General features: G+C 52.3%; 39 protein-coding genes across 39 annotated transcripts; 20 read left to right on the top strand and 19 right to left on the bottom strand.

Moving 5' to 3' along the window:
* Positions 1-296: 296 nt before the first annotated feature.
* N0V89_010348 (uncharacterized protein) lies at positions 297-688 on the bottom strand (the record flags this gene model as incomplete). Its single annotated transcript, XM_056219092.1, has 2 exons — positions 297-495; positions 549-688. 2 exons carry the CDS (start codon positions 686-688, stop codon positions 297-299), a joined length of 339 nt encoding a protein of 112 aa, XP_056066219.1.
* Positions 689-1,690: 1,002 nt separating this feature from the next.
* N0V89_010347 (uncharacterized protein) lies at positions 1,691-3,747 on the top strand (the record flags this gene model as incomplete). Its single annotated transcript, XM_056219091.1, has 4 exons — positions 1,691-1,861; positions 1,923-2,299; positions 2,358-2,614; positions 2,666-3,747. The coding sequence occupies 4 exons, from the start codon at positions 1,691-1,693 to the stop codon at positions 3,745-3,747; spliced, it is 1,887 nt and encodes a 628-aa protein (XP_056066218.1).
* Positions 3,748-10,236: 6,489 nt separating this feature from the next.
* N0V89_010346 (uncharacterized protein) lies at positions 10,237-12,151 on the top strand (the record flags this gene model as incomplete). Its single annotated transcript, XM_056219090.1, has 3 exons — positions 10,237-10,692; positions 10,755-10,988; positions 11,039-12,151. The coding sequence occupies 3 exons, from the start codon at positions 10,237-10,239 to the stop codon at positions 12,149-12,151; spliced, it is 1,803 nt and encodes a 600-aa protein (XP_056066217.1).
* Positions 12,152-12,612: 461 nt separating this feature from the next.
* Positions 12,613-13,827, bottom strand: N0V89_010345 (uncharacterized protein; the record flags this gene model as incomplete). Its single annotated transcript, XM_056219089.1, has 1 exon — positions 12,613-13,827. One exon carries the CDS (start codon positions 13,825-13,827, stop codon positions 12,613-12,615), a length of 1,215 nt encoding a protein of 404 aa, XP_056066216.1.
* A 554-nt stretch (positions 13,828-14,381) lies between these two features.
* Positions 14,382-16,976, bottom strand: N0V89_010344 (uncharacterized protein; the record flags this gene model as incomplete). The annotated part of the gene is made up of 3 exons (XM_056219088.1): positions 14,382-15,472; positions 16,198-16,884; positions 16,937-16,976. 3 exons carry the CDS (start codon positions 16,974-16,976, stop codon positions 14,382-14,384), a joined length of 1,818 nt encoding a protein of 605 aa, XP_056066215.1.
* A 1,235-nt stretch (positions 16,977-18,211) lies between these two features.
* Positions 18,212-19,029, top strand: N0V89_010343 (uncharacterized protein; the record flags this gene model as incomplete). Its single annotated transcript, XM_056219087.1, has 2 exons — positions 18,212-18,532; positions 18,586-19,029. 2 exons carry the CDS (start codon positions 18,212-18,214, stop codon positions 19,027-19,029), a joined length of 765 nt encoding a protein of 254 aa, XP_056066214.1.
* Positions 19,030-20,436: 1,407 nt separating this feature from the next.
* Positions 20,437-21,655, bottom strand: N0V89_010342 (uncharacterized protein; the record flags this gene model as incomplete). The annotated part of the gene is made up of 2 exons (XM_056219086.1): positions 20,437-21,208; positions 21,258-21,655. 2 exons carry the CDS (start codon positions 21,653-21,655, stop codon positions 20,437-20,439), a joined length of 1,170 nt encoding a protein of 389 aa, XP_056066213.1.
* Positions 21,656-24,878: 3,223 nt separating this feature from the next.
* Positions 24,879-25,214, bottom strand: NOP10 (snoRNP complex protein; the record flags this gene model as incomplete). Its single annotated transcript, XM_056219085.1, has 3 exons — positions 24,879-24,904; positions 24,958-25,019; positions 25,099-25,214. 3 exons carry the CDS (start codon positions 25,212-25,214, stop codon positions 24,879-24,881), a joined length of 204 nt encoding a protein of 67 aa, XP_056066212.1.
* A 355-nt stretch (positions 25,215-25,569) lies between these two features.
* LCL2 (Long chronological lifespan protein 2) lies at positions 25,570-26,059 on the top strand (the record flags this gene model as incomplete). The annotated part of the gene is made up of 2 exons (XM_056219084.1): positions 25,570-25,738; positions 25,866-26,059. The coding sequence occupies 2 exons, from the start codon at positions 25,570-25,572 to the stop codon at positions 26,057-26,059; spliced, it is 363 nt and encodes a 120-aa protein (XP_056066211.1).
* Positions 26,060-26,347: 288 nt separating this feature from the next.
* On the bottom strand, positions 26,348-28,960 carry N0V89_010339 (uncharacterized protein; the record flags this gene model as incomplete). The annotated part of the gene is made up of 1 exon (XM_056219083.1): positions 26,348-28,960. One exon carries the CDS (start codon positions 28,958-28,960, stop codon positions 26,348-26,350), a length of 2,613 nt encoding a protein of 870 aa, XP_056066210.1.
* A 1,204-nt stretch (positions 28,961-30,164) lies between these two features.
* N0V89_010338 (uncharacterized protein) lies at positions 30,165-31,184 on the top strand (the record flags this gene model as incomplete). The annotated part of the gene is made up of 2 exons (XM_056219082.1): positions 30,165-30,387; positions 30,574-31,184. The coding sequence occupies 2 exons, from the start codon at positions 30,165-30,167 to the stop codon at positions 31,182-31,184; spliced, it is 834 nt and encodes a 277-aa protein (XP_056066209.1).
* A 3,273-nt stretch (positions 31,185-34,457) lies between these two features.
* On the top strand, positions 34,458-36,130 carry N0V89_010337 (uncharacterized protein; the record flags this gene model as incomplete). Its single annotated transcript, XM_056219081.1, has 2 exons — positions 34,458-34,944; positions 35,118-36,130. The coding sequence occupies 2 exons, from the start codon at positions 34,458-34,460 to the stop codon at positions 36,128-36,130; spliced, it is 1,500 nt and encodes a 499-aa protein (XP_056066208.1).
* Positions 36,131-38,116: 1,986 nt separating this feature from the next.
* On the top strand, positions 38,117-40,237 carry N0V89_010336 (uncharacterized protein; the record flags this gene model as incomplete). Its single annotated transcript, XM_056219080.1, has 4 exons — positions 38,117-38,194; positions 38,362-38,947; positions 39,009-39,158; positions 39,216-40,237. The coding sequence occupies 4 exons, from the start codon at positions 38,117-38,119 to the stop codon at positions 40,235-40,237; spliced, it is 1,836 nt and encodes a 611-aa protein (XP_056066207.1).
* Positions 40,238-40,981: 744 nt separating this feature from the next.
* TRM61 (tRNA (adenine-N(1)-)-methyltransferase catalytic subunit trm61) lies at positions 40,982-42,523 on the bottom strand (the record flags this gene model as incomplete). The annotated part of the gene is made up of 1 exon (XM_056219079.1): positions 40,982-42,523. The coding sequence occupies one exon, from the start codon at positions 42,521-42,523 to the stop codon at positions 40,982-40,984; it is 1,542 nt and encodes a 513-aa protein (XP_056066206.1).
* An 806-nt stretch (positions 42,524-43,329) lies between these two features.
* CYR1 (cysteinyl-tRNA synthetase) lies at positions 43,330-45,737 on the top strand (the record flags this gene model as incomplete). The annotated part of the gene is made up of 3 exons (XM_056219078.1): positions 43,330-44,297; positions 44,344-45,256; positions 45,291-45,737. The coding sequence occupies 3 exons, from the start codon at positions 43,330-43,332 to the stop codon at positions 45,735-45,737; spliced, it is 2,328 nt and encodes a 775-aa protein (XP_056066205.1).
* A 537-nt stretch (positions 45,738-46,274) lies between these two features.
* Positions 46,275-46,664, top strand: N0V89_010333 (uncharacterized protein; the record flags this gene model as incomplete). Its single annotated transcript, XM_056219077.1, has 1 exon — positions 46,275-46,664. The coding sequence occupies one exon, from the start codon at positions 46,275-46,277 to the stop codon at positions 46,662-46,664; it is 390 nt and encodes a 129-aa protein (XP_056066204.1).
* A 6,972-nt stretch (positions 46,665-53,636) lies between these two features.
* N0V89_010332 (uncharacterized protein) lies at positions 53,637-54,308 on the top strand (the record flags this gene model as incomplete). The annotated part of the gene is made up of 1 exon (XM_056219076.1): positions 53,637-54,308. The coding sequence occupies one exon, from the start codon at positions 53,637-53,639 to the stop codon at positions 54,306-54,308; it is 672 nt and encodes a 223-aa protein (XP_056066203.1).
* Positions 54,309-55,383: 1,075 nt separating this feature from the next.
* N0V89_010331 (uncharacterized protein) lies at positions 55,384-56,359 on the top strand (the record flags this gene model as incomplete). Its single annotated transcript, XM_056219075.1, has 2 exons — positions 55,384-56,153; positions 56,209-56,359. 2 exons carry the CDS (start codon positions 55,384-55,386, stop codon positions 56,357-56,359), a joined length of 921 nt encoding a protein of 306 aa, XP_056066202.1.
* A 797-nt stretch (positions 56,360-57,156) lies between these two features.
* N0V89_010330 (uncharacterized protein) lies at positions 57,157-58,146 on the top strand (the record flags this gene model as incomplete). The annotated part of the gene is made up of 1 exon (XM_056219074.1): positions 57,157-58,146. The coding sequence occupies one exon, from the start codon at positions 57,157-57,159 to the stop codon at positions 58,144-58,146; it is 990 nt and encodes a 329-aa protein (XP_056066201.1).
* Positions 58,147-58,331: 185 nt separating this feature from the next.
* On the bottom strand, positions 58,332-58,984 carry N0V89_010329 (uncharacterized protein; the record flags this gene model as incomplete). Its single annotated transcript, XM_056219073.1, has 2 exons — positions 58,332-58,360; positions 58,441-58,984. 2 exons carry the CDS (start codon positions 58,982-58,984, stop codon positions 58,332-58,334), a joined length of 573 nt encoding a protein of 190 aa, XP_056066200.1.
* Positions 58,985-59,756: 772 nt separating this feature from the next.
* Positions 59,757-62,186, top strand: N0V89_010328 (uncharacterized protein; the record flags this gene model as incomplete). The annotated part of the gene is made up of 4 exons (XM_056219072.1): positions 59,757-59,892; positions 59,941-60,094; positions 60,224-60,947; positions 61,026-62,186. The coding sequence occupies 4 exons, from the start codon at positions 59,757-59,759 to the stop codon at positions 62,184-62,186; spliced, it is 2,175 nt and encodes a 724-aa protein (XP_056066199.1).
* Positions 62,187-62,277: 91 nt separating this feature from the next.
* XYNF3_2 (Endo-1,4-beta-xylanase F3) lies at positions 62,278-63,330 on the bottom strand (the record flags this gene model as incomplete). The annotated part of the gene is made up of 2 exons (XM_056219071.1): positions 62,278-63,046; positions 63,098-63,330. The coding sequence occupies 2 exons, from the start codon at positions 63,328-63,330 to the stop codon at positions 62,278-62,280; spliced, it is 1,002 nt and encodes a 333-aa protein (XP_056066198.1).
* A 1,941-nt stretch (positions 63,331-65,271) lies between these two features.
* N0V89_010326 (uncharacterized protein) lies at positions 65,272-66,355 on the bottom strand (the record flags this gene model as incomplete). The annotated part of the gene is made up of 2 exons (XM_056219070.1): positions 65,272-65,471; positions 65,521-66,355. 2 exons carry the CDS (start codon positions 66,353-66,355, stop codon positions 65,272-65,274), a joined length of 1,035 nt encoding a protein of 344 aa, XP_056066197.1.
* Positions 66,356-68,955: 2,600 nt separating this feature from the next.
* On the bottom strand, positions 68,956-70,517 carry N0V89_010325 (uncharacterized protein; the record flags this gene model as incomplete). Its single annotated transcript, XM_056219069.1, has 3 exons — positions 68,956-69,600; positions 69,639-70,126; positions 70,268-70,517. The coding sequence occupies 3 exons, from the start codon at positions 70,515-70,517 to the stop codon at positions 68,956-68,958; spliced, it is 1,383 nt and encodes a 460-aa protein (XP_056066196.1).
* A 488-nt stretch (positions 70,518-71,005) lies between these two features.
* GLD1 (mitochondrial glycerol dehydrogenase Gld1) lies at positions 71,006-72,368 on the bottom strand (the record flags this gene model as incomplete). Its single annotated transcript, XM_056219068.1, has 5 exons — positions 71,006-71,677; positions 71,737-71,908; positions 72,082-72,110; positions 72,166-72,253; positions 72,322-72,368. 5 exons carry the CDS (start codon positions 72,366-72,368, stop codon positions 71,006-71,008), a joined length of 1,008 nt encoding a protein of 335 aa, XP_056066195.1.
* A 366-nt stretch (positions 72,369-72,734) lies between these two features.
* On the bottom strand, positions 72,735-74,084 carry N0V89_010323 (uncharacterized protein; the record flags this gene model as incomplete). Its single annotated transcript, XM_056219067.1, has 1 exon — positions 72,735-74,084. One exon carries the CDS (start codon positions 74,082-74,084, stop codon positions 72,735-72,737), a length of 1,350 nt encoding a protein of 449 aa, XP_056066194.1.
* Positions 74,085-74,618: 534 nt separating this feature from the next.
* On the bottom strand, positions 74,619-79,198 carry N0V89_010322 (uncharacterized protein; the record flags this gene model as incomplete). The annotated part of the gene is made up of 2 exons (XM_056219066.1): positions 74,619-75,748; positions 76,459-79,198. The coding sequence occupies 2 exons, from the start codon at positions 79,196-79,198 to the stop codon at positions 74,619-74,621; spliced, it is 3,870 nt and encodes a 1,289-aa protein (XP_056066193.1).
* A 998-nt stretch (positions 79,199-80,196) lies between these two features.
* Positions 80,197-82,129, bottom strand: N0V89_010321 (uncharacterized protein; the record flags this gene model as incomplete). Its single annotated transcript, XM_056219065.1, has 2 exons — positions 80,197-81,851; positions 81,907-82,129. The coding sequence occupies 2 exons, from the start codon at positions 82,127-82,129 to the stop codon at positions 80,197-80,199; spliced, it is 1,878 nt and encodes a 625-aa protein (XP_056066192.1).
* A 1,309-nt stretch (positions 82,130-83,438) lies between these two features.
* N0V89_010320 (uncharacterized protein) lies at positions 83,439-84,290 on the bottom strand (the record flags this gene model as incomplete). The annotated part of the gene is made up of 2 exons (XM_056219064.1): positions 83,439-83,480; positions 83,532-84,290. 2 exons carry the CDS (start codon positions 84,288-84,290, stop codon positions 83,439-83,441), a joined length of 801 nt encoding a protein of 266 aa, XP_056066191.1.
* A 1,700-nt stretch (positions 84,291-85,990) lies between these two features.
* Positions 85,991-86,896, top strand: N0V89_010319 (uncharacterized protein; the record flags this gene model as incomplete). Its single annotated transcript, XM_056219063.1, has 1 exon — positions 85,991-86,896. One exon carries the CDS (start codon positions 85,991-85,993, stop codon positions 86,894-86,896), a length of 906 nt encoding a protein of 301 aa, XP_056066190.1.
* A 672-nt stretch (positions 86,897-87,568) lies between these two features.
* On the top strand, positions 87,569-88,845 carry N0V89_010318 (uncharacterized protein; the record flags this gene model as incomplete). Its single annotated transcript, XM_056219062.1, has 4 exons — positions 87,569-87,628; positions 87,720-87,763; positions 88,018-88,163; positions 88,220-88,845. The coding sequence occupies 4 exons, from the start codon at positions 87,569-87,571 to the stop codon at positions 88,843-88,845; spliced, it is 876 nt and encodes a 291-aa protein (XP_056066189.1).
* Positions 88,846-89,710: 865 nt separating this feature from the next.
* N0V89_010317 (uncharacterized protein) lies at positions 89,711-92,580 on the top strand (the record flags this gene model as incomplete). Its single annotated transcript, XM_056219061.1, has 2 exons — positions 89,711-90,614; positions 90,665-92,580. 2 exons carry the CDS (start codon positions 89,711-89,713, stop codon positions 92,578-92,580), a joined length of 2,820 nt encoding a protein of 939 aa, XP_056066188.1.
* A 492-nt stretch (positions 92,581-93,072) lies between these two features.
* N0V89_010316 (uncharacterized protein) lies at positions 93,073-93,792 on the top strand (the record flags this gene model as incomplete). Its single annotated transcript, XM_056219060.1, has 1 exon — positions 93,073-93,792. The coding sequence occupies one exon, from the start codon at positions 93,073-93,075 to the stop codon at positions 93,790-93,792; it is 720 nt and encodes a 239-aa protein (XP_056066187.1).
* Positions 93,793-93,943: 151 nt separating this feature from the next.
* N0V89_010315 (uncharacterized protein) lies at positions 93,944-94,761 on the bottom strand (the record flags this gene model as incomplete). Its single annotated transcript, XM_056219059.1, has 2 exons — positions 93,944-94,301; positions 94,355-94,761. 2 exons carry the CDS (start codon positions 94,759-94,761, stop codon positions 93,944-93,946), a joined length of 765 nt encoding a protein of 254 aa, XP_056066186.1.
* Positions 94,762-95,522: 761 nt separating this feature from the next.
* On the top strand, positions 95,523-96,157 carry N0V89_010314 (uncharacterized protein; the record flags this gene model as incomplete). The annotated part of the gene is made up of 2 exons (XM_056219058.1): positions 95,523-95,585; positions 95,636-96,157. The coding sequence occupies 2 exons, from the start codon at positions 95,523-95,525 to the stop codon at positions 96,155-96,157; spliced, it is 585 nt and encodes a 194-aa protein (XP_056066185.1).
* Positions 96,158-97,125: 968 nt separating this feature from the next.
* On the bottom strand, positions 97,126-98,604 carry N0V89_010313 (uncharacterized protein; the record flags this gene model as incomplete). The annotated part of the gene is made up of 1 exon (XM_056219057.1): positions 97,126-98,604. One exon carries the CDS (start codon positions 98,602-98,604, stop codon positions 97,126-97,128), a length of 1,479 nt encoding a protein of 492 aa, XP_056066184.1.
* A 496-nt stretch (positions 98,605-99,100) lies between these two features.
* Positions 99,101-102,557, bottom strand: N0V89_010312 (uncharacterized protein; the record flags this gene model as incomplete). The annotated part of the gene is made up of 5 exons (XM_056219056.1): positions 99,101-99,680; positions 99,845-99,860; positions 99,911-101,150; positions 101,255-101,924; positions 101,980-102,557. The coding sequence occupies 5 exons, from the start codon at positions 102,555-102,557 to the stop codon at positions 99,101-99,103; spliced, it is 3,084 nt and encodes a 1,027-aa protein (XP_056066183.1).
* A 304-nt stretch (positions 102,558-102,861) lies between these two features.
* N0V89_010311 (uncharacterized protein) lies at positions 102,862-103,317 on the top strand (the record flags this gene model as incomplete). Its single annotated transcript, XM_056219055.1, has 1 exon — positions 102,862-103,317. The coding sequence occupies one exon, from the start codon at positions 102,862-102,864 to the stop codon at positions 103,315-103,317; it is 456 nt and encodes a 151-aa protein (XP_056066182.1).
* A 3,425-nt stretch (positions 103,318-106,742) lies between these two features.
* png1_2 (Protein png1) lies at positions 106,743-108,586 on the top strand (the record flags this gene model as incomplete). The annotated part of the gene is made up of 2 exons (XM_056219054.1): positions 106,743-108,409; positions 108,496-108,586. 2 exons carry the CDS (start codon positions 106,743-106,745, stop codon positions 108,584-108,586), a joined length of 1,758 nt encoding a protein of 585 aa, XP_056066181.1.
* Positions 108,587-110,313: the final 1,727 nt, after the last annotated feature.

The following is a 110,313-nucleotide window of genomic DNA, read 5'->3' as shown; positions in this document are numbered from 1 at the left end:
GTTCAGCCGCATTGCTCGGCATCCCTTTCCGCGGCCCTCAACCGCCCGGCTACATCGTTGACTTTCGGACAACTGTTGACTTATGGAACAGGTCGGCAATGTATTCCTTATCTTTCGTCATTTTCAGCGTGTTCCAGGATATCAACAAATGTAATGACGAAGGAGGACCGGCAGATACCAACAGGCAAGCGTTTCTGGAGCTCGAGAAGTGGATTATCGAATGTCAAGGCCAGCCTAGAAGATGGGATCAGTATCAGGACTGGCCTAGCAGAATCTTTCCCGAGTTTCTCGAGCTTCTAGCGATTGGTGATGACACTGCGTTGCTTATCTTGATCCACTGGACGGCCATCATGACCAGAAGCACAAAACCTTTCGTCAAAGCATGGGCCGTTCGAGCTGGTCTCTCCGCGGTCAATCGTCTCCAGGGCCACTGGCCTGAACAGCTGTCCTGGCCCTTGGAAGTTCTTTCTCAACCCGTGGCCATGGCAAGCGGAACTGCATCACGGCAGTCGGGCGTGGAGCCTGCTCATTCGCAGCTAGCAAGCTACACTGGTCCAGACCAGACACGGATCTCAAACTCGACGACCTTCGCGGACCCACTTGGTTTGTCAATAGCATCAGGTGAGGCAGCAAGCTTGTCGATGTACCCATATTCCACATCAAAGTGAGGGACAAAGAAGCTCGCCATGACCGGCTCCGTGGAGGAGCCAAGGTCCACAGTCTAGATGACAACGTCTTGGAAGCCGATAGCTGGTCTGCTGGTAGACGTGGCAAAGGCAGATGTAGTAACGCGCCGGCGTTGAACAAACAAGAGATATCATGTGAGCAAGCACGCGCAAGCATTAGGGATAAGGCAAGGTTACATTCCCTGAGCTTGGTCGCGCCCCACCTGCGGCTTGGCTTCAAATTTTCCACTTGGCTGATTGGCCTGCGCATTCCCGGGTCCGTCAGCTAACGCACGTGAGCCTGTCACAACTTCTCAGGCCCGCCAACGCTAGCCGGACGCGGACTAATGCTCACCTCTATCCGTTGATGCTCACTTCACGGCTTGTACGTCAGTGGCTTGCTTTGTTGCGTTGCCGGCTCCGAGGCGGCTCAAACACAACATGCCACCTGCAAGGCCGGGCAACACGCCATGCAAGTCAAGGCGGCGGTGACCTGCCGCTCCAACCGCATCAAGCATGGCGAGACGGAGATCCCGAGAGCTACAGCGGCGCACCGCGAAGGAGCGCGAGAGGGCCGGCACCGATGATGCGTAGAGCAACCCCAGTTCCCCGGCTTTGAGCTCGGAAGTAGGCGCCGCTGCCTCGAGCGACGCTGACTGCATGGGAAGATGGGGACTCGACCAGCGCGGGGTGAATGCGCACGTTGTGCGTCGACCTGAGCCGCCCGGTCGAGCCAATGGTGGTCAGCTTTCCGGTGAAATGTGGATCTTCACGCAGCTGTTGCAGCTTCCTTCGGATTATCTCCGCATGGGGTATATCAGCTAGCAGCAATAACAGTGGGTCGCTTTCATGAACGGGGTGCTAGCGCTACTCCGCGCGTGGTTGGCCTTGCCCCAGAGCCGTCTCCCCATGGGCCACACACGGTCGGGGTTGGGTTTATATATTGTGCCTGCGTACCCGCTGTTTTTGCGTCGATCCGTTGTTCAGTTCCACCCTCTCCCCTCGTGCCATCAGCCGGAGACAACATGGCCGAAAAGAACGAAAAGAATATCGACACCATCAACGACCCCGGCGTCGAGCCTCCGCAGTATGGCGCCCTCCACGAGAAGTCGGAGCACAAGCCGCAGACGGAGCTGGTAGACGATACCGGTCGCCGGGCGTCTGTCGCTATGAACATTGTCGAAAACCCTCTGCAGGTAAGTTGACAATTTTGCTGTAACATTGCTGTGATTATGGGCGCTGACAATCTCACTACAGCGTGGCTCTCGCGAAGCCGTTGTGGCAGACGCGCGCGCTTTTGCTGAGAGCAATGGCATGGCTGAGCACGCCTCGCTTTTTGGTCGGGCTGCGCTTGTTGCGCGCGACCCCAAGCGATTCGAAATGCTTGCAGAGATCGATGAGGAAGAGCGTAACGCCCTCATCTACGAGCGCGACCACAAGTGGCATGGCCCCAAGATGCTGTGGTACTCGATTGGGCTGTGCGCCATCGGTGCCGCCACCCAGGGATGGGACCAGACCGGTTCAAACGGCGCCAACTTGTCCTTCCCCCAGGAGTTCGGCATTGATGGCAAAGGTCACGACGAGTGGATTGTTGGACTCATCAACTCCATCATTTTCTTGACTGCCGGTTTGATGTGAGTGCATCCATCTTTGCGACGTTTTCCTGCGGCATTCTCTAACCTGATCAATCAGCGGCGCTTTCATCGTCGACCCTCTCAACAAATATCTCGGCCGACGCGGTGAGATCTTCGTAACCGCTCTGTGTCTTACTGCAACGCCCATCGGCTCCGGTTTCGCAAAGTCATGGCAAGGACTTTTCGCCGCCCGCTTCATCATGGGCATTGGCATCGGCGCAAAAAACGCGACTGTGCCCATCTATTCCGCTGAAATGGCCCCCGCCCGCATTCGAGGTGCTCTTGTCATGTTCTGGCAATTGTGGGTCGTCATCGGTAAGAAGCTTCCCTTGGCCATACCAAGCTCCTACTAAACTTTGGCTTCAGGCATTTTCTTGGGTTTCTGCGCCAACGTCATAGTCAAGGACACCGGCCGCATCGCTTGGCGTCTCCAGCTTGGCTCCGCCTTTATTCCATCCTTCATCCTCGCCATTGGAATCTTCTTCTGCCCGGAATCGCCCCGATGGCTGATGAAGCATGGGAAATACGACAAGGCCTTTAGGTCCATGTTGGCGCTCCGAGCTCATCCCATCATTGCCGCGAGGGACTACTACTACTCGTTCGTCATTTACGAGGAGGAGAAGAAGATCGCTGCCGGATCCAACTACTTCACTCGTCTCTGGGACTGCTTCTCCGTGCCCAGGATCAGGCGTGCCAACTATGGAGCTTCCACCGTCATGCTTGCGCAACAGATGTGCGGTATCAACATCATCTCCTTCTACAGCTCCACCATCTTCGAAGAGGTCGGCTACACTGCCACCCAGGCGCTATACGCTTCCCTTGGTTACGGCGCTGTCCAGGTCGTCTTCACGATCCCCACCCTCTTCCTGATCGACACCAAGGGCCGCAGAACCCTCTGCATGATCACCTTCCCACTCATGTGTCTCTTCCTGCTAGCCGCAGGTCTCTCACTCCTCCAGCCCGAGGAAGCATCCCGTGGCGCGAAAATCGGACCCGTCGTCCTCTTCATCTATCTTTTCACCATCGCCTACTCCCTCGGCGAAGGTCCAGTCGCCTTCCAATACTCCGCCGAGGTGTTCCCCACCATCCAGCGCGAGCAGGGCATGGCCTGGGCCGTCTGCATCAACAACACCTTCGCCGGTATTCTCTCGCTCACCTTCCCCCGCATGAAGACCGTCATGACGCGCACCGGTGCCTTCGGTTTCTACGCCGGCCTCAATCTAATAGCATGGTTCATGATATTCTGTTTCGTCCGCGAAACGAAGCAGCTTACGCTCGAGGAGCTCGACCAGGTCTTCTCCGTGCCTACCAAGACGTACCTCGGGTACGAGATCAAGGTCATGGTGCCATACTTCATCAAGCGGTGGATCCTGTTCCAGAAGTCTACTCCCAAGCCTGCTCCCATCATCGAGAAGGCCGAGTACACTGAGACTGTCCCCAGCGCTTAGACGTCTTGTCCACAAGATTGGGGATTGGTCTAAGAGAGGAAAGACAGCAGGGTGGTATACGGTAACTGCGTTGGAAATGACGTGAGGAGGATGGCTCTTGCCTTGGACCTGCGGGTCGTATATACTTCTCATACCCTTGATCCCAGATCATTTACGCCTCGTGCGTGCAAATTCGAATCGAACATTCGCTTCCCAGCACAGTCCAACAACATCCTACCTACATTCGTCATGTTTTTGTCTTCGACAATGCACCGCACTAGCATTCATGTCGAGTACTTCATCATAGCGTACACAAGTGACCGACCATGTCTCGCAATCTTCGAATCCCAGCTTCCATGACATCCCCTTCCCCAATACACACCACCCTGGGTATCCATCCCTGCAATCCCTCCCTCCTCTCCTATTCCACTCCACCCCCTTCACCGCAATCACTATATCCTTCTTAACTAGCCCACCCACAACCCCGCCACCACCCCCACCTAACTTCCACGATTAACAAACTTAACGCAAAGTATCCAACACATACAATGACAACATCAAGCCGCACCCGAAACCCCAACACCCCGCACCCATGGGGCCCTCCCAAACGCTGGGCCTGCTGCAAGTGCCAGCAGGCAAACCCCCCGCAACGAGGCGCAGAGCCTGCTATGTGCACGAATGATAAGTGTAGTCATTTTTGGTGCGCTGCGTGTTTGTGGTTGGATCTGTAGTGGGGCTTGTATAGGTAGTACGGTAGGTAACAGATTCCCTTCCAACCATGTGAATAGTCCCAAAAGCCTTCGATGGGGCAAAAGGACGCGCCTCGCACCTTTGGTGAGGGCGTGTTTTGCGTAAGCTATTGCCAACCTATTCTGATGGGCAGCCCGTCTAGGCGGTCGTCCCTGTCCAGTTAAGCATCTCAACGCTCTGTTGTCTGTGAATGTATTGAATCTTGTTTTCTTGCTGTGTGGAACCGATGGGGCTGGAAGCCATGTGCTGCGTCGTGTTTGCGCCTTGATGCCCTTGTCCGTAGGGGGGTTGTATAGAGGGGGTGAAGGGGAGGTATGTGAGTCTGAGGAGTGCGGGAAGGGAGGATGGCTCGGGTGGTGAGTATGCCTATGTATATGATGGGCTGAAGCGAAGGTGTGTTTTGGGTGTTTGTGGTTGGATCTGTAGTAATGGGGATCATCTGTATAGAGGGGAAAGGGAGACAAAGGGAATAAGGAGTGCGGTGCGGGAGAAGATAGATAAGGATGTGGAGTAGGTCTTTCTTTATGATGGGCTGAAGCAAAGGCGTGTTTGGGGTTTGATACGTGAATTGATGATTTGGAGAGAGGTTGCGTTGGGTTTTACGTAGGATCTGTCTGGCGAGCAGCTCGGAAGACTTGTCCCGGTATTATAGGACGAGCATGCAATGTGACCAAGCGCGCTCTACAGATGCAAGGGTACCCGCTGGCCGCTATGTTGATGGTGATTGGGAGGCCGAATCGTATCATTACAGGCCAGATGCAGTGCCGGAAGAAGAGCTTGTGAGGATACAAGGCGCTTCAGTATGGCCAGTATCTTTACATTTACAGGTATTTGTATACATAAAGAAGGTGTCTGTGCTTTTCAAAGGTTTCGCATTCACTATCCATGGCTCTGGGTCAATGTTCTTGGGTTTCTATAAAATATGTCCTCTATCATTGGGTAGTATTACTTTGGTACGCCTGTTTTGACAGGTAAGGACCCTTTGTCAACGTCTACCAGGCCTAGGCCTATAGATCTAATAGATTGAAGCTAAATAATCAGCGCGGACAGCCTTCTTGCGTATTGCCTCATTTTTGTCTTCTGTCGCGAGCTTGACGAGGGGCTTGGTCGTTCAAACTCGACGACTATCAGGACATTTGGACTTTGGAAAGCTATGCTCGCAGATGGTGCAGAGCCTCTCTACCGTATGCAGAGTGGCTGAGATGTTTTGACCTAGCTCAGGACCCACTGGCGAAGATTTGATGGCGACGCGCTTTGAGAGCGATCCTTTTGATCACGATTTCGGAGCGACAGATTTCGATGGGAATGCCAACGCGGAGCATGCGGATACGGAAGATCTCGAAAGAGCAGTTGCTCAGAATCGATCGAGGCACATGTGATAGTCATGGTAAGCCAGATAGCACAGCGAACATGACCTCGAGCACTGACCTAATACTTTATGTGCCGGTAGAATACCTGCGGCACGTTGAGGTACCCACCGCCATATCCAGCCTTCTCGATCATTGCACTTGCCTCTGGTCAAACCAGACGGCGCTATTTAGACACAAAGTCGCGGGGAAGGAGTAGAGCAAAAAGGAAGACGACGTGTCCGATGTTCCGGTGGACGAGGAGCATGACCTCTTTCGCTTTCCGCGACGGGCTTGCTGTGAGAAGGTCCGAAGGGAAGGAGAGAGATGGTCTGAATGAATGTGCTCGGCACTCTGCAACGGATACGAGACGCGAGAGCGTGCCCAACAGATGCAAGAGTCCCCCATATCGCGTACAACAAGGGGGGTTGATCAACTGCTTTTCGAAGCATAGCCCCAAAGGACTAGTCCCGTTATTCCGGTAGGAGCATGCAACGTGACCAAGATTCCCCGCTGGCCGCTATCTTCCTAATTTCGAGGAAGCGCAGAACAAGCGAGAATCAGAGCATGAAAGCCAAGCAGATGTTGTGACGCTGACAACAGCCGGCATGAAAGACCTCAAAGAATTCATCAAGCAACATGAGACCGGGAAGCAAAGATCCAATGACCGATGATATAATCGGGCTACCCATCATCCGATAGCTCACCACAATCTTCCGTAACAGACGTTGATCTTGCGATCAGCATGGCGTACTCGACGGTAGGTCGACTTTTCCTTAGTATGCAGCCGAAGCACAGCCGGAATTACAAAAGCCTTGACGACGACGGATACTACAGCTTATCCTTTATTGGGCTTTCCATCGTATCACACGTAGGAATTGACCCAACCGACCAGTCGTCCGCCTTGACACAAGTCTTTGAATGCAGCAGTGAGGCGAGCAGTTCGACTCCCCCCTTCCAAAGCGAGAGCACGGTAGAAATATCTTAACAGGAGACAATTATTTCCAAACCAAGCTTAGAGGAGCGTAAATATCGGCACAGTTTCTCTGGCTTCCTCTTTGATAGACAGCGCGAATTCGCTGTTTGAGCTGAGGAGGAGTCAAAAGGACGCCAAACGCACCTCGTCCCTGAACAAGCATAGGAAACCACATGACGATATCATCGAGGGTACTCTGCTTTCGTATCACCTGCAGTACTATGAGAAAGTGAGCTATACGAGAAGCTATGGGAGGTTGGTTGGCAGCCGGGGTATATGCATGGTCATGGAAAGCAGTCCACAGATAGTTATTGGACACTGCATGCTAATTCCCGAAAGAAACGGGCCAAACCTGATTCCACGAACCACTAGCCGCTTCAAGTCGCTTCTTCCAACCAATCTACATACCACCGATTGAGCGTTTGCCCTCGACATCCGTCACTGCCATGTAGCAATAGGCGGTGAATGGGTTGAACCCACGCGCTCGACTTGAGTGGGTTCCTAAGCTGATTAGATCAAGATGGCCGACTATCTTTAGCCGCAACGTCGTTCCTGTTACGCGTAACGGGGTTGCGACGAATCTCGATGCAGTCCCTGACAGCTGAATTTCCCGACGACCCGAAGGCGCCCATGCCAACGAACCCAGAGCACCTCACGGAAGGAACCGAAACTCTGTTGGGCTTCGGAATACTTTGAATCATCCTTTGTCGGGATTACACTTCAAGCATGTCCTCCCAGGCGTTACGACGTTTCATTTGTGCTAAACCATGAGGGTTTGGGTACAAGCACAGCAGAAAGACCCTCTCATATGGCTGTAGACGGTTGAGCTACCTGCTTTATGCCCCATCATGAGTGTGCATAGATACATAATGTATGAAATTGTGCTGTATACCTGTCTGCACATACCTCAAGCCCATATCCGCCTTCCGTGTTATTACCTGCCTTCCAAGACGAGCGCCTAGACATGCTGCCCATTAGGCTGGCAACAACAGATTGCAGAACCGCCCTCACTAGATAGCTGCTCGGCGGGTCCTTATGGCCCCAGGGAGGCCTTCCAAGGTTTTGTGACTAGCAGAAGTGCACTGGGAGCCGTGACTACCATAGTGGAAGAAAATCTATTACCTACCTGCCTGCCTACCTATCTACCCGCCTTTCATGCTCACAGTCGACGTCAATGTTGAATATAGGGTACCAAGTTCAAGCTGCGAGCTTCGAGCTGGACACTGCCATATTGTATGCCTTAGGCATCGACCGCACCGGAAGCACCGGAGACACGCAACACCTGCGCTAACACATATCCTGTTACCTGTTACACTTCCCCCTTGAATCATATACGATTGCAATCGGCAAGATCGTCACACCTAGAGCCGAGGATGTAAACAGACGGATTAATTGAAGCCCGCTGCACACACGGCCTCGGCTCAACTGCAAGAAGGCCAAAGCTGAAGATGGAGCGCAGCCCGTTTCCTGTGATAATCTAAATAAAAGGTAGTGAGGAGAAGCCTCATCGCACCCCTAATGGGTTAGTCATATCTGCAAAGGGTTATCAATATACAACGCTGTAGTTAGCTCGTTTTCGGTTATCGCTTACGTGGCATGTACTGTGTCTGGTAAGCAATGCGAGTCACACCGCGCTTTGTCCAGGACAGCCTGCGATGCGCCCCCGACCTACCCGTGAGACAGTCGCCCAGCCCTCATGCAGATTTACCATCTTGGTATTCAATCTATCATTGCAATATTGAAGCAACATTATCAGCAGCGATGCACTTCTGTCACATCTCTCCGCAACCTCTGAATGGATCAGTTGAAGAGGGCGCGCAGTGGCCTTCTTCACTGGAGATGTGACCCACTCTATACCCCAGAACTGTATCATGGAGCACTTCCAAGTCCAAGCTTACGGGGCTCATTTACGACAACACAAGATCAATGCAGCCTCACGACTACCCAACAAACCTGCCCCCTGGCGGAGTACTTCCCGATGCTTCCTTTCCTTCGGGACTGCCAAAAGCTTGGCCCAGCTGGGTCTGCCATCGATGTCGCAAGCCTAATCCACCACAACAAGGCGCAGAACCGGCAATGTGCACGACCACATCATGCAGACATCTTTGGTGCTTGGCGTGTCCCGACCTCGTCGATGTTATGGAACAAGAGACTCGTATCGTTTTCGGAGAATGGTTTTTCGGAGGAAGTGAGACGATAGAATGGCGCAGGCGTTGGTAGTGAGCAGCGAGGGCGACGGACACTGCCGAGCTCAAAATTGTCGATCATTAATGGGGAGTCAGTTGCGGCCCCGTTGCAGGGCAGTCATGGTTTGCATGGGCGTTTTCCGGACCCAATCAGTGTTTTACACCTTCTCCGACCACTGTTCTTCGTTAATGGCCCACAAAACTCCATATCCCCTCTATTCGTTGTTCGAAACCTACCTAAGCTGCTAAACCGATGGGCTGTGACATTGACTTCTAGCGCACATCGTACGAGCAGGTACCATGACATGTCAACATGTACCAGCAGAATTAGGAATAGGCCAATCGAACAGCCAGCAGATGGTTGCGAACAGTTCCATTGGCGATCTAATGGTGGTTGGACCGGGCGCGGATGGTCTCGGGATTTAATATTCCGTCAAGCACATGGTCCTGGACGAGCTGTTATCGTGCATTAATTTCCTGTTTGCGTCATTTCGTAGTTTCGCAAAGCGACAACTACATTGCTATGATAATGAGCTGGAACCGGACGGATTTCGAAGCAAAGGGTACCTGCAGGCGGGAGGATTGAACCTCAAGTGGAACTTGACAGATTCATGCAACCCGGGCGGTCGGACAATTCGCGAAAATGTCCATGTTCAGAAATCAAACCGTTAAGTGTATCGCTAGCCTCCGTCAACGGTGCCGTTTCAGGTCGTGAGAGGGTTTGCGGGGAAAACGGCGGAGCCATGTCACCCAATGACAGGTTCCCGGACAGTGGTCCGCAACGTGCGCAGCCGCCGATATTGGCTACCGTCGATCCGATGGTGAGGCGAATAGCAAATCTTGGGGCAGGGGCCATCTCTCTTGTAAAAGGTCGTTTGCTGGCTTTGCGATCCTCGCCGCACGATGTACCTGCGTGTCTTAGTGGAATTACTAATGCTCCTACCGGCCCTTCCGCAGAAGGCTTGCCCTTGCTACCCAACGTCTTTTTCACAAGCCAAGCAGCTGGAATCTGTTTCATGACTCCGAGGGGCTGCGGATGCCACGGCGAGCGTTAACTGCCCGAAATGCATCTTGGACGCTCTTGGTTGACTTGGGCACACACACGAACTGGGCACGAACACCAGGCCATTGCGTTTTTGGGCTGGGGAGCGTAGGGATTAAAAGGTAGCTAGCCAGCCGCTCCGGTCTCACGTTCCATTTCTGTACTCTTCTCCGCTGTCTTCTTTGGTTCCTTATTGTTTCTTTAAGCACGATGGACATCGCCTCCATCGTCTATCGCTCTGCTGATGTCGACATTCCTGAGCGTCCGGAGATATATGTCGACGAGAAAGCAGAGCTTGCAAAGTCTCAGCCCCGACCTCTAAGATCCCCACGACCCGTAGGGTCATCCGAGGACGTGGAGGAGATTGAATCGGCTTCCCCAGAGATTCATCCTGCATTCGATTCCGAGTCTGACAAAAGCTTCAACACTAAGAGGAGCAAGCATGAGTCCTACGATCTTTCGGGCAGCGTCTTTCTCATCTCCCGCCAGGGGAAGACGCTGAATTTACCAATACCGTCGGACAGTCAGCATGACCCTTTGAACTGGAGTCCGTGGAAGACGTGTGCTGCAATGGTAGCTGTAGGCTGGTACTCCGCTACCGCACTCACCGCTGTGCAAGCAGTGAGTCTGATGATGGACGGTATTATTCCTGACTTCTCTCACGAGGTAAGTTTCTATGGACACTAGGCATCCTGGCCGATAGAGTGGATACTTACGTGTTATGGCAGATGATTGTACCCTGGTCCCCAGAGACTCTGACAACGGCGCCCACACTATTCATGGGAATCGGTGCATTCCTCTGGGTACCCTTGAGTCTTGCCCTTGGAAGACGTCCAGTCTTCCTCCTCGCCGCGCTCCTTGACTTCTTCGCTATTCTCGGAGCTGGATTCTCGCAGACATTCTACCAAATCTTGGGATGTGTCTGTCTGCTCGGAATAGGCGAAGGCCTGGGGCTAAGCTTGGTCAGTAGATCATACAACTTCGTCACGCCGCACCTTACTGACTTATATAGGCCTTCCTGATGGTTGTCGACATGACCTTCATCGACCGGCGACCCGTGGCAATCGCAACCCTTTGGTCCATCGCCGGATTCTTCGGCACTGGAGCCTTATGCCTAGTTCCCATTTTGTCCGAAGGTGGGAAGGAGTGGCATCTGTTCTACTTCCGATGGGCTTGTCCTTCTGCCATTGCCCTGGTCCTCGCCTTCTTTCTTTACCCAGAGACATACTTCAAGCGACCAACGGTAGCCTTCGATGGCATGATACTCATGCAGAGCGCAACTGAGAAGCTGACCATATATGAGGATCTGGAGGCGGACTCCGATATCTACAGAGATCTTCCCAGCTTTGACACGGAGAATCGAGGGCTACTCTATCGTCTCGGCCTTGCTCGCTCCCCGTCTGGATCCTGGAAAGCTTTCGGTCGCTGCTACTTACAAATGTTCTTCTGCGCCGTCAATCCTTTGATTTTCTGGGTGCTTATTGCGTCTGCTTTCAACTTTACCGGCATGATGTTCATCGGAGCCACCTTCGCAACGATTTTGGACGCACCTCCGTACAATCTACCCTCGTACAAGGTCACCCTCGTCAATTTCTCCTCCGGCTGCGGCAGCCTTCTCGCCTATTTCTTTGCAGGGTGCTTGATGTGCAAGGCGCTTACTTTCCTATCGAAACGCAATAAAGGTGTCCGCGAAGCTGAGCATTACCTCATCGGTTATATCGTCCCTGTCATCACTGGCGCGACCAGTACGCTTCTTTACGGCCTAGCAGTTCACTACAAATGGCACTACTCTGTCTATTACGTTGCATATGGGCTGAACGGCCTCTCTTACGTCTCCCTCGCTATCGGAAACACACTATGGGTCACGGAAGCCTTTCCACGATGGGCTGCTCCAGCGCTGGCTGTCGTTTCTGGCGGAAGCTACTTGTTGAGTTTCTGCATGAGCTTTACGCTTGTACCCTGGATTGCCGCACACGGCCATCTATTGGTAGGCATGGAGATTACGGTGTTACAACTTGTGGGTGGCATGATCGCGTTGCCGATTGCTTTCTGGGGGAAGAGCGCAAGACAAAAGATTCACGGCAGTTGGGCAAATGAACGCAGCGGGGCTTTGAGGCCGTTGTGAGGGAAGACCGCATCAGCTGCTTGTCGAACATCTCCTTTGTTCTACATCTCCCATGTTCTCCGAGATCGCCCTTGTTCTACATCTCTTAAGTTTTCCAAGATCTCGATTGTGTTACATTTCCTATCTTCACCAAAATGACATTCAGGTCCGGTACAACCACTGATCCTTTCTTTTCCATGCCTACTATCTGTAGATTACGCTCTCTGATCTTCTGAGCATCAGCGATGCACGTAGTCACGCTTCACTAGCATCACCATTCTCGGCGTTACGAAGCCACAAGGCTAATCCTTCATGGATTGATAATGGTCTTACATATGTATACTACATTTTCGAATGAGAAACCATCTCTACTTCGCTTGCGCAAACGATGACCCTCAGTGAGATCTCGATTCCCAGAGAAATGAGAATTACCAGGAATATGCTACTGTACCCAAATTTTTGCATGATAGCTACGTAATGCTTCATGGCATCTTGTACGTAGTTATAACAGAGCGATGATCGCTTGTCCACTCGTTGTCCTCATAATCAGGGTATGCGTTCGGGGTGCCAGCAATCCTAACTTCAGAATCCTTCACCTCAAGCTTACTAGTCCCGTAGATGAAATCAATCCTGTCTTGCGGCTCAGGCTGGCCCTCCCAGTCATCTGCGTTCTTTGGGTAGATGGGTGACCAAGTGTTGCCAGGCACCATTTTCGGATATGGATGCCACGCGCGGAAGGAGTCGATCAGACCCGCATCAGTTGGGATTTTGGATGTGGGCCAGTCGAAGCTCTTATCGCAGTGGGCTGGTTGATTTACGGAGGTCCAGTCAAGATGCGATGGAGCGTTGAAATCGCCAACCAGTACGAAGGGGTCCTTGGATTCGCGCTGCGACTTCGTTCCGTCGACTACTTCTTTGATCTGACTAGGCCGACCAGCCTTGTTTTCATCTGCAGTAACTTCTGTGCCGGTCTTGTTCTCGAAGCAAAAACTGTATGGTCCGTAAGGATAAGCCGCTGTATGTACAGACCAGAAGTTGAACGGCTTCGACGTGTCGCCTTTGAGTGCAAGCTGGACGCCGCTTCCACGACCGATATTGGCGTGTTTCTTGATGATTGGTAGTCGAGAGATGATTCCAACGCTGTTATCTCCGGTGTCTTGATGATAGTTCCAGCCCAGCGCTTCTCCAAGGCGCTTCGCATGCTCGCCAGTTGCTTCCTGCAGTCCGACGACGTCGACGCCCGCCCCGCTCAGAAATTTAACCTGCTTATCGTGATAGTTGTTCACTTTCGTACCGCCGTACCATAGATTCCATGTCATGATCTTTAGCTCATCGGAATTTCCAGTTTCCTTCGCGTCCACCTCGATGGGCTTCGCGACCCATTTGTACCCATCATCTGCAAGGAAATAGGCTTTGAACTTGCCGCCCCCAACGGGAGCTTTGATGGTAAGCGAGCCCTTCATATCAGGTGCATAAGCCCATTTAAGAGATGCCGAGACTTGCTTTTCATCGTCTGGTCCACCTCCTGTCGCGTGGTAGATACCGATCCAGTTCTTGGAGTTGGCTTTCGGTGCAGTGTAGTCGAAGGTAAAAGGTTCTTTGTCTGATGCAAGACTAAGCGATCCTGTTGGATTGGGAGCTGCTGTTGTTAAGCCCAGCAAGCTGGATGCAAAAATAAAAGGCGTAAGGAAATGCATTGTATTGTAGAATGATTGATATGGTAGAGAATGAAGTAGGCCGTACTTCGGACTTCTAAAAAAGGAGGGCAAAGACTGGATTATCCGCCCACGTTTGTGTAGCAGTTGCAATTCTAAGTTCGTTTATGAGGCTCTCAGGCGGGACGGACGCCGTACCAGAAGTGACGTAAAAACAATGGGTCTGAAATCGGAATAGGAAATAAAGCTGCTGTGCCTTACACAGGTGTACCATTTGCCAAGATACTGTGCCACTCCGGTCCGAACTGCTGGAAAGGCGCACACTTGGCAAGGTAGGCGTAATACCTAATAAGCTTAAGAGTGAAACATCCCTGTGCGGTATCGCAAAGTGGGCTGATTTTGATGATCCCGAACAAACGATCTGGCTAATCAGCGAAGCACGAACAAGCCGAAGAAGCCTTGCAGCTAGAGACCAAATGGTACACATCCATTGTCCGTACCCGATGGAATCTCATCGCGGATCCTCTGTTTCCCCATGCTTGGTTCTTCGTTCCTCTTAGCAAAATATTAATAGCTTCACGGTTGCGGTGATGATATCAGTCCACGCTGCTATTGACCGTCTGAGCATCGCCATCCTGCGGGAATGTTGCGCCTCCTTGTCGCCTGATTTCGTCCATCATACGCATAACGCGCATCGTCTCCTCGTGGGGCATGATGTCATTCTCCCTTCTCCCAGCAGCGATGTCGAGTGCGACAGCATCAGCTTCGCGGTACAATCCCAAGCCAAAATTGACATACTTCTTCTCAAGAACAGACCCGCTTTGCTGTCCTCTAGTATGAGCACCGCTGCCAGCACTTTGGTTGCGCCAAACCGAAAATTCGCTCGGGGAAGAAGCGTACGGCCCACGGAGTAGCACATAACCCTCTGTGCCTTCGATGCGACAGAAGTCGTAGCCGTTCTTGAACTCCGAAGTCGAAGTGAGTATACCTTGGCGACCGTTTGCAGGATAACGAAGGATGATCGCTGTAGCCACGTCTACGCCATCGACCAGATTCTGATCAGCCAAGATCTCGGGCCGCGAAGCTTTTGCCCCAATGTGCTCGTCTAGAGTCAATAAGCCCCAGGTCAGCGAGTAGATTCCGATCGTCAATAGACTGCCCGCGCCCAGATTAAGGTTCTTGAGCCTCGATTCTGGTCCTAGAGATCCCAGCTTGTGATCTTGGCCGAAGTCGCAAAAGGTGCGACGTACGTCGCCGATGAGCTTATCTGTGAAGAGAGCTTTGCGAAGGTCTTGAACGAGTGGGTGGAAGCGCGTCCACATCGCTTCCAGGACGTACACACCCTTCGCAGATGCTGCAGCGAGCACCTCTTCGGCTTCGCGAGCATTGATTGTGAACGCTTTTTCGCAGAGGATGTGCTTTCCTGCTGCGATCGCATCGAGGCAATTTTTCTTGTGTAATGAATGTGGCGTGCCGATGTATACGGCTTCCACTGAAGCATCTTGGTACACCTCATTGTATGAAGCATAAATGTGCGGTGTTGGCACTGAGGGTATGTTGTCTCGAACAAATGCTTTGCCTTTCTCTAAGCTGGACGTGCCGACTGCACTGATGATATGTGTCGCACGCGCATCATCTCGCTGCAGAGTAATGTCTTTTATGAATGCGGCGGAAATTGCTCCAGCTCCTGTTGTAGTAAGTGCCTATCGCGGGTAGTGCAGGGAGCTGCAAAGCAGGAATGGTACCTATAATGCCCCATCGAATCGTCGGTAGCGAGGAAACTTGCTCAGTCATCAGAAAAAGAAAGCTCACCGGAACATAACACTTCGCTAGGAGATGTCTCTACGGGTTTTATAGGTCGGCAACCGGAGTAGTGTCACCCGAGTAGCAGAGGCGAAAGGGTTGGCGATGGAAGCGTGCGCCGGCACCGGCACTGAGGCGACAATCTTCAAAGTCAAGGTTCCCTTTCGTATATGCTCTAAAAGCTGTATGTCGCGCTCTGTATCCTTGTCTCGAAGCGCCGTCGTTTGTGTTCCGCAGTGTACCCTTGGTGGCTGTGACGAGATGCTGCGGCTGCACGGCGATCCGTTGCGTTCGCGGACCGCATCACATTGAAGATTACCTTGTGCAGTAACACGTGCTCACGGAGTCAATCTCTTTTTCTAATTATGAGCGCAACAGTGGGCAAAATTGTCGGCATTATAAGTATAGGAGCGCGGGGCTAGGTCAGGGATCATCTCGACAGCCTCGGATCCACTTTCCACGTGATGGCGCGTCATCCATGGATCGGCTCTAGCAAAAGGACAGGGACGCTGTGCCGACGACCTATTATGATATCCGCTTACTCATTGAACACCCTCTTCTTTATTCATTTGTACATTTCTTTATCAACGCCTCCTCACCACGGGTAACTTCCAGTGTTGTGTAGGAAAGCTGGCGCCTCTGCGTCTCGTTTTCCCTCAACCACCTCCATCAGGCTCTCCACCGTCTTCTCCGCACTCCTCGCGCCCTTTTCCGCCCTATTATTTTCACTCAGGTTGCTCACAGTAAAACCGGGGTCGTATAGGGACACCTTGATGCCCAAGTCGCCATATTCAACATACTGACACGCAGAGATCATGTTCAGAGCCGTCTTGCTGGCACGGTACTGCACTCCCGACATCTTATGGAACGGGCTGGTGGTATCGAGCTTTCGTCCGATACTTCCAATGCCGGAGGAGATGTTGATGATGCGCGCGCCGGATGACTTTTGCAATAGCGGCAAGAGTGTCTTGGTCAGGACCCAGGGCCCGGTGGCGTTGGTATCAAAAGCAAGGCGGAGCTGCTCGCGATCTGTACCAGGGGGCAACGCAACAGCGGCATTATTGACGAGAATATCGAGCTTCCCATGCGTTTTCTCCACCGTGGAAGCTGCTTCGCTGATGGTGCTGTCGTCAGTCACGTCAAGGGGCAGCAACTCCGCAGTACCGGGGTAGTCGCGCGACTGGAGGTCTTTGAGAGCGGCTGTGCCTTTTTGAGTAGAACGAGAGCCAACGAGTACGTGATATGTGCCCTTCTGGAGGAGTTGGGCGGCGAGCTCGAAGCCGATGCCGCTGTTCGCTAGGTTTTGGTCAGTAAGTGCAGGTAGGGGTGATATGGAAGGGGTCCGTACCACCGGTGATGAGAACTATAGTCTTCGCTATAGACGCCATGGCTTTAGATTGAACTCAAGATGTTCGTGGTGCTGCGGTATCGTAATAGACAACCATGTTTTATACATACTTTTCGGTTGGGGGCCTTTGTGCTACGTCGTTAACGCCGAACATCGAGCGTGAGGAATAGGGAGCAACGGAACACCACATCCGTCATGGCGTCTTCGGACCAAAAAAGGGTATTCGAGAGCCAATCGAAGCCAAGCAAGATGCAAGTATCAACCGGAATAGGCATGAAAGGTACAATTGTAAACTCCGGAACTATGTGCAAAACTGACGCTAAACCCAAAGTGACTGTGCAACTTCTGCGTTTCTTGGCTCCGTTGATGATGTGAGTGACGACCCTTCGCCTACCAGTTTCGTCCCTGTCCTTTCTCTGGCGCACTACATGCGGATCGATACCGACATTGAAGCTCGCCCTACTATATCGTTAAATAAGGCATGGTGGTCGCGGTCACCAAACTCTGAAGTGTCATGGAGACTACCACAACACGGAAGAGCTCGGTCATACGTTCAACAGTGTTCCTTCGCATGACATCGGTGTGCCAACGCGTGTATCCTACCAAGGATAGATAGAATGGCCTGGCAAGACTTACTCTTCAAAAGGCAGCGCAGTTTGTGTTCTCTTCAGATTAATTCTGCGTGAAGCCGACAATCACTATGCGTTCAATGGCCCAACATACCTTCAGCGCTAGACATACGGCAAAGCATTCGACATGCTAGACCCCAAAGCTCAAGGAGGTGGATTTCGAGATCTATTGACCTTGGGTGTATGATTCACGCCTGGTATTGTGGAGTTGAACGGATGAACCGTCGAGCAATGTGCTTCGGATAAAGACCACACATATTACTCGCCATAGCCGCGTGTGGGGAGCAGCAAATATCGACCAATGAACGATATTATAGGTCTAGTTTCATCTATGCATATCATGTTCGGGATGTAACTTTGACCGCTGTGGAGAAAGGCACGTCCGTGAATGCACAAGTTGCCGTCCCTTGAATCATGGCCTGCACAGCTGGTAATAACAAGGACATCTCCCCACATCATTCTCTAGGTGGCGGCATCTGATATCAATGTCGATGCGAACAACAGGTTCTTGATGAGAATAGCACGAAAACACTTTTCACTGCGCATATAAGCACTTCAAACAATGCTACCAACCCTTCTCGCTCTGGCTTTCGCAGCCACCACACGCGCATCCGGGACACCATGCGACCGCACCTTCCTCAACGACATGACCGCCGCCTACCTAGCCGCCCAATCCCTCGGCGAACCATGGCAGATCCCCTCCGTCGCCCCGAACCTCACCTACACCGAGCAATTCAAGCCAACGTCAATCAACAACGGCATCCTAAGCAAACCGCTCAATATCACCAGTCACCGTAGTTTCTACGACGACGTCCTCTGCACCGCTTTCACGCAATACCTCGTCATGGACCCTACACACCCGTACGTCATCGGAACAAGGTTCGAAGCAGACGGCCTGTATTTGACGAAGATTGAAACGCTGGTCACAGACCAGGGAGATTGGGCTTTCAATGCGACGGGGTATAAGGTCTGCCTCCGCGGTTGTCGCTCAGTAATAGCTAGCTCGCTAACAGCTTCCAGTACTGGGACGACCAAGAAGACTGGAGCGAGATCCCACAGGACAAGAGGGACAAGCGCGAGGTCATACAGGCGGCTGGTGATGCGTACTTCAACCGTTTTGCGAATGAGAATGTAAGCGTGCCTTGGGGGACGCCCTGTGCTAGGCTGGAGGGCGGCGCGTACACTGGAACAAGGAATCTTACGGCGAATACGTGTGATTTGGGGCTTCCGAGTACGATCAATGTGGTCGATAGGAGGTATGTGGTTGATCAGGTGAATGGTGTAGTGGTGATCTATCTCGGGTTCCCAGGGCTAGATCGCGATGATCCTAATCCGTCGCCGGATAGCCACGCGTTCAGGGTTGAGGGAGGTAAGATCCGGTACATCCATACCCTGAGTACATGTGAGGGTCATCCCGGGTGTGGATTTAACGGTACGGGCCCTCCACCGTCTCGAAGATTGTGAGCGGGAAGCCTCACAAACAGCACTCGCCCCAAGGTGCACACTTTGTAACCTCTTCGTAGTTAAACGGGGATGCCGCTATATATGACGTGTGGTTGTTCCCACGCATTGGTTGTTTGAGAGTCTAATCCTTCGCTCCGCATTAGCTATGACATCTAGGCTCTAGTGCGTCATCGCAGTCACTACCACCAGAGACGGGAACAGCATGGCCCCTCTTGCCGACTGGCAAGGAGCCGACACCTTCTACCTGCAGAACATACAGAACGCGTGTCAGCAGCATCCCAGTCTCAAGCCTCTCAACACCCTGTTGGATACTCATCACGCGCCAGGGTCCTCAAGTTCACCGACAACAACAATACATATGATGTTGAGATTCACAAACAGCCAGTCTGCTAAGCATGAGCGTTATGTTCCTACCAGGCAGAAGGTTGTTCTAGATGTATTGGGTGGTGAATTTGCCGCTCATTGTGGAGCTGCTTTGGTGGGCGTACTGGGTGCATATGGGCGAGGGAGATGGCGAGGAGGTTTAGAAAGGGGGCGGAGGGATTAGTAGGTAGTGGGTGGTAGGATGTGGTGTATATCAAGACATGCAACACTGTTCCGTTTCCTGCGATGGTATCAACCACAGTGATTTCGGACTTTGCCATAAAATATTACGCAGAGACGTCTTGGTGCCACCGAAGGCAGCCATGCTACAAAAGACAGACTTAGTAAACGACCGAATTCGATTTGAAGATCTTTGCAAATGCAGCTACATGAAACTACTCAATAATTCAACAGCTGATGTGATGCGCAATGCAACCTTTCAATGCCTCGCTATTGTACAAGAGAAGAGATCGAAAGATAGCGCACATGGCCAAAATTGCGCACAAATATGCTGTAACCGAAAATAATTTTGACACACATAGGCGTGACACAGGGAATTACTTCAAGATAGCGGCGAACCGTTCGTCGACCGCGGAAGAAGCCACTAGTCGCATCGGCGACTATCCAAGAGCGGTAACTGAAAGCCGAACAGGAAAGTTTGCGCATGCATGAAATCGTGTCGTACATAATGAGGCGTAAGGAAAAAGACATGGACTTTTGAGTTTATTTTTGCATGTGCGGGATATCGGGATATCGGGACGAGCGATTTTCGACGTCGTGGAGTTCCAGGCTCGCGGCTGATGCATAGCGCTGAACATGACAACAACATGCCGCGTAAGCGTGGACTTCTGCAGATGAAAAGCCGCATGTACGCGATATCACATCGTCGATGGAACGAGGAATCAGTCGCCTCATGCACCCCACTCTGATCCAACGGCCATGGCTGATCGGTGTGAAGCCATCCTTCCGTAAGCGAACAACGGGAGCAGATGACTTGCTAAGGCAAGAGAGACCGATCGTATTCCACTCCCACGCAAAATACGGCTAGTCAGGCGTAGACAGCCCGTTCTCCGCGCCGCGCAGAGCGCCCAATGCGCGCTCCAGCTCGTCTTCAGCGACCATGACGGTACCCGCACGTGCAGTACTCAGATAGCTCATCTCAACCGGACTTCGCAGCTGGGCCGTCGTGCCTCCAACGAGACGCCCAGCGACTCCGCAGATAATGCCAGTGCTCTCCATTGGAAGATCGCGGAGGTCGAGCGTTATGGGAATCAAGAAGTCATCCTTGGAGCCCAACAAGATATCTGGGGCGAAGTTCTGTGAAAGCGAGTGATCGAGGAGGAGCGAGGCGGGCTCGGTGTCGGTGAGTGTCAGAGAGAGGAATTTGGGATAGGGCGGTGATATAAGGCACTTGATGAGACCGAGGTGGAGTGCGTCATCTGCTGCGTTGGTCATACTGCTGCGATTGCGACCTTCGTTCATGCCGTTTGCACTATCTCTGCGGCCGGCGCAATGCACCAGACGTAAACTTGAGTCCACGGTCGGGATGATGTTGCGGCGCTTGAGAGTAGAAAATGTCCGTGTCTGCAACTCCGATACCGTCGCTGGTGGTGGAGTGCCTGGCGGTCGGACTTCGAAGGACTCAGGCGAGGAATGTTTGCGGCTGTGGTGACTGGGGTGACTGGGGTTGACGTAGGAGGACGTTTGGTCTTCAAATATAAAACCTCGTTCCTCTAGCGCTTGTACGACCGGAGTTCGGTAGCGTATTGGTACCAGTATGTAATCGGAGAAGTAGGTCGTGATGAAGAAGATAGAGCTTGCTACAGTCAGTTATGATAACTAAGAAGCAAGCTCTGTAGACTTACATTCCAGCCAAAGCAAGCGGACTTGTCAGCTCGAGGACACGTTGGCCTGCATCGAGACCCTCGCCGTCGACTTGCATGACCACATAGTCTTCGGAGGTGATCGAAACCTGATCTCTTGATTTCGCATCGAGCCGATCGAGTGCGGGGAGGAAGAGTTCGTTTGCAAGTTTTCTAGAACAGACCACCGAACACTCAATTGGTGTTATGGAGATATTCACGAAGGGATGTTCGTAAGGCCAGGCTGGAGGAGGCTGCACAGCGCCATTGCCATTGAAATTTGATTGACCGTCGGAGGACTCATTGGGAAGTAGGACCCGAAGAATACTTTGGAGAAAGGTCGAGTAAAGATGCAATGGGATGTGTATGAGTGCCAGCTGGGTATCCTTGAAAGTGAGCATGATGTTAGTAAGTCTTGACTAGGCAGAGATGTTCGTGCCGGACGACGGATACAAAAAGGGCCTCACGGAACGCCGCGCGCAGGACGACCAACCACAATCAAGCCAAGTAGATGACACGAAAATGCCAATGCGTAATGCATCATTGGCCACATGACGAGTGACGGAAGGGAACATACCAGAAATTGTATGTGCGCACTCAGCAGAGTCAGAGACGACTCCATTACGTGCAACACGGGAAGATAAGAATAGCGGGCCCGATGACGAGCGGTCTCGTGCTCGTGGGCAACAGTTCCTGCAGGTGCGCTGCTGCAATGCAACAGATCCGAGTCTGGCAGGGCTGACGAGACTCGAGAAGGCTGGTGGAACGTGGGAATAAGCAAGCGTAGCTGACTTGCAGGCCCGAAGAAGCAATATGCCTCAGGTCAAGGTCGTGATAGGTAAGATGGCGGTAAAGCTCAGAATGCGGGGAAATGGAGCACAGGTACGATGCTTAGCGGTTGATGTGCTCTGTGAAAGTTAGCGTGGCGTGAATTGGTGTTGCTTTTTTACGGACCTTGTCCAACAGGCCAGCGGTAAGTACTCTTTTTGAAGTTCATTCCCAGCTACTGGAAGGTTTAAGGCTCTTTTCCGGGAGAAGGTGTAACGTCAGAAGTGAAATGAGCGGGCGCCGTTACAGTTGGCTTTTAATGGTACCAGTGTAGCGGCAATCTAGGACGTGGAGCAGAGTGTCACGACGATAGGTCCACGAAGGTTTGGCCGCAGGAGCCGCCGTAGAGACCTGGGACTGGCCCAGATTGTTAGCGACGTGCTTCCGGGATAGGTTGCAGATGCAGGTCGGGATGCCGCAATTAGCCAGCGGGCTAGGGTAGTTGTTCGCGTACGTAGCCGCAACGGACCCTGATGGGTTTCCTGCGCCGTCCGAGGCGTGGGGTGAAGAATATATTGTCGAGGAAAGGTGCGGGTGAAGGCTAGCTGCGCGTGCAGCGGATGCTGACCACTATAGAGGTATACGGAAGACTAGTCCACAGCCAGAGTGCGGGCATGCAGAACGAAGGAAGAGCTGACGTACGGGCTCTTAGCGGTTTATCAACACTTGATCGTGCTAAGGTGGAGCTAGCAGTAAAAGCTGAAGATAGGCCCTGGGAATGGTTGACTCAAGGAAGATAGCCGCGTCGCCGAAAATTTTCCTCAACAGCGTGCCGTCTTGCTGGAACGCCAGACGATACGGGCGACAATACGGCCCCGAGGAGTGGAGAAGGCATAGAGAGAGGGGCCCTGCAAGCTGGCCAGGATACACGATGCCGCGGCCGAGGGTCTTTGTTCATGGGCCACGCATCCTTCACAAAGCGATGCAGCTGCACTCTGCAGAAGCGCCCGTGCGTTCCCAGTCACGCCTGCCTTCGTACCTCGACGGTGACCTCATTCCCGCGGCGATGGGCATGTGCCTGAAGGTACCTGACGAGAGGCAAGCAGGTTTCGACATGTGTCCCCATCTACTGGCGTGCCCTTGTCCTCGATACCTCGGATGTTCATAGGGCTGATATCGGATCTCTGTCCCGCTGTATTCACCGTCTGATCACCTGCCCGTGCAGACGACTATGGACAACCGACACTGCCGCCGCACCCAAGAGAACAGTCGCCCGTGCATTACATGTCCCCAAGAAGAGGTTGAAGTTGCAGGCCATGGGTCCTTTGGGGCCTGTCGCTCCGTCTTCCTTCCCGCCTCATTGCGCAACTAACCGCCGTGTGCCCAGCGCCAACGCCTACCCTCTCCACGACGCACTGACGCGGCGCAGGAATGGAGCACGACGAAGCTCGCAAGAAAGCCCCTCCGAGACGCAACGTCGACGGTGATGGGACGGGGTGGTCGGGATCCTCCGCCTGTGACGACGGCCACGGCTGGCTTACCCCGCATAACCACCCACGCGCCGTCCCGTGTCCCACGGTGCTCCCACGACCATCATCCTCACTGGCTCACGAGGGATGACGTGCCGAAGCTTCCCCAGATCGTCACGCAGCACGGTGACGAGCTTACCAATGCCATCGCTATTCTCCGTCCTGCGCCGATGCGATGCCTCCGAGCACTCTCATGGTACCATGACGATGGTGACATGCCACCCTTTACGAGCCCAAGCATGACGCACCCCCACGCACTATGGACCCCGATGCAGAGCAATCAATTAAGCTTGCACCATGCACGCAGAACATTGCAGCATTGCAGCAGGGTGGGTGGGCCATCTATCACCATCACGCTGGAACCCTTGGCCTCGCCAGCTCATCAGCGTGTCCACTGTTCCTGTGTGGCTCGGAAGTAGAGCCGGATGGATCAAAGTTGGCGAGCATGAGGCCCCTACGACTTTCATCCAATCTGCAAGCCTGTCTTCTGGTCCTTCACTGCAACACCAAGGGCATCTCGCGAGACCGATCACAACGATGGTTTCACGGCAGCGGCGGATAGAGAGCATAATTGCTGTCCATTCGTGATATCGTGCTGTCACGGTAATTCTCGAGACTGGTCGAGGAGAGCAACACTCGGGCCTGTGCTGCTTTAGAACCATAGTAACGACCACTGACAGCGTCTCACAGCACAGCACGTATACGTCCTTCGAGGGACCAACGTCGGACCGGCGGCTAGTGCATAACATGTCCACGGATATCTCGGCGGAGTGAATCCACCCCAGAACCACTCACCCACATTGGTATGACCTGGCTAGTTACTCTTCAAACGGCTACGAGCCGACTCAGCAGCTACAACGGGAATGTCCTCCGTCTTCGTACCACGTCTCGATACACGTTCATCCCGCTAGACTTGGTTTCGTTTAGTGTGCGGTAAAGGATTGACCACGGCCCGCCAAACTCTATGCTTGAAAGGTTAAACGTCGTCCACGCTTCAGCACCGCCTTTAGCACAGCGCTTTCCCCATCTTGGCAACACATATACAATAATGCAGACCTCTTCAACCGTGTGTAAACCGTGCGGAAACCTCACAAGCCAGTCACTCTTGAGATATAAGATAAATTGCATGGTGCCTTCATTGCAAGCGCATCGATATTCTTCTCTGCCTGTAGCCACACTTCTCCAGCTCGTAGCCTCAAAAACATGCCATTTGCGATCAATCCACACAATGCCTCCTTTTAGACTCCGTAAACGCCCATCGTGGTATCCCTATGAAATATCGGACCGCTAGTTCAACAATGAACCGAATCAAATCGAATTGCGCATCCTAGTACTTCTCGGCGATCTTCTTGCCTGCGCACTGTTAGCCTCCCTTCTTCAACACACTTCTTTTTGTGACAACGTACTCGCAGCGCCACCGGCCTGGAACGGCAGCAGGTTGTACCTCTTCTTGATAGTCACGCGGTGCCTGTGTCGCATTAGCATTGATCTTTCTTCAAGATTGTCCAAGCTTCGCGATCGCGCGTGCGTCGGGCAGGTATGCGTACCTCGAGTACGTATCATCGGGGGAGAACCTCGCCGGATGAGCAGAGCTCGTAATGCGGCCCTCGGCGACCTTCTTCAGCGTGTAGACGCGCTTGCCCTGGGCGTCGAGAGTGTACATAAGATGCATCCTGCAATCGCGATGGTTAGCGACTGCTCTCCAGTCTACACGTCGTGCCTCCCCGTTCCCCTCTTCTTTCTTTCTTGGGCAGTTCAGCGACGAGTGCGCAGCGCACTTACTTGGCGGATTTGAGACGGGCGTAGTCGTGAGGTGTAGGGTGCGTCTTCTGCGTGCAAGCTTCGAAGTCAACTTCTGCCCTTTTGGCGAACCGGCAAAAAATTAGCTGCACGACCGCGAAATCTTGGCACGGTCCACGGGAAGCTATCAGCACGTGACGGGCTAAGCTCCACGACAGCATCATCTCGAGTCCCGCAAGTGTTCGCACCTCGCGCCCGCCTCGCGCAAATTCTTCGCCATGGAGCTCCGAGCCCTCGTTCTGGTCTTCGTGGCCATGTTCATCGGAAATGCAACCGCGCAATTTGGTTTCTTCGACCAGATGTTCGGCGGCCAGCAGCAGCAGCAACAGCAGCAGCAGCAGAATGTTCGCAGCGACTCGAGCTGGTACCAGGCGCAGTATGAGAACGGTATGTCTCCCCCTTCTCCCCCACTCCTCTTCATTATCTTAACCCTCCATTGTCATGTTATCCACCATTCCACTCCTCCTTCCCTCTCGTCTTTGCTCGTGGAAATCATGGCTAATGCGGATTCCAGCACACTGCGACAAGTACCTCTGCCCCGGCACGCTCTCCTGCGTACACTTCCCGCACCATTGTCCATGCGCGTGGCCCAGCACCGAGGATAAAGTCGAGTTGGGAGAGGGTATTGCGATGTGTGCGAGTAAGGGCGGGTACAAGGAGGGGGAGACGCTGAAGAAGATTGAGCTGGCAAGGAAGGGGCTGCTTTGAGTGTCAAGGAAAGGATAGATGATATGGCATGGCGTTAGTGGTGATCGGGTGGATGAACATGAGCGGGGATAGCATGTGACTAGAAGAATGAAGAGAATGGGGTCATGATCATGATTGATACACAGTGGAGGGGGCGGACACAGTCCGCAGCAGATGGAATTTCGTGAGGTCATATCGTCAGATCGCACAAGAGCCAGCTGCGCCTGCAGCTTAGGAGTTCCATACCCAGCCGTACCAGCGCCAAAATCAAGTAACGCCACGCATATGCAAACCAAATATGAACACCGCTCAGGATCTCTGAACAAACTTGTACCGGTACCCCTGCTTCTCGCCCTCCTTTGCAATCCCAACTTCCTGCCTGCCCCACTCCCGCATCAACACCTTGCCCATGAAGTCCCTCTCGCCCTGCATCTTCTCCGCCCACTGTCCGTCGCGCTTGCTGACTACCGTCTTTGCACGCTCTTTCATAGCCTTGCTGAGCATAGCCGCGAGTCGATCGTCCATGGCTTTGTTAATAGCTATGAAGTCTTGCTCACGGGTCTCTGCATCCGTCTTCAGTACTTCGTTTTCGCGACGGAGAGTCTCGATCTGACATTGGAGGTCGGTGATAGTCTCAGTTTGAGAGTCCGTTTGCAGCGTCTTGAGGCGTGTTGTTTCTTTGCGGAGGGACGAGATTTCTGATTTGAGGGTCTTGAGGGTGGAAGCTTGCTTGCGGACGAGGAGGCGTAGACTCTCCATCTCGGCGTCCTTAGGATCGTTATGCATAGAGGGTAGCATCGAGCTTTCCTCGTCTGAAGCGTCGTCTTCTTCAGACTTGCGCGCGGCTGCGGCACGGAGCTGCTCGAGCTGCTGGGTCGTCTTCTTGAGTTCCTTTGTAGCTCTCCTTTTCTCTGTGCGTTCTTGTTCGAGTAGAGCGCCGGCCTTACGGACAGCATCTTCGGCTTTATCGCGTACGGCTTCCACCTGCATCTCCATGTCGTCTTTCAGGTCGTCATGCTCTTTTTGCAACTGCTCCAGACTGCTCTCCAATTCCACTTTCGTGTCCCTGAACTTGACCAGTCTCTTCTCTACATCGGCAACACGCCGATTGGCTTCGGCGCGTGCATCCTGGAGACGCTCATTCGCGTCTTCTAGCAAGCCCTCTAATTGTTCAGCATCAGTGCGAGTCTTAGCAGTTTCTCGATGTGCTTCGGCAAGCTGCTGTCGTAGTGAGGAGACCGTTGTTTCGAGGCTTTCTATGCGCCCCTGGGCCGTGTTCAGTCGGTGTTCAAGCCGCTCATATTCCTCGAATTGCTTCAAGACTTCCTGATTCTTCGCTCTGACATCATTGCGAGCAGACTCGAGCTGGCTACGCACGGACAGAAGCCGCGACTCCAGATGAGCATCTAGGGAATCCGTCTCATTTGCTAACTGTCTGCTTTGGGCGTCATCAAGCTCTTGGCGTAAGGACTGAAGTTGGGACTCCAATCTTTGCTTGTCTTCAAGCTGCTGATCCTTGTACGCGAGTTTCTCTTGAGCAGAGGCCATCTCCGACTCCAAGTGATCGACGCGAGACTGAAGCTCCGACGCGCGCATCTTCTGAGATTGAATGGCTCCTTCCGAGGATGCGTGGAGTGCACGGCTCGCAAGTGCTTCTTCGCGAGCCGATTGAGTGTCTGCTGCGGCTCTTTCAAGATCGGCCTGCAGTGCGCTTGCGCGCTTTTGCAAAGCAGCGAACTTTTGCTGCAAGTCGACTACCTCTGTAGCTTGAATCAATGTATCGCCTTGTTCAACCGACTGATCAGCCTTTTTCAAGTCTTGCAGCTCTTGTTCGTGTGAATCTTGCAGCTCACGCAGTTCCCGTTCATGCGAGTCTCGCAGCTGGCTCAACTCATGCTTCACAAGCGCCATGACTTCTCCACTGGAGGCCACGTCTGTGTCCACTGTGCGCTTCGCCTCTTCCAACGACCGCAGTTGTCGTTCAAATTCCTGTCGTTGGCTCTGGAGTCTGGCATGATGTTGCAACCGCAGCTCTTCGCCAAACTCCTTCAACTTCTTATTGAACCCCTCTTCCTGCGCCTTTAGCTGGCCATCGACAGACGCACGAGACTCTTCGGCTTCCTGTTGAAACCGACTGTTGTCTTCCTGCAATCTCTCGATCTGCTCTTTCTGCTTGTAGGTCCCTGATCGTGCGGTATCTAGATCGGAACGCGTATACGATAGCAACGTCTCAAGCTCCGTTATCCGTTTCCTGGAGGCATCTTCTTGTGCTTGCAGGCGCGATTGCAAATCTGCGACTTGTTGTTGTAACGACTCTTGTTCGAGTTCGGCGATGCGTTCGGGAGGGCGGTGGATGACCGTTTCTTGAGTCGGTTTTCGCGGAGTGTCATAATCTTCAACGGTAGGTTGCAACGACCGCGCCCTTGCGGGCGAAGGGCTTGGAACTTGGAGCATGCTCTGCCTAGGGATCCGGAGAGGGGTTGACGTGAGTACATTGCCTCCAAGATCTGAATCCGGCAGTGCACTGAGGTAGCTTCTGACCTTCTCCTCATTCTCCATGGACGCTTCGGATGGTGCTTTGCTGCTAGAGCGGCTTTTGGTGGTGCCATTAACGCGCGTTGTGGTTGACGCAGGGTGCGGTTCTGCCTCAGATTCGCTGCCTCGTGGAATTTCCTCCCTCACATTGTCGCCTTCTGCCTGCGCCTGATCGTGTCTCTCCGCGATGTTCGCATGTGCCTCTTTTCGCGATCGTATCTGTTGCGCCAGCGGAAGGTCGGCTGTCATCCAATAAGTCATATTCATTGTGAAATCCTCCGGGCCTTCGATATCACTGGTTTCGACCACATCCACTTTCGGCTGGTGTTTGTCGTCTAGTTCAGTCGACTCGAACGTTGAATTGAGGCCCAGTGCGTCCAGGTCCATCTCATACTGCGATCCGCCTTCCGAGGTGTCGCGTCGCGGGCTGCGTTGTGGAGACCGCCATCGCGTAGGACTCGCTGTGTAGGAAGAATGTGTACGCGCCATGCTGCATTTGCAAGGCCGCAAGTGCCTAAGGAAACTTGGTGGGTAGTTGCGCAATAAGAATTGGTGGTGTTTGTTTGTTGATCCCGCAAGCGCATGGTACGCGATCGATCTTAGCGTGATGGCACGTGCGCAGGGTTCATCCAATGTCTCCGAATGGACCTCGGGAAGACCACTCGTGTTCGTACACAATACAATTTTCGTCTTCACGATCAATGCAAGTGCTTCTGAATGAAAAAAATTATGCTAAGCCGTACAATCACCCGCCAGACGTTATGAAGCCTTCCAGTGCACCTGTTCTTCCAGCGCGGACCGGAGTAAACTTCGTCCCCCTTCGAATCAATTGTCTGACGCAAGACTGGTGAATGGCCTGCGCATCACAAGCAACAATGACTGGCCTCTGTATTTGAAGCCTCTATACACCTTACACACCCTCACAACACCCTCACTGCGGTGAGGTTGTCACTTCCGGACCTATCACATCAACAAGGCATAACTTGCACATTCCAAGCAAACATTCCAAGCAAACATTCCAAGCAATGCCGAACGGCACGGCAGACCAAGAAACGGCTCGCGATAAGGAATCATATGTCTTCTTGGCGTAAGGTTCAGACCGCGTGCAGGCATCACCGCAGCATCTCAAATGTGAACGTTCTTCCACCTCTCCAGCACTGCATCCCCTCCGGCAAACGCGAAGCCGTGCCGAGGCATCTGGTCCAATGCCATTATTGATTTCTTAGTCTCTTCGCTGCCAGGCAAAGTTTGTTTTTTCAAGCCGCCCCCACCATTTCCCGCTAGCCCAACTTTAGGCAAGTTCCCTTTTCTCTCGACGTTATACTGGCCCAAAATAGCAGCTGGATGATAAGCGAGACCGGGATACAAATCCCCATGGTTCTCGATCATCTCATTAATACGGATACGATGTGCATCCTACAAGTTCTTCGCTTCCCCTCACTAGCTAAGATACGTTCACCGCGCTCACGCGCGCGAAAGCATCGCTCGTCGCCTGCGACATGTCCAGCTAACTTACGATGCTACTGCGACCACTACAGTCGCTGTCAACTCGTACGATATAACGGATGAGCCGGAAGCGATCCGGAACAGGATGACACCGAACACATCGTGGTTGTTTCCGCCAGCGCTCAATACGACCTTTGTGAACGCCTTCAATGCCGAGCACGAGCTATCCGACAACAGCACTGAAGATAAGGGAGTATACTTGCTACTACTCGCTGCTGTACATAACCTTACGTTGCAAGAACGTGTAGGCTCTGGATTTCAAGACGAAGGCTGGGGTGAGAAGGACGCTGTTGTCAGCGTGGGAGACAGTATCGATGGTGCATTTACGGATACAGATATCAGATCCTATGGATTGAATTGCATTCTGTGCAGGAGAGGGCGCGACGTGAGAGGAGCCAACCTCGGCAGCATTGAGAATGCGTGCTCTAATTGTTCGTACGCACGCTGGCGCAGGGCCCGCGCCCGAATGTCGCTTCGAATCTAACATCAAACAGACACTGAGGCCAACAATATCCAATATTACACTAAGAAGAACGGTCCCTTTACCAGCCTGTATCTGGTGCTACCGGAGCTTGGCCAATACTCCAGCCTCCCAAAGGAGGCATGCGGTCTCTGCATCCTCGCCCTCCCAAATTCGGAGAACCCGTCCGTCTTTGACGATTACTCGGTACCATTTCCTGTGCTCGAGCAGCAAGCCGTCCAGCCCAAAGTTTTTAACACGACTAATCCGACCGGCGTTACTGTATCGCGTCCATCGCCCCAGGTGTCGCCATCTCCTCCTCCCGAGCCATCTCTAGGATCACTGACGCAAGGCGATAGTCGGAGTAATACTAATTTGATTGTCGGCGTTGTGGTCGGCGTTCTGGCTGCGGCATCAGTACTTATGGGATTGATCATTTGGCTGTGGACAAGGAGGAAGAACTACAAGAACCCTTACAGACCCTCGGCCGCTGTAACGCCAGTCGCACCGGAGCATAGAGATCCTGCACCACGAAGTGTTCCGCTACAGCAGGTGCCGGCCGTGGTGCGCAGGCCAGACAGCAGTGCTAGCGAAGTGCCGCCGGCTTATCATGAAGTCGTCCGTGCAAAGGAAACGGAACCTTAGTAGAAGCCACCGAATAATTTCTTACGAAACGAATGAGAGGACGAAATACGCTCCAAAGCAAATCTAAGATAATGATATCCAACCTCTCTGTAACTCCTGACATGTGTTGTTCATACCTCACTTCGTCAAACACGCCAGTCTCCACCAGTGTGCCCCCCATGTCGCAGGCTTCAAAAATAAGTAGCTGATGAAGTCGTGTTTTTTCCGAAATGTCCCTCATGTTACCTCACTGAATGAAAAGGTGCACCCTCAAAGCAACCTGCCCACGACGATCACGGTCAAGGATCGCTATTCGATGAATCCAGAACGCTCAGATACGGATCCCTCTGTGCGCTCTTCTCTCATGGTCATCCCGCTTGTCCTTCCTTGGAAAACCCTCCACATTTCGTCGACAACCGGGCATTCGACAAGTGAACCAGGTATCAGCAGGATAATTACCCCGCCGAAGGCTGCCCCGATAATGGCGACGAAGGTCGTAGATGCGTCCGAATGTTTTGTTGCAGTCGAGATAGGTACACACATATATGGTCCTTGTTTCGGTTCGGTAATGGATCTCTCCGATGTCTTCGTTGATACTCGGCGTACGTTGGTAGTTCGATCGTGCGCTTTGATGCGATATAGCATCTGGTTCGATGTGTAAGCCCCGAAGGAGATTGTTCGGAGATGCGCAACCAAATGCTTCACTTGCGCCTAAATCTACGCCCCTTGTTAATCCGTGATGCCTTCTTCCACACACTTTACTCGCGCCATACACCGGGCCGACCATGTAGTTTTGTTCAAGAGCTGTGCTGAGCTCGGCAGGCCCCCCGGTGCCGCGAGTGCTTCCCTCCAGTGACATCGGCACACTGTTCACAGCATGAATGTGTTCAGTGATAGGTATAGCCGGCATTATAGCATCGGCCGCATTTCCAATGTTCCAGAGATTTGTAGGGTGGAGTCTAATGCGTCTCGGATGGGGTTTCGGATAGCGGACGTATGCAGTGTACAGTCGGTAAATGGATGTCCATCTAGAACACCGGCTGATCGTGGCAGCATGAAGTGAGAATGCTGGAGTGAGTGGTCCCAATCAAGCCCTGTGCTTTGACAGTCTGTCTTCCGTAACATTGGGTGAACATGAGTCCGCATTCCCCCCATCTCACGAGTCCGAGCTAAGACATGGATAGTCTATCGCCCATAAAATCGTGAGATGGCTTCATCAGCCTTCTTTCAGTCGGCAATTAGTGGGTCGGTCTTCGACCAATTGAAACAAACTCGACAAAGAATCGGAAATGGAAACTCTAGTGTAGCGGGAATGTACATCGTGCCCGCAAAGAAGAATCAAACATAAGAGAGAGGACGTAAAAAACAATCATTATGCCTAGAAGAGTATACAGAAAAGAAAACTTATGCCTTTCAAAAGTTTCTCGGTTTTAATTCACATATCTTGAGTTTTCAACGAATCAATACACCCTATTATTGGTTAGTCCCTGTTGTTGAATAGCTCGCTTTTGTCATGGTAGAAGGTAAAATAGGGTACTAACCTGTCTAAACGAGGGTTCGACAGAAGATAGGCGAATAATAGGTTGAATATATGATATTGACTCGTTGAAAATCCAAATGTGTGAATTGTAACCATGGAAAGGTGGAGGAAGAACCTTTGCATAGCACAACAAAGAGAGCGTAAAAGGCAAGGGAACGGAGGTTTTGTAAGTCCTGGGTACTTAGGTAGGTACTGCGCTTATCGTATATCGTCGACCCCATCCGAACGTTGTCAGTGGATCTGCGCAACTTAGCAAACGATTGAGAGCAAGTAGACTCACGTGGACGCATTCATGATAGGGTCCCCAAGTTGTTCTCTGAACATACAAGGGTCAAGGTCCCAAATATCACGAAAGATCCCCTCGGGGGCAAACGCGAAGGGTGCGTGCATTCCGTCCATAGGACCCAATTGAGGCGTCGGTCCTAGGCTAGCAACCCAGTCGCTGGGTAGGGGTTCGTGGTTGAGTGAGAGAGAAGCTTCATCTGGCCCTTGGTACACCGGGTTCTTGGAGTGATATTCTAAGCCATCAGAGTCGTCGCAAAGGGCAAACGAGCTCGTTAGCCCAGGTATTCCGCGGCTCTCCATACTGGGCGAGGAGGATTAGCGAGAAGAGCTGACAACAAAGATTTAGGCTACTTTAAACAGTAGCCCTACAAGTGCTGTGACTGCAAATGATGAAGTCAACTGGCATTTCGATGAGCTCGGCCGACAGACATCTGCTTTTATGTTCTGACCTACCCCCATGCCACCATGCTCGTATTTGCCCTTCGTGGTGGGGCGCTACGCGAGATAATCTGGAGATGAACGTGCATGGATTCTATTGGTTGCTCTGGTTAAGGGCGTTCGCCCCCCGTACATCAGGAAAGCTTGATGAATTACTTATGGTAGGTATGTCACGACTGGGCATGCGCAGAGATGTTGCATGATTACAAGTTACTCTTAGCCTCCCTCAGCTCAACAGAACACGACCCAACAAGTCACATCAAAGGTATTCCGACTAACGTTGCCTAACAGCACGTGATTGAAAGCGCCTGGAAGAGAACATCATGGGAGGACAATAGTATGGACTAGAATGAGACGACACCCAGTGTGCGTCCTTCCTATCCTACTGACACGAACAACATAGGTACTTACTTAGGTAGTAAACCATGGCGACTGTGTTTATTGCTGTACGGACCGAGGCCACGGCCGCGGAAACTCCCATACTACTCAAGCATTGTGATCCCCAGATCAACGAACCTCAAGATCGACATCGCCTGCTTAGAAATCCTCCGGGTTCGCAAACAACTGCACCACGCACGACAAATACCGCACATCTTACTCTCAAACCTACTCTTTTGAGATGACTCTTTCGCCATCTCTCATCAACACCACACGGAAAACGTTGCTTTATAATATCCACGTGATCTTTATCCGCGGCCTTCACACCGTCGGCGTTGTTGTAGATCTCGCCTAACCGGCTAGCCTAACCGCAAGCGCAACCGACGGAGAACCCCAACCCTAAAGCTTTTCAGCACCCCGGCCAATGACGATGGGAAGAGTCATGATGCATACTGCAATAAAGTGGAGAGGGATTTTCCCGTCGGTCGTCGGTCTGGGTAAGGTTAAGTATCTAGGGTGCCCAACGCGTTGGGAGGTGGAATCGAGCGAACTGTGTTTCTAGACATCCGAATATTCTACGCGCTTTGAGCATTGTTTCCAGTCCAAACAAGCATATTGGTTTTACAGATGCATACGCAAGGTATTGATTCACAATGACGTTCTCTGAGAAAGAGATATCGGACGTAGAGAAGGGTGTGCAACATGCAGCGGAGAAGAGCGAGGAAGGAAATAAATTTCCCGGTCACAATGTCGGCGAGAACGCCGACGCCGACGAAACGATAAGAAACCATGACCCAGCAGCGCAACCTCCGCAAGAAGAATATGAAGAAGAAGAAGAGATTGAACGAATCTCTACGCATCGCTCTCGCGTTGCTTCAACGAAACCAAACGCGCTCAAGCAGATCACGAAAACGATAACCGCCCGCTCGAATGCGTCAGTCATTGATCCGGGCCCACCGCCTGATGGAGGTGTCAAGGCCTGGTTGCAAGTGTTTGCGGGCATGTTGGTTATTACGAATACTTGGGGTATGACGGCAACGTTTGGTGTGTTTCAGAGTTATTATACGACGGAGCTGGGGATGGAGGCAAGTGCTGTTAGTTGGATTGGGAGCATGCAGATGTTGGGGCATTTTGGACTCGGTAAGTTTTGCTATACTGAAGGACAGTCCAGCAGTCTACATACCGTGATGTGTAGTGTATCAAGATGCACAAAGCACTCCATCTGGGACATGCAAGACAGAGCCTGGACTGGTCATACAAATGGCACTGCCTCGTTCCGCTTCACAGAGCCAAACACTGACTCACCTCAAAAGGCATGTTCACCGGCCGGGCCCTCGACGCCGGCTTTTTCCACTGGGTTGTGATCCCCGGCATGCTGCTCTCTGCTCTTGGCATCTTCCTCACCAGTCTCTGCCACGAGTACTGGCAATTCTTCCTCGCGCAAGGTCTCATGAACGGAATTGGCAACGGCTGCCAATTCGCACCCACTATGTCCCTCGTAACCACCTATTTCGCGCGCAACCGTAGCGCCGCACTCGCGGTCATGGCCTGCGGCTCCGCCATCGGCGGCCTCCTCTACCCCACCATCGTCCGCCAGCTGCTCCCTCAAATTGGCTTCCAGTGGACAGTCCGGGTAATGGGCTTCATCATGTTAGCCGTGGGCGCGTGCTACACCTCCCTCCTACGCCCGCGGCTCCCTCCCCGCAAGAGCGGCCCGTTGTTCGAACTCAGTGCCTTCCGCGAGGCGCCGTACACGCTCTACGCCATCGGCCTGTTCCTCGTCTGTCTAGGGGTTTACTTCGCCTTCTACTACATCAGCGCGTATGCGGTGCATGTCATCGGTGTCTCCTACGGCACGTCTATCAACCTCGTGCTCATATTGAACGGCATGGGTCTTCCTGGGCGTCTTATACCCGGGTACATCGCGAACAGGTGGCTTGGACCGTACAACACGCTTATCCCGCTCGCCCTCATCACAAGCCTGCTCATGTACTGCTGGGCGGCCGTCAAAACGAAAGCCTCGCTTTACGCATTTACCATCCTGTACGGTTTTTTCAGCGCGGGCTTTCAAGGCCTATTCCCAGCGGTGATGGCGAATCTAACGAAGGATTTGAGTAAGGTGGGGACGAGGAATGGGATGGGACTCAGTGTGGTGGGGTTTGCGAGTCTGGTGGGGCCGCCGATTGCAGGAGCACTGATCCAGAGTCGGGGCGGGGATTATACGGGAGCGCAGATGTGGGCAGGGAGTGCGATGCTGATAGGGAGTCTGACGATTGTGGCGGGCAGGATATGTATTACTGGGTGGAGACTAAAAGAAAGGGTATAAGGGGATTAATAGATGCAATTGAAGATAGAATTGTATCAATGCTTTGGTGTGCTTTATGCAGGAAGATGCCTGTGGAACTGATTAGAAGCAGACCTTCTGATCGAAAGGATAAAACTCAGACAGATAAGGAGATGGACGAGAAATGATAGCTGAAATTGAAAAGTGAGAGAAGGACTTGAGGGATGGCGGGTGCAATGATGCGAGCGTGAATAATTTGAAATCATTGAGAGCTGGAATAGAGAAATACGTAATGGATGACTGGGGTGGAAGAAGAATACTAATTGAGATGAAGCAGCACAAAGTACGCGTCAACAATTATGAAAACCAGGACTATTATCAAGAAAACCCTCATCCAATCAATGCTCGCCCATTTACCAACCAGGGACTTCATGTAGGGGTCAGTCCAGCTATAATAAGAGAACAAAGGCAATAGAAATCAAGCTGCAGAAAGACCGTGTCATTGAGAAGGAAGAAAGGGAACTAGCCAAGGAAATACTGTACCATTTAATCCTCCTCCATTGACCATTTACCAGATAGGAAACATCAACTTGTGACTGCACTATGTTGTAGATGTTGATTCCTACAGTTGTGTAGTGTTGTCGTGTGCATACTCAGCCACATAGCCACGGCTTGGCATCAACTGAAGTCGGGCCCCGAGTAGAATCTGCCGTACGTCAGCCTTGCGCCTTTTCACAAGCTAGATTCAACGTATAGTTTACCAAGCTTGTATGAGTCTTAAGCTTATTCGGCGATCTCGTGCGCTGCAGGAACGGCTCCTACGATGGCGATTCGCGGTTGGAACTGCTGCTGGCTACTGCTGCCTAGATCTCAAGGCTTCCACGCGTCCTCCCGCCGAGTAGTTCCTTGTATGGTTCCTTAGTCGTTCCTTCGACACGCGTATCTGGTGGCGGGTGCGGTGCGGGTGTGGTTGGCAGTGCGGGGGCCGGGGGAAGCTCTGTGACGAAGTCTGGTGACCGGAAAGTGTAAGCTTCCCCCGGCGCTCATACGCTCAGAGGTCCATTGCGTCCTGCGTAGAGAAAGACAATAGGTCGTGCTCGTCAAGCCATATCGGTGACCGGCAGTGTTGTCAAATCATGGCGGTATTCACGGCTGAGAGGTGACCCAGCAGTCGTTTAGCTAGAGGCTCAAGATCCACTGGTTGGAGTTCCACCGCTAGAAGAGCAAGTGTGGTTTGCGTCCTTGGGCTGCCCACATTTGGGGCACTTGGGCGGCGGAGGGAAGCTACTCTGCATGATCCCCATGGTCAAGAACGAAAGGTAGAAATAGTGGCACAACGAGATGGTGTATTGGTGGACTGCGGCGTAGGAATACTCTAAAAGACGGGAGGAGAAATTCTGAGCAGTATTGAAACATGAATAGCTAAATGAAGAAGGTATAGGCTGTAGTTCTATGCAGTGTCTTAGTGGTGGTGAAAGCGGTTGCCGATCTGGTGTCTCCACTGCCTTGGGATCCATCGTGAACCATTTATACAAACCATGATCCATGGTGCCATTCCAAGAAAGAATGCCATACTGGCAACTCGTAGGCCGCAAAGCCAGTGCCTGACGATAGGATGAAACATAGTTCATTGAAAAAGCCTGCAAGTCAGTGCGGGAGTTCGGTAAACCTGGAGCGGTAGTTGCGCCGTTGAGCTTGGAAGGGAATACGAGAAGAGTCAGTCATTGCGCACCGCCGCGAGAAGTTCTGTCGAAGGTGAGGATTCGGTGTTAGTTCGAAGGGCTAGGCTATTGGCCGTCCTCGTGTGGCTCGATGGGGCGCTTGGACCCGCGTCGTGCTATACTTGGCGGACGACTAAGCTGCAATTGGCGGTGGCGGCCCGTTGATTGGTGACCCGCCTGAGGTCCATTCCAGGTCAGCGATACGTCACTAGGAAACTAAGTAACGCGACAGCTTCTGGCGCGAGCGCGTCGTCCTCCCAGCTGAACACACCGCAAGCAGCGCTATGGTAGAGCAGTGACTACAGCAATGGCCTCGGTGAGCGACGTGATCGCGCTCGTGAGCTCGCTAGCTCTGCGTCTGAGCGTATACATCTTCCTGCGCTGGGTGAGTAGCTCGTGATGGGCTCCCTGTCCGCCTGCCTGAACTCCACTCCAACCCCCGTCCAATGTTTTGTCTCTAAGCGGAAACTGACTATTGATTACCATAGATACCTACATCTGTCAGTCTACACTCCGCCGAGCCTCCTCGTATTCTGACGATAGGAATGATAGATCGTACCGCCTCTTGCTATCGCGTTGGCCCTGGTCTACATACCCTCGTTCTTCATCAGCCTCCAGGATACTGCTCCTTACAAAATCATATCCGACGAGCTGAACATAATTGTAAAAGAGGCAGTCGATACCAGCGACTCTGATTCTGCAGAACGCGTGGACCTGCTCGAGGGCGCAGATGAAGGTCCCCTGCAAGAGCTGGACGTTGAAGAGGACATCCAGTATGAGGAGCGCCAGCCAAAAATCCTGCGGACCCTGCTCACGGGCAGACCGAGCCCATCATCCATCTTCTGGAGCTGGGCTACATTCGGCATCAATGTGGCTCTACTGGCCATGACATTGGACGTCATTTATCGCGCCCAAATATTCCACGGCCACCAGCACGCAAGCTTTGGCCGTATTGGCTATGTTTCCGAGAACTACGCGAATATCCTCGTGCGAGAGCCGTATGCATATGACGTGAATGTACTTTACCGGTCAATCGACGACTACGAGCGGTCATGGATGCAGAAGACGCTCCATTCAAGCCGGCCTGAGTACTGGCTGACGGGTGACACTGACTTCACAGCTTCCATCAAACTTGACCGTGAGTCTTCCTAGAAAAGGCAATGTCAGAAGCCACATGCTCACTGCATACCATTGTGTAGACCTCCGTCCGAATACTCCTTACGAGTACGTCATTCAAGCATCCAGTGGTAATACCACGGGAACCTTCACCACTCCGCCACGTCCAGGGCATCTGTCTACTTTCAGAGAGAACAAGTATACTTTCCTCCACTCAAGTTGCATAAAACCGCGTAAGTTAAAATTAGAATCAAGGTCGCACACGCAAGGTATACTCATCGTATCTGTAGGTGTCCCATATACTCCATTCCAACATCCTCTGCACTTCCCAGGCTTCGCTCACCTGGCTCGTTGGATACCTGAACTGAAACCCTACTTCATGCTATTCTTGGGAGACTTCATCTACGCCGACGTCCCGCTCCAATTAGGCAAAGACGCAGAGTACTACCGCCGCGAATACCGCCAGGTCTACTCGTCTCCCGACTGGCCCTCCGTCAGCCAAGATCTTCCTTGGATTCATGTCATCGACGATCATGAGATCCAAAACGATTGGAATGGTAATATGACTGGTGTCGCCGTGCCCGCCTACGATGCATTCACGCACTACCACGCAGCCGTCAATCCCCCGGCCCACAGACAAGGCCACACGTATTTCAGCTTCGTTCAGGGCCCAGCGGACTTCTTCCTCGTCGACACCAGGGCGTATCGGAGCCCCGAGAACTCCGACCCCAACGACCCCGCCAAGACTATGCTCGGCGGCACCCAACTCTCTGATCTGCTGTCTTGGATCGCGACGCCGCCACCGCGAGGTGTGCACTGGAAAATCATCGTTACGGGCGTCCCGTTCACAAAGAATTGGCAGTTCGGGTCCGAGGATACTTGGGGCGGGTACCTCGTCGAGAGGCGCCGGATTCTCGAAGCGGCGTGGGAGCTGTCCTCTACGCGTGGCGTCGGAGTCGTCATCTTAAGCGGTGACCGCCACGAGTTCGCTGCTACCTCCTTCCCTCCACCCAAAGATTCAGACTGGCCCGTAAGCGCGACGGTGCACGAGTTCTCTACCTCTCCACTATCTATGTTCTACCTGCCTTTCCGCACGTATAGCGAGGTTGATGACGAGGACGTTTGTATCAAGTATTTACCGGATGGGAACAGCAAGTTCGGTGCGGTAGAGATCACAGCGCCCGAAACGAGCGAACAAAGCTTGCTGAAGTATCGGCTGTTCATCGATGGGGTGGAACAATGGACGCATGTCATTTCCACGCCCCCATTGCGAGACGGGAGCAAGAGGGCTAGGGATGCGGTATGGGGCTGAGGAGAGCGAAGGAGAGGGACCGGGATCGATACCCTTTGCACGTCCAGCGTCACCAGGTTGATTACATTGCCTATGGAATTGGATTTCTTGATTGGAGCATAATTGGCACAGAGGCAGACTTCAGAAGCTCCGACCGTACGGCACCATTCACAATATCGAGGTTGAATACGAAAGTAGTAGTTGGATAGCGAGTCATTTAGCAATCACGACACCCTACAATACACATCTATAGTCGATAGTCCAAACAATGAAAGTGTGGACCTTGATGCGTTTCACCATCAGCTGTCAATGTCACTGTCAATGTCACGGTCAATGTCACGGTCAATGTCACTTCGATGTCACGATGTGAGAATGGGGTTGGCTTGACGGTGTTGCCGAAGGATCGGCGCCGAGGTGTATAAATAACTCGAGTGGCTCGAACGGCACGCGCACGTGCTATCGATAGCGTCAACTGCCCGTGCCCAATGAAGGGTTTCATTCGCCGTTCGAGAAAAATGGAAGGTTACCAAGGCAATTGGACGGTTATCAAGATGAGGGTAGTGGATGGGATTATTGGTGGCTGCATGGGATGGAGTGGAGTGGGATGTGGGTATCGTGTTTTATTGCAGGCTACCTAGATACCAAAGCGTCATGTGACGGGTTTCCCGCCTAGGTGCATGCTCGCTCGTGCATGATGCGAACATGTTCACGATAGCTCGTGCAAACTTTGGCACAGAAGGCAAGAAGACTGTGTAGGAGGGTATCTCAAACCCACTTTCTCCTCGCCTTCTCCTCATCTTCAGCCGTCCACTCAACCGGCAACATTGCAAACACAAGATAACTCGTATGCGTCTTAATCTCAGGCTCCGTCCTACACACCAGTCTCCCTTCCTTAAACAACGGCCTACTTTTCGAGTCCTTCTTCGCTCTCTCCAGCCTATCATGCTTACTCGGCGGCAGCCCCTCCACCTTTATATTCTTCTTGTCCTCTGACTCTTTTTTCATGGTAGATAGCTTCTCTCCGCGCTTCTTCGCCTCCGCGCGCCGCATCACCTGCTCCTGCTTTTCCTTCTGTAGTCCGTGGAATACCTTCGCGCGGTCTTCCACGTCGCGCAGGCGCTGGACGGCTTCTTGCACGGTGGCGGGTGAGGGATTCGCTCCGCGGAGACCTTCTTCAGCGAGGCCGATGCGCTCGCGGCGCACTTCGAGGCGCTTGTGCTCCAGCGTGAACATCTCGATGTCGAGCCAGCCGTAGGAGCGCATGGCGGCGACGGTCTTTTGGACCTGCTCGATGCAGGGGGAGAAGGTGCATATCCTGGTCGTCGATTTGGGGTTGAGGGGGGAGCGGAAGGGTTTTGTAGAGGGCGGGGATTGCGGTGTGCATGTAGAAGGTTCGAGGGTGTTTGCCGAGGGGTCTGATGCGATGGATTTAACCACTGCGGGTGGAGGTGGGGTGCGTGTGAGGTGTTTGAGTGCGAGCCATGGGGCTGGCAGGTCGAGGAATATTACATCGGCGTTGGGTGCATTCTCGTCGTCAAGGCAGAAGCCGTCTTCGTAGACGTCGCGGTTGGTAACGGTGACGAGTGGGTCGAGCCCGTGAGAAGTGAGTTCTTCTCTCAGTTGCTCCGCGCGTGGCTTGTGGTATTCGAAGCTGTAGACGTGACCGTGTCGCTTCTGTCGTCTCTTTCTCTTGCGTGCGTGTGTACCATTTACTTGCTCCTCTTCGTCCTCCGGTTGTTCCAGCCCAGGGTACCCATTGAACACTGTCCTCGCGACCGCGTGAGTGAAGCTGCCACTTCCTGCACCTGCCTCAATGATGTGATCCCCCGGTCGCAAGCGCGTCTTCTGAATGATGAAGCTGTAGTCCGGGGTGTACACAACCTGTGTTCTGTGTGGTAGACACAGCGTCCAAGTCTCCGGTGTAGGCGGTACAAGATGCGCGAACCCACTGCTTGCCGTCGCAGCCTTTACGACCCCCTTCGCAGGCTCTTCTGGTGCGATTCCAACTTCTTCTGCCGCATTTCCATCGCCATTGGCTTCGCGCTTTCTCTTCTTCGACCTTCCGCCGCGCGAGCCCGTGTCCACGACCGAGGCGAGAATCTGGGTACCCCACGGCTTGCCTATGAGGCTGCTGTGCGTGAAGCTTCCGAAGCGAGTGTTTACGACATTGCCCTCTGCGTACTCGGTCGACGATGCATCGGACAGTACGACGGGAATGAGTTGATCGCGTTTTAGCTGGAGGATGCCAAGGCTTTGGGCAGACGCGCATGGGCTAGGATCGAGGAAGGGCGAGGCTGTGGGTGCCATGGAAGCTGTGGGCGCATCAACTGACGCAGTCGAGCAGTTTTCGAAGCTGCAGTTCTCGAACTTTTTGGCGGGCGGGGAGCACGCTAGGCGGGGAGATCCTGCAGGTGGTCACTGCGCGCTAAAGATATCTGGCGTCTTGCTCACTCTCCCGCTGCAGCTCACAGAAACCAATTCGTGTCCTTCCTTTACTTTACTTCGCATTAACCGCTCTCTCTTTCGAATTTGCGTTCTCGGCCGCCGAGTGCATCTACTCCTGATTCAGCCTGGACACTGCACGCTCGCGCGACCTCCTGGACAAAGATTTAGGACGCTAAGGCCTTACGGACCCTGGTCCCATTGTGCCATCTGACGTTCACCTGGGCACTGACTCATCCACATACGCTCCAACAGCAACGTCTACCTTATCTAGGTCAACCTTCTGTCTGTAGCCACAGGCCAAGTCTTAGTGGGTTGGCTTTTCGCGACCAACATTGTAGGCTTCAGGCATCATACTCTTGGTATTGTCCACCTACACAATAGAAGGACCTGGATCGATCGAACTGTAGTCGTGAGTGTCATCTTCAAAAAACTCGTGCCCGGAGAAGGGAAAGCAGAAGAATACTAATTGAAATTAATACAGTCATACAAAGAGAGGAAGTTCAAGACAGCAGTCCACGGTGTAGGGTCACTCTATAGTTCCCGTCCTCGACCCTTACTTCCTTTCCTCTACTTTCATCTTCCTTCTCACCTGAATGCTCGTGCGTCATTTTTCAGTACGACTACGACTTACGACCATCCCTCAACTTTTTTCAAAGAAACACAGCACCATGGCGTCCACGTCCCGGCAACAACCTTCATGGGCCGAACCGCATTCCGGGTCGCCATCAAAGCTGAGCCTTTACAACTCGCTCGTGAGGGCTAAGACGCCCTTCCGCCCTGTAGATCCAGAAGGCAAATCAGTCACCTGGTATTCTTGTGGTCCAACCGTATACGATGACGCGCATCTCGGGCACGCTAGGAACTACACTTCGAATGATATCCTCCGGAGAATAATGAATGACTACTTTGGATTTGATGTGCAATTCGTACAGAATATAACTGATATCGACGACAAAATTATCTTAAGAGGTCGTCAAGCGCACTTATTGTCGAATTTCCAATCCGAGCATGCCCAAATTACGGATGATGTCCTCGCCACAACTTCCAAGGCCTTCGATGCCTACATCAAAAAGAACTTACCGCTCCTCAACCCAGGACTGAAGCCTGAAGACTTCAAAAAAGAGTCGGCAGAGAAATATGCAGCAGTCCTCAAAGGCAAGTCCGTCGATGGAACAGGACCTCCTGGTGACAAGGAGGCTAAGATCAAGATGCATCTTAAGACGGCGGGAAATGCAGTGACCGCCTTACTTTCACCGTCTAGAAGCTCCAATGAGGATATTGCGAAGTTTTGGGAAGGCGCCGAGGATGTACTATTGCCATACCTCGATTCACTTCATGGCACCTCGATCTCTAGCAGCGACCACGGCATCTTCACAGCTCTTACCAAAAAATACGAAGACCGTTTCAACGCTGACATGGAAGCATTGAATGTTTTACCTCCAAACGTGGTCACACGTGTTTCTGAATATGTACCGCAAATCGTCGCTTTTACGGAACGCATCGTCTCGAATGGCTTTGCATACCAGGCGGGCGATGGAGTGTACTTCGACATCGCAGCGTTCGAGAAGGTCAAGAACAACCATTACGCCCGGTTGGAGCCCTGGGAACCGGACGAACACCGACTTACAGGCAGACGGTGAGGGGGCGCTCTCGACGAACAAGTCTGGTAAGCGCCAAGATAGCGACTTCAGTCTTTGGAAAACGTCCAAGCCAGGCGAGCCTGCATGGGATTCGCCATGGGGACCAGGGCGCCCGGGATGGCACATTGAGTGCAGCGTGATGGCGTCGGAGGCCCTAGGCTCTCAAATCGACATTCACAGTGGTGGTATTGACCTCTGCTTCCCCCATCACGATAACGAACTTGCCCAGAGCGAAGCATACTGGTCGACTGAAGGTGGACATCAATGGATCAACTACTTTTTGCACATGGGCCATCTCTCCATCGCCGGCTCGAAAATGTCGAAATCGTTGAAGAACTTCACCACCATCCGCGAAGCGTTAGCGCGTGGTGATTGGACCTCAAGAAGCTTGCGTATAATCTTCCTCCTTGGCGGCTGGCACGACGGCATAGAGATCACGGACGATATGAAGAAAGCGGGCTCTTCCTTCGAGAGCTACGTGACGAACTTCTTCCTGCGCATCAAGGATCTCAAGATCCACCCAAACACCACATCGACCGGTACAGAGGACGCGAAGATCAAGGCGGCGCTGGAATCGGCCAAATCAAAAGTACACGAGGCATTGGCGGACTCATTCGACACCCCTGCCGCTATCCGTGCTATTCGGGGATTGATCGAAGATTGGAACACGGCCGACAAGGCCGGGCTCAGTGACGATGTCTCAAGAGATCTTGGTGTCTTCGTGACGAGGATTCTTAGAATCTTCGGTCTTGACGGAAAGGCTGATCCAAATGATGGCGGCATCGGGTGGTCAGGTATCGATATTCCAGAAGTCTCTAAAGAGTTTGTCTACGCCGCATCTCGTCTACGCGACGAAGTCCGCCAACGCGCTATCGCTAAGGATGATCTTTCGGAGGAGACGCTCAACTCAGTCATCTCAAAGGATAAGCCGAGCAAACAACAGGACGCGGCAGCCGTCCCCCTACGCCGAAATACTCTCCACATTCCAGGAAGACCTCCTTCGCCTCTCGCAGCAGAAGTCAGAGGCGAAGGATTTCCTTGAGCTCTCTGACCGTCTTCGTGATGTGCACCTTTGGAAAGCAGGTGTCTATCTCGAGGACCGCACCAACGCGCCCGCTATGGTGCGACCCGTCGACGCTGAGCTACGCGCCGAACGCGAGCAGAAGGAAGCTATCGCTCGGAAGAAGGCCGAAGCGAAACAGCAGCGCGAGCGTGAAGAGGCGGAGAAGAAAGCTAAGCTGGCCGCGCAGGCGAAGATTAGCCCCAAGGATATGTTCAAAACGGAGGAGTACAGCGCATGGGACGACGATGGTGTGCCAACCAAGGACAAGGAAGGCGCTGATGTACTTAAGAGCAAGGCGAAGAAGCTGCGGAAGGAATGGGAGAAGCAGAAGAAGTTGCATGACGAGCATCTTAAGGGTGTTGGCAGTTCGTGAAGTAGTAGGGACAAACCATGGTAGTGTGAGAGCGTAGATATCCGGAATCGTATTGGTCCACTCTTCAACACATAGTTCATGGTGTGTTTGTATGCTTGCTGACTAAATTACCCTTCTCCGAACTACGTGTGTTGAATAAATCTTGTAGCTCTTGTTCACGCGACAGATATTCTTTGTCGCCCAGTTCTCCTTTATCAAGCGTACATAAACAAGTAGCGGCAGACGAATCACAGCGAGCCTTCCCATATTCCGAGCCCACGTGCTACCCCATGGGCAACAGTTCTACCCTCAACTTAGCGTACCACCACTTCGTTTTTACCTATCAACCGTACTCGTGCCTGCGAGTGAACCAAGGTTCGCTCAATAACCGACCCACTCGGTAAAGTAATTCTCAACTTCTGCTCGAAGATTATATAGATCTCAATCCACTCACCACATTCACGCAACTCCACTTACTTCACCACTCACCCACAGGCGAATCAGCACCCTCACAAACCCACTCGAACCTGAACCTGAACCACCCGTAACGACGCGAATATGATATTCCTGATCGGCAAACCCACCCGCCCAAACCTCGACTATTCCGACGGTGGCTTGGGCCTCTGGCTCCGCCTGACTCCCGTGCCGAAGAAAGAGAGCAGCAGCAAACAGGCGAGTCGCACCTGCACCTGCGCCAACCACAGTGCGGCTTCAAATACCACCAGCGACGGCAGTGTCGCTCCTGCCACTACGGCTCCCAGCCAGAAAACTACATCCACCGCCGCGAACAACAACGGACTGAGGTTCTTGCTGCCTTCCGCTCCGTTGCGTCTCGTGCCTGCGATCACCGTGGCGGCGACCAAGGACAAGTGTGAGGGGGATGTTGAGAAGGGCTCCGAGCAGGAAGAGAAGCCCATCCTGGAGGCTGAGGTAGTTGATGCGCCGTAGAGCGCGGCAATAAAGGAGACGTGCACAGCGATTACGATACGGACATGTATGTCTTATGGACTATTTGTGATTTGCAAGCGGGTAGCATAACAAAGGGGCAGCTCAAGATTGATCGCGGGATCGCGTTGGCTGCAGGTATTGAGCAGTCAGACTGATGGCCGGATGGTTTGATGGGCTCTGCTCGGATGCTATGGTATGCGTCTGTGGTTTGACATAGAAGCCGTAAAGCTGTCTTGGTTGAGACTAGCGGGCGCAATCAATGTACTGGGATTACATCTTTTGTTTATACTTATGGTACGAATTTGCATGAAGCGCTCGCGAAAGGTTGTAGCCGCTCCTGACCGACAGAAAGCGACTATCATATTCTTACATAATTCACTCCATATCGACTCGGTCTTTGATATTCTACTGAAGCACGGTTCGGTCTTGATGTATTGTATAAAATGAGTTGCAATGATTGTAAGCAAGTCCATATACATAAATGCGTGTTCAATACCAGCTAAGGGATTCCTTTCAGGTAGCGCTAGCATCGTGAGTGAATGCAATCGCACGTGACACGTGGAAGCCCGCGTCGATATAGCCAGAGCATATTCACCTAGGCAACGACGCGAACTTCCGTTTGCTAGTATTGTTACGCATCTGACAATGACGTGCTGGGGCCTGGAGGTGTGTGCGCACGCATATAATTTACGCTTCTGGGTCTTGCTTTGCCTTCTTCTTTTCCCGAGCAACAACTTCTTCAACCATTCCAACCTGCCCAGATCCTTGCGCAACACCTTGAGCCGTGCTAACTCAACAACAGCCCCTACAGGAAGCACACGCATTTCTATCGATCCAGTACTCACTCTGTTCGCCTCGACTCGAAGTACACACAGGTGCTCACCACTGCTTGGATTGGACAAGTGACACAAGTAAGCTTCATCTGCTCGATTCGTTACGAGTGCATGAGGATTTGAACATCGCTAACTTTATACTCGACTACCTCAAGTCAGGCAAACCAGCACGAGCGGCAAACACACATTAGCCCGATCGAACATACCTGATCAATATACCCATACACTCGCCGTCAGAATGTCCGCTTCCCCCAACCAAGGCTCCAGCATCCCTGGTAGCTTCGGCCCACCCACTGCACAAGATGCCAACCATCCCTCAAGCTCTCCGACTGGCGATTCTGCTTCACCAACCCAGCAGGCCACAGAGGGCCGCGACCATCTTACTTCGACCTCGCCTATTCCCATCCCTCCGCCACCTAGATCTCGCAGCAACACTCTCGCGTACACCGTTCCGGTCGGCCGTCCCAGCCTGCCGAACCGCAACCGCCGCGGTCTCACTATCAACACAGAACGTCCCAATCCGTTCCTCAACCCTCGCGCCTGGACGCCCTCGCCGCCGAAATTGAGCTCGGGAGTGCAGACTCCGGCGGAGTCACCGACGACGCCGAATTCGAGGATGATTTTCCCAATGGAGATGAAGAGGGATGATGGCGGTGGAGAGGTGGTGGTTGGTGGTGGAATGGGTGAGGGGGGCAGGGGTGACTCAGGGAAGTTTGCGAAAAGGAGGAGGGTGAGAAGCATAAGGAGGACGATAAGGACGAGAAGAAATGAGATGCAGTGATGTGGGCATGCAGAGAGAAGTAGGCGAGATGATGGATGGCAGATCGTGTGAAAGGCCATGAGTCAAGTCTAGCTCTAAGCGGTATACAAAAGTTTTGCTTTCTTCAAGATGCTTTTCATGTGCTGTGAAAGACCGTGGGTCAAGTCTAGCTCTAAGCGGTATACAAATGTTTGGCTTTCTTCGAGATCTTTTGAATGTGGCCTAGTACAACTCAAGGACGCTTGCAGCGTCAAGTCGCTAATATGATAAGGGTTGCTGTCAAGCCTTGAGGCGACTACGATGTCCAAGAGTCGCAACATTCGCATTCTCCAAACAGTTCTTTCGTTTCCTCCGAAGCCCAGTCAATATCTTCAGGTCGGACGTCAATTATACGCCCTGCTGACTCTAGTGCCTCGGTCCATTTTCGATAAGCACATTCTCCAAAAGTCCTTGCCATATGTCCGGGCGTCACACTTCTCTCCTTGATTAGTTCGGGTACATGGCATGATGTAGCTGTGCTTTTTGTTTCCGGGTCAACCCCTTTTTCGAGAAGATACAGTATTGCCTGAAAGTTGTTGTAGGCTACCGCAACATGGAGCAAACTCCAGCCACGGATATCCTTTTCCTCGAATAACTCATAGGGCCCACCTGCTTCAAACAATACTTCCAGTGTTTCGATGTTTCTGTATGCCACGGCGCAAATGAGTGGGGTCCAATCCAGTGAACGTGTTCGCAGGCTTCGCAAAGTACCCAATTTCAGCAGGGTTGTGATGTCAGCTGCAGTGCCCCAAGCAGCGGCACGATGAAGTACAGTCCAGCCGTATGCATCTTGTGCACTGAATTGAGAGAAAGAATGACTAGCCAAGATCGCGAGAAATTCAGTCTGCTGCTGTCTTGGGCGGGAATTCCCATATAGAATGGAAGCTGCTGTGTCACCGTCTAAATAAAGAGTCTCTACGTCGACGCGTTTGGTCCGAAGTAGCGTCCGAGCTATGTCGGGTTGGCGCCGCCATGCTGCCCGAAGAAGCTGTCGCCTATGAAAGTTAGTGGTTTTTTTTCGGCGTCCCACCCCGAAACAGATGTTACTCACGGTTGTAAAGGGGCCCCTGCATCAATTAAGAACTGCACGAGTTTCGTGGATCCACTCTCCGTGGCATACTGCTACCTGTCAGTCGACGGTCTTCCGGACGTTCGAATGCCTTACGTAGATTAGTGTACCGCGCTCCGTTGTCATGTCGTTTGGTGCAGCTTGTCTTTCTGTAAATAGTGTCCGTACTGCCACAGTATCGCCCCTGCGGCAAGCTGCGACAATATCAGAATCCATCGGTATAACGTTGACGAAGTTCAATCCACCGCCTAAGAGCGATACGTTGGGCCAAAAACCCCACGCACGCCGCATCGATAGCGTCACCAGAAAGGCCATTCGTCAAGTGAATGACGGCAAAGGCAATCTTGCATAGAAATCGTAAGCGCGCTGGTACTCATTGTTGGATGTGGTCAGTTCCACCTCAGAACCAAAAACTTTACTCCAAACGTCGGCAAGAACGAAAGTGTAGTTGTGTCGAAACACGACTGCCGATTGAATTTCAGTTTCCTTAGCTAATAAAGAAAGTTCATTGGGTTCCTGGCGTCGAGAAACTGTCTGACTCCGTTGAGTCTTGAGTTCGTCTAGGATCTGCGTTCCAAAATTGAGGTTATCTTTACGTAAATCGATATTCATACGCCTGTCGACAATTAGAAAGGAAGGACAGGACTGATACAGACATACAAGTTGACTAGTTGCAGCAGACATATTAACCGGCATTCGACCCGCTCCAATTGTGCAAGAGCACCGTCCACTGACTTGCGATCGAAAAGCGCCCACGTAAATCGCGCTGTTCTCGTTGTTTTACCCGCTGCTGGTTTTGCCGTAAGGCGTAACTCTTCATATGTAGCTGTAATTTCGTTTTTTACAATTTGCATGGCATGGAGCAGTAGTTGCAGCTCTCCTGGAGGAAGGAACGTTTCTATGGATTCTGCTGCACTAAACTGCTCAAGGTAGGTGAGTTCCAGAAGTACAAGAGAGATTTGATTGCGTAATCGCACGAGCTCTTTGGGCGCGCTTCGAAAGTGTCGCACGAGGCTGTCGGAGACAATTGCGATGTCTTTCGTCAGAGCGACGAGGGCCGCGACAGTTCCCACGACTTCCATGCCTGATTGTGCCGCTTTGGCTCTGACGGTAGGAGTCTTACGAATCGATTCAAAACGACAAGAGACTCTTAGCTATTGAGATTGCTAAGGAAGGCGCAGCCCATTCAGCCTTGTCATGCAGCAGGTGCGTTGTCTGCATCATCACGCATGCACGTGGCTCAGCCCCACTTGATAAGCATACAAGTCCAGCCTTGGAGGTCTTTCGAATTGCAAACCTTCCCCACCCCACCTCTTCATCTTCACCAACTATCCACTTGCAATCAGACTTAGATATCCAGCTTCAGTCACCATGATCACGCATAAAATCTTCTCGCGATTTCCGAATTTAACACCTGTAGATCGTATACGATTTCGTATTAAGCCCCACGACGATTTGGAACCAAGAGATGGCGGTTAAGACGCCCGTCGGCTACAAGGACTTAAATGGCTCTTTCGTGGGTACCAGTGCTACTCCTTACACAACAATAAGGCTGATGATCGATGGTTATAGGGAAATGCGGTGTGCCCGACTGCCACGATAGGTGATGGGAGCGGTTGGTCGAGAATTGAGTGTGTTTCTAGAAGACGCCTCTGGTCCACTGTCCTAGCTAAATGACGGATATGTCACTCGTAACACGAAACACATGACCACTTGTCTGACCCTTAGTACATTTTTCAAACACGCAATATTGTCTTATGATGGTGATTTCCATACGTGTTTGAGGCGTCTCAAGCATGAGTGATAGAGCGCAATCTATGGAGGGAAGTTGTGCTAGTGAAACCACATTCTGGTAGTTTCCAATCCATAAATAGCTCAAGCCCACGCGATTTGAGCAGTACATGTTTCGAATGGCAGCGCTCACTTCGAGCCATCGGCGGAAGTCCAGATCTTCCCAGGTCACTCAAGGCGTGGGATGATTATTGACTTGCCAAAAAGGCCTTGTTCGTAGACTTGAATCGCTACCACTGGTGGTAAAAAGCCTCACGCGTTGTGACACAATTCCCTCTACAGCATCGCCACTCAAGAACAATAACCTCGTCCAATCACCTCAGTTTCCAGGGAGGCTACCTACGACAGACACTACAATCGGCTTGGAAATACAAAACTGCTGTTGCCCTCCGAAAACCTGTGATTGGATTTCGTGAGTCACTAGCAGTGAGGCTGGAGCAAGGCTATCGTGACCGGTGAAGAAGCCACACCGGCGGTCAAGCCACACACAACCGTTTGCCGTGTAACCTCCTCAACGTTTTCACGCGCGCCGCGGCTCAGCCACAAGAAAAGAGCCTCAGGAGGCAACGGAATCAGTTCAGATTTGTATACTATTGAACATACTTTTTGAAGTTCGTGCTAGGAACACTTTGCTTTTCGACCGGCGACAGTGAATTTCTAGCCTGCTCTCGTCGATTTCTTTGCTCTATTGATCCTTCATGAGTACTCTTCTGTTTGGGCACCTAGCGGATGCAACGATAGGATGAAAGACAAATGAACCAAATAAATGACGGGGGAATTACCTATAGAATGAAAAGACTCTCAATCTAAGTTCATGGGTAGTACATCTACGAACAGGCCGTTTACCTTTTGACGCTGCTCACTAAGACTCACAGCGAGTGAAGAAACGACATACTAATGAAACCAAGATCCGGCAGAGTTAGGAAATCCAAGCTTACGAGATTTGTGAATCATAGCAACCGCGAGGAGAACTGTACCTTCTCAATGATTGGCGGAAGTCCCGACTTGGTTCGGCCACTCCGAGTGCGGTCTGCCTGAGCAACTGATGCAAGAATAAGGTCCCCTACACAGTGTATACTCAGCTGCCCTTAGCTGTGAGCCTGATCGCACAAGCCTGGTCGAAGGACTCGGAAGGCATGTTCAGGCGACAAGGCTGAGGCAAAGCTATTGCACCCGGTGAAGTAAAGCCACACCGGCGGCCAAGCCACAGCAGACACCGGACATTTCGCAGTGCAATACTCCAAGCTTCTTTCACGCGCGGAGGCTGAGCTACGAGAAAGGAGGCTCATGGAATAGGCACCAGGAGAAGCCCAGAGAGCAAGCAACAATATATAAGTCCGTACTTGATGCCGCGAATATGTTTAGTTCCTTTCGCTCCCGCCTCAAGCTCATTCAAAACCATACACCAACCGCTACCATCATATCTTAATCCCAATCTAATCTTTGAACGACAATCACATTCGATTCGCCCTCAAAGTGTTCCTGCTTTCTTGTCAGCTCGTTCTCTTCATTCCTGGATATTCGCAGTTTGTCACCCCATGCACCACACCTGCCATTATACATTACTGACTATCAAAGTCACCCTGTCCGACAGAATGATTGCCTTTTGCTCATCGATCAAACTCACAACGGGATACCTACGCACCGAAGACAACAACCCCCGCTGCGGTGGAAGCCCCCATAAATAGGAAACGACCTACGCCGATAACGACAAAGCTCAACGAGTGTACGAATAAAGGCTGGAGAGTGTATTTGTACTGTTAAGGGGGATACTGTATTATTACTTGTGTGATCAGGGATATTGTGTATAGAATTCCGAGGAATTTCGGCATAGACTTCCTTTTGAGTGTTCCAAGTTTTATCGCAGTGTTATTTCAAGAGTATGGACATGTGCAAATGCCATATAGTAGTCCATATATCGTTCGCATCGCAGGGTACGACTGAAGTACGCCAGTCTCGACTGACCCAAGAGCTTCGATCAAAGCTAGCCCAGGGAGAGCCGGATGAATTCAGACAACCTCTCGTTGTAAGTATGGTCTAGAGATGGTGATGCAGAGGTGACGCGGTGCTATTGTCGAGCTGCAAGTAAATATGCAAGGAGTCATCGTTGGTACCCCGAGATGGTTGCTAGTGCGGAAGAATTCGGAGAATACGCTCGTTCACTGCTCCGAATCCTGACATTCGGAGCGGCTCCGTCCGGCCACGACACGCGAGCATCGTGCACCTGACGCATCACACCACTACCTCCTTCTTCGCACAGTGAAGCAAGGCAGGCACCACTCGCCGCAACCAGTAGCATGAGCGTGACCTGAGCAATGCTTGGGTCCGGCCACTGCCGCCAAATGGCGCACAATGAGATCACATAAAGTCACTGACCCCTCACTTACTGCAGCTCCTCATCAGCTTCGTCGCCCCAATTCCACTGATTACAAGCCAATTCACTCTTAAGCTCGACTCAATCCCAATCCAAAGCCGTCAAGATGAGCTTCACACGGCGCCGGTCGTCGCAGATCGCAGAGGGTCCCCTCTCGCCCTCTATCATCCCCGACCTCGCACTCCTACCCAAACCGCTGAACAACACTGCTATCCCCGTAGGACAGCTCGTCTCTAAGACCACCAATTACGACCCGTCGATGCTCGAGGACCGCGACTACGATGACATTGGCACGAAATGGTACAAGGATGTTATCATCTTCGACAGCAAGTCCCACCGCTTCCTCGAATCGCTCGGCGCCGCGCACCTCGTGCAGAAGCAGCCTGAGGAGGGTACAGAAGTGGGAACCATTGAGGCGGAGTCTCAGCACGTGAGGTTGCTGAAGGATGCGGATGCGGCATTGAAGAAGGCATTGGAGGATGAGAAGGCGCAATCCTGGTTGAAGGAGAACAAGGAGGCGGGATTCGTGGTTGCAACAAGGGAGGTTCTGAATGCGAGCTACAAGCGGGCAAGGCTTGTCGATATCGGAGCTGGAAACTACGAGGTGCGACGTGAGGTTGGACATGAAGGCCAGCAGGGCGGGAAGAGGCGGGACAGCGGATTGGATGTGCAGACTAGCAGCAAGACGGACCTCGTGGGAGTTGTGGTTCGCGAAATTATCGAGAAGGATGGCGCATATGCCCTCGGCGACGAGCTGGAGGCTTCCTTTTGGCAGTAAGGTGCTACGCAGGCGTTTGTGGCACATCGGCGCTCTGGGAAATGGCGGAAACGCTTCCATGAAAATCTTTTATTAGTGTAAATACTATCTCCATTCCGAACTCAACGATTGATGAACGAACTATCATGTGTTAACGTCGAAGTCGGTTGCTCCCGATGCCCATGTTTGTACAATGAAGCTCAGGGAAGAACCGATGGTCTGTGCTGACCCCGCCTCGCCTTGCACCTCGGCATCACCATCCATGACGCCAGCCTGCAGTTACAATCTGGGGTATACTTACCATGGGTTTGGTTCCTGATTTACCCGTTCCATGCTCCTACAGCAATGCCTTCGCAATCTCCCTTTCAAATAGACATCCCGGCGACTGACCTTCTCACCTATCTCTTTCCTCCAACCAAGCCAGCATCCGACAAGCCGATATGGATCGATGCCGATAACACTGAGAATGCTTTGTCGCCACGACAGCTTCTACAATGGGTCAAGAGACTAGGATCTGGATTGCAGAATCTAGGATTGAAACGACAAGATGTGGTCATGATGTATTCCGCGAACCATATTTATGTACCTGTTGCGTATCTGGGCATATCGGGCTGTGGGTGCATATATAGTGGATGCAATCCTGCATACGGCGTCGAAGGTTCGTTAGCAGGTGCCCACTGGAAACACATCACTGATTGAAACGTAGAGGTGATTTATCAAATCAAAAATACCGAATGCAAAGCCATTCTTGTTGAGCCTCCACTACTTCGGACTCTGCTAGAGGCAGCAAACAGAATCAGCTTCCCCACTGATCGCATCTTTCTCTTCTCTGATAAGGAAACTGGAATTGTCGAAGGTATCAGAGACTGGCGCAGCTTCCTGCCATCTGCATCAAAAGTCGACAATTGGAAATGGGACCGAATGGATGCAAAGCAATCTCGTACTACTGTCGCTGCCTTGAATTATTCCTCCGGTACAGTATGTAATCTCAGCTCGCAGCCCAGCAGAACATCTCAATAACATTGGTTTCCAGACAGGCCTACCCAAAGGCGTCATGATAAGTCACCAAAACGTGATAGCCAATTGCGAGCAATCCATGTTCATGCGGAACCTCGAGCAGCCCTACTCGCTCTCTTCTCGTCCCGAAGAACGCTGGCTCGGCTTCCTCCCCCTCTATCACGCCTACGGCCAGCTCTGGTCCATCGTATCAGCTGCCCGCACGTTGTCCCCATGCTACTTCATGCGCACCTTCAACTACACCAAATTCCTCGAAAACATCCAGAACCATCGTATAACGCACATCCAAACAGCGCCCCCTGTACTTGTGATGCTTGCGAAGCGCCCAGAAACTTCCAAGTACGACCTAAGTTCTTTGAAGAATATTCTATGCGGCGCGGCGCCGTTGTCGAAAGAGCTGCAGAACGAGGTGTCGGAGAAGTTGGACCTGAAAGTCGTGCAAACTTGGGGAATGACGGAAGTTACCTGCTCCGCTCTCCATGTGCCCGGTGGCCGCGATGACCGCTCTGGCAGCGTAGGGTACATCGACCCGAATTGCTCTATGAAACTCATCGATGACAACGGGCACGAGGTAGGTCCCGGCGAACGCGGCGAGATACATGTCAAAGGGCCAAACGTATGCATGGGATACTGGAAGAACGAGCGCGCGACGCAGGAGACGTTCGATGAAGAGGGGTTCTTGAAGACTGGGGATGTGGCGATTAGGGATGAGGAGGGGTGGTTTTGGATCGTGGATCGTAAGAAGGAGTTGATTAAGGTGAAAGGGTTTCAAGTGGCTCCGGCTGAGTTGGAAGCATTGTTATTGGAGCATGAGCATGTGGGTGATGCGGCGGTTTGCGCGTTGCAACTGTAAGTTTAGATCGGTTTGTTTTGGGATGCTACGCACGCTGACTGGCAGTTATAGCGAGCACGAAGAACTACCGCGGGCATACGTCGCGCTCAAGGCTGATCACAAGGGCGCATCCTCGGAGTGGGATATAGAGAAGTGGATAGCGGGTCGTGTCGCCAAGCACAAGCAGCTTTCAGGAGGTGTCGTTTTCATCGACGAAGTGTGAGTATCAACCAACGTCAGTAGGGGTTGGGCTAATACCAAGCACAGACCGAAATCGCCGAGCGGGAAAATTCAGAGGAAGATCTTGAGAGAATGGGCAAAGAAAGATGCAGAGGTTTTTCAGAATAGACGGGAAGGATCGAAGTTATAGATGGACTAGGTACAATTCAAATACGCAAGTTGTACGCTTGTTCGGAATACCACGAAGTTCGAAATAGTGCCGTGTTCTATTTATCATAAAACGACATTATATTTGCCCTTTTCCTTTGCTGCTGACCTCACGATCGATCGATAAGTATGATGTACTTGACTTTGCTCTGAAGTTTACCGGACGACTTACGCTATGCTTAACTCCGTTTACGTCCTATTACCGACATTGGCAAGCACCTCACCACTGCATCCCAGATGTCGCGCTAGAGTCATGTCGGGCCCGAAAACATACATGTACGGGTAATCCCACCTAGTTGAGTCGGGCTCGGCGGTTGCACTTTGCCCCGACATTGCGGACGCTTCATGTTCTAGGGCATGGTTGTGGCTACCCTAGTCTTGTGTTCAGTCTCATCATGCAACTCAAGTAGTTAAAGGTGCGTAAGATGATGTTGCAAAGATTGGAACGATACTGAGCAACGGAGTTAAGCGTGGGGATCGAAAAAAAAAAAAACCAGTATGTAGATGTGGCTACATAAAGCTACAGAAACGCACCACAATGCACCCTTCCAACTCCAAAGAGCACTGAAGCCTCGTCTTTTGCAATTCCCCAGTGACTATCGAACACATCATACCCTTTCCTGCTGTTCTACCATGGCTCAATCAAACCATATCCGCAACATCGCCATCGTAGGCGCAACAGGCCAACTAGGCAAACACATCTCGGCCGCGCTCCTTAAGAACCCGACCTTCAACATCACCGCCATAACCCGCAACACGAACACCTCCTCCTTCCCTCCTGGCATGACCGCCATCCCAGTCGACTACTCCACACCCTCGACCCTCACCTCCGCCCTCGAAGGCCAGGACGCCCTTATCATCACCCTCTCCGTCACCGCGCCCCCTGACACCCAGTCCAAACTCATTCATGCCGCTGCCGAAGCCGGGGTCCCATGGATCCTGCCCAATGAATACGGCGGCGATACCGACGCCCTTGCCTCCAATGAAGTGGGCATGGGTTCACCAAAACAGGCGGCACGCAAGCTAATCGAGGAGCTCGGCGTGTCGTCCTGGGTTGGCATCGTGTCCGGCTTTTGGTACGAGTACTCGCTCTCCGGGCCAGGGTTCTACGGGATTGATATTGCGAAGAGGGAGGTTACGTTCTTCGATGAGGGGACCCAGAGGATGAATACGAGTACGTGGGCGCAGGTAGGGAGGGCGGCTGCGGGGTTGCTTGCGCTGCCTGTGGAGGGACAAGGAGGGGAAACGGCGTTGAGTGATTATCGGAATCGCTTTGCGTTTGTCTCCTCGTTCACGGTTAATCAAAGGGAGATGTTGGATTCGTTGAATCGGGGTTTGGAGCTGAAGGATGAGGACTGGAAAGTTACGCGTGTGAGTGCGAAGGACAGGTTTGAGGATGCGCGTAAGAGAATGGCTGGGGGAGATAGGATGGCGTTTGCGTACATGCTGTACACGCGATACTTCTTGCCAGGAGAAGATGCAGGGCTGTATGAGAAGACGAAAGGGCTGGACAATGAGAAGTTGGCTCTGCCGGTGGAGGATCTGGATGAGGCGACGAAAGTAGCTGTTGGTATGGCGGAAGATGGCTATTTTGCGAAGCTGGCATACTCGAGGTCGAGGTAATGCAAGTTTTCCTAGCCTGGTTTCACTGTTAGGCTGGCATGGACAGAGTGGGATAACAAGGACTGGCTCGAAATGAGCTTACAATTGTAACTCAATGGCTGATAATTGAGATTTGGGGACAGCAAAGGATTGAAGTGAGATCAACAGAGCTCGATTATACGGATGAATAACTACTTACTTACCGTTCAAGACTCGCTGGCATCTTCTTCGCTCTCTACAAGCCAATCGCTGTGAAAGTACCAAGATAAATCTCCAACGTCAGCGAAAGCCTAGCTCACTAGCTTGACCTCCTACCTTGTTTATTGCCCCAATTCCTTAGTGTATCCTGCACCGTCTTCTGAATTGCCTTTCGGGCATTGTCCCTAGTCACACCACCATCTAGCAGCTTATCATATTTGGTATGCTTATGCCTGATGTGCGCAATGACAGCGTACAGCACCTTCCTCGGGAGAGGAATCAGGCTAGTTCGTCCAACTCGGCCCGAGTACTTCTTGAAGCCATGCTTCAACACCAGATCCCTATCTTCTTCGGGTATTTTAGGGAATTGTGAGTCGAGCTCGGCAGCTGCTTGGCGGATTATGGCCGTGTCGCGCTTCTCGGTAGCGAGCTTTCGGGCTGGGAGCGTTTCGTTTGCCTGTGCGTGAACGCGAGACAGAATATCTCTAGGTACGCGAATGCCAAGCACTTTTTTGTTGCTCTCGACGACGTACACTGTCTTGCCTGCTTCGTGGGTAAGCCTGCGGCAGTGGAGTGTCTTGTACTTGATCCCTTTCTTGAGGAAAGCATAGCCCTTCGGCATTGCCGTCTTGGGTCCAACGCTAACTTCTCGGAGAGCCATTGCTGCGATTGCTAAGTCGATTGCGAGCGCTATAACGCTATGTTGATGGTGTCAATGTGCTGATGTGCCGATGTATATTGAATGAATGTCGGAATCTGGTGCTGTATTAGTATGCACATCATTGTGAAGTGTCACAAAGATCATGCAGGTATCGCATCTCTGATCTTTGTCTGCTACAAATAGACACAAAGGCTATTGTCCATTTGTGAAAGAAAGGCTGGGTTGAAAGACTCGTCGACGCGTCGCGACAACGCCAGAGCTAGTTACATCATCTTTTGCGCTATCCTGCTTTAGGAAGAACGCACGTGAACACGTGGATAGGGTCTTCTGCCGTCTTGGCTGTTTGCTATCCACGATGTGACTTGTAAATCGTGTGTCTTACAAACATGGGCTTCGTTTTGAGAGTTGCCATGCAACGTTGAACCAATGATACGAGATGACCACCTCCCGAGTCCTAGACGCGCCGCTGCGTCAGCTTGAGCCCCCACAATGTCAGGGAGTCTCAGCGCTTGGGCGCAATATCTTCCTCGCGGCGCACCCATCGACTACCTACATCCCTAGATACATCTTTGACCCCTAATCTCTTTTATCGGTATCGACTCAACTCCATCCTTTTGAGACAGACTGAGAGCTTGGACCCGCTTCCAACCGTGCCGATTCCGAGACTAGGCTGAAGACCCACGTACGTCGTGTCAGAACTCCGCGCCGCAAGAACACGACGCCATATCAACATCCTTAATCATCAGCGCGGTCGCGCTGAGATGCTGGCCAAATGCCGTTGCAGATCCCGCAGATCCCACAGATCAAGCCTTTGAGCAGAGCAGACACCCTTGGTATAGACGACCCTACTTCTGCCTACATTGCGTACAACGACAAATACGTCTTAGTGTTCGATTACAACAGCCTAGGTTGGTCCACCGGCTAGATTCTAAGTCTGTATCATTGAACAAACATAGATGTCTCCGAGGCTACTAAGCAATTGTCCGCGCTATTAAAGAACCTGGAATCTGTAGGCTTGCAAACGGAGGTCCGTGCTGGCTACGAGGAGTCGCTTCTTGTATTTGTGCAAGCGCCACGCGAATTGCTCGGTAACACCGTACATCACTCACGGTACGTGGTTCTCTCATTTCCCAGACGCTCTTCGAAGGCCTGCATCTTTATGTTATCTTCCAGATGATCTACTGCAAGTAGATCTGCAGTGAATATCTAAACACCTTGTCCATTCTAATTCATCGGTAGAGTCAAGGATTGGCTGTATGGGATCACGAAGAAGCACCCAGGCGGCAATTCAAATTCCATAGTAGCAGGAGCCAACGAAGCCGAGGACCTGCAATCACTATATCATCTCGTAACCTGGCGAAAAGAGCTCGGTGGTGCGGGCATTACACCAGGATTCGGCAATTGGGAGAATGTCTCATCCGCTTTCCCTCTCCACAACCCTCACAGGAACCAGAAACTGCTCCTTCACTTGAGCAAAAAGTTTTTCTTGAGCTCAGACGACTTGGATCAAATACGCGATCTGTGGGGCACCAAAGTAGCCTTTTACTTTGCCTTCATACAGGAATACTTCCTCTCGCTTGCGTTTCCATGCGTTGCCGGTGTATTAGCTTGGGCGTTCCTGCCAAAGTACTCGCTTGTGTTCGCGGTCGTCATTGGTGTCTGGTGCACTGTGTTCTTGGAGTACTGGAAGATTCGAGAAGTCGATTTATCGATCCGCTGGGACGTACGAGGAGTCGGCAAGTTGAAGGTCAACCGGCCTCAATATCAGTACGAAAAAGAAGTTGTTGATGATGCTGGCCGAGTACATCATTACTTCCCTAGGTGGAAGCGGATTGTCAGACAGCTCGCTGTTGTGCCGTTCTTAGCGTTGAGTACTTTGTTTCTTACCATCGTGATTGGTACCGTTTTCGCACTCGAAACCTTCATCGTCGAAGGATATGACGGACCGTACGATTACTACCTGGTAGGTCAATGCTGCGCTGTTGGCACAGTCTGGGTCACACATCCCGGTTCAAACTTTGTAAACGCTGACATTGTCTAGGAATACGTCCCTACTGTCATGCTTGCCCTCATCCTTCCATTCATCAACAATTGGTTAGAGCAGCTGGCCGCTCGACTTACTGAATACGAAAATCACCGCACCGAAGAATACTACGAAATGTCCCTCACGCAAAAGATTTTCGTGCTGCAGTCAATATCTAATTACTTACCCATCTTCCTTACAGCATTCGCCTACGTACCATTCGGGGAGACCTTTATCCCGCACCTGCGAACTTACATTCTTTCCCTCGCAGGTGTAACTGCCGAACCAAATTTCAAGTTCCACGTCGATGCGAATAAGCTTCGCAACGAAGTCATCACTCTGACCGTCACGGGTCAAGTCTCTAGCGCGATCGAAGAGCTCGCCTTACCTTACCTCAAGAACAACGTTAGAGACTGGTGGCGCACGTACCGCACGACACACACCTTCGCTCTCGGTGGGCAAAGGAAGTTCGTCAGAGGCGACGATCCAATAGAGGCTAGGTTCCTGCGTCGCGTTCGCAAGCAGGCTGCTCTGGCACATTACGATGTTCACGAAGATATCTCCGAGATGGTGCTTCAGTTCGGCTATCTCGCACTCTTTAGCCCCGTTTGGCCCCTCATCCCCATCGGCTTCTTTATCAACAATTGGTTCGAGCTCCGCGCCGATATCATCAAGATTACAATCGAGCACCAGCGTCCTGCTCCCATCCGAAATGATGGTATTGGACCGTGGGTCGCGAGTTTGGAGGCTTTGACTTGGCTTGGGAGCTTGACGTCTGCGGCGATCGTGCATGTTTTTGGCTTCCGCAATCCATCTGTTTACGGCTTAAACACGTGGTTAACGTTGCCTATCACTATATTTGCATCAGAACATATATTCCTTGGATTTCGAGCTGGTGTACGGTGGGCGCTACATGCGATAGGCTCGGAGCACATCCGCAAAGAGAGGGCTGAGCTGTATGCGGAGCGGAAGAAGCACTTGGACGAGCTAGAGGCCAGTTCGGCAAAGCGAGGCCATCTAGACGTCGTGGAAAGAGAGCGCAGGAAGAGCGTCAGAATGACGGCCGCTGATGTTTTCTGGACACGGCAAGTGGAAGAAGGAGCAAGCATGAGAGCGGGCGCGGGCTTGATCCGCGCAATGAAGGGGACGGATTCCGACGAATTCTTTAAGGAGAAATGATGGATGAGAATACAACGAATGAGGAGACCGTGGCTACACGACTCACAAGAAGTATGTACAGTTGGCCTAGTATATACAAACACCCTTAACCCTAAGCCGCATTAATAGCAGCCAACACGGTGTTGTACGCCGTCTTCGCCTTGTACGACGAGTCGAACAGCAGCGGGTTACCCGATGGCCTCCAAGAGTCACTGTCCCTTACACCCCACACCGTGATACCGACACAGTTGGTCTGCTTCATGCACGCGTTAACAACGTTCGTCCAATCCGCCTGCTGCGCGTTCTGGATGTCAACCTCTGTCATCGCACACTCCGAAGCAGCGCCACACAGCGCCGCCATAGCAGCCGGCGCATTCGCACCCTGACCCGCAGTCAAGTGTCCCTGCGATCCTATACCGTCGATCGGAATACCCGCTGCAATCCACTTCTTCACATTGCGCACCATACCCTGCGTCTTCGCGTTGCTCGCAGAATCCAAGTTATAATCATTGATGTACAACTTAGCAGCTGGGTCTGCGGCACGTGCTGTTTCGAACGCAATGCGGACAAAGTCCTCACCCAACACGTTGTAGAATACAGACGAGCGGAAAGAGCCATCCTCGTTAAACATCTCGTTGATGACGTCCCAGGCGTAGATCTTGCCCTTGTAGCGGCCGAGGAGCGTGTTGATGTGGTTTTGCATCACGGAGGTAAGTGTAGCTTTGTCTTTAATGGAGGAGACCCAGGAGGGAAGCTGAGAGTGCCAGACGGTGGTGTGACCACGGATGAGCTTGTTGTTGTCGGTGGCGAACTTAACGGTTTGGTCAGCGTTGCCGAAGTTGAAGGTGCCCTTGGAGGACTCGGTCGCGTCCCATTTCATGCTGCAACAGTATCAGTGTTGGATCCCTTTGCGATTTGGGTGGTGTTTGCACCTGTTCTCAGGCGTAACCTGACCAAAGTTCGCCTTGATAATGGCGGAGTTGGAACCAGCGCTCAGGCGGCCGGGGTCTGTGCAGGTACCGAAGTACTTCTTTCCCTTAGCAACCATAGCATCAGAGATGCTTTGGGCAGCCTGGCGCTCGTCGAACATGGGCTCTGGGTCTGCCACGGGGAAGGCAGAGACCAGAGCGCTGGCGGAGAAAAGTGCGATAAGTGAAAACTTCATGATTGCTGATTGATAGTCGGCTTCGGTAGCGGAAGCAAAAGGCCACTTCCTTCGCTCTTTATACGACGCATTGATCTGGATACGGAAGCGCTCCCAACCGCTACACGATCTTATGCTCAAAATAGCCATTCATCTCCACACGGATTTTGCTCGGCCTTGGTGGAATGTGGAGGTTGTGGCGCACTAGACAAAGATTTGATTAAATCCCATGGGGTATTGCTGTCGGCCACCAGTACCCGGAGCCGGCATCAATATCCTAAGCATGGCCTGTGCGACCGAAGTACTGGTATGGAAACTTTAGTGTTCCCAAATGCGGCCTCTCTACGGTTGATGAGGCTCTGGGCGTTCTGCGATATATGAAATTGCCTTATCAGGCTAAAATCATACCGAGGCAATCCCAGTCAGGTGAGCGATCATGCCCTTTCAATCTCTTATTGCCCGGTTAGTCTGTGTCGCTCCAGTATGGAGAAACGTAGAGATAACTCGTGCCTAGTTGTGTAATTCGTGGAAAAACCTGGAGAGCAATTTGCTGCGCAGCCACATATGCCAAGCAGTGTATCGTGGAGTGATCGAAAAGCATTTGCTATTAGAAGACGGACATATGATCGACGATTGTCCAGGAGAAAGGGGCACACGGATGCGTATCCGAAATCTGAAAGACCAGTTGTGGAATATGATGAAGTATGCAATTTGACGAGACAGGTATTCTGGGCTAACACCATTCTTGAAAAGTGTCTAAAGATTTGATATCTCGTGCGCGCTTAACAGTCGCTATGCAATAACAAAGAAGCTCGACGCACCTGAGAGGACAGGATTGGAACTCACTCAATTCCTTTTTAAGGTGCACCTGCTTGCAGAACATTCAAATTCGTCGTAATACAGGCTTTCGCTATGTCATACTCGCGTCTTGAACACGTCTCAAGCGCGATGGCATCAGCTTCCAGTCCTTCGTTTTCCACTGTCTTTGCCGTTGACCAGCCAACCAGTCTGGATCCTTCTATGATCCGGGTTTTTCATTCCATTCAAGAAGTCTCCCACTAGTGCTGATGGTAGGAAAACCTTTGTGCCTGTGATGATGCGCTGTGTAGACGAGCTCGAGGCGACAGGCGTTCAGGACGGACTGGGCTTTGGCACGCACGTGTTCTCGAGTGGCGCAGCCTTGGAGCCTTTCCGGAGTGGTGCATTGCGTCGAGCTCACAGAAGTGGAGGGACTGAAAGACGTTCTGGACGTGGTAGAGGCTGCGAAATTTTGTGGACTGAACGAGACGGACTGAGCTCGTGGCTGATGGTCGGCAGCCACAAATCGTTCTTCGGGGGTGAAATAACCGAGCATAGGAGCCCATTCGATAGTTGATGGCAGCGTGACGGGATGCGTGTGACCCGGTTCATTGAAACTGACCAATCGTGTCAGAAAATTTGCTCCTGGAAGACAATGGTTTCGGTTTGCCTGTTCAACAGCACATCTGCAACTCTTACCGGATTTCAACTATCTCGCTCGAATCTGCAGGTGACCAAAATGAGTCGGCAAGCGTCGAGTTACCGGCCTCCTGAGTCTTTTGATGTGAATGCGTCCAGCGTCGCCATTGGGCAGCGACCCGCCGCATATGCTTCCGAGTGAGCTCGCCCGAAAGTGAAGTTGGCCAACTCATGGTGTGTATATTGGGGAATATTGTAAACAAACGAACGTTAATTTGCCGATGGTAAGACTGATATAGAGTGAATGCTGGTGTGAATGAGAAGGGATGTAATCTTGCGATGGAGAAGGCAGAGTCATTGTTGCATTGAGGAAGGTGCCAATGGCGGGCGCTTGCTACTATTTAGAGCTGCGAGGTGACCAGTGCCTTGCTGCAAAGAGCAGGCACGACGTATACTTCACTAATATACAGGAGTAGGCAAGACTTTCATAAGCATCAAGTGATTGTGAGTGAAGTCAAAGTTCTCCTACGCGCTGTCAAGCTCAGGGCTATCACCGAAACATCCGGCGAGAATAGCTTCAGGGTAGCGAGCACCTTTCGCTCCCCCAATCGCGTCCAAGCCTGACCTAACTCGCTTCTCGTCCTTTTCGGTGAAGTTCACGTTGACCGCGCCTGCGTTCTCAATCAAGTACTTGACACGCTTCGTACCCGGAATTGGAATGAAGTCTAAGTCTCGTGTCAGTCGTTGTAATTCCTAGGATACGAGTTCACTTACCATCACCCTGCGCGAGAACCCAGGCCAAAGCAATTTGACCGGTCGTGGCGTTCTTTTCCTTCGCGATATCCTCAAAGATCTGGACCAACTTTAGGTTGGACGGGAAGTTTTCCTCCGAGAATCTCGGATGCATACGAGCGCGAGGATCATTGGCTCCAAGATCGGCTCTACTCTTTATCGCTCCAGATAGGAAACCACGGCCCAGAGGCGAGTACGGTACGATCGTGACACCAAGCTTCCGTGCCACATCCTTGAAGCCGGTGTCTTCAATCTCCATTGCGAACGGCGAAAACTCCATTTGCACAGCGTCTATCTTGACTACCTTGGATGCACGCTCCAGTGTTCGTGAGGAGCATTCCGATAGCCCGATATGGCGAATCTTATCTTCCTCCTTCAACTCTTTGAGCACTTCAACGGTCTTCTCAATCGGTGTCTTAGGGTCGATCCTGTGTACATAGTACAAGTCGATATGGTCTGTTCCCAAGGCCTTCAAGCTTTTCTCGAGAGCCTGGCGCACATACTCCGGGCTTCCGTTAATTCGCACATCTCCGAATGTGTCGCCATGTGCGCAGCCAAATTTTGTGGCGAGAAAGATCTCATTGCGGCGGCCTGTCTTGCTGAACCATTTGCCGAGCAGCTCCTCGTTGTCCAAATAGAAGTCGCTGGTGTCCCAGAAAGTGATGCCCATATCGGCTGCTGTGCTGAGCGTGTTGAAAATTTCTTCTTCGTTGCGCTTTTCGCCTGTCAAAACTGACGCAGACATTCCCATGCAACCAAGACCTAGAGCAGAGACGGGCGTGCCGCCGATTTTACGTTGGGGGAATGAGGCTGGCATTGTGAAGATATTGATAGACCAACGTCGGGAGAATAAGCGCGATCGATGCAAAGACTTGTTGGTAGTGTGAGTAAAAGTAGGAGTATGGTAGAGGATTGTGTGATGCGATGTCGTCTTCCTGGATTGACCTACAAGTATATATACACAACCTCAATCATCTAAGAGTCTCAACGATCCACCCTCACAAAGGAGTTAGGACATTACAAGCTCAGAGTTCGATCTCTCGTCCGGAACCCACAAAGCTTAATAGCGCGACCATACATCGCGATGGAGAACCTGAGGTAGTCCAGCGCAGAATGCTTCCTCATTCGGTTAGCATGGTGAGGCTTGGAAGGATGCATCGCGCTACCACCATAAGAATGATGATTAGGGCGGTCGAAACAGTGCGCTCGTGAGGGGCGTACGCACGGTGCGTGGAGATCTGAGAAGAGCTGTGGTGGCCATAACAGGCAAATGGTTCTTGATTCCGCTTGTCACAGTCCGCCGTAAAGAGTTGCTAAGTCCTATTTCCGGGTCCTAAGGTATCGCTTGGCTACACGTGGTGAGCCTACACGCGTTCGGTATTTATTGTTGGAGAAGCACCGAAGCGCGTCGCACTATCCCTGATCAGGAGATATACGAGGTCCGAGACGTTATTTTACTGGCCCGACCAGCATTGTAGCCCTGGCTAAAAAGGTTTTTTTGGACGTATGAGGCGGTTGTTTTCTGAGCCTACAGACCGAAAGCGAATCAAGTAAGGCTTGAGTTGGCCCTTTAAACGGTCCGTATCACACAGCGAAAGTCGCATCTGTACTGTAGCTTGTGAAGAAACTCAGTCATTCATGTTTGCACTCGGAAGGGTGCAGAACTGATGAGAACTGCCACTCAATTTCATTTCATTTCCTGTTGTGACAACTCCTCAAATACGGTCTTTCCGAGTCTTCAACGCCGAAGCAGACCACTTCTATAGAATACCATTCCCATATCTTCATGAAACGTACAAAAGGACTACATATACACACACAACTTGTTCGAAAACATGGAAGTCAAGACCAGGAACAGCTCCGGGCTCCGGTGAACGACGAGGCACACATCAGGGACATCCGGTCACCATGGATGTCCCTCAGACACGTTGTTTGCCAGCTCCCGTAGCACGTGGTGTGACACTAGAGGTCGAATCGAAGTTAGGCGGTAGCTTCGAGAACCTTTGCTCCTGGAGGTCACTGCCAAGAGCACCTGAAGGCACCCCCGAAGGTGGTGGACCAGAAGGACGCGCACCCGATTGCTTCGATAGCGGGTCCCCGCTCGGTCCTGGAACGGGCGAAGAAGGAGAAGCCTGACGACGTGCAATTCCAGTAGCTCTCCTCGTAGCACTGGGCGCATCGCTTGGAGGAGGCGGAATAGCCGTTCCAGAGGGGGCAGGCTCAGAAAGCGGAGGACCAATGCTAGTCTTCACTTGGGGAGGCGGGCTTTGCTGTGCTTCTCTCTTGCTACCAAGAAGTGAAAGAGGTGGTAGTGAATCGGATGGTGCTATCGAGGGGAGCGCCTGTCTGACCGCTGGGAACAGCTCCAGTGGGAGCAGCAACTCCGGACTGGACTGGACGACCTGAGCCTTTGGCAATCCCGCTTCCTCTTGAAGCTGCGCTGGTCGACGTGCCGACCTTTGTAGATGCGAGAGACTGGGATGAGGCAAAACCAGCGATGGCCAGCGCACATGCGATGCGAGAAAAGTTGACCATGACGTACGTTCCGGTGTATAAAGTTCAAAGAGTGATTGTATGAAATGAACGTGACGGTCCAGAGGCCTAGCTTGTATGTCGTAGAAGAATCAAGTGACTAAAATGATGGTGGTGCTGTGTCAGTGGCATCACAAATTATCTATATATCATGGTATCCACCAGAGCCACGAACTTTCGCACACTCTCTCGTAAAGGATTACGCGGCGGGGAAGAACTCCCAACACTGGTGCTACTAAGGCTGCGGACAGCAGTCGCATGCGTGTGGCCTGCGTATGGTAGCGGACGCCTGAGCTGCTCAAACTGCATACGTAGGGCGGTTTCACCCACTTTTGACAGCTATCAACATCCGACAGAGGTTCGAGTGATATCCCGTTTCGTGATGTTCGAGAAGGCGAATTGGCCAAGCAGGGTGTTTCGTTTCTCAAGGCATGAATAGGCTCCACAGATTGCGCGGCGCGGTGGCCTAAGCGCGTCGCGAGGACGTGGGTACGACTTCATCGGGTTGGCAATCCCATGCGGGCGCAACTGCTTGAAAGCATGAATCCCGTTTCGGATAATCTGCTGTTCATGTGAAGAGGTGTGATGAGCTGATGAGCCTGGTCCAAGGGTGTGTGCCTGGCACGTGAAGAGTACCTGTTCCAGCGTTGGGGCGGTCGAAGCATCAGGGGTCGAGCGGAGCTCTTAGCACATGCACCATTTGAACTCGTGTTACAGACACGAGCGAAGGCTGATTCCTCACATGGGCGATTGAGAGCACACCAAGAGTGACATTGAAGACGAAGGAAGGAAGGCAGGACGTGACGCGGGGTATTCCAAGGTTCGTTATGAGTTAGTCAACTAGCGTGTTTTGTCGTCGCGTCGAATTGATGCTCCTCCACCACTTCATAGATTCCCCGCCCCAGCAGCCTCACCTTTTGCAAAGATTTTCTTGTCTTCCAAGGTTGACACTCGATTGATCGTGATCTCTTCAGCAAGCCCATCCGCCGCCTCTACAGGCACGTGATCTCGCACCACAAGCCAAGTCGGATACACCGCCAGGCCCAGGAGAACCGTGTTGACAGCCAATGGCACCCTCCCACCTTTCCATTTCTTCGTGTTCAAGCCGTAAGACACCGCCTGTCCAAAGCTCTCTTGGCCTCTCAGAATGCCCGAGAAGCGGCTCAGCTCAGAGATATTGTCCGTCTTTGTCGCTAGCAGGTAGTAGAGCCAATTCTGCAGCGACTGCCTTGCGAAATCCCAAAGGATGATCACGAAAAAGCCTTCAGTAAATCCGGAGTCCTCCCAGTCCAACGATGGCGGATTTCGCGTGTATTTCTCCTGGACGACCCAGCCGTATATCCACGCGAGGATGTGCAACACGATAACGTAGTAAAAGCCAAAGGTAATGCGCTGCTTGACAGAAAGTTTCTTGTAGTCCAGGAACATACTGATCAGCTGGGACGACAACAAAGTGCCGAAGTTGCCAACAAACCCCATGAGAGCTCTGGCGCGGACACCGAAGTAGTACGTCTTGATGTTGGTCAGCGACTTCGGGTGAGAAGAGAGTTCACAAGCCGATCACGTACCTTGAAGTTTCCGGAGTACTGATTGAAGTACGCAGCGTAGAAGACCGGAAGCAACAGCAGGACATCTTTACGCTTGGAAGTGCGCCAGAGTGCTTTGACTTCGTCCTTGAACGACTTCTCCGCCCGAATGATGACCTTCGAGCCGTCACTTCGCTGCACCTTCTCTGGAGGACTGAGCGCAAGCGCAAGTGGGCAAGCGATACACTGCAGAGCGATGAAGACAAGATAGGCCTGATAGCCTACCTTGCCCTTCTTTTTGGCTGCTGCGTCGTGGTTCAGTGCGAGCACGATGGCGCCACCAACCATTGGCCCGCCAGTACGGAACCACAACCAAATGTTCATGTATTTTCCTCGTTTCCCCGGTTCAGGATAGCCGAGCGCAACAGTTCCCTCGGACACCCAAAACAGGCCAGCACTAACACCGCACGCAACCGCGCCCACTAGGACAAACCAGACATTGCCAAAGCGGTTGTTGGTGTACAAACCCGCTACTCACGATGAGTTTTTGACGTCTCTCTTCCACAAGACTTACTCACCTGAATAGATGGGATACCCTACAGCACCCAGGAATAGCGTCCACGCCAGTCCGATTCTGTTTGCGATTGGCGCGCCGAATAGACACAGAATACCCATGATGCCGAAAATCAAAGCGTTAGCGGCGTTGACGAGGTACGGATCAAGCGCGCCGGCTGCTCCAAGATCGTTCATTGCGTTCCATAGACCTGGCGCGAGGAAGCCCACACCACCGATGACGAAGGCATTGAAGAGACTGGAGCGATACCATTTTCGTGGAACTGCATGTGTCGATGGTGCTTCTGAAGTTGGGAGCGACTCATCCTCGACGGAAGGGCGTTTCACGGCGGCCTCGATGGCTGCCATTTTGAACGCTGGCTGTAAACAGGCGTGCTGTCCCTCTGCATGTTGCGTTTCTGGGCTTTATTAAATCCCAGAAATTGCATTGTCCCACCATCGTGATTCTGGAGGCGATGTCGCAATCGCAGGCAAGTCGTGGTGTTCGCACGTTCAGCCAATGATAGCCCCAGCTAGTGCTGGAGACTACTTGAAGAGGCAGGTCGGTAATGACTCGCCTGCTCCGAAACGAAAGGTCTGCTGCACACTTTTCATGTTGGAGGGAACGGGCTGGGCATAGTTGCGTTGCCAAGTACATTGGCAGCGATGTCACCCGATGTGCATTCGACAAGCATTTGCTGGGTATCCCTTTGATTGTTTACGACAACGCTACATACAAAGAGCTAATCCCTTTCGCAGGCGAGCTTTTGGCACAGGGTACTTGCTATAACAGCTTCCTCCTATGGCAACTGCCTACACACCAGTGGACCGCCTCAGGACCACACTCCTGCCTCCACTTAGATGATGTACTTGTTGGGAGCTTCCTGCTCCTCAGGCTCGTCAAAGATGTTGATGCTCCAGCGAGGCTTGTTCGCCGTGTAGGGAACGTTGTACCTCCTCCTGCCCTGGTGCTCGTCCGAGAACTTCTTGATGGCCTTGATGTCCTCGTCATCGAGTTCAATCTCCTTGAAGTTCTCCGCAATACGGGAAGCCGTCACCGACTTGGGGATGACGGAGTGTCCACCGACCTGGCTCCACGCCAGGATGACCTGGGCAGGAGTAGCACCCTTCTTCTCTGCGATGGCCTTGATCTCAGGTCGAGTAATTAGCAGAGGAATGTCGAAGAAATTGTTTCCAAAGGCGGAGTAGGCGGTGATGTGGATGTTCTTCTCCTTAGCGTAGGCGATGAGCTCGTCGCTGGGGAGAATGGGGTGGCGCTCAATCTGGTTGACAGCAGGAACGAGACCGGTCTTGTCAACGAGCTCCTTCAGCGACTTGGCGGTGAAATTGGACACGCCCGTGGAACGGGCCTTGCTCTTGGGCAGCGCGTGTACGGCCTTCCATGTCTCGCTATTAGGGATCGAGTTGTCGATGTTGACCTCGTTGGGATCGGAAGTCGCAGGGAAGAGGTCGGAGTGGGGATCTTTGCCCGGGCCGAAGTTCACGGGCCAGTGGATGAGGTAAAGATCCTAACATGTGGTTAGCTGTGGTTCTATAGCCATCCGCAGTCATCATTTCAATCGCATACCAGGTACTCAAGCTCGAGCTCGGCAAGGGTGTCATCGAGGGCAGCCTCGACGGTCTTGGGATCGTGCTGGGTGTTCCAGAGCTTTGAGGTGATGAAGACGTCCTCTCGCTTAATGCCAAACTCCTTGAAGGCGCGCTTGATACCTTGAGCAACTTCTTTCTGGTTCTCGTAGCTGGTTGGTGGAAGATCTTGTCAGCTCAATTTCTCCGTAAGAAAGCAGCCATAGCTCCCAAGCTACCCCACCACCCCACCGCGGGGCAGTCTAGCTTAACTCTCTAGACTCAGGATATTTTGTGTCGAGGTGAAGGTATGGGATTGCGTGAAGGGTAGAGCACGATGGCGGACGGCTGGGCAACGTACATCTTTGCGAGATCCTGTTGACAATCAGCAATTAGCCATCGCCCAGAGTCATCGCCCGTAAATACTCACCAGGTGGCGGTAGCCAACCTTCAAGGCCTCGTAGACACCATTTCCAACCTCACCAGGACCGGCTTGCCAGGTGCCATAGCCCAATTGTCTGTAGGGAAGAGACTTGTCAGTAAACGTCCCCACATTGGTGTAGGCATTCACGGTACGGTCACGTACGGAATCTTAGCACCAGTGTTAAGAGTGACGGTCTTGCCGGAAGACATTGTGATAGTATGAGATATGTAGAAGGAAGAGAGGTCGTGTGAGGAACGTATGGGTTTTCTTTACGAGCGCAGGGGGCCGCAGACTGTTAAGTAGGCAGCCAGCCACCCCATGCCCATCGTGTCAGGGGCCTGAATCCGAGACGGCATTACCTAAACGCGGGAGAATGCAGAAGGGGCCACAGATAGAGTACAGTGTTGGGCCACGCGTGCCAGGATGCTAAAATCTTGAGAGATCACGATAGGTAGCCACAGGTAGCGTCCGACCCCACTGGCGTCATTTGGAGGGGTTTAGCGGGGCACACGCGCCCAGAAGCTCGGTGTGAAAGCTACCGAACAACAATTCCAACACCTGAATCCTCCGGGGCTTCATTTTGTCTCTGTAAAGGCTTGTCGTAGTCTCTCTGTGCTCGTTGCGAATATCTCCGGAATGCCGAACTCTCTCTTTACATAGTCGAAGTCGCTGTCTTCTGCTACCATCTTCGCTACTGCCTTCGCAGTCGTCGGAATAAAGGCCATTCCGCCACCATTAAACCCAGCGAGTATGTATTGACTGTCTCGGCCGGGAACGCGTCCGATATGTGGCCAACCATCGGGCGTATTGCCCATTATACCAGTCCAAACTTTTTCTACTTCAGCTTCACTGTTCTCCCAGCCAAGGAAGACGCGCTGCATGTAGCCATTCCAATATCCCTCTACCTCGCTGTTAAAACGAGTCGAGTCGTCGAAGTTATCGAACCATGACGGACGGTCAGACTTAAATCTCGATCCTCCTCCACCAACGACAATGCTTCCATCGGGCCGCGGATTGAGGTAATCCGCTGCTTGGCCAGGTTTGAAGGTGATGTTGTACGTATGGGAAAGATGGGGGTGCACAGGAACTCTCGGGACAATGTGCGATGCCATACCACGAATGGGTACAATGACATCCTTGAATTGTGGAAGAAGACCTGCTGTGTACGCATTCGTGGCGAACACCAGCTTCTTCGCTTTCAGGACCCCTCGCGACGTAGTGATCGCGTTCGTTCCGTCTGCCAGCACAGAAACGGCCGTAACCGGTGTTGTCATCTGCACATTGAGTTGCTCCGGGTACCGCGAGACGAGACGCTCGAGCAACTGTGTTACAAACTTGTACGGCCAGAGTGAGCAACAAGGGACACTTTCGGCGGCCTTCGCGCCCTTGATCGAAGTTACTTGCTCGAGATACTCTGGCAGCACAAACCCGACGTCTTTGGTCCAGTAATGGCCCGCTTTCCTGCTAGCCTGGTATATGTCTTTTAAGGCAGATGCATCGTTATCATCCAGTTGGACGTCAAAGCTCCGGCGAATCTCCAGCTCACAGTCCAGCTCTTCATCTTCAGCAACTTGCTTTAAATTAGCAATGACACCTTGTACGAAAGCTTGCAGCTCGTCTACTCCATCCGGACCTAACTTGGGGATCTGGCCAGCAAGCGTCGAAAGCTTGATCTTGGAATGCCCGCCATTCCGACCTGTTGCACCAGAGCATAACTCGCGAGCATCGAGAATTACAACTTTAGGCGGTTGCTTCGCTTGGTTGAAGATGTGGTAAGCTGTCATGATGCCGGCCATGCCAGATCCAATGATTGCGATTTCGCATTCTGCGGGTAGCTCTGTTGTGGATCGTAGGTTGCTGAACTTATGTGGTTGGCTGAGCCAGTAAGAGGTTACCGGTGACGGTACAGGAAGTATCTGCTTCATATTGATTTTGATCGAGGAACTTATCCCAATGTAAGTACGAGAGTCGAATCAACAGCCAAACGCTGTATTTGTACACTGATATGATACTCGTCACTATGCGCTAAGCGGAAGGCTGCCTGTGGTTCATTGGTCAATACGAATCCTTCGGCGTTCGGTGTGCTTATCTGGCGTGTCTGGCAGTCCGTATCTCGGAGTAACGATTCGACATATCCTGCGACGCTTACAAGCGATCTTGCTGAGGAACAGAGTAATCAAACAACTTTCGCATCGCTATTATATACCTCGACGTTATTTGACATTACAGCCTTGTTGGCTGTAGCGAAATAATCTCTCGCTTCAAGACCCTCTTCAGCCTCATCTTCGTCCAAAAGCGGGATCTTGCCAGCGTGCAGACGCCTTACAATAGTCCTCACCTCTGCCCTCACAAAGTGCACCAATGAATAACGTGTCAATTTAGCTTGGTCCCCAAGCGGCGATACATCTCGACACCTACGGTAACTCGCGAAGAGGTATGTGAACACGCGAGCTACTGCTTCAGTACCAGCTCTTCACAACCTGCCCCAGCTTCACCTTCCAGACCTTGTAAAACCCCAAGATGTACAATTCATCGCTCACAAGAGCAAAATTCGCGCCGGGGGCAACATCTGGGCTATCCCTGCCCAGGATGTTATGGATATTCAATACACCCAAGACCTTGCCGTTTGGTTTCCTCACAACTACGCCTTCGTATTCAAACGTCCAAATGCGCCCGTAGTCATCGATTTTGATCCCATTGGCAAACCCTTGTCGAGCTATGCCAAGTATACGCTTGTTCTGCGGCGTACAGCCGTCCTCACCACCAAGATCAAAGACGTAAAGTCCTGCCGAGCCTGAGGACGCGTTGTACGGTTGCCCAAATACGGCGGAGTCAGGTCCGTCCGAGACGTAGAGCAATGTGTTTTCGCGATTGACGGCGAGTCCATTAGGCGTCTGCACGTCGAGCGGCGATACAGCCATTTGTAAGCTTTTGTCCGCCATGGAAAACTTCCAGACCGCGTTTGGAAGCTGTTGTGGTGCGTCCCAAACGCCTGGGAGACCTTCTGCGGCGAAGTAGAAGTCGCTGTAGAACATGCACGGCTGACCGGTAGTTCTGGACATGGCGAATGTAATATCATCCGGGCCATTCAAAGGCAGCTCGTAGAACGAATTGATTACTTCTTTGGTTTCATATGTGTACGGATCGATTGACACGATAGTGGGCGCGGTTGTTGCGTTGCCGAATGAGGTGATGTAAACAAGCCCATCGAAGTAGTATCCGCCATTAGGATTGACGAGCACTGGAGCGCCACTTCCAATTAGACTCGGCCTGAAAGTCTTGGAAGTGTTCAAGTCCAGTATGGTGATGTATCCGGGCGTAGGGTTCAGGAAAGCAGTGAACCACACCTGATTAAGATGTGGAACCCATACTCCAGCTTCGAACGCGAATACTTCCGAGCTATTCGCTACTAGTAGAACTTGAGGCGAGAACCCCAGAATCTCATCAAACTCTTCATCGTACGAGATGAAGGGCGAGCTTCGCGCAGCGTCGATCGTTCGAGTAATATCCGGGTCGGATAGATTGGCATCCACAAATGGATGTCTGAACGTGTTGTTGAACGGTCGAGGTAATAGATATGTATTCTCGACTGGAATATGAGCCGTTAAATTTCCGGTACCAGCTACAGACCATGCAAAGCAGAATGTCGCAATTACGGCAGCAAACCGCATTTTCATTACACCAGGACCTGGTCACCGAGCTGGAGATTGATTAATGATTGTCGAAGGCAGTACAAGTGAGATCACGAAGAGATGCCATCAAGCCAATATCGGCGGCTGGCGAAAAATCAATATGCAATGCGTCTGATTGGAAGTAATGTTACACAAGTGGACACAAAGGTGCTGAGGGTGGTTAATGCGGGGCGATTCCGGCGCTGGTGGGGCCGGCGACGCAGTTTACGGTTTATGGGGTTGCGGAGAAGGCGGCTGATCTGATTAAGGGAGTCGGGCTTAGAGGCAGGAAACGGAAGGGGAAGGAGTAGGTGGCGATACGGTAACAATTTTATCGTCGAAGTAGAAATGCCAAGTGCGTGAGAACGTGCGTAAATGGACGGCATGTTCACACCAGTCAAGGAACGATTTTGCAGACTTAACTATGAATCGTGGTTCGATCAGCATACACCACTACGCTCAAGCATACAATTGAAACTACATGCACCACTTGGCCAAACCCAATGACGAACAAACCCCACCCTTCATGTCCTTCATGTCTAGTACACCAAAACGCCTTTTATGCATGCAATGCCTATATATTTACATTATCGGCAGACTAAAGCCTGCTTCTTCGTCTATCACCTACGCAACATATATCCCAAGTCTGGCAAGCCATCCACAATCGATCTAACAACATCATCTTCCTCAGCTTTCCGCCTCTGCGCCAAACTCGTCGCGCTTGTGAGGGGCTGTTTCGTCGGCGGTGTGGCTGGCCGTGGTGCTGATCGCGCGAAGGATGCCGATGGTTCGGAGGGTATAGGGGAGTCGAATATCGACAAGGGATCTGCGGGATCGCTGTCTGCCAGGGACTGTGGTGCAGTGGTAGGTATTGATGGAGGAAGGGCGGACTCGAAGATGGAGAAGTCGGCGTCGTCGCCCCAGTTGGGTTGATCTGCAGCTGAGGCCGGAGTTAGTGAGGGGGTGGAGTCAGCGATGGGAAGATTATCTTCTTCGCCAATAGGTGCACCAGTGTCAGATTCTGGAAGAGGTGCAGGCATCGCCGTAGCCGAGAACTCGGTTTCTCCATTCCCCTCAATAAATTCCTTGTTCGCAGGCGGCGGTTGGCTCAGTACCTCGTCCATCGTCGGCATCTGCACAGGCACCGCTTTCGCCTTCTCCGGCGTTGCCTCTCTCGATCTGTCCCGCTTCTTCAACAGATGTGGTCCGATGCGCTCTTCAGAGTCTGTAGGTACTAAAGCCTTAGGCCCGAAGAGCGCTGAAGTAGGTGAGACGGTGCCCTGCAAACGCACAATAGCAGACGCATGTCCTGGCCCGGTTGGCGGAGGTAGCGGTTGAGGTGGCAATGGTTGCGCGGATGCCAGTGATGTAGAAGGTGCAGACACGGTATTAGCACGTGTTGGCGGTTCTGAGAGCTCGGCAATAGGCGTGGGTGCTATCGTGGAGATGGGCGTCTGAACTGTCGACACGGCGGGCGATTCCACCATCTCACCCCATTCATCATCATCATCTTCGTCTTGCGCAGTTGAGGATAGCTTAGGAGCAGAACCCGTGTCCAGCTGTCCGAGACTGGCCCATGGGTTAATCTGGTCGCTGACTGGTGCCGGAATGGATGCTACTGGTGATGATGTAGTCGTTGGGGCCCACGGATCGAGACTCGCTCTAGATGGTGCTTGGATCGGTGAGATATTCGACCGGTTTTCCGCTGTTAGTGCGCCGTTATGACGAAGCTCAGTGGCAGTAGATGTCCTCCTATGTGACGATGGCTCTTTCCGACGAGAAGATAAATCCACAGAAGCCGCCCTTCCGGTTTGCCTTTGTAGCTTCATGATTGCATTATGCTTCGCCGTTATAGGAGAGGATGTTGATCGCACACCAATATTGTCCGGGACTGCATGCGTGGCCGAAGAGGGTGAGCTCCAATCAAAAGCAGCAGGAACATCGGTCGATAGTGGCGGGACAGTTTGGCTAACAGGACGGACAGGTTTCGATACTGAGGCTGTTGAGGTCTTTCTACTATGAAGAGATGCAAAAGAGGTCCTCTTATCTGTTGGAGAGTGAGGAGTATCCCAGAAGAACGACGCTCGTGCGCCTGGTCCACGTCCCGCAACGCGGTCTTCGTTAGCCCATCGCGCTACAGTCTTGGTCGCTTCTAATCTAATTTGCGACGTCTTCCATGTTACGCGAATGTAGTTGTCGTCGAGAGCTCCGTTGTTGTATTCACGCATAGTCTGCTTGCGCGTCAAACGATACCAAGCTTTGCGGGCCGAGGTAGACGTTACGGGATCGTCTGGCGGTTCTTCTAATGTTGGAGTATCTTTCACAGGAGGAAACAACTCTGCCAACAATTTGGCATCCAAGGTAAAGTTGCCAACAAGACCTGTAGGAATGGTCGCAAAGGCTTCTGTTGGTGGATTTTGCGCATCGCTAGCCATGTCGTCCTGGATGTTCTTAGAAAATGACTCCGGTTGACCAAAGGTCGATTCCACGCCCAGCTGAGTCTCAGCCGCCTCTTGTGCCACCTCATCCTCGAAGTCACCAAAATCATCCTCCACCTCCTGCACGGTCACTTCCTGCTGCTCCGTAGGATCTCCAAGATCCGAAGAGTCCTCTACATCCTCATGTATTGCCTCCACGGTTTTCACAGCCGCTTGCTCTTCTTCGACCGATGTCCTCGGCGACTCAGTGACCGCCTCGTTACGGCTACCTTCAGAATGAGATTCCGAAGACCGCGTAGATGTATCGTCTTCGCGCGAAACCTCCATTGGTTCTTCTGATTCGATTCGCGCAGGCGTGTCTTCTGCCTGGATTGTCGTCGCCGATTCCGACGTTTCCGAAACGCCATTCTCTACGACCTTGGACTCCTCCACTACCTCCTCGATTCTGGCCCACTCGTTCCCTACTTCGTGTTGTAAGCTGTCCGGGCGCGTATACTCATCGTGTGGGCTAGGCGCATCCCAGTCTGCCGTGTGCTCCACTCCGTTCGTTCCTGCATCGATAGATGCATCCTCTTTTCCCGGCGCCGTGGCCCACGCATTGGAACCACCATCATCGTCCCTCACTGGTATAGTTTCCTTCTCTTCTTGCGCAGTGTGCACACCCCAACTCAGCTTCCTTTCAGCTTCCCTTCCACCAAAGGCGCCGTCATCGCCATCTTCCCGCGGACTCGGCGTCGTCGCCCACGCATTACTTCCCCATCCCGCATCATCCAGAAAGCCATTCACCACAATTGGCGCAGGCTTGAATTCAGGCGTATGTGCGGCGTTCGGCGGCGGTCTTGGCTCGGTGGCTACCTCCGCGGGAGTCGCGATGGTCGTGTGTGTGTCTACGTCGGCATCGTCGGCCCAAGGGTCGCCCCAGTGATCCATGGTAGAGTGGTGGGCGGCTTCATAGTGGATAGCCCCGTTATAGGAGCATCCTTGGGTGAGCCTGCTCGTGTAAATGTGCGCGTGGGAACGAGGATGCGAAAGCGTAGGTGCCTGGGTGAGACGTGTTGCGGAGGCTCCTAGTCCGCGGGCGCCAAGAAGGAAGCCGCGCTCCCGGCTTAGTACGAGGAATAACTGTCTACCACGATAATGAATATCTCTAGAAAGACATGATTATAGCGCAAAAGCTCTACTTCTAATTCCTACTGATAAGCAATATCAATATTGAACATTGCCGCTGTGGTGTCGCAGAGTTAAGTTGGGGCTATTACTCAAGTAAAACGAGCTCCTCGTATTGTTTCGGATCGAACGGGAGACGCTGATGATTACTATTTATATAATTCGTATGTTTAAGTTGTAGTACACCGAGATTTTGCAGCTATAGGCACCACTTTCAGAGGCCTTATTTCAACATATAACCTCAAATCATCAACTTCAGCACCCCCGTATCACAACCAACTTTTACACAAGAAGCTTATACAACTCTCCTTCATTTCAACCGTTGTCTAAGTAAAACGCAATCTCAGTATTTTCGACACGGCCCACCAAACTTTAACCTTTGCAGATTGCGTCGAAGTCACGTATTTTGCCAACCATCTCAACACTTCCGTCCCAGCCATATCAGCTAGCCTCATACGCCCTACTCTTTGCATCCATCTGCCTCGCTACAAGGTTAACATCATTCGAATCGAGATTGCCCATGCTGTTCCTGATGTTAATGCAGTAGCACACCTGCACGCCTGTAAACAATGTTTCCCTAAAACAGAAATAATTGATATCAGTGGGACGAACAGACATTCGGCATAGTGGACGTGAGCTATTTGTACTTGGTATACATATGCGCCACCATGACCCAGACCAAGACTATTGTCGTCCCTGACTCCCGCCAGACCTTCTATGCCAACGTGTCAACCTCCCCTATTCAAGTCCTGTCCACCAACTCATTCCATCTCCCCCCCAACCGGCCCATTCCAGCTGTCCTCCACCGTCTCCTCTCCTGGCGCCTCATCCCCACACTCCGGCACACCCAAGCTCCGATCTTCAACCTCATACAGCACCTCGCCGCTCGGCTCCTTCCTCACAAACTTATACTCCAATGCCGCACCCGCCGGGAGCTCAACCATGAACGTCCACAGCGGCCGCTCATCCGTGTACGCAGCTGCGCTCCCCGCAAGCGCATCGCTGACCCGCCAGTCACCCAAGTCCGTCGAGTTGCCGAAAAGGTAGATGTTCTCGCCGTAGAAAGTCGAGGCGTTGAGATTGAAAGTGACGATGTAAGTGCATGCTGGGGCGTCTGCGGGGGCACCGGCCGCGACGGCGGGTGCATACGTGCCTTTCACTGAGCTGGGCGTGCAGGTGTCGGGGACTTGGGGGCTGGATGGCGCGCCCCAGGAGGGGACTTGGGCGTAGTCCGAGGTAGCGGCTAGACGGGCGGCGCGCATAGTCACGAAAGAGGCGTAGGACCAGGTGAGTTCGCGGGCGGAGAGGGGCGTGCCGTCTTCGCGGCTGTACTGTTCGGCGAGGGCACCGTTCTCGGGCGTGTAGTTCAGAGCTGTTTCGACGAAGCCGTCGGCGTAGGCTAGGACGGCGTCGATGAGCTTGGTGAAGTCGGAGTCGCCTTTGGTATAAGTACCGATCTGGGCGGATGGGTACACTGATTGCCAAAACGCCAAAGAAGTGTCGTCGATGGCGATGGTGTTGATGGTGCTCCATCGCTGAATTGCGTCGTAGAGCTGCTCTGGTACGGCCAAGGTAGTTAGGTACCAAGGATTGCCGTTGAAGTACACATCCTCGGCGTATCGGCCGGTTGCTACGCCTGTGCCTGTTTCAGAGACATCCTTGTTGATGGTATATAGGGTGCGGAAGGAATCAATGTACTCCTTCAAGTTTGCCAATGCACGCGAGGAGCAAGGCTGGAAGAGGGTATCATCGCAAGAGGCCTCCGGGTCAAAAGTAGCGATCGCTGTGAGAACGGTATTGGCATCGATCCCACTCCGGCTGAAGTCACTCTGCTGGACATTGATGTTCGCCACGGCGTACTTCCCGTTCCAGAATGTCTGAAGGAAGCACAACACGTTCGGAGCCTGCGACTCGTAGGCTGAAACATCTTGCTGCAACTGCTTTCCCAAGGCGGCACCCTCGACTAAAGCACGATGCTGAGCTGCGGTAGTGAAGAAAGACGACCCATCGACTTCTTCCCACAGATCGAAACCCGTCTGGTTCCAGTATTGAGAGACGTAGTTGAGGTCGTTCTCAATGACTAACCAGATGTCCTTGGCTTCGGCGTTGTCTGAGTCGATGCCAGTACTGAGAAGGTACCGAGTGTAGGTGATGAGAGCAGTCGCACGAAGCGCAGGTCCATCACGCTGCGGTCGACCCCAGTCGCCGTTGAAGCGGGTGAGATTTGCGTAGAATTTCGGCTCGCCCAGTCCACGACCTGAGCCCAGAGCACCTGATGGATTGGAAACAGTCTGCAAGATAGCTTGGGATTTGACGTAGTCGCGGATATATGACTGAAGGTCTTCGTCTCCGTGTAGGAACTCGTCGATGACCATCTTGAGGGTCAACGCTGCGTCCCGTGTCCACGTATAGTAATCTGCTAGGCATTAGTCCTGCCGCTGGGTTTGAGAACATAGAAGGCGCGCACTTACAGTTAGGGTTGTCTGTTGATGGAGATGCAATTAGGACGCCCGCAGAAGCTCCCGGTGCTTGACTACCATCAGGACCGAAATTGTTCAGCACCCCTTGAAGAGCGGCCTTTTTCTCAGTCTCGATCCGAGTGGCAAGGTCAACTTCCTGCCGTCGAAGAGGCTTCGCTGCCACCTCATGGAGCGAGGTAGCTGCCAACGCAGTAAGAAAAGCTTGAACCCTCATTTTGAATAAAGGTTGACAGGCGATCAAGTTGAGCTGTTGTCAGCAAGGCTTGAGGGTGTCGGAAGGCGAGCGAGGCTGCTGGAGTCTTTATAAAATTACACTGTGTAAGGTGGACGACTAGCTGCTCCATATTCGTGTGGTTGGTCAAAACCCCATGACGGTCTTTCCACTTTGACGAATGGGTCCACGGTTGCAAGACCCAAAATGTAGTGTCACGCGGGAGTTTCTGCCTCCCGCGTGTAAGCATTGGCCTGTCAACTCAGCCCTACACATGGCTCCCTGTATGCCTGGGACGGCATTATTGAATGTCGCTTATAACGACAGCGGATACTCGCAGGTACTATGACGTTGTAGGAAGGTAGTCAAGGAAGGTACTGCGCGTCAGCTGTCCCAAAGAGGGTCCTCGCGCTACTTACCTATGGTATTATCGAACCAGGTTGGAGGTAAGGTTGGACAAGATAATCTTGAATAGTTGCTTTGGGCCATGTGACTGTTTTCAATGCGCAGAATTTGACGCTTTACCAAGAATGCTGACGTTCGATATTCGGCTACCCCTGTTACCTACTCGTTCTTCGGCCGCTGAGCTTACCTCAACGTTGCCTTCTGCCTTTTGCCTTTTGCTGAACCATCCCACGGAGAATGCCTACGAGTCGATGAGCATTTATAGAGCTCGCACAGTTACGGACGAGAGTCTCGAAAGTTACGATAGTGGTGCGAGCCTGGGGGATTTTCTGTCACTGAAGTCCGTCCTCACTGCAACGAGACGCGTCGCTTCCGCATGTGAAAGCGCGCCAACGCACGAAAGAGCTAGTACCCCAGATGTCGATTCACTTCCCCGACTTTGTGGCGGCGCCATCCCGCGGAAGCCAGATCGTGCAATGCGATTCACGGGAAGACATCTTCTGAACCTGGTCTGGGGGAGACCACGCGACCATGAGTCGGACCGGCTTCGTGCCCAGGAAACCCTTGACCTCAGCACATCGGTCTGACTTCGAAGCGGGGCGCGAAGTTCATTTGCGTGCCGAGGTACTGACAGTATTCGTTGCCGTTGCTAATTGCGCTCGTCGTATCTGCAACCGGTCAACCGCACCATCCTGCGACAACCATCACCCTACGACGATGACACACGTGGAGGGGCCAACGCGAGGGTAGCAGCAACAACGTCACGATGTGCCATTAATGTGGTGGTATCATATGTTTTGAAATATTTAACATTTTATTTAGCGTCCAGGTATATGGTCAACTTTATACAGTCAATTCCCTATCCCCAACATATATTGTCATGACACGTTAAATCGTAGCGAAACGTTTACCGGGTGGTGTAGCCTCCGTCGATGATGAGATCCGCGCCCTGCGACCGCGTTAGTGATTGTTATGCAATTTTTAAAGTGGAACGTCTTACAGTAGTGTACGAGGAAGCGTCAGAAGCGAAGTAGAGGAAAGCACCCTTCAGCTCCTTAGCCTTGGCATCACGGCCCATGGGGATCATGGAGTGCCAGAGCTTCTGGATGTCCTGGGGAACGAAGTCGGAGAGACCAGTGTCGATGTAACCAGGGGAGACGGAGTTCACACGAGCGAAGTCCCTCCACTCGTTGGCGAGCGAACGAGCCATGTGGATGCAGCCAGCCTTTGCGACGTTGTACGAGGTCTGCTCCTGGGGGTAGTTGGCGATGTGGCCAGACATGGAGGCAGTGAGGATGAGCGAGCCAGTCTTGCGCTCGCGGAAGTGCAGACCAACGGCACGGGCGCAGTTGAAGGAGCCAGTCAGATCAGTCTGGATGACCTCGTTCCACTGCTCAACGGTAGCATCGAGGATACCGTTGTCGGCGGTCTTGCCAGCGTTGGCGATGAAGACATCGATCTTGCCGAAGTCCTTGACGACGTCCTGGACGAGCTTCTCGACGTTGGCGTAGTCGTCGACCTGGCACTTGTAGGCCTGGACCTTGACGCCGTACTTCTCGCTGAGCTCCTTTGCGTTCTTCTCGGCGCCGGACGAGCGGGAGTTGTAGGTGATGGCGAGGTCGGCGCCGAACTCAGCGCAGCCGCGGGCGGCTTCGATTCCGATACCAGTGGGACCGGAGGCTCCGGTGACGACGACGACCTTGCCCTTGAGGGACAGGAGGTCCTTGAGCTCAGTTGCTTCGGGGATGGGGGAAGGCATGTTGGTTGAAGATGTGGATAGAAATAGGAAGGGGTATCAGGAGTATGTGAAGAGCAATTGAGCGATGGAACGAAGGAGGGGCAGAAGAGGCTGAAGAGGGGTACAAGTACTGGTGTTTAGTGGGAACTCTCCAATGCTTCCGGTCTAGCGACCGCCGGTGACGTTGACGTGGGAAATCTTTGTCGTGCATTTCCGACGTCATGGAGCGGGTCGGAATTGCCAATTGGAGGCGTGTATCGGCTTACTACGCGATGCGAAGATGGGTTTGGTGGCCGAGCTATCCACCGAAAGTGGGCTGTAGAGAGAAGCGTTGCCCCGTTGCTTGCTTCTGCCCCGCTGCGCGCATATCGATAAGGCGACGACAGATTCCAGACGCGCCTAAGCTCCCGGTCAACCATGCCACTCCACTGGCCGACAACTCGATCTCCGATGCGTGTCACTCTGCGATCTTGAAAACTCTGCTTGATCCAGCAAGAGGGGCCACCTTTCTCGCACATGTGCCGCAGTGTTCTGCAATCTCCTGCCTCTTCCGCGGTCTTGCGGCTCGGTCCCGCATGCACGGTCAGCGATTACGAGCTTGACAAACTCCCAATGTCATCTCAAACACCGCGTTGCTCACCTGTAATACCATCCAGCAGAGCTCGTCCTGCATTAGCCTGATCTCATGCAGCATCGTCTTATAACTCCAAGGAGACTCTCCTTCGTGACTGATCAGTTACCAAGGCTACCATGCAACATCTGACCAGCCTCGCCCACAATTTAACCACATACAGTCATTGGTAGTGGCTAAATAGTCGTATGCCGGCCTTGGATTGACACGTTTGCTCGGGATTCAAGCAGTAGTTGTTGCAGTGTCGGATATGTCGCCTACTACTGCACCGAGCTCGAGACGCTGTGGCACGTAAAACACAACATGACCAGCGGGGTGCTCTGCCCGCGCGAACCATTTTCTCTTCCCGCCCGTGGAACAACGCGGGGGTGCTCTCGAACGGAAAAGGAAAACGAGCAGTCGCCTCTTACCAACACCAACATATCATGTATCACGGAGCACAAATCCGACGAGATTCGTACGTGTACTACGCGAAGCTGACCTTGAGCATCGAGCAAATGCGCGGCCGAGTAGGACGCGTATCGAGCCAAGTTTTCATACGTGGATACGTCCCGAGTCCAACCAAGCAGCCTTCGTGCCCCTGACAGTCGTATTGGTACCGATTGCTCCAAATCTGTTCCTACCAGAGGTCAACTTACTCGGTAAGCGAGCGCCGTGTAGAGCGCAGTACTCAGCCTCGTAGTCGTGATGCCTAAACTTGGAAATGAGGGGCGATGGGGCCGATGCCGGCGAAACTAGAGACGAAGCTGGCCAATCTACCCAAACGCGGTTGCACGTGATGGTACATTCATCTGCAACGTCCCTCGTCTACCGTATGCTGATGAGTGATTTCTCCTTTCTTGTGTACCTGCGAGGTCCAATGCAGAGGCAGTAGCCATGAACGTGCCAACCCCCAAGCCGCTAGCTAAATTGAGCAAGGGGCCAGATTTTCCAACGTTACCATGTCAGCCCTGAGCATCGCCCAACATCCACTCTCCAACCTCAGCTCTCCCTTTGAGCGCTGGAGATCGAGCGCATCTCGTTCATTGCCCTGTCGCATCTCTACTGTCGCGCACTCAACTCAACCCAAAGCCGACAAACCGCACGCAGAATGGTGCTCCACGGCCTCCTCCCGAAGCCCCTCCCATCCAACGATGTGGTCGTAGGCCAGCTCCTCACGCATCCTCTTCACCCCGAACGGGACGGTTTCTACTCGCAGCAAGCCCACGAAGCTGTCGATGAGCTCAACGACTATCACATTCAGCTGCGTTACAAGGATGTCTTCTCCGTCGACAATGAGGGCCGTTTCATGTCTAGTTATGGCACCAAGTACGAGCTTGGCCGTATCTACAGGCAGCCCAATCTCCTGACGGTGTCGGCCGAGCAGATGATCCAGCGTACGAGCCAGCGTCCTCTCGATGCCTTCCATGCCGTGTGTAACGACCCCGAGGCGCAGCGGTGGATATACAACCTGGCCAAGCAGCAGCAGGAATTCTACGTGGTGGTGGGCATCACGGAGCTACATAAGGCAGTTTTTAAGCGGGCAAAGCTGCGGGATGCAGGCGCTTCCAGGAGTCTGAATGAAGCACCCATTGAGAAAGACGCGAGGGTGCCCCGCGCCCTGTCGCGGAGGAACTCCACGCTGGGTGGACTGGGCAGTGAGCCGTCCATCTCTGGCGTCTTCGGCATGGATATTCGACGTTGCATGGCCCGCACGACGACCCCGGCAGAACCACACAAACTCGAGGATATAAGCTATCACTGGTTCTACTACGACATCGCGGGCAGCGCGAACAAGGAGCAGTTGATTGTCGGACTGGGAGACCCTCTGAAGGCCAACGAGCTGCGTCTCATGCTGGACTTGAACGAAGAAAATGTTCAAGGAAACCTGGACGCCATCAGTCAGCTCAGTTTGGATGCATTGAGCACGGCGGCCAGCCCCATGCTCAAGCCCAGCTCTCCTGCGCTTAGAGGCCGATCACCCTCCCCTCACCCACAGCTCAAGGGTCTGGCCTGAGGGCCTTTACTTAGTACTGGGCCAAAATTCTGGGTACAGCATCGTTCAGCCTGGGGTAACACAGTGTATCCAAACTTTTGACGAGGCGCTGTCTCTTCATTACGCACTGCTTCCTTTTCTTTCGGGTCGGGGGTCTGGGAGCTACACGAGTCTCGCGCGTGGACATGACGGCATGATAGAGCTGCCATTCTACTGGCAATGATTTACGGCCGTGCTTTTACTATGCTTTAGATTCCTAGACTGCGCAAATCTGTTCCTGTACCCCTGTCACTATGGTCAGCGTTTATATTCGGTTGTAATTGAAGCGTTAAGGCGGCATACCTTTCTCGCGCGAAACAGCGACTGCATAGCGCAACGTCTATGACAAGCGCGCTTCCTCAGACTACCAGCTCCAGCACCGTATCAAGTTGAAGCGGCAGTAGTATAGCGACGCTAGGGATGCGACACAAACATTTAAATCAAGAAGTTTCCTCTCGATCTTGCAAATACCGCACCCCACACAACCGACCTCGTATGGACCGCTAGACTAGGGTCCACTCCACGCTTCTGCACTGCGCGACTAAATAGGCAAAGCACTAGATCCTCCTTCAGACACGTCCCATAAACTCGCGTGGCCCGCAAGCATCTGCGTGTCACCCTTGTGCGCGCATAATTACTTATTTGTCTCCCATCATGGCCGGCACCAACGTACCTGAGCCCGAATACTCTAACGTGCTGATCCCGGAAAGCGATGTAAGTCAATCAGTTCCGGCGACTTGGCGCGCGGACTACGAGTAGATACGCGGGGTTAGGTCCGCGGAGTGCACATGTTAACATGGTGCAGGACAGCAGCGAGACCGATTCGGCCATCGGTGGGCTGACATATGCGTACGTGTAGTCACGGTATAGTGGCATGTGAAAACAAATTGTTGATGAGGACCAGATCATCGACGACGAGTGCACGAAGCGATATCTATACTTCCGTGGAGGAATTTGGGCGCACGTATCATGGATATAAGTCTGGCAGTAGGTTTTTACGCGTCGCCTAAGGTGCCTTGATTAACGTTCGCCAGAATATTTCCTGCCCAACGATGAAGTAGGAATTAGATCCCCCGCCCTCAGTAACAGACTTTCTGACGCAGTATGCAGAAAGAGAGAGACAGGTTGGATCTCCAGCATATGCTCTTCAACATTTCATGCGACGGTGCTCTAGCCCTCGCACCTATCGGGAGCCCCAAGCGCGTTCTCGACCTAGCGACCGGCACCGGCATATGGGCGATGGACTTTGGTAGCTTTCCACCATCTGCACCACCAGCAGATACAGTATGTTGACTTTTCTTACAGCGGAACAGTATCCGGACGCACGCGTAATGGGCACCGACCTCTCACCTATTCAGCCTAACTATGTCCCGACCAATTGCCACTTCGAAATCGCAGACGCAGAGGACGAATGGAACTTTTCACGACCTTTCGACTACATCCATGGGCGCGCGCTGTTAACATGCTTTGCGGATCCACGATCCATCATCCAGAAAGCCTACGACAACCTCGCACCTGGCGGCTACCTTGAGCTTCAAGATGGCCTCTTTCCATTCCAGTTCATGGATCCACAGCCCCCGCCTGAACACCCGCTTCGCGCATTCTTGGAGCTGATAGCCGCCTGCGGCGCTAAGATTGGGCGCCCGTGGAACAACGTGCAGCACTACAAGAGGTGGATGCAGGAGATCGGCTTCGAGGCTGTCGAAGAGAAAAGACTGTATTGGCCGTGTGGGCCGTGGGCAAAGGGCGAGAAAATGAAGAAATTGGGTGTTTACTTTCTGGAGGATCTTAGGCATGCTTTTGAGCCGGTAGCTATGAAGATGTTTGTGAAGATTCTTGGGTGGAGTGAGGAGAAGGCGAAGAAGTGGGTTACTGAAGATGTTATGCCGTATCTGGGGGCGAAGAAGACGTACATGTATGAGACGGTGTAAGTATCACGGAGTAAGTGTCAGGGGGGCGATGTGCTGACAAGGACAGGTGTTTTACGTACGGGAGGAAACCGCTCAACCTTCCACTGGATCCGCCGCAACATATGGCAGAGGAAGCGTAGCATCATTCGCGCATCGAGTCTTTCAGCAAACTGCTCTTCATGTAACATAGTCGCGGAGTCGACGTTTCGCTCGCTATGAACCTTTATTTCACTGCTTGGATTTTTGATCGCTCCGCTCAGTTCATTCTTTGGTACACTGGGCGACTGCAACCATCTTATGATATTTGTTACAACTACACGCCTTTCGACTGCACATACAGAATCTAACACTCATGCGTCATACTACACGGCCTAGACAGATCTTTCTATACATTCCATAGAAGATCTGAACGCTCATGTGCGTCTAGCTGATTGAGACATCAGAGTATTCCCTCGTTCGACACCGTATTCGACAATAACAACAATGCGCATTGCAGTCTCCTAGAGAACGACCGGGCCATTTTGGTTTGCGCACGTACGGGCAGCGGAGCATCACCGCTATCAGCGCGTTTCCGGCATGATCTGCACCAGCGGAGTATCTTTGCCGAAAGTCGTACCCTTCCCCCGCAATGACAATGTACATCGCATCCATAGCTTCGCTCACATCCCCACTTGGACACATCGTGTACAGAACAAGGTCCCGCAAAGGCAAAGCCGGTACCTCGCCCGTTGTCACCGTTGCATCGACAAGGATAATTCAAGATCACACCCAGCTATCATGGAATACCACTTTGGGTTTATCAAGGAGGGGAGGTGTCGGACTGTTGAAATAGCCGCGTTTTCCACCATACCTTACTGGACGTGTTGCTGGTACATCGGTGTTCAGGATGCGGTCGCTACTTCTATCCTCGACGTTATGCCTGTTCGCACACGCGCAGCAGCATGGTATCTCTCCGCGCCTCGATAGTCGCACCGAAGCAAAAGATGCCTTCATCGACGACCTGCTTTCGCAAATGGAGATCCCGGATCTTGTCCAACAGCTACACCTCACCTTCGCCGACAATGTCATCGGCCCTGCTTCAGACAACTCCCTCTACGACTTCGAACTGCGCTTCACGCCCAATGCCTCGATAGGCCACATGCACGACTGGTACCCGCTCAACAAGACCTACTACAACGAACTGCAACGTCTCAACATCGAGAGCTCGAGACTCAAAATCCCATTCTTGCATTGGGCAGAGTGCCTTCATGGTGTAGGCAGCTTTAACCAAAGCATGTTTCCGCAGGCCCTTGCGCTTTCGAACAGCTGGGATACCGAGCTAGTGCACCGCGTTGGAAGAGCGATTGCCGCCGAAGCACGGAGCATCGGTGTGCAAGCATGTCTTGCGCCTGTGCTCGATCTGTGCAAGGACCCGCGCTGGGGCCGGTGTCAAGAGGACTGGGGCGAAGATAAGGTTTTGACGTCGCATATGGGTGTTGCTTTTGCGAGTGGCTTGTCGAAGAATGGAAGTTGGGCGGAGAGTGATGCTGTGGCTCCAGTGATGAAGCATTTTGCAGCGCATGGGACGCCACAAGGTGGCAGCAATGGTGCGCCGTTTATGGGCCACGGGAATCGCGAGGTGCTTGAGGAGCATCTACTGCCATTCAAGAGTGTGGTAGATAAGGGCGGCGTGAGGGGCGTGATGATGGCATATCATGAGCTGGACGATGTGCCCAGCCATGTCAACCCTATGCTTTATAAGCAGTTGGAGGAATGGGGATTCGATGGATTCGTCACTGCTGATGACACCGGTATGTGTCTCTTGATTTACATCTAAAGAGGCGCCCGCTAACTTTACTAGGCATGAAACAGTTGCAGGTCGGACACCAGGTCGCTGACTCGCCGGCCGATGCTATCGCACAATACTACAATGCCGGAGGAATGGTCCAGTTCTACGATTATCCTCTCTACACGCTTCTCAACGCTACTCAGGATCTGATTGCCAACGGCACCGTTAATGAAGCCCTACTACGAGGAAAGGTCAAGAAGGTTCTCAGTGTCAAGTACGACCTCGGTCTCTTCAACGATCCTTATATTCCCGATGACGTGGATCCTTACCAGCTTACAAAAGACCATGTGCCTTTGACCTTGGAGTCCGCACAGAAGAGCATCGTGCTATTGGAAAATAGAAACAAAACCCTTCCTTTGAGCAAAGACAATGGAAACAGTCAGACTATTGCGCTGATTGGCCCGTTTGGTGATATCCTCAACTACGGCGATTATTCTGGTCAATACGGGATGGCCCCTGTAGCCAATTCTACAACCCTCCAGCAAGGCATCTTGAACCATCTTGGAGGCACCGGCGGGAAGCTGGTGGCCAGTATGGGCGCGAACACCTGGCTGTATAATGCACATTACCCTATCCCGCCCTATCACTTGTCGGTCAATGGCTCTTCCGGGGGCTTAAAAGCCACTTACTACGCGGACACAAATTTTAGTCAGCCGATAGTGAAGAGGGTAGAGACGCCGGTAGGTTCTTGGGGTCTGTACCCGCCACCCGGTCTGCCATCCAACAACTTCAGCGTTGTATGGGAAGGCGAACTGGTGCCGGCAGTCGACGACGACGTAGATGGATGGCTAGGGGTCGCTTTGGGCGCCAACACCACCGCGAAGATTTACGTAGACGGGAAACTGCACGTCGATGTTCCGTCGACAACAGCCGGCAACATCCTGTCCAACATCCCCGAGCGCTCCTACTCAATAAACAACAGCACGCAAGCTCCGCCCGGCTCCGAGCCATTCACATTCAAGAAAGGCACAATCTACCACATCCGCTTGGAATACCAGACCTGGAACCTATACCAGAAGATCGAAAACCTCGGCTCCCTAAACTCCCAAGTCTACCTCTTCTGGAACCTCGTCGACCGCAAGTCTCCCATCGAGAAAAGTGTGTCCATCGCTCAAGATGCCGATGTCATCGTCCTCGCTCTAGGCGGCGCATGGAACAGCGACGGCGAATCCGGCGACCGCGGCACCATGGGCTTCGCCGCGAACCAAACCGCCCTCGCAGACGCCATCTTCGCGCTCAACAAGCCCGTCATCCTCGTCCTCCACGGCGGCCGCCCCTTCGCCGTCCCGCAATACTACTCCCGCGCAGCCGCCGTCGTAGACGCGAATTTCCCAGGCCAAAGCGGCGGCCAGGCCATCGCAGACGTGCTCTTCGGCACGGTAAATCCCGGCGGGAGATTAACGGTGAGCGTGCCCGTGCACGAGGGGCAGCTCCCCGTCTACTACAACTACAAGCAGACCGCGAAGAAGAAGTGGTACACCGACATTGAGTCGTTGCCGTACTATCCCTTCGGCCACGGCCTGTCGTACACCACGTTCAACATCTCAAACTACCGAGGCGCCACTTCTGCTGGCAGCACTTCGAACTTCACTGCGGGAGATACGCTTGTGTTCGAAGCCGATGTCACGAATACGGGGGATGTGGTCGGGAGCTACGTCGCGCAGGTGTATTTGCTGCAACGCGTGAGTCAGATTTCGCAGCCGCTGAAGCAGCTAGTAGCGTTTCAGAGGGTGTATGTTGAGCCGGGGAGCACGGTGACGGCGCGGATGGAGGTCGAGGTTGGGAGGTATCTGAGGATGCTGGATAGGGGGTATGAGTGGGTTGTTGAGAAGGGGATGTATACGTTTGCGATGCTGGAGAATGGCGGGTGGGATGCGCTGTGGAATGCGGATGCGGGGGGGAACGTCACGATGAAGTGTCTGGGCTAGGGTGGTAGTGAATGACAGACCGCTCTCAACGATTGCCTTGCTTGCTTTACATTGGTCGGGGATAATTCGTGGTATTCAGTGCAGTATTGCTAATTTTGAGGTCTGGGTCGCGCAATAGAGGTTTGCGATTGTCAATGGCTGTTATCGACTTGATATCGTGTATGACTATCTCTGTTCATGCGTAAAGCGCTGTCGTAATTGAACGACGGGGCACTAAAGAACGCAGGAGACAGCGGCGTGATGCCTTGACTTCATCGAAGGAGAGCAGCTGAAACCGAGAGTGAATACTAAAAGAGCTAGGTATGACGAGAGCTCATCCAGATCACCGTTTTGTTTGGTCTAGCACATGTCACTTCGTCCACCAAGGAGTTTGCTTCATTCACAAATGACAATTGATGACTTTGTCAACATATGTACATAAATACTAAAGAGCATGTCGGTCTGCCTCAGTCAAAAGCCCAAGAGCCGCTAGAGAGCTGCTGCCATCACGCAATGGCCAATAAGTCTAAAAGAAGGGCACACAGCAGCGGTAGCAAGGAGTCCGTCAATACAATCCGCCCCGATCCTGAAACACCAACTCGAGCACCTAGGTCTACCGCGCCTTCTGAAGAGCTTCACACACCTAGAATCAACGATGACGGTACCGTAGGTTATTCCGAAACGCAATTAGTAGATGAAACGTGGTATGTGAATGATCTATCGCACACTGGAACAGGATACGACTCTCCTTCCCGGGACAATGTTCCTCCTATTACTCCGCAAGTTCCCGCAAGCACCCACGGTGCCGCAACTCAGATCTTTCCCTCCCCTCGGAGCGTGTCCCTGATATCTCCGGCCCTGCAAGACGCCATCGACAAAGCGGTAGAAAGTGCCGTTGAGAAAGGATTGAAGACCATTCAGGAAGACAGTATCAAGATAATGCACGATCTCTTTAAAAAGATGGCGAACTTGGAAAATGAGAAAGCCATGGAGTTCAGGAAGTGGTTTGACAACCGGCTTTCTGGAATGGACAATCGCATACAAAGGAATAAGACTGATGTGTGGGGTGCGGAGAATGAACGAACTCAAGATGACACAGGAGATGAAGACGAGGATGCATCCGGTCATACAAACAGCGGAACGTCACCGCCTGGTGGACGTTCATCGGCACCCGCAGGAGGAGCGTCGTCACGATCTCAAAAACCGAGCTTGGTAAGCTATGATACTGAGTGAGATTCGCAACAGAGATCTAACTTCGTTCTTAGCGTGAAAGAGCGTCGAGAATCTTCCGGAGAGAAGCGCGCAAGATTTAACACATTATGTAGTCTATCAACAGGACGCTCGCTAATTACACATGCTCTGACGAAAACTGTTCATCCTCGAACTACCTCGATGCGTCGATTATTCCTACCCGTGCCCCGATGTACTGACTATCTCGGGTTTCTAAATCATGAGCAATAAAGTCCGCGTTCTGTTCCAGAGTGGTATCGTAACGACTCGCATTCATCGCAGCCACAAGCGACTTCCCAATCAGCGGAATGTGCTTCATCCAGGAATCTTGCCACAATGGTGGCGTTCCAGCACTTGCTGTCAGTCTTGCGTGCGAGCTTTTCGTAGGTACGCTGAAGTCCGAAGATTCAGGCGTCATTGTGCTGGGGCAGATCATGGACCAGTCGACCGTATTTGGTGGGAGCGTCTTAAGCAGGGCCATGTTCTTGCGGTGAGCGAGGAAGATGGGAACACTGTAGTTTGTTAATTTCGAGATCGTTGTGTGAGACTTTCGTGCTGTACTTACTGGTCCGAGAGGATCGAGTTCGAACCTGGGAAGCTCAACACTCCCAGTCCACCCAGGAACCAGACTCTCAAAGGCTTCTTTCGCTCTGCGCCCGCTTGCTTTACCCCTTCCAGAACGGCAGCGAATATTTGTGGCAGATCGCTTTTGCCCCAGGGAGCCATGGCCGCGACTCCAGCGGAGTTGACGACGGCCTCGCAATCGTTGTGTATTATGGCATTTTTTATTGCGTGTGAGTCGTAGGCATTGCCCTCGACCACGGAGAGTTGACGATATACCGACGCCGGGAGAAGAGACTGAAGCTTTTGAGCGGATCGTACATATGCAACGACGTTGTGACCGTGTGTAAGGAGTGCAGCGACGAGCCTGAGGCCCACATTCCCGGTTGCGCCAATGAGAAGGACCTTCATGTTTGCGGTTTCTTGTGTTCCGATTGTTTGGTATTTCAATGCGAAGTCAGTGATTTGACGATGTCGAGAAGCGTTGCTGAGATTTGCGTTCGATGAAATGAGAAGTGTTGATCTGAGTGTGATGAGATGAGGGTTCCATCGTGTTCAAACAGTAAGTAAATATATTCTCATGGATTCGGTGCATCTCTCAGAGTGTATGCTCGATCGGAAACATGTTAGCCCGCTTGTGAAGCTTAGTGCCAGCTGGAAGTGGAAAGGTGTACGAAGAGAGTCGGCCCCCGATCCCCGCTCCAACTTTGGCCAATGTGATGACTGCACGGGGCGTACATCTTTGTCAGCTCGAAGACCAATGACAGCCAGCCAAATCTAGTGACTCGGGGTCGGCACAATTCATCGCAGTCTACCAAGCAGCTTCAGTTGGGCGTTGTTTGCGGTCTCGCATCACGCTGCGCAACCCGCGGACAGGCATTATGGGGGCACAGTAGATGCGCTTGGACCTTTTGGAGTATACAACACCATAGTTGCACCGACTGTGTGTGTTGATCGTTGCCAGAGTAGGAATTCAGTCGAAAGAACATTCCGTCCGTCTCTCACAGGGCGTAAGTCAACGTTGGCACAGGCCTCCGACAAAGTGAAGATGTCCAATCCAGGCGTGCCATAAGTATGCTCTCGAATGTGGATATTGAAGAACAATCGCGGAGCTCGTCACAATCCACTATCACCATAAATCGTCTCTATCTACGCTACGGCAATTTACCACGATGTCTCCGCAATGGGCAGACCAACCGCTTTCTCTTATCCCAACTCTTCCATTCTCTAAGGACGTAGGTTTTCGTTCTCCTACGCTGCTTTTGTGCCTAACAGGAGAAAATAGACGTCCCACGCGGCCTATTATGTTGCCACCCAGATGGCACTGGCCCACAACGGCATCATCCGCGGTCTGAACAGCATCTATCTCCAAGCCGCACAGATACCGCGCACAGAGGCTCGAGACTTTCTGACTTACTGCCAATGCTGGTACGAGTCTATGCACCATCATCATGACTCGGAAGAGGAGATGTTCTTTCCGGACGTTGAGAGTATCACGCATATACAGGGCCTCATGGAAGGCAATGTTGAACAGCACCGCGCCTTCACGCCCGGCTTCGAAGCGTTCGAAGCATATACCAAGAGCTGTCTTCCAGAAGATTATGACGGAGAGAAAGTCAGGAACTTGATTGACGCATTTGCAACACCACTGCATCGGCATTTGGTGGATGAGATCGATACGCTGAAGGCTCTTGACCGATATGATAGCGAGGAAATACGAGGGGCGTATAAAAGGTTTGAGAAATCTGCTATGGACACTGATAAGGCAAGATCCCTACTGTCTCTTCAGCAGATTTCACATCACTGACCATATTAGTATCGAATTGGTCCGCTCGTGTTTGGGACTTCTGATAGGGCATTCGAAGATGGCATGCACAACTTCCCACCTGTACCATTTTTCGTCCCATACATCATCCATTATGCCTTTGAAAGGAAACATCGTGGTGCTTGGCGATTCAATCCATGCACTACCTGGAGAGATCGGCGGGAGTTGCCTTTCGCGAGCACGTTAGGAACTTGAATAAGTGCACATGCCATAGGTAGAAGTGAAGGTGCACAAAGTAACATAAAGGGCGATTCTGCAGCATCCGCTCATCACAAGCATGTGAAAGAATATCGAGATTGTTGCTTAGAGACATCCTATCGTAGTGTGCATGTAGGCTTGTACTGCCTCGTTTGCGTTAATTGATTAGGAGATTATTCCACGAAAGCTTTTTTATTTCCGCGCAACGCTCGACTCAATCATGTCAGCAAGTGACGTTCTTCTATGCTGCAAAAGTAATGAGAACAGCCGTCCGGCGTGCTGGACATTGGTGCTTCATTACTCCCCTGCTGTGCTATTGTATCAAGCTTAGGATTTTCGCCTGGTTTTGCTTTCCAGGCGAGTTCGACGCGATGCAACGGTTGTAGAAGCACCTGACTCGCCCGCCCCGACGGGCTCCACTTCGCTCCACCACGCTACTCCGAGCGAGAACAAAGATCTTCAAAAAACAAAAACATACAACAGCGGGTATTCGCTGCTGGTCACCCACGCAACTACTAATCCGCCGGTACACTGCTTATATATGGCTGAGCGGACGGGAAGCCTAGTTTTCAGTGTCCTATGGTCGTATGTAGAATACAATGCTTTGCTATTAATATATATAGCCATAGGATTTTACATACTAACATTCACGGAGCCCCTTCATATTCGCTGGCCTCTTCATACAACTTCCCATAGTCGCACCTCCTTATCATCTTCATACAACTTCCCATAGTCGCACCTCCTTATCCTCTTCATACAACTTCCCATAGTCGCACCTCCTTATCCTCATCGATAATTCTGTACTTCACATTCGTCCCCTCAAATGCCTGGTGGACCATATCAAAACTTTCGTAAGACTCAAGAAAGCCGGACCTATCCGACATATAGACAATGACCTCGCTAAGGTGCGGCGTCCTCGTCGCTGCCGTTTCATGGAGCCAGCGCCCGAGAAAAGCGAACTCGTCAGGTTCATCGTACGGATAACCATCTGTTGATGCAACAGAATCTGTGACTGTGACGACTTCAACATTGCGTGGCAGACTGTCTTCCAGCCGGCGGGCCCAATTTGCATTGGACTCCCAGTCCGGAAGCAGCAGTTGGAACGGTGCCCAGAATCGCTTGATACCAGTGAACTGTTGAAGACCATTCAAGGACCCTGTGACATTGATACGCTGGACGTCGGGATCCCACGTCCCCATGCAGTTGGTGAATTTGATTGTCAGGTCCTCGAGAGTCTCTTGCACCGGCATCAACGCTTCGACAAATTTGTCGAGGTTAAGCGTGTCCGTATTGAACTGATCGCCGTAATCCGGTATGTAGAACCACTCCCAGCTCAACGTCTTGAGATTCCGAGTTCTTTCAAGGACTTGTGCAAGGAAATTAATGTGAACGTATTTTAGAGATAGCGACGTGAGATTGGTAAGGTCTGGTAGGCCTGATGGCCAGGTGAACGGCAACGTCTTAGGGTTGAAACACCAACCTGAAATGCTGCGCATGGACGGAAGGTTAAGAAGAGTAAATAGGCCTTGAGGATGGCAAAAATCTGGATTTGGGCCAGGGTCCGATTCTAGAGGTCCAGGGAAAAAGATCTCTTCTAGGTGCTCGAATCGAGAGAGCCCGTGATTCGATGTATCGAAAACAGCAGATTGGAAAAGCTTTCCTAGAAAGGCGTCGTCATAAACGATCCTTGGTTTGGTTTTCGCGCTTGTCCTCGTCCCGAGGAAAGGTAGGATAGCCGCATACCCAACACGAAAACGTGCGAGATTAGGTAATTTGGAGATTAACAGGGCAACGAAGGCATTTAGGTCACCCACCTGGAGTTTGTCTATCCAGATATCGGCGTACGAGAGACCAGATTCCGCAATAAATGAGACAAACTCAGGTAACCCATCATCTGCTGCCGGGTGTGGCGGAGAAGCCAGAGGCACTTTGTATTGCCCGTACCAATCTCCCGGCTCCCACATACTCTGAATACTCTCCTCCCCATCGCGCAAACGCACACTTTTAACGAGTTTTGCTAGCTCAGGCTTATTGAATATAGTCCGGGCGAGATGCATTATAGGGCGCGGGTTATCTCGATAGATGGTGAAGTTGACTTGTGAATAAAGATGCGGCGTTGCGAATTTGTGTAGCTTCTTGTTAACGAGGCTCACAGCAGTAAGGTCACGAAATGACACTTGCTCAAGGATGGTATCTGCGAGCTCAGTAGGACAGCTAAGGAACGACGCCATAGTATTGTTAAGATTGGTGGTGAGGCTGATAAAGTGGAGAAGATGTTATAATGTGGCAGGGACGTAAGTAGTGTGCCTTTACTAAGTGGTCGGTGCATGCAAGGACGTCAACCGGTACTACGCCGCCTCCTTCGGGGAACCAAATCGTAGCCCCCAATTCCACCTTCCGAGTTTCCGGCGCTACCGGTATCGTGTCTCACCGGTAGCAGTCCGTGCAACGGGCAACACGTCAGACCATGCAACACCCCAACACGATCGCTCGGCCACAAACATGACGAAGCCACTCGAAGCAGAATTCGCTGGACCACGGAGCCTCTTTTGGATGTGGCTCGACCTGCAGCAGAGAAGAAACGTGTGTTCGGAAGGACTGCGTCCAAGCGTAACAAGTCGTAAAATTACAATAATACTATCATCTCTACCATCATCCCCACAACGCCATCTACAGACAACGAACGCCCAACCAATGCAGACCCAGCTCCCAATGTGTATATCCCACCTACTGCGTAACCCCCTTCAACGCCTGAAGCATCAGCCCAAAGATAACCCCCCTCGCGACCCGCGCATCCTGCAGCGCATCGAACACCCTCCCCAGTGCCTCCCCACTAGCCGCCTGTCCCATAACGCTTGTCAGCGCCTGCGGCATGCCCTTCTCCACAAGCGCCTTCCTCGCCTTCACCCTCAATCTCTCCTTCTCCTCATCTCCCATCTCTCCGTTTACCCAGCCTTTCTTCTCACACTCTTTATTCCACTTGTCTAACTCCGCCTCAGTAGGAAGCGCATTCTCCCGTATCTTGCGGATATGGTACGCCAGCCCATCATCGGAAGTGTTTGCGTCGAGCATGGTGGATTGCATCAGGGTCTGGATGGAGGTCAATTGCGGGTTTCCGGGGCGCAGGAGGAATGTCTTTGCGGCGTTGAGCAGTGTGCGGCGGAGGGACCAGGCAGAGGAGAGCGTGTAGAGCTCGTTGATGGTAGCGAAGAAGAGTTCGATGAGGACGGTGGTTTCAGGCTCGGAGAGGGGGGCGTGGGTGGCGCGTGGTTTCCTTTGGCTTCGGGTGATGAGGCGGTGGGTGCTCCTGTGGGAGGGGGATTGGAAGAGGTGAGAGATATGGCTGAGGGGCGACGTGGGAGAGGAGGTACGGGTGGTGGGGTGTCAGCGGTGAATGGTAAAGAGTTAGTCGATGTGCGCGATGGGTGTCGACTGTGGACCGGGTCGGTGTAGTCGTCTGATATTTCGGACGGCATAGGGGGGAGGTCTGCTTGACGTTAGTCTCCGACTCATCATGCGTATACATGGAAAACTTACTCATGAGCTGGTCGCCGCCCATTGTAGGCGACAGGTCCATACTCTCCCTCACGCTCGGCGCTCGACTTGCACTTCTTGACCCACCGAACAAACTATTTGGGCCCGAGCGCTTCCCATCGCCATCGGGGTTGTAGCTTGGACGCCGCTCCATAGGCGCCTCTCTTTGTGGCTGCTGGTCAATAATTGGCGAGTTAGCGGTGCGAAGAGATTCCGTGGATGTACGCTTCGCAGCAAACGACATCGTGCTTTCGGATCGGATGTGACTTGGAAGCTCTGATACCGTGCTCTCAGCGCGACCGTGTCGATTGGTTATCGGCGTAGTTTGGGATATGGTCGACGTGCGGGACACGCTTGGGCTGTTCGTTGTGGAGTCCGCGCGTTTCTTCCCGTTCTTTGCGCCAAAGGGGGTGGCAACACTGCCCAGCACGCCCGTTACACCGCCAAAGAGCGCTTTGCCGCCTCCCGCGACCTCTTTTGGCGCTTGAGTGAGGACATTCATCATCCCTTTGCCCATCGTCTCGAATGCTTGGCCGGGCCATATGCCGCCTGCGCCGGGCGATTTGCCGTTTCCGATCTCCTTATCGAGAAAGCGCTTCATACCTTCGCTTTCAGCAAGGGGTCTGTACTGCACAGCATCGTTCAGATACCGCTCTAGTTCGCCACGAAGCGATACCTTGGTATGGTTCTTCCAAGTCGGCAGATCCTTGTGTGCTTCCACGAAACCGTTCGCGCCTGTGATTTGCGCTATTCGGCGAAGTACCTCGTGCAAGGTCTCAAAATCGGTGTATTTCTTTGCAGACATCCAACCCTTATAATAGTCCAATGAAGGTTCGATTTGGATCAAGTACTCCACGGTGGGTTTGTTTCTAATTATTCCCTTTTCGCCCGGCATAGAGTCATCGAATATGGTCATCTTGCAGTTGTGGAGCGTCAGTGGTGGAGGTGTAAGTGGTGAATTATCTGCCAGCGCTGTAGGAGGAGCATTCGGGACGAGCTGGTCGAAGCTGGTGAAAGCTTCTTTCTGCGGTTGCGCGTTTTCGTTGGTCGGGGACGGTGTGGCGGATTCTTGTGAGCCATGGGCAGGCATGTTCGTGATGCCGAAGGCTGACATGTCGTTCTCTGCGAGGGTCTCACTTTGTGATGAAGTCGGGGTGACTATGCCCTGCGTAGTGCTCTCGGACTGATCGTCGATCAAGGAAGAGTTTGATGTATTGTGTTGCTCTTTCATTCGCTTTGCGTCCTACCATTGCATTAGCAAAATTCATCATCTTGAGCATTGATTACGGGAGGCAATCGTAACACGAGAGGATCAAGGCAATGAAGGTTGTTGAACTTGTAGCTTACCTCGTCCGCAATCATCTGGTTCAGCCGCTGAGCTTCCTGCATAGCTTCGTCCATTGCCTGCTGCGCCCTACTCACAACCCGCTTGTGCTTCTTTACCTCCTCACTGTTCTGCCGCCGCTCAACACTATCCTTGGCGGTCCCTAGCGGCGATGCCTCGACGCCCGCGTCGATGGCCTCCATAAGCTCGGGCTCGCCATCTTCAAGCAGGTGCACGATCCAGCCGTTGATCCACTCGGGTTTCGAACACGTTGTAACGATCATCTCCAGCACCACCTTCGCCAAGATTTGGTGCAGGAACTCCCGCGCGGGCTTGCAGTTGTACGTCTTCGGCTCCAGATAGTTCTGAAGTATATCTTCCGCGATACCGCCTAGTTGCTTTGTTTGAAATTCCGTGTCTAGAATCGTAGCCAGCGTGCTGTCGCGCTTCATCTTCATGTACAAGTCCACAGCTCCAGGCGCAGTCTCGCCCGGGTTCGCCAAGATAGCATTTGAGAGTTCAGAAAAGAAGATGATCATGAATGACGAAGACTTGGTCACAAAATCGACGAATGAATCTGCCGGTCGCTTGCGGGATAGGTGTGTAGACATGGAGATCAAAAAAGCGGTCAATGTCTGTCGAGAAGCATTGGGAAAGAGTGTTTCGTTGGGAATGATGGGGTGGTACCACCACCTGTATTGCATTAGACATATACATGTGTACGAGGAGACGGCGAGTATGAGCATACTTGACATAGTCGCGTATCACCGCGTCCGTCAGTTCCGTCAGCGCAGCCGCCGTCTCTGGGCGGAAGTCTGAGAAATCCAACTCCTGGCCTGAGTACAGCTTCACACTGAGATCGGCGTCATCGTCGTCTTGACTGCTGCCTTTGTCTCGCTGTTCCCGCCATGAGAGGACCCTGTGCGCAATGTCTACTCCCAGTTCCTTCCGCCGTAGGTCCTGGCTCTTCTCGGCGCCATGGTCGCCGTGCGCATGACTTTCCCACGTCGCATGGAGGGCCACACCGCCCACGACGCCTATAAGAAGTAATCCGACTCTTCCTAATATTAAGTAGGTCCCTGCGCCCAGACCAACCAAGCATGCGCCCAGCGTCTCATTGCTCGCAGTTGACAGGAACACAAGAGCGCGGTCTAACAGCGCTTTCCAGTCTATCGACGGCGCATTTGCACCTTCCTTGGAGACCTCTTCGCGTAGAGGTGTCTTCTCGGTGGCATTGGGCGCACCTGGCACGGGCGCAAGCGGGTCGGCGGGTGCGTCGGTCGGAGGCTCGCGGAGACTCGGCACGGGCTCAAGGGGGTCGGTCATGGTGTCGCTAGGGCACGCGCGCACATCGAGGTAAGGAAGGACACCAGCAGTCCAGCGTAGCAATGTTGTGTGTTTCGCCTGTGGGGCAAGCGATCTGGCAACAAGTGCGGGATATGCTGGCTCAGGAACGTTTCACGCCGCCCGTTGGCGCAGGCTTATTCGGGGACGCGAGGGTCAGGGTCGCGCCTGCTCCCGCGCTTCGGTGAAACCATTGTTCCGCGTGCTTCTTTCTTCGTTTGGGCCGATCTCGCGTCGGACGCCGTTCATCCTCCACGACTTCTAATTCTAAACTCCCGATCTGACAATGGCCTCCCCCGCCAACGACCCCGAGCTCCTGTCCTTCATTCAGGAATTCTGGGCTGGCCGCCTGCCGCACAGTGCAATCTACCAGCTCGTCCTCTCAGATGTCAAGTTCACGCATGCGTCAAAGGGCGTTGTAAGAGCGCGTCTGACCCTGACCAAGAATCATGTCAATTCTCATGGAGGTATACATGGTTCGACGTCAGCCACGATCATCGACTGGGTAGGCGGCATCGCCATTGCGGCGTGGGACAAGCGCTCCAAGATCGGCGTCAGTACCGACATCCACGTCACGTACCAGAGCTCGGCGAGGGAAGGCGATGAGATCGAGATCGAGGGCGTAGCGACCAAGGTTGGCGGGACCTTGGCATTCACAAGATGCAGCATCTATAAGGTTGTGGATGGGGAGCGGGGCGCTGTCATTGCGGAGGGCAGCCACACCAAGTTTGTCAAGGTCTGAGGACGAAGGTCATGTTACATGTCTGTCTACAAGTATACGATGCATAGCGGGCCTTACCGGGATTAACACCAGACACGCCATCTTCTTTGGGCTATCATTCTGCGCTCCATGAATGACGGATTCCACTCGGATGGCGAAGAGAAACACACCTTATGCTTTAGAACTCGTACTGAGCCTCGTGGCTACGACCGTATGAGAATATAGAGGGTGGACATACACATACACGCATTATGCATAGACGCAGATAACGAATCAATGTCAATTTCACTACGCGCGGCAACTGGTATATGGGCACAGCTTGGCTCAGCCTGAGGTACCACAGGACACTGAATTTCAGATGAGTTACTGTAATTTGCATCGACAAGTTTCAGTAATGGTGTGCATCTTCGAACTCACGTGGGCGCAGTAATTCCAGGTCCTCAAAATTCGAAATTGAATCATGCCAGAAGGAGGAGAACGACTTGACACAGCTCGCCCTATGCACACGATCGGGATAGACTTGAAGTTCCTGCTTGCGCCCGAGGCCGTCCCACGATTTCCCAACCTTTTAGTGCCCTCGAGCTTGCCCATGTTAAGGTCGTCACCATATTTTAGTCCACCTCCCATGGACTGCGTTTTCTCTGGTTTTTAGTGCAGAGCAACAAAGCGTAAGGAGCGAGGAGCGAGGTACAGCAAAGGCAGGTGGCTTTTATACCGAAGTCATCACCCCACTGTATCTCAGTCCCTAAATGGGACACTGATGAATTCCTCCCAAGTAGGATGGCGATACTCATCATCACTTCACGGCACAGACCATTCTTGTTCATGTGACGTTATCCTGTGCGTTTTGGTCACCTCCAGCTTCGACACACACATAGGGCGCGCGGACATGCCTTTTTAGTCCACCTCCCATAGACAATACTCTCCTCCTGCTCTCCTCCTGCTCTCCTCCTTTTTAGTGCGGCGCAACGATGTGTGAAGAACACGAAGACGAACATTGGGCCTCTATTTATACATAAGTTCCCGCACCATCCCAAGCCAGTGACCAGCTCGAGCACTGATCATCCCCCTAAAGCACTGATGATGATTTTCACCAAGGTCACTCTATGCTTAAAGCCGTCCTGCTCCATTGAGAGAAGGAAAGAGCATTCGAGTCCTCCAGCTGCGCGCCCACATGGCTCGAAACTTCTTGATATTTTGGTCCGCTCACATGTACTTCAAGTGGTCGCCTTTTAGTGCAAAGCAACGGAGTGTGAAGAGCAAGAAGGTCAATGATAAAGCGTTATTTATACGTCTCCGTGCGTGCTGTGATCGGCCGGCACACGGATGATTTTGAAGAGGTGATGACGATATTGATCATCGCGCGCAAAAGGCCGTTCGCCACATGAACGACTTGCTCGAGCATTTTGATCTCTTCCAGACACACGCCCACATTTCTCCAGTCCTTTTTTGTCTTTTGATCCATCTCCCATGTATCATGGTCAACTCCCCTTTTAATGCGAGTGCAAGGAACAACGTGTGTAGAGCAAGGTGGGAGAATGGTGGTGGTATTTATACCTAGATCTTGGCAGTGAAGCTTCACTACACGACTGTGGGGATGAACCTCGACAGAGAGCGATGATGAGCTTCGCTATCCCAGTTAAAAGCCAACTATTTGCTACTCTAGATTCAAAGATAGATTTCGTTGAGCTATATGCCAAAGCAGGCCAATCAGCCTGTTAGAACACCGGTACCGGACTGAGCTAGCTAATAGGGCGAATGTATATACAAATTCGCTGAAAATTGCAAAAACGAAGGCCCAGAGCTGACAAGAAAGTGGGGGAATCCTTTTTGCAAACGATAATAGCTGTCCAACTAGATGCGGCATATCATATTGGCGTCGGATGGTACGCCTTGTACACTTGTAGGGCCCCTTCGATGCTTTGCACCAAGCCAAAGAAGATGGTCAGTAACAAAATTAGTATAGCCACCCAAAACGTGTACCATTGTACGCCGTTGCGCCGGTCGTTCCACCATTGAGAGAGTGTGCCCGGGCGCGACTCGTCGAAGACTTGCTTCAAGATGAGCAGTCTATCGCGCCAATACATGAAATGTTCGAATTGTCTATCGTCTGCTCGAAGGCATCCGCACTGGACGACAAAAGGGTCCAACGCTTCGACGCTTGCGATCTTGCGATACCATGTTTCGGTAAACTTGTGTCCTTTGGGAAACAAGAGCATGAGTGTTCGGACTGTTTCATCAACTAGTCCCTTCGGAAAGATGGAACTATCAGAAACGTCTATCAGCATTATGCGCTAATCCCAACTGTGCAATCATCTCAAAGATATGTCCAGCGATCTAGCGTCCACTATGTGTCATTGGAGGAATTCTGGACTATCACATAGCCAGCGATACAGGAAGGCATAAACGAACAACACTTACTGTTGCTGATGCTGCAGGAATGAAGCATGATGGAAGATGAAGAGTCTCTTATCTTCGTCGATCATGCGAAGATGATCCGCTAAGTTCGTAGTCCACACGATCTTGACCCCGGCGATGCGTTCGAGATTGCATGCAAGAAATATGCTGCCTAATTTTACGCCTTGGGCGCTCAGAACTGGATTGCTCGGAAAGGCTCCGTGGAGAAAGTCCTGCACGGTACCGCGCTCCCAAAAAATTAGCCTTCGACCGCAAAATCCGTTCTGCAGTTCTCCAATGTCGATCATTAAGAGCGCTCGAACAGCTAGATCGATAGAACCCTCGCAGAGATAGTCCGCGATATCGGGCCTTGGCCCGTGGTACTGAGAGGCCAACCTTTGCTTGATGACATCTCTTGAAATGCCGTCTTTAAAGTGCCGCCCGATACTGAGGATGTCCTGGTGGCGATCTGCAGAGATGTGTTGCGCATCATTGTGCAGGGCCTGACAGATTTGCTTCGCATAATATTGGAAATATAGCTGAAGATCTGTGCCAGAACTGGGCCTCGAGGCCGGGTCTGTGTCCAAGAACCATCCAACAACCTGTTGCTGAACGTTCGGTGGAACGCCCACTTCGGTAAGGAAGAGATCCATCATGATGTTGTCAGAAAACGTTCGGAAGCCCGTCGCCAAATCTATCGTCACTGTACTAGGCGTTAGGTTAGTGCGAGTTTTACCAAAAGGGATTTCATCGCTCTTGAAGTAACAAATTAATCACCATAGCGGATATGGTTGCTCAGCATACAGGGGTAGACGAAGGTGGCGGTGGATGCGGGGCATATGCTCGAGGCGATGCAACGCGCTTTTCAGCTCACTTGGGTTGACCGGTTTGCTCAGCCTGCTCCACGCCTCAAGCCCCGCCTTCATCAATCGTCCCGACTCTTCCTCCTTGAGTATCTTCGTACTTCTTTTGCACTCTCTGATATCGCGGATATAGCGCTATAGGCCATATCTCATTATTCTGGGGCTTCCTATCATGCACGTGCTATCATGAGTTCCCAGCAACTCTGGAGTTCGCTTAAGAGAAAGCCCCGCTGGCCAAATCCCGAGGAGTCCATTGGGCAATTTTACGGAGAGAAACAAGGAAGGCTCTGCTGGAGAGCTCAAGGCGCGGCGCGCGAGGCCTTTTCCCAGGTAGCTCCAGCGATAAAGGAATACCTCAACAGCTGTAGCGACGCTGTACCGGGCGCTGATTGGGTCACATGGTCCATCTATATGATTGGCAAATCGAAATTTACCGCTGTGCCGACAATCATGTTTGAATGCTTTCAAAAAGGCCCGAGAAAGGAAGCTATGGACATGGTGAGAAAGAGTGGCATTCTCAACCAACACCCAGGCATAGAAACCGGCCACTGGTCTTTCCCACCAAACATAGTATTCCCACAGCAGCTCGCTTTGACGTCATTACAAAGTGACTCAACATCGTCAGATTTGGACCGTGCAGTAGGACCTCAGATCACGGTGCAAACCTTCTCGAACGGATCAGTTGAACATCGAAAGGCCACGGTTGGTGGGCTTCTCTGCGCGAAGGGCAAGAACTATTACTTCACGGTCAATCACCCATTCTCGAGTGGACATCGGATAGTACCTTGGCCTTCCTCTCTTGCTGATTTTGATGATGAATGCGAATTCGGGGGCCAAAGTGACGCTGAGGACGATGAAAACGATGATGCGCTCGCGGACGTTACAAGTGGAGGAAGCAGGACCCCAGAATCATCTTCTGGTTGTAACTCGGATGACGATGCGGCGAATAACGGCAGTCTGGATAGCTCAGGATCGGAAGAGATCAGTATCATTGCCCCGGAAAAGTTGCGCAGCAAAACATGTGAGACTGTCAGCGATGGCAGAATTGTCCGGTACTTGCCTGCAGGGGAATCAAGCGACGTTGACCCTGGAGACGAACGACTCTTACGCAAAGAGAAAGCAGACCCGGTTGCAGTCTCTAACCGGGACCTATGCATCGCGTCGACTGTCCTGGATTATGCCTTAATTCTCTCCGAGGATGATGATATCATACTTTCGGTCTCTGCTCACGTCTCTGTACCTTTCTCCAAAGGTGGGATTCCGTATATGTCGCTAAAGAACGTTGCCGATAAAATCCCTGAGATTGCATCCATTATTACCATGACTGGCTCGAGCGGCTTAATCACGGGGATGCTGTCTGGATCGCCTTCATATACTCGCCTGCCTGGCGCTGGAGCCTATCAGGAGGTCTTCACTGTGAAGCTCGATGGACCACTGCATCCCGGCGATTGCGGATCGTGCGTCTTTAGCGCCGAGACCGGCGCTCTCTATGGTCATATCGTTGCGGGAAGTACAGTCACTCAAATCGCATACATTTTACCGGCAGCCGTTGTGTTCCAGGACATATCGCTTCAAATTGAGAGGCTTAACCAAAGGGCCGCCAGCTTCAAGACCTATCCAAGCTATTGCTTCGAGTTTGGGCAGCTAGAAAAGCACCTTACTCGAATCGATTCGCTTCCCCCGCCACCCACTAGATCTTCCACGACCTCGATTCTGTACGATGACGCTCTCACAAACGATCCAGAAGTTGAAGCTGCTACTCAAAATGCCATGTCATTACTACGGAGCTCACCTCCGAAGGATTCCACTTCGATACCTGATACTATAATCAAGTCCCGGGGGCCTGTTTCCTTGTCCAAACGAAAAGGTTATCCCCCGCGTGAAATTCATTCCACACTTGACAGCCCCATACCTTTCCATACCCGACTCCAGTATTCAGGGCCCCCACCGCCGACGCACTCTTCATATTCGCCACAAAATCCGTCTTTGCGGGAGTTGTCTTCGGTGCCGGCACCTGGTCAGAGGAATAGGCGGACGATTCTGTCGAACAATGTCCTTCCGACCATAAAACAATCCATGCCAACCTCTGCTTCCGAGGTAGCTCGAAAGGATGGCTTCTTAAAAGAACCTGTCAACGCGGGATTGCGGTATATAAATACCGAACAGGCTTGGGCGGCTTATCACTTCGAAAAACATGCACAAAATTGTACATACTGCCACGACCCCTACGAAGTCCACCGCAACCACGAGCAGCTGTGTGACATTGGTTACCGCCTAGCTCAGGATATTACGGCACTCATGTATTACAGGGATGGTGAAGTCCACAGCACGGTCGAAACGGATGACAAAACTATTCGTCTTGAACTTCCAGCGGAATACGTGCAAGTGAAAGGTCTCCTCAAAGCGGTTGAACGGTCATTGCGCCATCGCTCCCGAGCGCCATTCGTATCCATGGACCGTAAATATCATGAATTTCCCCGTACACCCGTGCGATCGCGATCGAATAAACAAACAGTAACGATCGATCAGCCATCTGAGGCGAGATCGCGGCCCAGATCTGGCGAAATTGTGCATTGGCCGAGCAAATCACCGTCGGTAGGAAACCTTTCGAGGAGTCCAGCGGGCCAATCAAAGCTGAGTACCACCATCGAGATCAACAACAGGGGACGCCCATCTAAGCGTGGCTCGTTGTATGAGCAGGATCTTGCGACCCCTCGCGACAACGTGAAGCCGTATACTGTAGAAGTTTCAGATCCCTCTTTACGCAGCTTTACAGGGCACCGCGTAAGCAGGTACTATATGTGAAGAATCTAAGCCTTTTGTTTCTCCTTGTCCATTATCTCTCTGCAACGCAAATGTGTTTGTATCTACGTGGGGGACTTCCATTCCTTCTGCTCGATCTAATAGCATCATAGCTGTGATAACTATATCTACTCCCAAGTTGATTTCGGAAAGATGTGCTACGAGGGAGCTAGCGATCAGTTTACCAATATCCTTCTCAGTGACCTGCAGGCTGCTGTCCTTGAGACTTGTGCCACTCCGCGCTTCGTGGAGAACAGACAGATACTGGCAATCCGTCATGCGGCCGCTGTCTTATGTTTCTTATCCTCGCCACTCTACGGCGTGGATGATCTTCAGATTGCAGTCTGCAGGATCATGGGAGTAAAGCAGAGGGACGAAGTGTGCCCCGATATGTCTTGTGCGTTTTAGATGCACACCACTCATCATACTGGGCTCGGGAATCTTTCATACACTCCGCAAACCCTTCTGCAAGATATATAGTCATTTGAAGCTAGCGCGGGGTTGCCTAGTTGCATGACTTACAACACACGAGTTGGGGCTTGCATATGACGTTTCCCAGCAGTAGGCCGTCCATCAAATGAAACGCCGCATAATATGTTGGTTGGTGATGACAAAATAGCTGGCTGAAGCATTCTCATCAGTAGAATTACTCTGCGGGCCCTGTCGCTCTCCCCACCATTGATGCACACCACCGGTCTCAAGCATCTAATACGCGATAGCGCTACTGAAGCCCTGCCTACCTATAGTATAATAGCAACTGGGCTGGCCTCGAATGCGCCCGTGCGCTGGTACTAGAAGCCCCGTTGAGCGAACAGGCGCCTGCGCGATAGTATTGCCATATTGGTGATCGCTTTCTCTCTCGATGATAACAAACTAAATACTGACAAGGAGCGACTGGAAGACGAGCTAGGCGCAATGCCTATAATAGTTAATGCTCATATCATGATACATAAGC

This window comes from Didymosphaeria variabile, assembly GCF_027946475.1.
Source record: "Didymosphaeria variabile strain IMI 356815 chromosome Unknown scaffold_8, whole genome shotgun sequence".
NCBI lineage: Eukaryota > Fungi > Ascomycota > Dothideomycetes > Pleosporales > Didymosphaeriaceae > Didymosphaeria > Didymosphaeria variabile.
The sequence above is the reverse complement of the archived record's forward strand: the minus strand, read 5'-3'. Positions and strand labels throughout refer to the sequence as shown.